The sequence below is a fragment of the Setaria italica genome, chromosome VI (genome assembly GCF_000263155.2).
Source record: "Setaria italica strain Yugu1 chromosome VI, Setaria_italica_v2.0, whole genome shotgun sequence".
Lineage (NCBI taxonomy): Eukaryota > Viridiplantae > Streptophyta > Magnoliopsida > Poales > Poaceae > Setaria > Setaria italica.
Window position 1 is genome coordinate 35,213,663 of NC_028455.1, and position 119,848 is coordinate 35,333,510.

Genomic DNA, 119,848 nt, shown 5'->3' on the forward strand with positions numbered 1-119,848 from the left:
CCGCTTCTCGGCTGGTCTCGCCGTTTAGCCTCCACTTATGTAATGAGTTTTGTAAATAGTCTACGTTTAATACCCCTAATTAGTGTCTAAACATTCGATGTGACACGTGCTTAAAAATAAGCAAAGGAACCAAACAGACCCTTAATCATTCGTGTTAGTGTTTTTTACATAAAAAAAGTTCTAGGTAGCCGTTCGCTGTCATGTGTTCCATGAGCGACCCGTGCATTTATAATTCCAGGCTTCTTAAATATTTTATATCCTTGTTCATCACCACGCACCACACCACACACGCATCATCTAGTTGGCGAGATCGAGCAGATCAGTTTCCATGTAAGCATGCACGTGCTTTCATTTTGTCAGCTTGCATTGGAATTGCATCGTGGAGATGGGAAGAATAATGGGATGGATTATTGTCTGCCTGCCAAAATTGCTGGTGAGGCAAAGCCCGGCTGTCATGTGGATATGCCTGTCGTGCATACAAGAGTAGCTTATCTTGTTGCTTATTTCTTGACGTTGGCGATGTCATGCATTGTTGGTGACGATGTGGACTCGAGAGATGTGAGTGAGGATGAATGTGCTTCCTGGATGTTTGGTTCCACGGACTAAAGTTTAGTTCTTATCACACCGAATGTTTAGATACTAATTAGCAGTATTAAACATAGACTAATTACAAAACCAGTTGCACAGATGGAGGCTAATTCGTATGGATTAATTAGGCTTAATAGATCCATCTCGCGAATTAGCCTCCATCTGTGCAACTGGTTTTATAATTAGCTCATATTTGGTCCTCCTAATTAATATCTAAACATTCGATGTAACACAGACTAAACTTTAGTCCATGGAACCAAACACCCCCTTAGCTATTCTGATCACTGTTTACAGTTCTGCATGTAATAAGGGATTACTTCTCCTCACTCCTTTTGTTTTGGGTATCAGTGATGAATTGAAAGTGGTTGCTGTTTCATACCAGCTTCGTTGATCTGGAGGGCCCCCGCGTCGCTCTCAGGACGGCTCGGGCGGCAAACCCGATCCCTTGCTGCAACCACCCCAACCTCCAATCCTCCACCTTGTCGCTGCCTGAGTTCGTTACCAGAAGCCCGTGGGTGGGCTATGAGGGTGGCGGCAGGGCTTATTTGCTAGCTCGGGATGTGACCCGGCCGGATCTGGGGCGCGGTGCTAGTTAGGAGATGCCAGCGGGTGCATGCGGTGGAGGCGGGAGGGGGTTGGCGTGTGGCACGGAAGTGGCAGCGCGGAGGCGCGGCGGTGCTACGTGCGTCTTGGGTGGCTCGCGGTGGGCACGGCCGTTCCGACCTCCTAAGGGAGCTCGTCGGCGTGGGCGGCCTTCTGCGGTGGCGAGGGTAGGGGGCCACGGATCCGGCGCATTTTGGCCGGATCCGGTGGCTGCGCGTGTGCGGAAGTGGAGGCGGCAACGGTGCGGCGTGCCAGGAACGGCCGCAGTCCAAGGCTGCAAGGGCGTCGGCTAGGCCCCCGGGGGCGCGGCGCGCTGGGAGAGCTCCTGTGTCTTCAATGGTGGCGGCGTGGTGTCGCGGCCAGGGTGGCCTGTGCATGGTGTGCTAGCGACGCCATGGAGCCGTGGCAGTGATGCCTTGTCGGTGTTTTAACCCGACAACCTACCGAGGGGGTGCCTGAGATAGTGTTTTGGTTAGTGGGGCTCGCCGAGATGGCTCTAGGGGTCCTTCATGACTCTGCATAAGCTAAAATAATCTATCGCAGAGTGCTTGTGGTATGAGTGCCACGGGCTCTGTTTCTTCAGGAGCTCGTTGAATAAGGGCCTATCTTGATCCTTGCCGCCACCTTTCTTGGACGACTGTAACATTGCTGCGACAGTATTGTCTGATTTTCGCTTGTGGTTGTGACTTCCCGAGTATTTATTTTGGTTGTCATTGTTAGGGCAATCGTTGCGGTTCTTATCGTTGCGTTGGCCATTGTTCTGGCGGTCGTGGAGGCTATTCTGGAAGCAGTCTACAATGTCGCGCTTCGTGATGTCCATGATTGTGGCATTCTTGTCGAAGAAAAGCGATGTAAGTAGATCCGTAGGGTCTCACCTTCTTGTTGTTTAACTTGAGATAAGTCGATCATATTACCAGGACGCTGCATTACCCCTACGTAGTTGTTGGTGAATGCTATCTTAAGGTCCTTCTATGAGTCAATGGAGTTCTTATCCAATGATTCGAGTCATATGAGTGGCGTTGCGTCCATGCAAATGGGGAAATAGATGACTTTGGCGTCGTCGTTCCCCCTAGCTGCTTGTACTGACAATGAGTAGCACCGTAGCCATTGGATATGGTTCTGCTTGCCATCGTACTTGGTGATACCCGGAGGTTTGAATTTTTTGGGTAGAATTGTCCTCCTTACACGTCTTGAGAAGGCAGGAAACCCGTCAGAATCATCTCCCGGGTGTTCGACTTCTTGCTCGCACTCACGGCATCATCTGTCAATGATGGTATGGGTGTCATGGCTGGCATTGATCTTGTTACAGAGGTCTTTTGCTAGGCGTTCGGGTTCTAGGTTAGTCCCACAGTGACCATGGCTTCCTGAGGGTCCTGCCCGACTACCCTCTGCTCCAGGTTGGCTTGGTATGGCGCCTCCAAGTTGGCTTGATCTAGAAAGAGGGCCTCTATGGCTGCTGCCATGTTGACTATACGAGGATGGGGAACATTGGACTGACTGTATCGAATTCTGCTGATCGAGTTGTTCGTAAGTGAGTTCCGCCAGTTGAGCCAACTGTCTTGTGTACTTGTTCTGAGGCATTGCATGGGTGATGAGATCAATATACGCGACGGTAGCCAGAGGAGTATGATGATGACGTGTTTGAACTGCTTCAAAGGCGTTATCCAGGTTCTGGATTGGTAAGTCTGCTCCAAGGCGGCGGCGTCGCTCCGCTCTTGCGACGTTTCTTGCTCGTCGTCGAGTTCTTTGAGCTTCGATCTCTTCTCCAACAACGTTGGCGGTGAGCTCATCCTGCGAGACATCATCTGGGTGATGCTCATGCCACAGGTTTCTATCCTGTTGCTCTTCTTCATCATCTTTTTATCTCGTAATGACAACAAAGAGTTCTCGTTCTGGAGAATAGCTTCCTGAACTTGAAGTGATGACATCCGTGGTGCCGCCTTCCTCATAGATAGGTGACAGAGGAGTTCCCTCCTGGTACGGGAGGGTGTTGAGGTAGGCGATGAGGCGCGAATCGTCGTCCTTGGCGAGAGCAGGTGGCTTCATGTTGGGCCAGTATACGAATCTACCTTGGGGGGTTGATGTGATTAGCAGGCCTTGCTGCGGACCTGATAAAGGAGTTTCCACGTCCAGGTTCGAGTAGTAGTCGAGGTCCTCGATCTCATCTATATCGGATTGTGATCTGAATAGGACCGTCTGATAAACAGTGGTCGCGTTACGGAGTCCGAACGGGAATCATTTCTGGTGGCAATCCAATTCGCACGATGGCTTATGTGCCAGCTCGTGCAGGTTAATCCGTCTGGTGGAAGAAGTTGAGTTGTACTCCGACTCGTCCACCCAGCCTCTAGCTAGGTCAGAAATTGAAAATTCACCAAAATTGTTGATAAGATTCTCCAGAGCTGGGTGCTGAAGCTTCATGATTTGTTGCTTCTTCTCTAGGTTTGATGCATGTGGTGGTGGAAGTTTCCAGTGCCGTCTGCGATGCAAACCCAAGAGGCGAAGATGAACATCATGCCTGCTTCGATCGTGATGATTGGCTTGATGATGACTTGTACCATCGAGTTCGCCAGCGGATTCTCGACTAGTTCCCCTACCTGGCATGCCAACTGTCGGTGTTTTAACCTAGCAACCTACCGGGGGGTGCCCGAGGTAGTGTTTTGGTTAGTGGGGCTTGCTGAGATCATGAACTTGAAGGTAAACGCAGACACACGATTTAGACAGGTTCGACCCGCTGAATAACGTAATACCCTACATCCTGTGTGTTGGTTGGATTGAATTACTTTGAAGGGGGTCCCTACCTCACCTTATATTGCCGAGTCAGATTCAACTAGACGAGTTCTACTCTTACTGCTACGAGTACTTCTCCTAATCCTCGACTAGTTCCTGTCCTTCTACGTATACTACGCCGTCCTACGTCATAGTCTCCATGTCAAATATGTCTCGGTGTCCAGCCTCATATTTAGAATTGTCCAAACCTTTTGGTGGGCCCATAGATGTATGTAGGATACGCCTAGCGCAGGGGCGCACTAGCGGCACCGAGGTGGTGCTGCGAGCGTCGTCAGGCCACCTCTCCTCAGTTGAGGAGTTGCGGAAGCGGTGACGGGAGAGGGAGGCGGCTGGTCGTTGGTGGGGGCTCGTGCGACGTGTAGGAGGCTGCGTGTGGTGAGGCACGTGTGTAAGGTAGCGATGCCCCGAGGAGATACCCGACGACGCGTGATGGTGAGGCGGTGCGGCGGTGGCCGTGTGCGAGGAGCGAAGGTTGAGTGGTGGTGCATTTGGGCGGCGAGCGTAGCGGAGGTGGAGGTACGACAGCGTGGTGCGTGGAGGCGCGGCGACGCCGCCGCCCTGGATGGGCTGCCGTGACCGTGGTCCGGGAGTGCCGAGTCATGAGCGTGTAGTGAGGGAATGGGATGCTCTGGGCGAAAGCCCTCACTGGTGTTCTTGTTGGTGGAGATGATGGTGGCGCCCTAGGGCGTCGTTTTCCACGTTGGGGGTGCTATGTCTGAGCTACAACCCTGTTGCACGGGGTCCTCTGGGTGAAATCCCTATCCAGATCTTGGACGAGCGACGGCGGAGCCATTGGCGTCATGCCCTGCTTGGAGGCGTCATCTCTAGAGACCCATCTCGGTTTGTGGCAATGCTGGTCCATTGTTCATGGGCGGCCGCAGCTGGTGACGGCAATTCCGCCGCGTGGCAAGCTGGACGGATGTTGCCGAGGCCATGTGGAGGCGATCGCAGTTACGGTGGCGGTCAGGGGTTGTCGCATGGTTCTCGGTCTTGGATGCTTGCAGCGGACTGAGGTGGCTAGCGTTGCTTGGCAACGGTCAGTGCGGCGTGGGACTACGTCGGAGGACGGCTCTTGCTGCAACGGCATCATAGGACAATTAGGCTTGCAGCGGACACGACAGGTTGCTCAGCTTGGCTGGACTATCCGGTGCGGTACATCATCGGAAGATGGCGCAAGCGACTTCTCTGACTTGCTAACATGGCGGCGAAGGCTATTTGCGCGGGTGAAGTAACGAGGTGAAGTCGACCTGTGGCGGCAGCTTAGCTGATCGATGGAGATCTTGTGGAGTAGGGCAACATTGCACATCAGTCTGACAACGACAAAAGCAACGGATCCGTGACATGCAGTATTGTGGCAAGCGTAGCGAGGCCCCCGTGCGCGGTGTTTCTTCGAGGTGAAGAGAGCGAGATGGAGTCCAACGGCGGATGTAGCGAGACCTCCGCGTGTTGTGTTATCGTGGTGGCGACTGCGAGGCAAACTGCGAGAAGTCCGAATTCGGTGGTATCACTCTGTTAGGTGGAGTGTGGTGTTGCAGCGACACTACAACGGAGGGTCCTGCATAGCGGTGGTCTTCTCGGTACGGTGTAGTCTGCTTCTATCGATTCCTTGTTGACGTAGGGCCATGCCTGAAGGTTTCGGCGACAATCTGAGCGTGAATGTTGGTGGGTGCTGCGGAAAGGCTTCGGCTCTGCTGCTGTTGTCAAACGGAGTTAAATCCGCTTGAGATGTGTTGAGTTCGGCGCGTGTTGATATCCCAATCCAACTGAGCGATGTGTTGTTAAGTTGAGTTAAGTGCGATGGCGTGGTGCAGCATGTGTTGATGCAATCAACTTGCTGGTGTTTGTGTTGTTTTTTCCTTGTTGTTTTCACCCAATCTGTACTTCATCTTCTTTTTAATATAATCTGCAACTCTCCTGATTCGTTAAAAAAAAATGATGAGTTGAAATTCAACTAAAAATCGGTACCAAAATCATATATGTTTAGCGACTGCCCACCACTCAAAGCCTTTGAAAGCATCGCTACCATTCAAACACTGCGAGCGGCTGGTGCCCAGCCACACCCGCACTAACCCGAATTTGACCCGGCCGTTTGGCAACTTCATTGCTCATCTTCTCTTTGTCTAGGTGGTTTTGTAAATAGCAACGTTAAAAGCGTGTTTGGGACTGCTCCACTAAAAAACAGCTCCACTCCACAAACTTCAGGAAAATAGGGAGCTATGTAAATATTTGGCTACCGGATGCAAATCCAGCTCCAGAAATTGTAGGAATTAGTAGGAATAGTCACTCTTGCCCTTGGGTGGTTTTTTTTCCCGCGCCGCTACAGTCAGCCGCTGCTCCTTCTCCTCTCGGTTGCTGCCACCACCGTCGCCATCGCTGTCGGGATCTCCTTCCTGCCGAATCCCTAGCAGCGCTAGTGGTTGTTCCACGGGTCCAGGCAGACCCTGTAGAACTCGTAGCTGCAAGGAGGGAGGCAGGTCATGTGCATACACCCCTGATTCTTCTCCATCGACCACCGACATTGTGGGTAGAGCTTGGTGTTGTGAAGCACCCAGTTGGTAGTCTCTGAGTATGAGCTATTCTTCTCCAACCACGCGCGCACCGTGTCGCACGACACCGGCCGGTGCGCCTCCTTGCCGCAGCGCCAGCAGAAGCCGTGCCGGCACGCACAGAACACGTCCGCCGCCGTCGTCGGCGCCACCCACATACTCGATAGTGAGGGTGCACCCGGGCACCGGGCACCACTTGATCCGCACGGAGCCCTCCTCCACAAACGACCAAAGCACGAACCGCGCATACCGGTCCTTGTCCTCGGCGTCGGCTGCTGTGTTGACGAGCTCCCTAACGACAACGTCGGAGTAGGAGGTGTCCGGGCACCACAGCGACAGGCACCTCACGAGAAGGGAGGGGAGAAGGCGGCGGCGGCGCACAAACTTGCAAGGCGGAGGGGAGGAGGTGGCGCAGATGCGTCGGGAGGGAGGGGAGGGGGCGGAACACTAGCCGTCATCTTTTTTTTTTTGCCGAAGAGGTATGTGTAACTAGTGGTATTGGTGGGTAATTTTCACTCAACTCCAAGAGAAGGTATGAAACCTGTGTTTTCGAAGCACCCTTTGAGGTGCTCCAGAAAAATCTTGGACTTACCCTCTAGATTCACCTTTTTTCTGGAAATAGGATTGTTGGAGCTGGAGGTATTTGGCAAGATTGGAAGCAGGGATGAAAAAATTGGAGCGCAACGATCCCAAACACGGTCAAAGATTGTTTCTTTATCCGTTTCCATCTCGACACAAATTTGATCCGGTATATCCGAGCCGGACAAACACTGTGAGGGTCAGGATCACATCCGAGCCATCCACGTGCCCACCGTGCGTCCAAATCCGACAGCTGTGCCACATGGATGCAAGTCTGCAACTCGACCCGTCTCTTCCTCCTCTTCGGGGGCGTTTGGTTCTTTAGAACCTCCTAAAATTCCTATCACGTCGAATGTTTGGATACTAATTCGAAGTATTATACATAGACTAATTATAAAATCAATTGCACGTATGGAGACTAATTTGCGAGACGAATCTATTAAACTTACTCCATGATTTGACAATATGGTGCAGTAAACATGTGCTAATGATAAATTAATTAAGCTTAATAGATTCATCGTGAATTAGCCTCCACCTATATAATTAGTTTTTATAACTAACTTAGGTTTAGTTCTCCTAATTAACTTTCGAATATTCGATTTGATATAAATTTTAGTCCACCCCAAGAACCGAACACCCCCTTCCTTGTCTCGTCTCATCTCGTCTATAAGGCCTCCTGCTCCTGACAAGAAGAGGAGGAAGGCCAAAAGGAAGCCAAAAGGCCAGGCCAAAAGGCAGAATCCGCGAGACGAGACACCGAGAGAGAGAGAGAGAAAGCAGGAGGGAGAGAGGTTGCGTCCCTCCACTTGCCATCTCCTCTCCCGCTTCGGCGCTCTTCTTCGTCTTCCTCTTCCTCCGCTTGCGAAGGGCTCTCCAGATTCAGATTGGGGCGGCGTTTGCAGTACCAGTGCTGCGTGCTGCTGCTCCTGACGACGACGAGGAGAGGGCGCTCGGGATGGGGCAGGACGGCCACCAGATCCGCGGCAACAAGCTCATCATCGACACGGATCCCGGCATCGGTCTGTCCCTGACTCCCTGTCCCTGCTTTCAATTCGATTTCTGTTTTATCTTTTTTCTTCCCAGCTCCTCCTCCATTGCGTTGCGTCCGTCCCGTGCATATCCATTGTTTCGTTCGCTTAAAGTTTCGATTTTTCCTCTTCTCGATCGATGACAGCTTCGAATTTATTTGACTCCCAGCAACAATGGAGTTGTTGTCAAGACAGAGGGAACAGACAAGAAAGAGTCCCTAGGATAAGATGTCAGCACCAGCAATTTTGTTTCTTGTTCCACTCCCTTGCCAGAATATTGCCCAGCCACAAATTTTTTACTCTACTCGCACGTGACGATGAGCTGATGATGTTGGCCTTTCTGATCCTTCCTAATCCTACCCGTCGATGAAAACGAGGGTGTCATGCCCCACCAACTCCCTCACCACGTGTCATCTTCTCTACCGAGTAATCAATCGAGTACTAGAGTAAAGCTGCAATCTTGGCTCACTAATATGCTTATTAACAGTCCTGGCTGTCCTAGTAAATTTTCAGTCTTGGTCATTTTGCCATCAATTTCCAGTACAACACACACACTTGCTACAACCTCACAGCTAGCAAAGTAACTGATCGATGAACTAATATTGTGAGTTGTGACAGTTGTATGTGTGCCTAATGGCAATGATCCTAGTGTTGACAAGTGTCGCCATGCGACGATTCCTCTAAGCACCACCTGTCTGTTGGCTCCTAGCCCAATCGTATGGTTTAAATGTTATATGTTAAAACAAGCAGCCCTATGAGTGTGACATGCTGTCAACTCAGTATATGGACTCATATACTAGTATATATATCAGATTGTGGTGAACTGATACAAGCAATTTTAGCTTGTTGACTGTGTAATCGATATGCGTATTTGCCTATTTGGTTATAATAATATGGCTGGTGGACCCAGCTTTTGTTCAAGACTAGGGCCAAAATTCAGCGGCCAAAAGTGCCGCATATATGACAAGATATAAAGTAATAGCAAGTGTGCAGTAAAGGATCCAAATTGGTAAAGATGCTTGAATACATGTTTATTAGTACGATACAACTGTCAAGAACAGTAGAGAACATAAAAAAAATAAATACCTAGTGATGATTTGGTGCATTCACAGTCACATCTTCCATTTCGTCATCAGTAACACCTGAACATGGATAAGATGGAAATAGAAATAAAAATATGACAAAACAACTAAGATTTCTTAGATAATTTGAATGTAACATACCACAAGTACTACCATTGGACAGTTTAGTTTAGGTAAGTTCTACAGGAGGCTGGCTAAACTCTACAGTAGTCACACTAGTGTTCCTTGTTATTGTTTCCTCTTGTGAGGTGCAAGGTCAATGCCAAGGGGATCAAATCGATTCAATTGTGTTTGTGTAGCACTAACTCCAGTTCCAACTGTTTCTTGTGCTGTACCTTGAGATGGAGGTGGAGCAGATGCATTTGTTTCCTGTTCTGGAGCTTAAGGTGGAGGGTTTCCTTGACTCCATTCAGTTGTGTGGCAGGAACATGAGAGAAAAATAAGATGCCAAAGTCGTACTCCTCTTCATTTTGTACTACCAATTGCAAATCTGAAATTTCAGTACCAAATTTCAATTAATGTATTGAATGGAAACTGAGAGGCTCAGGATATTAGGGAGAAGATTGAAGATAAACACCCGAGAGAGTGAGAGGCTTGCTGCCTCGCTTGGCTTTCTCTTTCCCAGGACTGCTCGTCTGCCCCTTCTGGCTGGCCAGCGGCACCCGGCGGTGGCTGCCTCCTTCCAGCCAGCACGGCCACGCGCGAGGCCAGGAGGAGCACCAGGCAGCAGCAGAAGGCAGTTTTGCTAGGCGGCAGCGGGGCGAGCACCAGGACCAGGTGGTGGCGGGATCCCCCTCGGCCCCTCGCGACTCACTCGTGAAAGAAGGAGACGGCGCTCCTCGACCTCGGCTGACTGCTGCTTGCCCTAGTTGATGGGCCTTGAAGGCTTGTTTTTGGGCCAAAAATTAAGGAGGGGTAGTGGACCTCGCTGGACCACGACTAGGGCCACGGCCCGGGTGGCCCTAGTCGCAGGTCCGCCCCTGCTTAGTATGATTACGCGCGCTTAACATTGCTGAGTAAGCTTCTTTTATTCAGGTTCTGAATAATATATCCAAATCAACAGCGAAGATTCAAGGACGACTAAATAAGCTTACGTCTTTGGTCTTCTTAGCAATCCAAACTTATTGACCTGTTACAACCAAACATTCGATGACATGACTAACAGATTTAGAGCAAATGCCACATTGACTTAAAAAGCTAAAAGGCTAGAACTGTACAATGTCAAGTTTGGATAGTATTGTACAATGTAAGGTTACCATGTGTTATCGGTTTGTAATATCTGAATTCTTAACTGCAAGTCCTTTTCCCAAAAGGCATTCAAGTTGTAAGGTATTAATCTACAATTCTGACTGTCTGTTCTATTCACATTCCTATTTCTAGATGATAGCATGACAATCCTAATGGCGTTCAGAACACCAAGCGTGGAAATCATTGGGTTGACGACCATATTTGGCAACGTCAGCACGGAGGGTGCAACGCGTAATGCACTGTTGCTGGTAAGAATTTGAGATGATTGAATTTTGTTTCCTTACTTTCTTGGATTCGCTAACAGTGCTGAATCTTATATGGACAGTGTGAGAGAGCAGGGCATCCTGAAGTTCCAGTAGCTGAGGGCAGCCCTGAGCCCCTAAAGGTGTGTTAGCTCATGATATCCCCTTGTGTTAGGAGTAGCTTCCATGTGTTAGGAGTATCTGTCTATTTGTTAGAGGGAACACTGCAAGAAACTCGCTACTCTTTTCCAACAAATCTGCCATGCGTTAGGAGTAGCTGTTTATTTTTTTTTCTAATATCACATCATTTCCTTGTTGATACTAGCACGAACCTCACATTTTGCTTATGGTACTTGCTAACTAATTTTATAGTACAGTTCCAATCAACATAGCACTGAATTTGTTTGTATGAACTGAATGATAAATACTTTATGTTTTAGGGAGGAAAGCCTCGTATTGCTGATTTTGTTCATGGGTCAGATGGCATTGGGAATATGTTTCTTCCTGAACCCACTTCTAAGAAAGTTGAGGAAAGTGCTGCTGAGTTCCTGGTCAATAAGGTCTCTGAGTTTCCAGGAGAGGTCTCAGTACTTGCTTTGGGGCCCCTGACAAATGTAGCATTGGTATGCTTACGATCATATGATTAGACCTATTTATTGTGCTGTCTATGCTCTGCTATATGTTATGATTCAGTGTCTGTTCTTGCTTAGGCTATCAAAAGAGACCCATCTTTTGCAAGCAAGGTGAAGAAAATAGTTGTACTGGGTGGAGCTTTCTTCGCGGCAGGAAATGTCAACCCTGCAGCTGAAGCAAATGTATGTTAACCTACTGCATAAAACTTGAGCAGGCAAATATCTTAACATAAGTATTAATCCTTGAGTGAATAATTCTGCAGATCCATGGAGATCCAGAAGCAGCTGACATTGTTTTTACCTCAGGAGCAGATATTGTCGTGGTTGGCATTAACATAACAACTCAAGTCTGCTTGAAAGGTTAGGTCAATGATACTCTCATTTGTATAAGTCAAGTTCGAGGGTTCACTATATCAGTTTATTCACCATGTGAAATTCTGTTGTTTTAGATGAGGATCTCTTGGAGCTAAGAAACTCGAAAGGGAAGCACGCACAGTTCTTATCTGAGATGTGCAAGTTTTACAGGGATTGGCATGCCAAGTCTGATGGTTTCCACGGTATATGAAAATAATCTCTTTTTTTTATGCTTTTGCCAATTACCATAAAGAAACACTTGTGTGATCTAATGTTGCGATCTCTTCAGGAATTTTCCTTCATGATCCTGTGAGCTTCACGGCCCTAGTTCACCCTGAGTACTTCACCTTCAAGAAGGGTGTGGTGAGAGTAGAGACCCAGGGCATTTGCACTGGCCACACTTTGATGGATCAGGGATTGAAAAAGTATGCCACTGCACTATTTCTGAGTAACTCATAAAAGATTGACCTTTCTACAGTTTTTTAGTTTCAACATCCTTACATATGCATCAATATGATTTAAATTTCATCAAATTAATTTAAAAGTAATGGAGTAAGCAAACCTAGGTAAAAGTTACCCTAGAGGATGAATATGTTTGAGCATATTCAACAGTTGTTCCTGATTGCTCCCGCTATGGTGCAGGTGGAATTCAGAGAACCCATGGTCAGGCTATAAACCGATTTCGGTTGCATGGATGGTCGATGTGCCAAAGGTTATCAGCTTCATAAAGAAGCTGCTCATGGCACCATGAGAAATTGCAACCATTCAACAACCTCTGGCGCTTTCTGATGTCCACGAAAATTTGACCAAGTACAGAGCCTCTATCCCAGCTACCTTGTAAGTTGTAACTAGTTCCTGGACATAGGAAGCTTTCTTCAGTGTCCTGAGAAACATAGGAAGCTTCCTTGTGAAAGGTTACGCAACAGCCTCAGAAACCACGGAGTAAATTCTGCATATGACAGCATTGTTTCACACATTTGTATCAGTACATTCGAGAATGAAATGAAGTTTCCCGCATACGCCTCCTTACCGCATACTTTTCTCAAAGCACATTGTTCTTGTTTTCATGTGCCGGTCTTTGCGTGTGTTGAGGCAAAGAAAATGATAGTTTGACTTGACTTGTCAGCACTAAATTTGTGCTGCCAATTGCAGTCTTTCTTAGAATTGAATCATGTGAAGCAAAGCGCCAACAAGGCATATATGACAAGTTGTACAGAACATTATTGAGCATCACACTAGTTTCTGATTAGTTTTGCTTCTCAATTTCATTGGTGTAAAATGAAGCAATTTCATTGGTGTAAAATGCAGAGTGCAGACAGATTCTTTTCATTTTAATTGACGGACAGACTACATGCTTCAGAATTCAATAGGCTACCAGTGCCAAGCACACAATTTTATTTTCATGATTTAATATATGGTCACTGATACATTTAACCCCCCTCCGCTCTACTACTACTCTTCGAGCAAGACGGCCGCACCATACCCACCACCAAGCTGGACAGCTCCGTCATCTCCGACGCCGCCCCCTCCGCGCCAGCCGTGCACCGCGAACCAGGGGGCCGTGCTCCCTCGGCTTCCTCCGCCGCCGTGCTCGCCAAGCAAGAAGGCGAGTACATGGTCACCTCTATGTCCGCCGCTGTCGCCGTGGCGGATGCCCCCTCCACTCCACCCTTTCTTCTCAGCGCTAACGAGGAGACATTGCAGCACAACTCAAGAATCCATGCCAGCTGAAGGTGGAGAACAGCTTATGCGTGTTGTTCACAAAGATTCAAGGTACGGACGCAAGTATTGCCCTGTCTTGCTATACTGTATCATTTGCGTGCTGGCTGACACACGGGGAATAACACCTAGAAAAGGCTCTACGAGGTGTGCTAACTAGAATGACAATGACGAGCATAGAGAGCTCGATCTTGGTAGTCAGGAACGGTATCATTTTGATGATTCTCAGACTGATTAGTTTTTTTTTTAATTTTGTTGTGTGTGGGTGGCGGGTGATTGGTTAATGGTTACCTTCAACCATGGTAGCATTTAAAGTAGCCCCCTCCAAATTTAGACAGGTTGTGTTTTTAATTTTTAGTGGTATCAACCTTTACCCTTGGATTCAGATGTCTTTACCCTTGGATTCAGATGTCTTGAGAGTTAGGTATACCAAGGCAACTTTGAGTAAAACAGTAGTTGATTCACGTCAAATAAACAAGTTACGTAGCCGGATGATTTTGATATGTACAATTGCTGGATGATTTTGATATTTATAGGTTTGATAACTACTAATTGCTTATTGATCAAATGGCTAAACAGGATACAACCTAGCATATGGTTTTATTCTGATGTTCGCTCTTTTTTTATTGTGTTAGATTCCAAGCTCCGGTAATGATGCATTTTCACATGCTTTCCGTACCTGTCTGACTCCTTTTCACGTCTGACCTTAGTTTTTCCAAGTATTTCTTTATACTCCAACTTTTCGTACCTGTCTGACTTCTTTTCACGTCTGACGTTAGTTTTTCCAAGTATTTCTTTATACTCCAACTTTCCGTACATATCAAGTTGTTTTCTTAATGTTGCCACATGCACATTGTTATTTTGCAAAGAAAATACAGTAACCAGCTTTCTTGGTGGCAAAGAGAAGCATGCATTTCAGTGTATTGGTACCTATAGCTTTGACTAATTTATCACCTTAGTTAAACAAGAAGGAAATCCCTTGCTGAGTGTTCACATTTATTGCTGAATTTCCTCTTTATCTGATCCAATGTATCATTTATATATTAAAAGAATTTCTTTAGGTTTGATTAAAAGTATTTCCTCTTCCTCTTTATTAGAAGAATTTCTTTGTTTGATGAGTACTGCTGTATTAGGTTTCTTTAGTAAATCAAAGACATTGATATTATTTATAATAACCAAGTTCTTGCACTGCCATGTTTTGGTATATATAGGTGTCTCCAGCAGAGGATATTTTTCCAGGTGCGTCCTACTCCCGTCATGTGGGCAGGTGCGATATTTTCATGATCCTTCCTAAGCCTGATTTCCCGAGCTATCTCCTTATTTGGGCTTCTCGAAGAGGGAGCCCTTTTTAGCAGGTGGGCCCCACTTGTAAGTGCCTTCTCGGGGGACCCGTTCCCTTGGCGCTAACAGTAGGTTAGTCGATTGATAACATTTTTTTTAATTAATTACCTCCAGTACATACGTACAAGTAAAACAAATAATCGGTGTGATTGATTGATAACAGAGTTTCTTTCTTTCTTTTCTCCATATATGTGTATGAACAAGGTGCAGAAGCCAGAAAAGGAGTCTTGATCACTTGCAGACGTACTTGAGAACACCAGGAATGTGAATTCTGTAAAAGTAATCGTCCCAGTCAATGCTCTTTGGATCAAAGTTGAACATGTCATCTTCAGGGCTCTTCATCACCATTGTCGACCTCAGTCTCTCCACGTTAGTGTCGTCAAAGCTCCATCACGTACCATCATCAAAGGAAACAAAAAAATTTCAAGTTTCCGAACTGACCGAGTAAATAAAATTGCAATATATGAACAGTAGCAGTTACCATCCTTTGAAGAAGGCGAAGGGTCCATAGACGTCGACGAGAAGCATCACGAAATTGTACTTGCGGTTGGAGTCGTTGTAGAGCTTGGAGAAGAGGCCGCAGAGCAGCATGTTGACCAGGTGCAGGATCTCCAGCGGCAGCTTGAAGGTGAGCACCATGTAGAGCCGGAACTCCGGGATGGTGGGGAAGAAGCGCATCTCCGTGTTGGGGATGACCTCGCCGTTGTCCCGCACGCGCGGGTGCTCGTCGAAGTGCCGGCTGCCGGCGCGGTAGAGCACGGCGTAGGTCGCCGGGTTGCGCAGCGACGAGGTGACCTGGTATATGCTGACGGCCTGCGGCGGCTGCTCCTCCGAGCGCGCCGCCGCCGCCGCCGCGAGCATGGCGTTGACGACCATGTCCCCCGGGATGACGTCCATGACCATGCGGAGGTCGGCGAGGAAGCAGGAGATGCTCTGCTTGGCGTAGCCGATGATGAGCGTGTCGATGGTGCGGGTGCCCTGCATCCACCCCGGCAGCGGGTCGGCCCGCACGCTGGTGATGATGCTGGGCCGCACGATCACCACCGCCGCCGCCGGCAGGTCGCCGTCGCCGCGGTGCTGCTCCAGGACCATCTCGCCCATGGCCTTGGTGAACACGTAGGTGTTGGACCAGCCGAAGTGGCGGGCCCGCTGCAGGCCCAGCTCCTTCATGGCCTTCCTCTCCGTCGCGTTCCCGTCGTCGCCGCTCGCCGTCGTCGGCAGGTCCTTCTTGGCGTCGCTGACGAGGCGCAGCTCGGCGTCGATGTCGAGGCGCACGCCGTCCCGCAGCGACTCGCCGGGCTTCATGGGGTTCTCCAGGATCACCTCCGCGCTGTCGCCGGACACGTAAGCTGTGGAGACATGCATGAGCAGCTTGAGGTTGGCGCACCGCTTGGCGAACTGGCACAGGTGCTTCACCCCCATCACGTTCACGTCCAAGGACACGTCATATCTGCAATATATTTTTTTTCCATTTGGATCGAGATGTTGACATGAGATCGAAATTGTGTTGAGAAATTGGCACAGATAGATGCTTCCAGCAGACCTGACCTTTCGTAGAAGTTTGTGGTTGCAGCGACGTTGACGATGACGTCCATGTGCTTGGCCAGGCCGTGCAGTGTGGGTGCGTCCAGGCCCAGGTCCTCGTCGGCGATGTCTCCGGCCAAAGCAACGATCTTGTCTTGGATGAACAAGTCGAACCCCTCGCAATACTTGTCTCTCAGGAGGCCGAACAGCTCCGTGCCGATCACCTGCATTGCATTGTTTTGATTTCACCACGGCATCACTTTCAATTCTAATAGTCCACTGTACACTCAACTTGCCCTCCACTCATATATAATATATATTCATACTATTTAATTTAAGAAAGATTTTAAGAGTGATTGAAAAAATGAGAGCCGTCCATATCGAAAAATCGAACGGTGGATACAAGGAAAGTACCGTGAAGTACCTACCAATTTGGTGGACCAAGTAAAAAAAATAGTGAAAAGTTACTATAATGCCCTTTTAGTTATGTGTATATCTAGATAATTCTTTTTTTAAGGCAAAATAAGTAACACTGGTACTTTAAAACCTTTTTCTCATCTTAAAGAAACCATTTCCTTTTCTTCTTCTTTAATAATGGATATGCACGAGGGTTGTGCCAATTTTACTTTGAAAAGAGCAGCGCTAAATCCTCCTCAATCATCTACGTCAAGAGAAAATCCTGGGAAGATGTACACAATGGCCATGGAAATAAAAAGATCACGTCCTGTCAATGGGTACATTTGAGGTACACAACGAGAAAAAAAAGCTAGGTTTTGGAAAGATGTATGGATTGAAAAGATAACTTTGAGGGAAAGATGTGCATCTTTGTATAATATAGTTAGAAGGAAAGATGACATTGTGGCCAAAGTTTGTAGATCCATCCCTCTAAATGTTTCTTTCAGAAGAATACTGGTTACAGATTAAATGAATGGCTAAAGTTAGTGGGTTATAGATTAAATGAATGGCTAAAGTTAGTGGTTGAGACTGTAACTCATAGTATGGAGAAACAGGAAGACAAATTTATTTGGAATCTGAGTAAAACAAAGTTTTCACATTGAAGTCAAGCTGAAGGAACACCATCCTTGTGCGTAGCTTGGAAATTAAAACTACCATTAAAAATCAAAATCTTCTTATGGTATTTGAAAAAAAGGTGCGATTCTAAAGAAGGACAACCTTGCTAAGAGGAGATGGTAAGGAAGCACCAAATGTTGCTTTTGCAATTCAGAAGAGACACTGCAACACCTCTTCTTTGATTGTCATCTCGCCAGATTCATATGGAGTGCAACATTCTTTTCGTTTGGAATTCAACCGCCTGTTAATGTTCCTAATATGCTGTATCCTCGGAAAGTTAGAAGCCAGATGATTGTAGGAGCTGCTGCACTTTGCTGGGCTATATGGTTGAATAGAAACGATGTGCTGTTCAAAGGCACAACCACTAATTACTTTTTGCAGGTAATTTTTAGAGGGACTTATTGGACAAGAGCATGGGCGGTGCTATCAAAGGAGAAAGAGAAAATTGATTTGAAGAAGAACTGCAGCAAGCTTGAAGTCACTGCTTTGGAATTCTTCAACAAATATGGCTGGAACTTTAGGTGAAGAATTCTTCAGTAGCAGGTCGTTCATCCAGGCGCTGGAGAGAAGTTCCAGAACCCTGTTATGTGTGAGGGGGGTCCTTATAGTAGTTTTATCTTTGGAGTGAACTTTGGGTCCCAAGGTAGTACTGCTATAACAGCTTAAGTGCTGAGATTCTGTCGAGCCTGTGTAAGTTTGGCTATAGGCATTCACTCGTAGATGATCGAGGTTGGATGATTTTTCCTTAATTAAAAAAACGTCAAGAGAAAATCCTATATGAAATACTACTTACTCTGTTGTATTCTTTTTTGAGCGGTAATTTGTATTGCCACTCCGATGCAATATATTGACATCACACAGTATGTGTACACACTCAGTACAGCAATGTGATGCCTGGTACTGTAACCACAGTAGTATTCATAATCCATCTGCCGCTGTCACAGGCGGCATCAGCACATGGAAAAAAGCGACACCACCATATCGATCGATCAGCTACAACCACACGCAACACATATAAAATCCATGGATCCTTACTTACTACCAGCCACTAATTCTATATGCGTAACTTGGTTTCGTGAGAGAGAAAGATAGATGGACGTTGTAACTAAGGGGGTGTTTGGATCCCGGACTAAATTTTAGCTCTCATCACATCGAATGTTTGGTACTAATTAAGCCTATTAAACATAGGCTAATTACAAAACCAATTTCACAACCCCTAGGCTAAATCACGAGACGAATCTATTAAACCTAATTAGTCCATGATTTGACAATATGATGCTACAGTAAACATTCGCTAATGATGGATTAATTAGACTTAATAGATTCGTCTCCCGATTTAGCCTAGGGGTTATGTAGTTAGTTTTGCAATTAGTTTATGCTTAGTCCTTCTAATTATCATCCGAATATTCGATGTGACACGGATTGAACTTTAGCTTCAGGATCCAAACATCCCCTAACACTCGTTTTTTATTTTTATTTTTTTATATATAATTAGTACGGAACACTGGCCAATCATATAGAGATGAAATTATATATGCTCTGCTGGTGATCGATCGGATTAAGTAACAATTAGTGTATTAACCTCTTGCTGGACGCGCTGCTTTGCGGACGGCGCGTCGACGGCTCGTACGAGGAGGTACATCTTGTGGACACGAGGCTGCACCCGCAGGATCTTCTCCACAAGAACTGCATGCACGCTCACATGTATAGTAATTCTTTGCAGCATAGATCGATCGAGGTCGAGATCGAGACGACACATGCATGCATGGGTGCTGTGATTGACATGTACATACTCTTTCCAAGAAAGCCTGTCGAGCCGGTGATGAGGATGCTCTTCCCCTTCAAGTACTCCATGATCCTTGCCGCGTCCATGCTGCTCTCCATCGTTCAATTCCTTGCTCTTGTAATTAGTACAATTTGCTTCACACAAGGAAATGAAATGGCTAGAAACTTTTTTTTGTGCGTGATTATGTGCAGGAGAGAAGTTATGGCACTAGCTTAGCTGCCCTGTCCTGCAGGTATAGCAGGCTGCTAGCTAGCGGCCAGTGAGAAGAAGTGAGACTACTGCAGTGAGAGACGCCAAGAGGAGGTCCCCTATGCACACACATTTATACACACAGGTTCAGGCATTTTTTTGGCTGGCGTGGTGGGCACAAATAATATTAAAAGAGTGGAAGTTCTGCACGAAATGAAAGTTGACCAGCACAAGATATTGTATACAGCAGCGTCAGAAGCACTCTACTAGCTAGATAGTACACTACATACACTGCTAGTAGCTAGCACATACACTGAATGCATGCATGCATCAGTAATCTCTTTCTTGATTAGTTTTCCTTCTCAATTTCATTGGCATTGCAAACAGATATTACAGATCCTTTTCATGGTCACTGACACGTGCATATCAATCAGATATTCAGATTACAAGTTCATACTCATAGCATGATAGGCTGCTACCACATAGCACAGGCACACGTACGTTTGACCACTACTATAGGTATACGGAGCTTCTCCAATAATACAACTCTATCAATATGAGCCTTTATTTCTTTTCTTGACAATCACCTGGTACCTTCATAAACAATATGAGGGAGCCTTTTCTTTTTCTATAGCAACAAGGTGATCGAAGAAGCAGCGAATTGCAACAAGGCTTCACTTGCACAAGTACTTGAGCACACCAGGTATGTGGATTCTGGTGAAGTAATCGTCCCAGTCGATGGTCTTGGGGTCGAAATTGAACATTTGATCTTCAGGGGTCTTCATCGCCATCATGAGCCTCAGCCGCTCCAAGTTCATGTCATCGAAGCTTCATCACCACCACAGCAGGGAAGGAAATGAAATCAGAAATTAAATCCACCAATTTGCTGAATAATTAAAGCCAGAATATGATGAGCAACATCTCTACCATCCTTTGAAGAAGGCGAATGGGCCGTAGACGTCAACAAGATGCATCACGAACTTGTACTTGCGGTTGAGGTCGTTGTAGAGCCGCGAGAAGAAGCCGCAGAGCAGCAGATTCACCAGGTGCAGGATCTGCGCAACGCATCGCATATCGACGACCAATTGATGAGGATCATCAGCAAACAAAAGACACAACAGAAAAGATCTATCGACAAGCAGGCTGACCTCTAGTGGTATCTTGTATGTGAAGATCATGTAGAGGTGGAATCGCGCGATGGTGGGGAAGAAGTACATCTCCCTCGTGGGGATGGCCTTGCCGTCCTTCCCCACCCGCGGGTTCTCGTAGAAATGGCGGCGCCCCGACTGGTAGAGCACGTTGTACTTGGCCGGGTTGCGCAGCGAGGAGGTGGAGTGGTAGACCACCAGCGCGCCCTTCTCCTCCGAGTGCGCGACCATGGCGGCCATCATGGCGTTCACCACCATGTCCCCCGGGATGACGTCCATGACGAGGTCGAGGTCGGCGAGGAAGCAGGAGAGGTTCTGCTTGGCGTAGCCGATGATGATGGTGTCGATGGTGCGGGTGCCCTGCATCCACCCGGGCACTGGGTCGGCCCGGACACTCGTGATGATGCTGGGCCGCATGATCACCACCGGGATGTCGCCGCGGAGGTGGCCCAGGAGCACCTCGCCCATGGCCTTGGTGAACACGTAGGTGTTGGACCACCCGAAGTGACGGGCCCGCTGGAGGCCCAGCTCCTTCATCGCCTTCCTCTCCTCCGCCTTCTTGTCGTCGCTGGCGGCGCCATCGTTCATCGTCAGCTGCTTCTTGACTTCTCTCACGAGGCGAAGCTCGGTGTCGATGTCCAGGTGCGTGCCCTCGCGCAGCGACTCGCCGGGCTTGATGGGCTTCTCCAGGATCAGGCCCTCACTGAACCCCGACACAAAAGCTGCCACATCGACGACAACAGTGATCAGTTCTTGTTCTTGAGATTACTACCACTGTCATGATGATTCGTGCATCTACCAGGATTTTACTACTTACCAGTGGAGACCTGCATGAACATCTTGAGCCTGGCACACTGCTTGGCGAACTGGCAGAGGTGCTTCACCCCCATCACGTTCACATCCAAGGAAACATCATACCTGCAATTAAAGCCATCATCAAAATACATTCATGTAATAACCATAAATTAATATAATTTTCCTTCAAAAAGGTGAAAGATTTTCATGCAGATGCTCGAGTAATTCATTATTCAGTGATAACATAATTCCATGCACATGCATATATGGGACCTTTCATAGAAGTTGGTGGTTGCAGCAATGTTGACGATGACGTCGATCTCCTTGGAAAGCGCCTCCAGCATGGGTGCCTCCTGCCCCAGGTTGTGGTGGATGATGTCTCCGGCCAAAGCAACAACCTTCTCCTCCACGAACTGCTGGAAGCCCTTGCCATGCTTCTCCCTCAGGAGCCCAAACAGCTCCGTGTCTATCACCTGCACCCATGCAGCATGGATTAGTTCATCTGTATGTAATTAACCAGCTTGTGGCTGTGTGTGTTAGTACATACTGCCTGTGTAGATAATAATGCACTCTAGGACAAGTAATGCCACTTTTAATTAGTTAGTTAGTACTACTCCTATATACCAATAAATAAATAAATAAAAGGCAAGTATCCTCCAATATACTCCCTCCGTTCCAAATTGTAAGTCATTCCAAGAATCTTGGAGAATCAAAGCATCTCAAGTTTGACCAAAATTATAGAGAAAAATATAAAGATTTATGACATGAAATAGATATACTATGAAAATATAATTGATAAAGAATCTAATGATACTGAGTTAACATCATAAATGTTATTATATTATCATATAAATTTGGTCAAACTTAAGATACTTTGACTCTCCAAGATTCTTGGAACGACTTACAATTTGGAACGGAGGGAGTATGATGTAGTACAGGATAAATAATAACTGACAAAACAGTGAGTCGAGGTTAGTAAAAGATGAAAAGAAGCAGTGGCTTGTGCCTCAGCATGCATGAAGTATGACGCGTGCTCTTGGACTAGCTAGAAGCAAACATGCTTGGGAGCATGTATTTTTACTTTCACCTTAGCTTACTGATGAATTATTGGAGGTTGTTGATCGTGGATGGACCATGCATCCATTCCAGGGACAGCAGGCAGGTAGCACGCATTATACATAAGTCAAAACAAGAAATGAATTCCCATCTACACGCATCAACAACCAACCAGCCATAACCAATAGCCATATGGGCCATTCAATATACCACGCAATATTGTTCCTGTACTAGCTTGACCGGCTCTCTGCTGGCCATGTAGTAGGTCACTGCTGCTGAATTGCTGACCACTGAGCGTCTGAGCCACTAGGTCATTACTGCTACGCACGACAGGCAAAAGAGCTGCTGGCCTCCTGCACTATCTTGGCCAGAGACAAGCAAGGTCAAGGTTCCCTGGTTTTTTCTTTTCACCGCTAGCTCTTGTATTGTATGTAAAGTCTATCTGAACCTCTCGATACATATATGGATATGCTGACCGCCGGACGGTTAAAATTAAAGAAAAGCCTCATCTTTCACCGTCTCTCTGATGGTAAGTCATCAGATCTGACGTACGACTGATGAGACGAAGCTGACAGCTGCATGGCAGGCACGGATGCCATGAAGAGTAGCCGCCGCCGCCGGTCGGCCCATGTGCACCGATGGATCGCAATCGCAATTACTCCGATCCATCCCTTCTTCGTCCCCGCGACCACACAGGTAACTTGATCTTTATATCCAAAAAAAAAAGGACAAATTTGATCGTCTATCACCCATCCACATCTCGATCGTCGTCACCGACCAGCGGTATGCATGGGCAACAACGTAAACAGTATGTACTAAAATTTTCTTTGTTGCAACAAGCAGTTGAAGTTGCTGCATATACGACGAGCAGTGTCAGTTTCATCAACACTGCAACTAATAACGTACGCTCCCTAGCTAGCTAGCTCTTCTTAAAGTTTAAAGTTAAGGAGCACAGTAATTAATAACAGTGGACATAGCAGACATATCATTACTTAACTGAATAACGTAGTGCAGGTTCAGTCTACTACTAACTGCAGTTCATAAGACTACCTCTTGCTGGACGCGTTGCCTTGCAGTCGGCTCGTCGATGCCTCGGACAAGGAGGTATATCTTGTGGACTTGAGGCTGCACGCGCAGGATCTTCTCCACAAGGACTGCATGTATAATCCATGCACGCAGGGATACATCATATATAATCCATGCACGCAGGGACTGATTGGTTTGAAAGATATACACAAACATGTGCAGCTAGGACGTACTCTTTCCAAGAAACCCAGTTGCGCCGGTGATGAGGATGCTCTTGCCATTGAAGTACCCTATGATGCTCGCCGCATCCATCGTCATCGACGATCCTCTCGATCTCCCTCTCTATGTCCTAGATAATAACCTTGCTGCTAAGTTGCTTGAGGCAGAGATCGATCGAGAAAGATAAGGCTAGATATTGTGTGTGCTAGCTAGCTGATAGAGAAGACAAGTGAGAGAGGGAGGAGGGCTATATAAGGATGAGCGAGGCTGCTTCTGAAAACAAGTGAGATGGAGAGGACACAGATCGAGAAGCGCCAATGCAGAAAAAGGGGTCGCATATGCACATGTATTTATACACGCAGAGCTAGCAGGAAATATAGTGTAATGCTCGCACTGGCACTGTAAATGGTGGCCGGGGTCCGGGCAAATTAAATTTAAAACGTGCGAGGACCATCGTCTGCACAGAATTTAAATTCTGCTAGAAGATAGCGATAGCAGATAGCACTGCACATACCTCACCTTCTATTCTACTCCATCCGTATCCGTTCCAAATTACAGGGCATTCCAATTTTTTTGAGAGTCAAATCATTTTAGTATGTTATGAAATATATTTAATGAAGAAACTAATGATACTTGGTATCATGAATGTTAGTATGTTATGATATAAATTTGGTCAAATTGAAGATGCTTTGACTTTTTAAGAAAGTTGGATTGACTTATAATTTGGAATGGAGGGAGTACGCACTAGCTATAGATCAGATGATCAGAAAATCCACTGCAGCGTATCGATCTCACCTTCTATTATTGTACTAGCTAGCTGCGTAATTTCTTGGGACATGCTTTGTGCTTACTACTTGTTTTTATTTCTCTTCAAACAATCAATAAGTATTAATTCCCTGTAGTATTTCTCTCACTTTCAAGGTTGTGTACTTACTACTGTTCAAGCAAGTAATTAACACGCGCAATGCCTCCGATCACCAAAAGAATCTCGTGCACTGATCCCACCGTTAAAAAGATAAAAAAAATCTTGTGCCCTTACTCCTTGTCTTTGGTCCCTCAACTGTCTATTCTATTATGTTGACTTACGTCCGTGACTTGAACATATATGGTAAAAAAAAAATAAACCAATATTTTCTCATAGCAGTCTCGGCTCATATTGAACATCAATATGGTCTTCAAATGTAATTACCATTACTTTCTCGGATTTGCTTTTGGGAGTGTTGTAACTAACCGCCCTCTGAATTTAACGATGACAATTATCCTTCGTAAGGGGGAAAACTGTCTCAATTTGTAAAAATAGATAATTTAAAGCATCTTAATAAAGCTGATAATAATAGCTTAATGGAAATATTAGTAGCAGCCGGGAACCTTTTTTTTTGGTCTATTTTTTTTTATAAAGGAAGTTTTATTAATTTCAAATTAAATCGTTGTTTGGCCTCTTTTGTAGATGAACCCTGGTCATTATTAATGTGGATAATGAAGCAGTTCCATTTATGTAAGGATTGATGTGATAAGAATAGTGTGCATGAATCTTGAGATTTGGAAATGTTTGATTACTTATATACAATAATAATCCGGTGAAGAATTAATGAAGAGCTCTGAATCATAATAAAAGTGCACATTTCCTCCAACGACCGCAGAAATCAATCTCATGGTCCATGTGTTTTGATCGCTTAACCACTTTCTTTGAACTGTTCCATTTGTGTGATGCATTTAGGAATCAAGTGCTTGATGTGTGATAGTTACGTTGTGCTCTTGTTCCATATAGCTTTTTTTTTTGATAAATTGTTCCATATAGCTTTGATGTGATACTAGTTATGATGATCATTATATGATCTTCAATACAATGCTTCTTCGACCATTAGCATTTCGCAATTACATATATACTGGCAATACTATGCATTTTTTTTTAATAAAGGTCGGCTCATTTTGGAGAGTGTTAAGCTTCCCATGGAATTACTCGTCACCTCGTCCTTAAGAGGGCTGAGTGGTCCAATTATCAAATTGAATATGGAAAGATTTACAAAAACAGTACTTTGGCATTTCTTAGAAGACATGCTTAGTACTAGCTAGAGGGTTTTGCCTTACGCGGAGAGCATGGGACCATGGTGGTTCAACTTGTGTGATAGCTAACAGGCTGTCCAGAGCTGGAAAATGTTTGAATTATTAAATTTTCCAAGGCCTTATTAGAGCATATATAGTTAGCCAAACTTGCACTGCTGCACTTATTAACATATATAAAAGTATAAAATTCTCAGCAATATATCCTTGTTACATGTTATTATGATAATGCTACATATATAATTAAATTCCAAGAATATTATTAAGGAGACCTTGTCGGTGTCCAGGGCACTCTCTCTTTTGGTGACTACTATATTATATACTGAGAACACAGTAACATGTGCAATTAATCTTCTTGCTTATATGATAAGCAAGGAGTTGATGAGATGTATGGTACCATCAATTTTTTTGCCTGCATAGCATAGTAGGGATCCCCACTACTGATGGGCTGGTTCCATGCAAGCATGTCACCTGTTTGTGCTTTCATGGAGGAGCGCATGGCAAGCCATGCCATGGTTGGAAGCTGGGGGATGAACATGAACACTCATCGAATTAAAGCGCCAACCCAAGACTGGATTGGTTATGGTTGGCAACCTACATAAATCATCAGATCTAGAGTAGGAACAGTAGCAGTGGTGCCCATTTATCTTTGTGTTGGGATCTAGAGAGCCTGTAGGGTACTGCATGCACTTGCGGCCAGGCCGGGCCTCATCAAACCCAATGCAGAGTACATAGCCAACAGCGAATGATCAAGATTCAAGCCGTGCTTTGCCAAGTCACTGTCGTACAGGTCGTATTCGGGAACTGAAGAAATGAATCTGTTTATGCATGCCCAGTTAATGAATTCATGGCTTGACTTAATCCTTGGAGACAATAAACATCTAAAATCATCTCTAATATAACATGCGCAGTTCAGAGAGCTTAACTAGCTAGTATCTGAAAACGGTCAATGAGGTAACTTCGTTGTGTTAGAAAAGAAATTACAGTAACGTTTTCAAAACAATGACAGAAATAGGAATATAGAATAGAATGAAACTGAGCTAGGAACACAGAAATCAAAGGAAACAGCGAGGACGAAGCTAGAACGAAATTAATAATGCTGTCGCAGTTGGATTATATATATATAAGCAGAGACAAATATCGAGCCGACCATGCCGCTGTATGGGCTGGTCTAGATACAGTCATATATACCCATCCTAAACAATAACCAACAATGATATGCTTCATTAGGGTGGTGGGGAGCTAGGCTAGCATTCATTATATTCAATTGCAGTATGATATTGCCTTGATGAAAGTTTTTTTTCTCAGCAGAAATGATAAAAATCTGATGACTGTCGGCGGATATATCTCTCTTAGAAATATCTTTTAGATGAAGTCAGTCTAGCTTCCAGCCGCCTCTGCATCTACTAGGAAGTCTCATCGAGTTAACAGGAGCTGCCATTACCGTTGCCCTGCTTTGTCAATAATCTTTTTTCCCCTTCTGTGTTAAAATTTATAGCAATTGAGTTTGCAGTGCTTACCAAGTCTTGAGAGACATAATGGAGGAATGGAGTCATCCGCTCATCCTCCGCTACTATGCTTATTTTTTATCTGTGTGCATACTGAGTTTCAGTTTTCCCATTCTCATTGTTCTTTCAATTTACAATGGTTACCTGCTCGGTGCAGACAACATTATTATTGGAACAAAGCTTCATCCTAGTATTTTTTCCTCCTCTTAGCTAGCAATTGTGGGTATGAGGGAGAATCTCACGGTTTGAAATGTTTGTGGCTGATTGATGATACAGATGCGCATGTTCACCCCGCATCAGGAGAAATATGACGCTGAACGGGTACTTGCATTGTGTCATCTTGCACTTTCCAGCATACACTGAAAGCAACATCTGTTTCCTCCCTACCAGCAAGCTCAAGAAAAGGAAAAAAGCCTTTTTCTGTCGATGCCATCATATGATGCACGCGTTGCGAATTGGGACGATGCTTCTACGATCTGCTGACCTACCCGGCCGGCGTGCATTGCATTCATGCGGCTCCGCAAACAGAAACCCTACGGGACGACATCAACTGCCTGCAAAGTCAGGTGAGAGTCGATCGAAAGTACCAAAAAGCTTGGTGTGGTTGCTGAACACAAGCTGCTAGTGCCGCCGGTATAAGGTTCAGTGATCACAGCGGAGCCAGCTAGTAGACAAGTCTGTGAAATTTTGTGTTCCAGACCACTATTTTTCTTCCTATTCGACCTGGATTTATTACAGGAGCCAGACAGAGCATTATTGTAGTTTGATGGGCTTGTAGCCCAAATAAAGCGTGTGGTATAGTTCAATTTTTTGGCCTCAAAATGTCTTTCAAATGCTGTTGAGGAGCCGACGGATGTCTATGATCTTAATATATAGTTTTTGGCTGAAAGGGTTTTGCCTGCCATGTCAATGCAGGTTTATATGTGGAACATGTCCCAGGAGTTTTTTTGGTGTGTTCTTGGCTATTTTTAGGTCCCATGCGTGAGCTATAGTTCATGTTTTTTTGGTCTTCATATTCCTCTAGATTTATTAGAGTAGTAAGAGCTTTTTTTTTTTTAAAAAAAACATGTTTAGTTGCTCATGGTTTTGGGCCTTTTGGCCTCCCTTGTAGTTCCAGGGCTGTTTGAGGTGTCCATGGGTATCTTTGATCCTGTTGAATTTTCGGCCCAAAGGATGACTAATATAGCTCATGCTTGTTATCTCCCATGTCGTAATTGGATTGTCGGACATGTCCTAAGAGTTTTGTGTTCTGGGGTATTTTTCTCCCATTGTGTAAGCTATACATCATGTTTTCTAGTCCTATTTGCTCTTGATCATGAGCTATTCGAATTCCGACGGACCTTTTGCAAAAAAATTGTGCTATAGCTCATGTTTTCTATCCTTCCATATCGATCTAGTAGTGCTGCTGGAGGTATGCACGGATATCTTTTATTTGGAGAATTTATGGCCCAAAGGGTTATATATAGCTAATGTTTTTTGTTCTCAAATGTCATTTTAGGGTTGTTGGATATGTCAATAGGTATCTCTGCTCCACAAAAGTTTAGCCCAAAGAATGACTTATAGTTCTTTTGTTTTTTTGCCTCTCATGTTGTTGCATGTTTGTGAGACAGGTCCATGGAATTTTGTGTTCCAAACCATTTTCGGCCCAATGCATGAGCTATATTAGTTTGTGTTTATTTGTCTTTCTATTCACTATGGATTTTTTGGAGTCTGGATATTTGAATTTTGAAAGACCTTTTGCTCAAAGTGTGTGCTATAGCTCATATTTTTTCCCTCAAATTTCATTCCAAGGCTGTTGGAGAAGTTCATGGTTATCTCTGTTTTGGAGAATTTTCGTCCCAATGGGTGACCTAAAGTCCATGGTCTTTTACCTCCCAAGTTGTACGGGTCTATTGAAAATGTCTAGTACGTATTGTTCAATAAGCTTGTCACCTAAACACTAACTACATCTCCCTCATTTACATGATAGAGACTGGCGACAAAACCAAGACACAAATAAATACTATGATTCAGCAGTTTGGAGTATCATGAATGTGAGGAAAACACAAATGTAGAGAAAAGTAACTTGGTACAAGACTATATGATTCAGTAGAGAACTAGAGTAAGAAAACACAAATGTAAGTTACCTTTAAATCTTTAAATCATAGTAATTTCCCCTAAAAAAATATATTGTTCATATATTTATAAAAAATACTATTTCTGTAACATAAACATCTATTTTTTTCATTGAAATCTATTTAATTGAGCATATCACATATAATTCGCAACCCTCATGCCACCAGGTTCACATTACTTTAAGTTAATGTCCCTCTAGCATGTAACGAACGGTTTTTGGTGTTTTTGTCACATTACATTAGAGCTTTATTTTCTATATGATGAAGATGGCGAAGAAGCAACAGAAGGATGTTTCACTTGCACAAGTACTTGAGCACACCAGGTATGTGGATTCTGGTGAAGTAATCGTCCCAGTCGATGGTCTTGGGGTCGAAATTGAACATTTGATCTTCAGGGGTCTTCATCGCCATCATGAGCCTCAGCCGCTCCAAGTTCATGTCATCGAAGCTTCATCACCACCGCAGCAGGGAAGCAAATGAAATCAGAAATTAAATCCACCAATTTGCTGAATAATTAATGCCAGAATATGATGAGCAACATCTCTACCATCCTTTGAAGAAGGCGAATGGGCCGTAGACGTCAACAAGATGCATCACGAACTTGTACTTGCGGTTGAGGTCGTTGTAGAGCCGCGAGAAGAAGCCGCAGAGCAGCAGATTCACCAGGTGCAGGATCTGCAACGCATCGATACAACAAGACTCGATCATTAATGCAATTTGTGCAAAAACATAACATTTGAAACAAAATCGATTAAATACTGTAAAAACAATTAGATAATGAATCTAGTGGCACCGATATATGTCTATCTTTAAAATGGTTTGACCAAGTAGTTAAAATTAAATGGTATGACTATAAGCACTCCACTAGCAGGGATCTTATCTAACCTCTAATGGCAGCTTGAAGGTGAGCATCATGTAGAGGTGGAACCGTGCGATGGTGGTGAAGAAGCGCATCTCCCTGGTGGGGATGATCTCCCCGTTCTTCCCCACGCGCGGGTTCTCGTAGAAATGGCGGCGGCCGGACTCGTACAGCACGGAGTAGGTGACCGGGTTGCGCAGCGACGAGGTGGCGTGGTACACCGGCACCGCCTGCGCGCCCTTCTCCTCCGACGAGTGCGCCACCATCGCCGCCATCATGGCGTTCACCACCATGTCCCCCGGGATGACGTCCATGACGAGGTCGAGGTCGGCGAGGAAGCAGGAGAGGTTCTGCTCGGCGTAGCCGATGATGAGCGTGTCGATGGTGCGGGTGCCCTGCATCCACCCGCGCGCTGGGTCGGCCCGGACACTCGTGATGATGCTGGGCCGCATGATCACCACGGGCATGTCGCCACGGAGCTGGCCCAGCAGCATCTCCCCCATGGCCTTGGTGAACACGTAGGTGTTGGACCAGCCGAAGTGACGGGCCCGCTGCAGGCCCAGCTCCTTCATCGCCTTCCTCTCCTCCGTCTTCTTGTCGTCCTTGTTCATCATCGTCTTGAGCTCCTTCTTGGCTTCTCCGACCAGGCGCAGCTCGGCGTCGATGTCCAGGTACGTACCCTCGCGCAGCGACTCGCCGGGCTGGATGGGCTTCTCCAGGATGAGGCCCTCCCTGTCGCCGCATACAAAAGCTGTATGCGTTGATGTGAGATCAGTGAGATGCTGCTGCTGCTGGAGAGGTCGCCAGGCCATTGTCACAAGAAATGATCGAGTGTTTTACCAGTGGAGACGTGCATGAACATCTTGAGCCTGGGACACTGCTTGGCGAAGTGGCAGAGGTGCTTCACCCCCATCACGTTCACATCCAAGGAAACATCGTATCTTTCATAGAAGTTTGTGGTTGCCGCAATGTTGACAATGGCGTCGATCTCCTTGGCTAATTCCTTGAGCATGGGAGCCTCCAGCCCGAGGTTCTCGTAGATGATGTCTCCGGCCAGAGCAACAACTTTCTCTTGGATCAACTGCTGGAACCCGTCGCTGTGCTTCTCCCTCAGCAGGCCGAACAGCTCGGTGTCAATCACCTGCACCAGCACCACAGGAATTCTTATCATGGACTTTTGGACACATTATTACATCTAAAAAATATTTTTTTAGATTACATCACATGATTTTAGTGATTTTTCTGTTCGACCTCCAACGAGACAGGAACCGGAATTGACCGGTCAAACCAGTGCCGTCAGGAAACATTTCCCATCGGCCAACCGTCAGGGAAAGGCGATCATTCCTGACTACTAGCTTCATGATGTTTTTTGTTCTTTCGTGACGGTGTTTGGCCGTCAGGAATCTCCCGCCATACGGCCGCGTCCATTTGCCATCCATCTTCCATCGGTGGGAGCACGGGCATCTACGTACTACACCTGGCGCGCGAGTCAGAGTATTCCCGTTCATTCAGCCAGGGTGCGGCAGTGCGAGGAGGAGCTCGGCAAGGTCGCCGTCCCCGGGGAGCAAGCCAGCATGATATCTCTTTTCCTCTAGTGTATTTGTTTGCTCGCACGCTGTGTGTGTGTTCGAGGAAATGCTTCAGTGAATGCGCTGGTTATCTCAGCTCTTGCAGATGCTCACGCAGCGGCCGCATGCCTAGCGGAGCAGAGCGGCGCAGCTGCAGGTGTGACGGCAGCATTTGCGACTCCAGCAAGCGATCGCGGCGGCGGCATTTGGTAACTGTCAGCTGTTTCCAAAGTTGCAAATGCCATCATGGGGGCTGAGTATGCATCTTAATGTGTCATGATAATAATAATCATTAACCCGCCATAAGTATTGCTTGCACTAAACTAAGTAGAGGAAATATGTTTCTATTTGTGTATAGTTACTTCAGATCAACATCTTACTTTTTGATACACATTTTTCCAGGTGAACGGAGAGATCTATAACGATGATGAAGAGTTGAAACCTAAGTTCGCAGCTCATCATTTCCAAACTAGCAGTGATTGTGAAGTTACTGGCTATCTTGTAAGTCACATATCTATTTCTTACACCCTTTCACAGTGACATAGCTTTTGCTAACAATTTCATTATCTTTATCCAAGCATCACCTTTTATCATAGGAGGTGAGTGCCTCGTTGGAGTCAATTTCTTAGTTAGGCAAAGTACTGTTCAAAAACCACTTAGGCAAAGTACTATTCTCAGTTTCCATAAAAAAGGGTCCTTTTCTCAGTTAGGCAAAGGACGTACGTTCATGAAGATGGTGTTCAGATGCCATGTGCTGAGAATAATTTAGTAGCTTAGATGCCGAGCTTCAAGATTGAGTATTATTTTATTAACTGTGACTTTATATATGGTTTACCCATCAGTAGATCTACTTCCTGTTCTTACTGGCCTCTCTTGTCACGTGTCAGTGTTCAAAAACACATGGCAATTATTTGTTGCATAGATGCATGCTTCCTGTTATGTCTGAATGCACGGGCAAGAAACTATACATGGAGGCTTCAGAATTCCTTTGGGATGAATGCATGGTGCTGCGAAATTCCTTTGGGTATGCAACAACTTGCACGGGAATCCATGTTCTGAGTGATCTAGAATTACTGCACCACATTTTGCTTTTGAGCACGCAGCTTATGAGTTCTTTTTTCATGAACAGAATACAAAATTTGCTGCTTCATCCCAAACACAGCAGTCAAGTTGACGGGAAAACAAGTGCATGATAAGGATGGAAGTTGTACCATAAAGGGAAGACAGATTGTTAAACAGATTGGGATCGAAGGTATGCATAAGCAATAACTTAGTATTTGCTCCTCTACCTCTGTTTCTTCCACGTTGTACCAATGCATTGGCAAATTCTTGAGAAGCTACTAACAACCAAGGCTCGGCAGAACTATAAGTTTATAGACTAGTCAGGCACCAACTAAAAAAAATAAGCTTACACTTGCATTCTTAATTTTGTTAATAGAAAAAAGGTACATGTTGTACCTCATGGGCTGAAGCTTAGGGCAACATCATCCTCTAGAAATCTCTACATACAAGCTTCGGGACCGGTGAATCTCAACTCTTGCATAATGATTATATGCCACATTTTATTTCTTTTTCTTTATATGTTCTCGTCTGCAGCTATTGAGATGGTTAGGGGATAGAGATGTAATGAAGGCTGAACGCCATCATGCAATGCGGTATGTATCTGATGTCAGTCCTTTTTTTTTAGTTATATAGGTTAAGCAAATTTACTTATCCTAGTTCAGCAATTTATTATCTCCTATGTCGCAATTATAGTATGATATTCAAGTATTTTTTTCAGTAACACACACAGAGTCATGCGCAGTTTTCTTGAACTATTTTTCTATATGCGCATTTTGTGATAATATGCTGGATAGTTCTCTTTTCATAAGTTGCTTTGTGCAGTTCTAGTGAATCATGACATTGATGATGCAACTGCAGGCATAACTGCATTAGGACTAGATTAGATGAGGTACCTGCTGGTGTAGGAGTAAAAATCTCTAGTAGGCAAAGCTGCAATAGTTGCAAGCATAGACACCAAAGCTGTAGAGTTCTCTCATTGTCATTCATTTTGCTATTAATATGATACTAAAATAAGCAAAATAATGTGCTTCACAAAGCAATAATATGGTTCGGAATCAGCAATAATGTGGCTCTAAATTAGGCAATAAAATAGTTCTGGGTTATGCAAAACAATATACTTCATTAGGCAATTTTCATTGAGCATATAATAATTCCTTTTTTTATTACTTGTCTCCCCTAGTAGCTCACATACAACTACTAGCACTGGAGCTAGTTCTTCAGCCTGACCTGACTTGTTTTTTTAGTCAACATCGCTGCAAAGTGAATAAATTTCACAATTTGATTTTTGGATTGAATTTTTATGATTGATGTCATTAACTTCTCTATCCTTGCTTGACAATCTAGCACTTTTCAGTACTTTTATAGCATCACCATGAGATCTTTCTTTTGTATCTGTTAGTCTTCTCCTTTTGTTTCTCTCACCAATAGATCATTGATGTTCATATCATAGTTGTAAATTAGGCAAGCGAATGTAATTTATTAGGCAATAATGTTCTACTGAATTAGGTAAAACAATATACATTACTTGGCAATAATATGGTTCTAGATTAGGTAAAATTATATACTTCATTAGGCAATTAAATACTATGCAGCAAGCAATTTAATAATGTTCATTAAGCATTTTAAAAATCCCTTTTGATTGGTTGCCTTTATTAGTAGTTCATAAAAAACTGGAAGCACTTGTAATGATGTTTTGAACACGCAGTTGTGCAGATGTCCCTACCTCGAAAAATGATGTTCTGAATGATGATGCGTTGTTTTTTATTTTCAGATTTGGACGCGAGAAGCAATTTGTACTTCAGATAGGAGTTTGAATGATGCCTTTCGTGCTCCAGTTTGATGTGCCATAATCCTAATTTACAGATTAGGTTGATAAATTTTGTGCAAGAACAGATATGCAATCCATACTTGTGCACTGTTGTATTTTATTGCTTCAGTTTTTGTTCAGCGTTGGCAACATGGGCTTGTGTTTCTGGCGAGAAATCATGTGCAGGACTATTGGTGTTAGCAGCACTGTTTGCGAGTCGCGACTAGTGTCCAACTCTCATCAGCAACCAAATTGAAAGTGTATATATGCATGAAACAGCATGCTTCACTGCTGCCATGCATGCCTGGCTTGACATGAATTTGAAGATGAGATGCCATGGTCTTGTTAACACACAAGATAGATGATGGTTATAAGGGATGCATGGAACCTCTTGCTGGACTCTCTGCTGTGCAGAAGCTGCGTCCGTCCCTCGTACCAGCAGGTACATCTTGTTGGCATCAGGCTGCACCCGGAGTATCTTCTCCACAACAACTGCATGCAACATATACATGTTATTGAAGGTAATTATATTCGTTAATTATTCAACTCATCAATCATATATAATGCAATTAAGAGGTCGAGGAGACGACGACATACGCTTTCCAAGAAATCCAGTTGAGCCTGTGATGAGGATGCTCTTGCCCTTGAAATACCCTACGATCCTTGAAGCGTCCAAGCTATCGTGCATCATCTTGCTTGCTTGTTCTTCTCAGAGATCGATCTAGAGATCTAGATGGCCGGGTGGGGGTGAGTGCTTTGCTGCTGTGCTTCCTGCTACATATCAGCCGCACAAGGCAGTGAGAGGCACAAAAAGGATGCGCATCTATTTATACACAGCCGCAGGCAGATCGTCATTTATTACTGTTGTTGTTACTTCCTTTCCTAGAGTAGATGTAGGGTCCTGTAATATTTTGGTCTGATGCATCCTCAAAGTGATGTCGCAAGAATTTTCTTGTTGGAAAGTAGGCCCTTATTTTGCTTACATGGTAAGACCTTTTGTCAGGGTGTCCACCACACTTATTTTGCTTACATGGTAAGCAAGAACTTGATGAGATGGACACCTTTGCCTCCATAGCTGTGATCCCCACACCCTTCCATGTTGCATTGCACCATAGAAATGCCATTACACTGCCACAGGACACTTGATCATCAAACCCAGGAACGTGGCTAGATTGATTTGATTGGTCAATTGCCTGTATAAATCCAGCGGAGCTAATAAGAGGAGTGAAGTATTTGATTCTGTCCTTTTTCCCCCCACCCAACCGCCAAACCAGCCAGCAGGAGACCTGCTGGGGTATATTAATAGAGCAGGAAAAAAAGGCGGGTTCAAGAACTTTTGTGTTAAACTTTTTGCTGGTAGTTGATTGGAGAAAGACAATTAAAAATCAGATCAAATTGGGTACGGATCCACTATTTTTGTTTTTAACCCCTCCCATCTATTTGATATTTCTTGGTACTTTTCTCTAGATACATCTAGATACTTCGTATCTTTCCACCGTACGATATAACCTTTGGATGGACAGCTGTCATTCTTTTCGACCATTGTAAAAATCACAAACCCATGAGGATCGGAAAAGAGCAAATAGGAGAAACAATGCAGTGCTTCGAAAGAAGCAAATGCTAGAAGTTTATTTCCACTGTCCCGAGAAAATAGGTTGGGGGCTCAAGAGAACATAGCCTACTATTCATCTGTTATGTGTTGATCAATCAAGGAGTACTATTTTATCAGAAAAAGTCGAGTATCAGCACCACGCTTGGGGGCCTGATCGAGGTAGTCCAGCGTCCAGCCTACTAGAGGAAATGTGAACAGTAGTACACACATATCAGCCTCAGCTAAAATTAGCAGCAATAAGAGAGAAACTAAATGATCTCTGCACCTACACTTTGGTTCTTAGAGCTCTCACGTGGAGCTTAAGCAACCATGTTAAAATCGATGGTTCTTAGAAAAACAACAAACTATTGGTAGCAAAAGGAGAAAATGGTGAGCTCAATTAACCTGAAATGACAACACCTGGTGCTGATGCATTTATTCTCTTATTAGATATCAATGCAGTGCCTTTACACCCACCGGAAAGCGAGTCTTCGTATAGCGATTGTTACTGCTTAGGGCACTGACACCATAATGTATTGTTTTTATAATTGTACATTATGATTTTAGATAAAGAAATTTGTATCATGTAAAAGCATTTTTTTCATGATGAATAATCTAGAAGTGGAGGACCCGCCCGGCAGCCTCGCAACCACGGCCGCAGGCCGGATGGGCAGGGCGCGGCGGCGGCGGCGGCATGAGCTCCCACCGCAGCGCCGCCGCCGTCACCAATCGCCGCCGAACCAGCCGCACTCCTAGCTGTTTCGATCGCCAGGCCACCCCTTAAAACTGCTAGTGCCCGGCGCCTGTTGGCCTCCAGCCGCCGCCGGTAGCGTGCTCCACCCAGGGCATCCCAACATGTGAGTGATAAAATGGGGGCACTGCTGTCAGACAAGTGAACCACGAGAAATTACCTCTGTACCCTTTCAGAATTACGAATAAATAAATAAATTAATTCTTGGTCCCATTATTTTTGGTACTTGATCCCACCAATTTGATACTTCTCGGTCTCCTTAGTACTTCTCTTCAGGTATTTCAAGGTAATTTCCACCGTTATATTTCTTAGGATAGACAGCTCTCATTTGTTTATAAATTGATGGATCAAAGTTAAAAGGTTTAACCAGTTAAATAAAATTCTAAAACATCATATAACGACTAATCCCCTCGTCGACACTGCTAATAATTTGTTGTATGCAGCGCCGGTAACTTTGCTGGTCAAAAATCACTGCTTCCTCCCGCAAAGAGTGTCCCTTTAGTTATGTCCTAAGCCAAATCATCTTATATTTGATCAAGGTTATAAAAATATATCAATACTTTTGATGTGTAGTAAGTTTCATCATATTCGTTATGAAATATATTTTCATAGCATATCTCTTTAGTCTTATAAATATTGATACTTTTTATCGTAAACTTGATCAAATTTAAAATAATTTGACTTAGGACAAACGATATTTTTCATTTAAAACTTGATCAATAGATTTGGTTGGCCGATACCCATCGGTATCCGCAGTTACATCAGGATTTTGACGGCGCTTGTATACTTTATTACCTTATTTATTACTCCCTCCATCTCAAATTATAAGTCGTTTTGACTTTTTTGATACATTCATTTTGCTATGTATATAGATATAACAATATATCTAGATGCATAGCAAAGTGGATGTACCAAAAAAGTCAAAGCGACTTATAATTTGAGATGGAGGGAGTACCTTATTAACGTTGATTTCCACCCACTTGAAAGTTGGTGGCGCTTATGTAATTTATTTATTTATTAATTACCTTGACGTTGATTGTCACCCACTTCAGTACATGTACATGGATGACTATTTTCTTGGTGCGACAGGCTGCATATCTCTAGATTTTCAGTACTTGTGTGCGATGTCATCCCGTAATACCGTCTGACTTGTCTCTGGGAGAGGCCTTCTTGTTTACACTCATCGAGACAGAGTTAGTTGCAACAGAACAAGGCTGCAATGATAGTCTTTGGAATGCTTGGGCACACACAGAGATGAACAGAGGAGGATGAGCTGGGCCGTCTCCTTCCTCTTGAGAGCACTGAAAGCAGCTCAGCTGGATGGCCAGGTATCTCTGTCAGCGTTCCTAGGGATGATGGGTTCTGAGTTGTACCTGCACTGCACTCAGTTTTCTGACTCGTCGTGTAGTCTCGCCCTTAGCTTTGGATGCTCGTCTCTCTCCAACGGAATTAAACAGCTAAGAGTTGATACAACTTTGAAAGGGATGGTCCTCAAAGTACTCCGTCCGTTTCATATTATAAGTTGTTTTGATTTTTCTAAGTATATAGTTTTCACTATGCACTTGATAAATGTTACATCTAGTATATAATAAAAGTTATATATCTAAAAAGATCAAACCAACTTACAATTTACATTTTGAAATGAAGATAGTAACAAACTAGTGTCGACTAGCAGGTTTTATGGTGCCCCAAGCAACAGGAAACCGAGGCAGCTGATGATTGATTGGAGTAGAGCCAAGGAAAAACCAATGGCAACTGTTGCCACCGCTGCGCCATTCATCTTGTACTGTAATAGTGGTAGCAGCATTTGGGCCACGTTTTTCCAAACTGGATTGGAGTACTAGACACAAGACCTTTTTCTCCAAAAAGTTTGCCTATCATTCAAGAAGAGGAGCAAGCAGTTCTTACATAACGATATTACAAGACATAATTGAATAAACTCCTCGTACCACTGAAGAAAAGAACTGAAACACACAAGTCTTCAAACATCATCTCCTCCTTAATTTCTTGCACCACCTGCACTGGCTCACATTGTCGGTCTTCAAACACCCTCTTCGGTTTCTTTCCTTCCACAGGTTCCATGCTACATACATGAGCAAGGCTGACTTCAGATGTTGTTCTTCCTGTCGTCCAAGCCGCACCATGTGACCGTCCAATCTTTGGTCACAGAGGCAGCACATCCCATCGCCACTTCATGTCTTCATCCTCTCTGCAACCAAGGAGCAAGGCATTGCTACTGCCATTCAGACCTTCAGTAGTGACCCATTCACTGACATGCTATGCTACTGCCCAAGTTCAGTTCAGACGTGCAAACGCCCAGAACACCCAGGTAGCAGATTCACAGCAGCCAGATACAGGGCAGAGGTGCCAACCCATTGCCCCCTTTGATGGATGGTTGGAGAGGCCATTACCAGCGACCACAACTGCAGGATTAGCTGTTGGCTGTTGCTTCCTGACCTCCCATGACGCGCCAGCCACCAACCTGAAACTCTGCAATGATACAATCATCCATCCAATAACAGGATCACCTGTACATACCAATAGATCACACAGACAGCACAAATATCACCAATAAGCAGCAGATTCATTCAAATTAACCACAGCATCGTTTTGCTTTACCATAACACAACTAGGATACGACTGACTGACCGACTAGCTTGACACCATTTAAAGCCCAAACCGGTAGGCAGTTTGGGGACCTAAGAGACTACGAAATGGCGACTAGGACTAGGAGTGACCAGACGACCTGCAACTGCTTGCAGGAAGATGGATCACCCGACAACAACAACACTAAGACGATGGCGACGGACTAAGGAAACAGAAAGGTGTCAGCTCATAATCTGCTGCAGCTGAGGAACGCATCCGGCATGTTCTGAAGCTTGAGCGGTGTAGGCGTCATCCCAAAATGCAGCTCCGTTCCCCAACTCGGGTTCACTTGAACCCCTGGATGTGCTTCTCCAGCTGCATCAGAAAACAAAATGTCAGTTCTATACATGATTTCAATTAATCATCACAGGGTATCAACATGTAATAGCCAAGAAGGCCATAATAAAGTACTTGTCATCTGTGCAGACTCTAGATAACAAGAAGCCAAAAAGATATCAACAGAAGCAAAACATGAGATCCATTCAGGCTAAGGAGCAACCAAGTTGGGACCTAGTAACTCTTTGGGACTATATCATGGATTTATCCCAACATTAAACTAAGATTCAGATATGAAAATGTATCAGTCAAATAAATTGTAATACCTGAAGCATAGTCTGAAACTTGCCGCGCAGATCATAGAATTCAGTTCTTACCAAGTCCAAAGTCTTCAGGCATCTGGCAAGGAATATACTTCATCGGTAATTTATGAAAGAACATAGCTGGTAACAATGCACATAAATGCTCGTTGCAATGAAATTTCTTTTCACAGTAATAAACATGGGCCTCCAAAATTTCAAGTAATGTGAACAATAAGCTATTCAAGAGGGAGCTTTACTGCTCACCACGGACATACCTCCCTACCAAATAAATACTTGGATCAGGGGTACCAGATCTACAAAGAGCTGTTTATACCATAGGCAGTTATGTGAAGCAATCAAGCAAATGATTCCACCACAATCATCAACACACACAAGTAGTAATTGTCAAAATAAGAACTTTGTTTCAGAATATTGCAGGATGAAAGTCAAATGGATTGGCAGATTGGACAATCAACTAATGCAAGATTAATTTACTGGTTAGTTCTCCAAAATTAAAAGCAGATGGGAGAACTTATTACTACAATAGCACAGACCTGAATGCTACAGTATTTAGGGCATAGTTTAAGCCAGCCAGACTATTCCATTTCAAATGGAGACAAGAACAAGTAAAGTAGCTATTAGCTGCAAAAACTGAACAAGAGCAATTGCTATCCTAACTCAACAATCTGAGCTGAAAATGAATGCCACAACAATTTAAGCGTACTGGAAAAGCACTCAGACCTGTATAAGAAGCCAATTGTTTTATTTTGAATGTACAAAAGTATGGCTGTCAAATTGCTACAATGAACTAAAAATTGAGCTGGTGCACTTATAACCCTAACCCAGAAATCTGAGAAGACTCAGCCAATTTCTACTGCCTATTAAGACTGAGCTAATTCAGTGCAAAAGTGATGACACAGTTTCAGCCACATAAAAATATACTACCGGCAACATCAATAATAGTGCTAACAAGTGACATTAATATATGCATACTTAAGTGTCAATAAAATAGTGGCAAAAAAATAGCAGTACATGCATATGATACTAGGTACTAACCCATCCCTGCTCTTGAGCTGGCAGACCTCCCTAAACTGAACACATGTATTTTTCACCTTCTGGGCGCCGACACTGAAATGGCAGAAAAACAAATCAAGGACCCACAAAATTGATTCAATAAAAGAACAAAAAATGACACACAACTCTCCTGCATTGTTCGAGAAAAAAAAGAACAAAAAATAAAATACCAAATTATCGCTCTTTGTATTCAGATCTGCAAGTTAATCAAATACATATTCTACACTGTGATCATCTATATCCAAGTTAACAAGCAAACCAAGTACAAGCCTCATAAAATTTGATAATTTTAGCAAACCAGATTCAATACTGAAACTTCCGAATTCTACAAACAGAGCTGAAATCACAATAAATTACTTTGTGAACCTTAATCCTATCTTCTAATTTTTTTCATGACACACTGTGATGCTATTGGAGCTATTCGATTAGTGAGCTGAATGGAGCATGTTTGTCAGATCTACCTCATGGAACACTATAACGACAAAATAAATGACAACCCTTCCCTAAACGGTTGCAAAACACAACTTAAAATAGAAAAAGTGACTAGTGCACACGATGGACAAAATTTGTCGGATCCACATCACGGAACACGACATTTATGAAATCAATGGCAACCGTTCCCAAACGGAATGTGGAAACTGATCCTTGAGTGATCCGATCAGTACGGAGAATAAATTGTGTATGCCAAATCAGTAACCTCACGACAAAAAATTAAATTCCCCCATTTTAAGGGCACCACATATGCGTTTCCCGTGCTAAATTTGCAGCACAACAAATAATTTCCTACAAGCACTACACATGCATTTCAGGAACAGGGTATGAACAAAGCATCACCGGATCTATGCCATGGAACGCTACAACAACAAAATAGGTGACAACCCCTTCCATAAACGGATACTAAACACAGCTTAAAATAGGAAATGTGAAGCTTTCCTCTTTGAGGCATGGCTAGTGCACACGATGGACGACATATGTCGGATCCACATCACGGAACATGACATTTATGAAATCAACAGCAACAGATCCCAAACTGATCTTTGAGTGGTCCGATCAGTACGGAGAATTAATTGTGTATGCCAGATCAATCACCTCACAACACAAATTTAAATTCCCCCATACCCGTTTCCCGTGCTAAAATTGCAGCACAACAAATAACTTCCTACAAGCACTACACATGCATTTCAGGAACAGGGTATGAACAAAGCATCACCTAGCACTGCTACCCTTGAGCTGATGCACAAACGCGTCGACCCTGTCAAAATCCACAGTGGGCTTCTCCCTGCACAGGCACAGAAACACGAAATTACACGAATCAGAGTCAATCCAGGTTCCCCCAAGGCAACGATCCGATCACAGATATGAAAAGGCAAGTGAGGAACCAAACCAAACTTACAGCAGCTTGGCGAGCTCGCCGATGATGCGCTCGCCGTCCTGGCAGAAGAGTGTGACCACCTCGGAGACGAAGTCCGGGGCGCTGGGGTCCTGGAGCATCTGCAGCTGCTGGAACTGCTCGTCCAGCAAACCCTAGCACCAAAGCAAAGCACAATCTCGTCAGCCACCGCCGGAATTCCGCACAAATAGCGCCGAAATACAAAAATTCAGCGGTCATGCGGCAGAGAAAGCCCCTTACCGTGGCGAACATGTTGTTGAGGAGGGCGGTCAGCTGGTTGGCGGCGTCCATGGCTGCTGCTGTCGCGGTGAGCACCGAGCGGGGGAGGGGGAGCTCCGAGCTCGTCGGGAACCGGGGAGCGGGGTGTGTGTGGGGAACTGAAAGGGGAACGCAGCGAGTGAAGGCTGAGGGGTGATTGGGACGGGAGCGGGAGGGCCCCTATTTATAGGGAGGTTATAGGGAGGGAGTCAGTACCCCGCGCTGGAGCTTAGTGGAGGATAAAAACTTCAACTCGACTACTCGAATTTCAGTTTCTCTTAGCTGTAACTGGTTGGTGGGTAAAGTTAAATTCAACAACTGGATCTGTTAACTACAAAAACAAGATTGCTTTCAAAATACCAGTTTTTCATCACTACTGTCGAATACTTGGCTGGTGCCAGTCTCGTTCTAGCCGTTGAATCTCAAGCCGACACCAAATTATAAGTTGTTACCAACCATATTTTACAAGGATCATAATGAAATCTACCGCCAACTAAACTGTTAAATGGCAAGCATTAAAAATTGCCTTATTTGTCAGAGAAAACTACAATTGTTAAATTAATATAATTCAACAACCACCTAAACATTTAGTATAAAAAATACTATAATTTAACAACCACCTAGAAGTTTAGTATAGAAATTAGTATAATTCAACAACCATCTAAATTTTAGTATAGCTACTTTGCTAATAGCTAGCAGATATTGATTCTTAGAGGCAGACATTCATTTGTATTCGATTATTCTTTTCTCGTCCTATTAATGTACTAGTTTAAAAAATGTAGAAATAGTGAAAATGGAGTACATAAGTATACCTATTATTCAATCAATCACAAATGTAAAAAATAAAAAATAAGACAATGGCGACAATATAAAAAATAAAGCAAGAACTATTTTGCTAAACATCATTCCGACAATACCTGAGCAACCTTCTAAAGGAAATACAATGCACCCATATTTAACGAATGTATCGATGTAATAATGGCGAATGTATATCGCATCTCTAAACCGTTACCTATATAAGACAAACTATGAAGTACTGAAATGTGGTAACGCACGATGTGGATGAATATTCCGTACGTAAAAGGAAGTACAACATATGATACAATATGACAGAACTCTAGTGATGATTATCATTGGCTGTTTACATCTGCATTTAACGGATGTGTTGATGTAATAATGTCGAATAGATGTTGCATCCCCAATCCGTTACCTATACACGACAAACCTTGGATTATCGAAATGTTGTAACCCACGACATGATGAATATTCCCTATGTTAGATTATATTCATTTCAAAAGAACCTTAGCAATGATTACCATTGGTTATTTACATCAGTATATAATGGATGTATCGATGTAATAATGGCGAATGGATGTTGCACCTCGAAGCCGTTACCTATATATGACAAACTATGAATTATTGTGACGTGTCCAAGTCTTTACCTATATACGACAAACTATGGGTTATTGAAATGTGGTAACCAACGGTGTGGATGAACATTCTGTCCGTTAAGGAACTAAAACATATACGGTACTAATTAGTTACATATGCATTTTGATAAAACTCTAGCGACGGTTACCATTGGTTGTTAGCCCCACTCCAACAACATCATAACAATCTAGCTCAATAAAAGATGACACTACTATAATATTCAACATCACAATGATTTGTCTCAAGAAAAGATAATACTACTCCAATAGGTTAATCAAATAACGCAGACATTATTGTATGGCACTACCATCTATAAATGGCATGCCGCCCATTCCCGACCAACACACGAAGTAGGGATGTGTTGTTGTGAAGACACAGGTTCTAAATACCTTGCTTTGGCTAACGAGCATTCACGCGTGGATGTGAACATGCTGGATGTGCCATGATAGTCATACTAAGCTAAGGACTTTGCGTGGTTGTAGAGCATCTCATAGTTGTGAGCTCACTGCAACTCTTTAGACTGAAAACCCTATACCTATCAAGGTTCTTGTCTCGTGCTCATCACATACATACATGCATACAAATATCATTTTCTTCATTCATGAAAATATAGAAAGTCCTTGAACATGTTGTCATCTCATACATCTGGATGACGTATTAATGTATAAATGTTCTCAGAGGGAGGAGATGTTTCTTTGGGAAATATTTGTTTCTCAAGGAAGCATTTGGTTGTAGGAGGTTATTAACCAGGACAAAACCTAAATTCCATGCATTTCCTTAATTCCCTCTATATATATACTTGTGAGTAGTATTTAGCTCAAAAAATGTATATGGATTTTCAAGAACTTTCATGAAATCCAATAAAATTTGAAACTACTCAAAGCAATGTCCTTTCCCTTCCCCAAGACATTTCACTTTGTATAAAAACTTCTCAAGCTCCATGGATAGCAAATCGAGGCCAACCACAAATAGAAAAGCCAAAACCAACAAAAACCAAGGGTTCATTTGCAAGAATTTAAAATAACCCGTAAACCAAATTAACCTCCAAGTTGATCAAAACCACAAATATGTCAATCAAAATGACCATGTTGCCCTAGTTTCTAACTAATTATATTTTTTTATTTTTTAGTGGGTAAAATTAAATTCCACAATTACATTTTGTTAACTACAAACAAGATTGCTTTCAAGATCCTTCAAAAACTTGGTTAGTGCTAGCTCGTTCTAGCCATTAGATCACGAGCTAGCACCAATGGAGGTTCTAGCCGTTGATCATGAGCTGTCACCAACCAAATTCCAGATGGGTCCCATCGAACCTGGCACCAACCAACCACCAACAAAACTCTTAAATGGTAAGAATTGAAAACTGCTTTGTTTGTAAAGGATAAATACATCAGTTGGAATTAATATGATTTACAACCACCTAAAAATTTAGTATAGCTACCTTGTTAATAGCTAGCAAATATTGATTCTTCAAGGTAGGCATTAGCTAGCAAATATTAATGTGGTACCCAAGGCTATAGCTCATGGAGGATGAAAACTTGAACTCGACTACTGGAATTTCGATTTCTCTTAGCTGCAACTGGTTAGTGGGTAAAGTTAAGTTCAATAACTAGATTTGTTAACTACAAACCAAGATTGCTTTCAAGGTACCAGCTTTTCAGCACTATCCTTCAAAAACTTGGTTGGTGTCAATCTCGTTCTAGCCGTTGGATCTTGAGTTGGTACCAACCGAGGTTCTAACAGTTGATTATGAGCTGTCACCACCAACCAAATTCTTAAATGGTAAGAATTAAAAACTACTTTATTTGTAAGAGATAAATACGGCAATTGAAATTAATATAATTCAACAATCACCTAAAAATTAGTATAGAAATTAGTATATTTCAACAACCACCTAAAACTTTTGTATAGAAATTAGTATAATTCAACAACCACCTAAATTTTTAGTGTAGCTACCTCGTTAATAACTAGAATATATATATTCTTCGAGAGAGGCATTCATTTGTATTCGATTATCCTTTTCCCATACGATTAATGTACCATTTTAAAACATGTTGAAATAATTGATATGAAATATGAGGTACATAAGTATAACTCTTTTTCAATCCAACACATTTTTTTGGAATAGCTATGTATAAGCATACCAATAATATAAAAAAAATAAGGCAAGAACTAGTAATTTTATTTAAAATTAACCCAACTTAGTTTTCTATATTGTGAATTATTCAAAATATTTATTGCTAAACACCATTTTGACAATATCTAGACAACCTTCTCGAGGAAATACAATGCACTCGTATTTAACGAATGTGTCGATGTAATAATGGTGCCCGAATGTCGCATCTCTAAGCCGTTACCTATATGAGACAAACTATGAATTATTGAAATGTGGTAACTCACGGTGTGGATGAATATTCCATACATAAAGGAACTACAACATATGACACAAGATGACAGAACTCTGGTGAAGATTATCATTGGTTGTTTACATCTGCATTTAACGGATGTGTTGATATAATAATGGCGAACATATGTTGCATCCCCGAGCCGTTACCTATATACGACAAACTTTGGATTATTGAAGTGTTGTAACCCACTACATGAATGAATATTCCATACTTTGCATTATATTCATTTCAAAAGAGCCCTAGTGATGATTACCATTGGTATATAATGGATGTGTCGACGTAATAATGGTGAACGGATGTTGCACCTCGAAGCCGTTACCTATATACGACAAACTATGAATTATTAAAACGTGTCCAAGTCATTACCTATATACAACAAACTCTGAACTATTGAAACGTGGTAACGAACGGCGTGGATGAATATCCTGTGCATAAAGGAACTAAAACATATGATATGGTACTAATTAGTGACATCTGCATTTTCATATATCTGGATAACGTATTAATGTATAAATGTTCTCGGAGGGAGGAGATGTTCTTTGGGAAATATTTTTTATCTAGAAGGAAGCATTTGGTTGTAGGAGGTTAGCAAGGACAAAACCTAAATTCCATGTATTTCCTGAATTCCCTCTATATATCTATTTGTGACTATTATTGAATTACGATTTTATACTTCTATACATGCTTGAACATTTTATTAAACTTGATTCAACAATATATTAAATCTAAAATTTTAGATAAACTAATTCAACATTTTATATGAAAATATTGAAGCAGTATGTCAAAAATATTGGACATGTATATTTAAAGGGTTGAAGTAGTACATTCCAAGTATTAATTTTTTTTGTAAGTGAAAAGGAAAAGTAAATTATACACATATGAGATCTTGTTGCATTTACTCTAAACAGCACGGTGATCCAAACGGGAACTGAAAACAGGCACACGGGAATTATACACAATGTATTTTAAGTTTGAGATCCAAAATTTCGTGGTACATGCCGTGTGACATGTAAAAAAAAAAGGTTGGCTAAAAGACTTTAGGCTGTGCCATGTAGCACAACAAACTTTTGTGTTTCCGCAAAGAAAATACATTTTATTGTTCTACAACTATTTTCACGAAGGAGCAGTGTCCTGTACCAAAATTTTCTCATGATCAATCACCCACCCACCACCTTCCAATTAAGTTGTGTGATAGCTTATCACAGTCATCTGTCTACTATAGTACTAATCTCAAACAGTGTGTAACCTAGAATCTTGTGTAAAGTGAAAGACAGCATGCATTCCTGGCATCCCGTACCTGATAACATTACGCTGATAAGGTTGGCCCAAAACCAGCCCGCGTTGGATGCACAATCATCATCGGTAAGTTGAGACTCGCTTCCTCACGGCGTTGCCTCTTGTCTGCACAACAAGCAGCTAGCAATCGTTGGTTTGATTCCTGAACACCGGCTCGTGCTGATGCTCCTAGAGCTGCCAACATCATTGTTGGAAGCAATCCTGAGCTGCTGTTGTTTCACTTCATCTCAAGACTAATGACTGCAGTATGCACTATGCAGATCCTAGCCAAAAACCTAGGAGGACGAGGGAATGAAAGTGACAGTAGTAGTTTCAGTCTGTCAGACTTCCGACAAAGAATCACTCCATCTTGTCAGAATCGACCGGACCAAAGCTATGCCTTCGATTTAGGGATCTGGTTGCTTTCAGTCAGGAGTGGCCATGATTCCCCATGTCGGAACCTTCAGCAACTTTCACACAAGGAAAAGCCCATTGGAAAGATGGCGATAAGAATAAGATATTCACCAAAACACAACCCGATCGATAGACTATGCACATAGATGCTACAAATCACATCTATATTATTCGGGTCATAACACGGTGGTTCTACTCTCGACATCACAATCACACTAACAGAACTATTTGAACTACTATGAAGCATCAAAGCGATCTGAAAAGTCCAAAGTAGAATTGCCAAGAAATAAGCTCAAATTGGCACGCTTCTTTGTTAACATCTGTCGAATTGCTTCAGACTTTGGCAGCGAACTCGAGCCCCTCCTGCTTGAGCGCCTCGACGTCAGCCACCGCCGGCTGGGCCCTGGCGACCCTGGCGATGGCCTGGTTCTCCTCGGCTGACCCACCCTCGAGGAACACGCCGACGACCTTGCCGTCCTTGACCCAGTAGCTCCCGAACTTGGGCTTGGCCGAGGCCGGGTCGTTGTCGCCGAACAGCACGTCGTCGCCGACGTTGTCGCCGTAGAACTGCCACGCCACGTCGAACGACCGGGAGTAGAAGTAGGGCAGGTAGTCGTACTCGGGCACCGACTCGCCGGACTCCTTCGCCTTGATCGCCCGGACGGCCTGCTCGGCGGACTTCCGGGCGTGGTCGACATGCTCCACTCGACGCTGCTCGTTGTAGAGCTTCAGGGGGAAGGTGGCCACGTCGCCAATGGCGTATACTCCGGGAACGCTTGTCTCGAAGAATGCATCGGTCTGAGGTCACAGAAGGCACAAGAGATCAGCACAGGAGCTCACTGTAAGAACAAAAATCTGCTATAGTATGGCTTCTAATGAATAAAGGCAAACGAGCAGTGAACTGACCTTGAGTCCACCTTTCTCGTCGGCAACTTGGCCTTTGAAGAGAGCCGTCAATGGCCTGCCGCCAACGCCAACAATAACGATGTCAGCTTCCAGTACTCTTCCATCCTTCAACTTCACTGCAGTGACCTGTCATTGACTCGGATGAACGTTAGTCTTCAGAGCGAACAATATGGAGCTGGATTTGCAGAGTGTTCAGTACTCACATCTCCATTGGCATCAGCATCGAAACCAACAGCAACTGTACCCTTCACAATCTTGATTCCTTTGTTAGCATAGTAGCCCTCATAGAAATGAGCAATGCCAGAGGTGAAGAGACGGGGCACTACAACAGATCAGATGCAGGATGTAAAGAAAAGGTCAATGCTTGCTTCAGATTTCAGAAAAATACAACATGCCTGATAAGCTCCCAGGTTAACGAGACTTACTGCACCAGGGTTCAGGGTACACCATAGTGACATCAAAGTTGTTGATTTTCAAGGCTGCACTAAGCTCAAGCCCTATGTAACCACCTCCAACAATCACAGCCTTTCCATCCTTCTTTGCTTGCATAGCAGCCACCAATTTCTCAGCATCGGCAATATCCCTTAGATACAATATGTTGTTGGATTCTGCTCCTTGAACACCAAAGTCTGTGAGCTTTATGACCTGCACGCGCGAACAGAATAAATGTCATGAGTAATAGGATAAAGCAAAGGATAACAAGTTGCCACTAAGAATTAAATAAAAGGAGATGCCTTGTATGTAAGGAGAAGAACTGCGACTGAGGACTCACCGAGGAGCCAGTAGCAATGAGCAAGATCTCATATGTGAAGGTTGCCCCAGCTGCACTGGTCAGAGTCTTCGAGGCAAGGTCAACCTTCACAATCTCAGTGCTCAGGATCAGCTCAATGCCTGAAAATAACATAATCGGTGCATGCTCAGAACTGTGAAAAAGTAATTCCACATTTTTCTTCAAGCTGTCAAATAGATTCCAGAGGCCAGACATGGAGTATTATTCTTGCTGCCAGTTCAGTATTCAGTTCAGTATCCAGTATTGTCCATGTGAATTGTGAAAGAATGAATAACAAGTTCTGTTCCAATAACAGACTGCAAGTACGGCGACATTGGTCAGATGAGAAAGCTCACCTTTCTCTGAGTACCATTCAGGAAGCAGCCTCTCTCCACCGCTCCCCACACACGTGTGGAACCCAGGCAGTCTTGCGGCATCTGTTGACAGGACAAGCATCCGTTGATCAGTAGCGAATCATATGTGCAAAGGATCATCAGAAAACACAGTGAGGAGATACACGTCTCTGCATCTGCATTCAGGACTTACTCTGAGGGAAGAGGTATCCCTTGCTGAGTGCAGGGCGCTCATACGGTGCCACCTGAAAGATGAAAGCGTAAGCGATCGGGTTAGGCAGGGGCATCAGGGCAAAAGCATTTCGGTAATCAGCTGCACACAGATAGGCATAGCCATTAGCACAGCAGCATTTCGGTTAAGGAGCAGGCCAGCAGGGTGTTCAATTGGTCTGAAATTCCTCCGACTTTTGCCAGCAAACAGTAGAAAAGTTTTTGCTGAGGATGGTGATGGGTTGAAGAAACATCGTACGAAATTTCAGAGTCCAATTTGGTCTCTTTTGTAGAGAAAAGAAACGGAAACGATAGCGAGATTCCTTGCAGGGGTCGTCTTCGTTCCAAATACCGAGCACGCCAGGCCAGGTTCCCCCCGTTTAGCAATCTGTCCAGCGGCGGAGACGCCCTAAAATCCCATGAAAACTCGAGGAGACGTGAACTAAACCGAAGAATCGCCATACAAAGTTTCAGGCTCTAATTGTATCTCAGGGATGGAGGAATTTCCTAATTTCGCGTCCTAATTTGATCGGTCCCAAATTTGATTGGTTGCAGGTCGATCAAATTCGGGATAGGGATGCAGGTAGCAGTAGCACGCACCGGTTCCTTGGAGATGATGGCGAGCTCGCCGGGGTTGACCCCCTGCTTGGCGAACTCCCTGGCCGCGTACCCCGCCGCGACGCCGCCGCCGAGGACGACGTACTTGAAGTGCCTCGCCTCCGCCGCCATGTCAATACGTCAACGATCGCGATCCCGCCGGACGGAGACGGAGACGGAGGCAGGGCGACGGATGGATGGTGGAGTTCTTGCTGGGCTCGCGTCGAGAGGGAGCTGAGGAGGAAGAGGAGACAAAGGAGACGGAAACTGCGCGTGTTCGCTCACTTTTTATACAGCATCGCGGCCTCCCCGTTCGTTGGCATTTGCTCTCTGCTTCCCGGAAAACGCTTCCATTACCCTTCCGCCGCGGGCGGACGTTTCCCACGAATCCTGGTGCCACGTGGAGCGCCTCCGGCCGTCCACGAGCAGCACCCCTACCTAACCTTCCTCCATGCTGCCGGCGGCTTTGGCCTGTCGACTGGATGGAATGGTCGCGTCAGCATTTTGACTCCACCCCACCCGCTCACACTGACCTTGCGCTTGCACACGTCACAGCTGACGCCGGCCATGCTTGCACTTTGTCAGCAGCTGGTGTTGACCACTTGAGAGGTACTGTGTTTGATCAGTTAGAAAACCTTGATGTTTCCTTTGATCTTGTGGAGTATTTTTTTACTTGTGGCCTCCAAAATCTCCTCCCGCACGAGTGCCAATGATATCGTAGCACCAACTGTTCTAAGTTTGTGTAAAGCAATTGCATTGCAATGTTAAATTTCAACCCATCAAGAAACTTTTGCACAAAGAACACTTCACCAATTTTCTTGTTATGCACTAACACCCTATGCTTAGCTTTCTCAAACCTACCAGCATACTCTAAAACATCATCTGTTTATTTAATGGACAACAGGTCTCTCATGTAATTGTGATAGAGTTCCTTTCCAAACTTTTGCTCTACTGCCACACACAACTCTAGCCAACTACCAATTGCATGTTGGGTTTCATATGTTTGCAGCCAGAGTTCAGCATTAGCAGTGAAATTGATAGTAGCGAAAAGAACCCAAACATGCACTGAAATATTGTACATACTGAAGTATTTCTCACACTTTTCTCTCCACACTTTTGGGTGATCTCCATTGAATTTAGGAAAATCAATTTTAGGCAATTTGTACTCTCTATATTCATGGTTATGAGCAAACATGTCCTGTCTTCTAGTATTGGTCTCAGGAATATCAGTAACCAAACTGGAGATTTTGGGATCCTGATGCTCACCCTTGACCAAGGTGGAATGTGTGGTCAAAGACCCCACATCGACACCCTGGTGATGAAAGTCGATGCGGTGGCCGCTGGCACACCCCTCTTCCTCGCGCAACGGGGCTTGTGGCCGAGCAGCAGAGGTGGCTGCCTCTAAAGCCTTCATGCGTGCTGTAAGATCTTCTATTTCTTTGCTCAATCCGGCAGAAAACTTGTCAGCGTTGTCGCTCCATATGTTGAGGGAGTTCATCGTGGAAGTGAGCTTCAATTGGCTTGACTATAGGGCCTTCACTTCGAAGATCAGCAGGTCGAGTTTCTCCTTTGCCGTCGTCATCCTGAAGGTCAGCGTAGGTGTTCGTGCCTTCTTCCCGTGTTGTCGATGTTGCGGTAGCGGTGGAGGCGGCGGCGGTGGCGGTGGTGTTAGGAATCTAAATGTTGGGATGGTGGCGGCAGCGGTGGTGGTGGTGTTGAGGATCTAGATGCTGGGATGGTGGCGGTGGCAGTGGTGGTAGTTGTGGATTGATTTGGTGGTGAATTGGGTGGATATGTGTCTGGAGGAGGTGCTAGGGTCGATCTCCGATGAGGACAAGGTCACCACATGTAGGGTTATAGGATCCGAAACGAATTGGAAGAAAATTTTTCTCTAATTCGCCTCCAATCACATACCCCTCCGGTAGGACTCAGGTCATGCAATCAGAATCGAGCTCTGATACCAGGTGTCACGGATCTGGGTAAAGGGAAGATGGTGGCTGACGTCACGCACGGTGGTGAGGTCGGCGGCGCCACCTCAAGCAGGTTTCAGAGGAAGGAGAAGGGAAAGTATTTTAGGTTTCTTGTTCGTTGTTGTCCTTCGCTCCTAGAGTCGGCGTACATAACATCACGGCTCATAGGCCGGCAGCGATATAAGGCAGAAGTCCCGTTCTGACGCGCAGGCCACTAACTATTATACGGCCTCAGGTCCATATTATAGTAGCTCATGACACTAAACCAATTCTTCTCCCTTAGCTTACTACCGCAGTGATGCACAGATGCTGCTGCAACAACGATCACTTCCAATCATCAAAAGGTTGGAGATTAACCGGTGAAGAAAACATACAGTTAGAAATGCACAAACCCATGGGGTCGAGAACAATCTAGAACTTTCCATTGTTTGAATTCGAACTGCACAAGCTAAGCTACCAACGACGAGGAGTAAGTGCCACGAATTGCTTACGGGTACACGCCACAAAGGATGGGAACGCGAACGACCCAGATGCGATGCCTCCGCCAACCGCCCTAGTCCAGGTTCGCGGCATGATACATGCATGATGACACACAGGCCCCATAAACAAGCCGGCCAGCACCCTGCTGACAGAGACGACCCAAAGTCCAAAGATTCCTCCTCGCCTATCTGTTTACATTACATCTGCTGATGAGTTGCATGCTGACGGACAAAGACCAGGTCAGCATCCAAGACTAGCTGGTCAATGTATACGAAGAAGAAAGGCCAGGCTTGGCTCGCCCACGGCTGTCGCCTGTCAGTACCACGGATAGGTGCGGCTCGTCGTCAAACAGGAGTCGCCCACCCGGCAACTCTTCATGGGTACTAAACTCCAAGCGCCACCGAACAATGGTTCAAAATAGCCGAAGACAACGAAGCGCGGTCTATTTGATTTGCTATGTCAGACACAGATGACTAAAAAGATAACTTATACAGTGAAAAATGATGATTAAGTATATATTATTCTTTGTAGCTATTTGGTGCTCAATTGAGAGAATGCATGATATTAAATTACGTCACATAGAGTCTTTTAAAAAAATATAAATAAAATATATATTAATATCAATAGGTACTCGAAGATATAATATATAATACAGTAAAGTTACAATACCATTACAATGTAGGTCTAATTTTGGTTTTGTCCATAACGCTGCACATGAGCTCAACTAAATCCTTCTTCAGTTGTTTATATTGTACTATTAACATGTATAAATAAGTTTAATAAAATAGCCAAACAAGTGCTATATTTTTACTGTTGTTATTTGTGTGGCACCGTGGTTATCCTATAGCTAAGTGTGCTTGAGATTACAGGATAACTTTATATGTGCTAACCATTTCTTACATTTAGTTTAATGCCCTAATCAAACTTTAGTGCAGCCTGACATCCTTATCATTTCTTTTACCATCTTATTTCCCAGCGTGATGACCAAAAGCTGGGTCCACAGGCCAGCCCCTTAACCCATCTCCCTCCCCTAAACCCACGCACGCACGGCACAACTCTCCTTCTCCTTCCTCTGCTACCTACAGATCATGGCGCCTCCTAATCCGCCACCAAGGATGGAGGATCTCGCCACCAGCCACCTCGCTCCTAGTCTCCCACTCCTACGAGGTGTTTGAATAGAGGTGCTAAACTCAGGTCACATCGAATGTTCGGATGCTAATTAGGAGGACTAAATATGAGCTAATTATAAAATTAATTGCACAGATGGAGTCTAATTCGCGAGATGAATTTATTAAGGCAATTAATCCATCATTAACAAATGGTTATTGTAGCACCACATTATCAAATCATGTACTAATTAGGTTTAATAGATTCATCTCGCGAATTAGACTTCATCTGTACAATTAGTTTTGTAATTAGATTATGTTTAATACTTTTAATTAGTATCAAACATCCGATGTGATAGGTGTTAAAATTTACATCTGATGTGATAGGTGTTAAAATTTAGTAAGGCACCCTTAGCGTCCTTGCTACCCTCGCTCTATCCACGAAGTTCCCCCTCCGATTTGACCCCTGATGTTTCCTATTTTAACGACCTAGCTTCTGTGCTCCTCCGCCCTTCAGCCATGATCCACACGGCCGCACCCATGCTTCTGTGCTCCTCCTGCCGTAGACGAACGAGGCGACGGCAAGCTTCCCTTTCTATCTGTTGTACGTGTTAAAAGTTCATCTGGCTGGCAAAAGGATAAAAAAGAAGGCATCGCAAAGTCTGACTCGAGTAAACAATAAGATTACGTGCCCAGACCCACACGGCCGCACCCATGCTTTCGCGCGTCGGCGTTGTACTCCACAGATGTCTCTCTCGTACCGTTAAACTGGTATACATCACATTTTGTATAGGATCCGTCAAAAAAAGAGACCCCCGGATAGCAACTCTCCTGGCAGGAAAAGAAACGCAAATTAAAAAAAAAAAGAACAGGTCTACTCAAACAGGGCTGACTAAAAGTTTTCATACCAAAATTTTCTTTAGTAATAGTACAACGATAGAGACGTTCCAGCAACTCTGAAACGTACATGATCATACACTGGACACATCATACAATTGCCACAAATTAAACAGCTAGCTCCACGGTTTTTTTTTTCCATTTCACCCTGCAAGATTAATTCCATGTTACAAAGGTATAAACCCTCTGCCCCATGATTCAGGACTCAAAGCTAACTGAAGTTCTCGGACAACACCAGAGATATCATCAATCCTGAAAACTGCATGGTTCATAGTTCCCAATAAGACCAAGTCTTTAGCCGTGCTCATTTCACCAAAGCATACAGAAGTTCTTGTAAAACGCGAGCACCTTCTCTTCAGCGGGTCACCAAAGTCCAACAAAGGAACTAAGGAGGTAGTTCAGGCACAATGTCCCAACCCTGCACCGGGCGCAAGAATTAGTTAGACAATGACAACAAGGACGGCCTATAAAATACACTGAAAAGCCCATGGTCATAACCCAAAGGAAAGAAGCAAAAACAAAGACATATCCAACTAAAAAGAACCAACGAATGTATCAGGGTCCAACAGACCAGCCTTGTTCATAAGTATAAGCTCAACCACCAATTTTCTGTAGAATTATTACAGGACAGGACAAGAGACACTGACCTACTGACCCGGCAGAAGCTTATGTCTTGGGAACTGTAACATTTAAGATCTTTACATCTTGATATGGTTTGTCATTCTTGTCAGTCTTCACCTTCTCAATTTGCTTCAATCACAAACCATAAAGTTAGGACGAAAAAACAACAGAAATGAAGAGAGATAATTCAGCCACTAAAATGAAGTTGCAAAAGTTAACAATACCTGGACTACATCCATCCCTTTCACAACTCTACCAAACACTGTGTGCTTGTTATCTAGCCATGGAGTGGCCACAGTGGTGATAAAGAATTGGGAACCATTGGTATTAGGTCCCGCATTGGCCATGGAAAGTGTAAAAGGCCTGTCATGCCTCAAGCTGCATGAAAAATGCCAGAGATGTCACTACACTAGAAGGAATATGAGGTGCCTCACATGTCATGTGACCTCACTTAAAAAACAACGACTAGTGTTATACTGTTATCCTTATCCTTATAAGCACACCAGAAACTAACACCACTCAAAAATATTAGTTAACGAATGTTGCATTCCGCTGTCAAACATTCCACTAATATTTTTTTTCAGCCATAGAGGTTGGCCACATGAAAATGGTAAACAGAACATGATGAAATATATCTTGTTGCATCTATCTAAAACAAAATAATGCAATAAAATATGGGGACAATGTTGGAGAAACTAGAAAGCAAAGAATATATGTGTTCTGGACAAATAGAGGGTGGAAAAAAAGAGAGGAAATTTCGTGGCTAAAGAACTTATAGAGCCCCTAATTGACTACACAGTATATTAAGCTGCAGAGCAAATACTCCAACTTGCACGTCTATGGGAAAATCGACACAGAACTAAAATACCTTTTGTGAAATTCATCTTCGAATTCACTGCCCCAGATAGATTGCCCGCCAGTGCCGTCCCCCAAAGGATCCCCAGTCTGAATCATGAATCCTTTGATTACACGATGAAATATAAGATTGTCATAATATCCATTCCGGCAATGGGTAGTGAAGTTCTCCACAGTTTTTGGACACTCTTCTGGATATAGTCTCAAGTGAATGTCACCCATAGAAGTATGCATCACCTGAGATATGGCGTAAGGCACCATGGGTTAACAAATCAAACAAGGAAATCAAGTCCCTCACAGGTCACAAGAAAAGTAATTTTGAGAAAACAATTCAGATACCAAAGTTCCATCGAGCGAAGGAGTAACATACCAAATTATCGGGCAATGATGTCGTGGCAGTTTTTCCTAAATCTGATACAGCCAAAAGCTCTTCTGGTGGTGGTTTTTCATTGAACACATCTCTACCCTTAGTTGCATCTTCAGGCTCCTCAGGTTCCCTACGACTGGTACAATAAAAGAATACAAAGGCAGCACCATGTTACGCAAAAACAACAGATTGAACAAATTTTTGAAGAGGAATTCACCATGCAAAACCATAAAACCAGCCAATGAAAAACCCTCCAGAGATGATTGAATGGCATACCTAAAGAGATATATCCGATGCTTTTTGAAAGCGCAGCATAACAGCGTGGGGTCTGATAAGGGTTCCTTAGTATCATTGACATTGGCTGCTACTGAAGGAATTTTTCTAACCTTCTTGTTGCCTTTGTCACCTTGGTATAGAGCAATTTTCAGAAACCTCTCATTGTTCTCTACCTTACCCAGGATGCGTGAAACTTTATTTGTGTGCAAATTTACAATCTGGACAACATGTATGACAATGTTAATAGATATTACAGAAAAGATGGCAGAAAAAAAATTAATAACATTATGATCCATATACGCATTCAGCAAAAAGTACAGAATGACCTATTGTCCATTTATGCAATCAGTAACTCAAACAGGGGAAATATGGAAGAGCCCCAGCTTGCCAAAAGGAACCAAGACACTAAATGACTTATTTTCTGTTTGCCTGACCTCAGTGCCATGATCTCTTAGTAAAACCATGGAGTTTAAGTATCACTCGGCTCATATAAGATGTAAACCCATAAGAACAAGGAAATCCTTAACATCTTACAGCATCAAAGAATCTCCAACAGAAATACCGATCTTAAAAAATGTAAAAGAACACAAATAATATTGAAGTATACAAACCATATAAAGGAAAACACGGGAAAGAAAGGAAGTATGGCATACCTTTATGCCCAAAAGGGTAGCATAAATAAGAAAGTTGCTGCTCTCATCAAAGACAGCATTAGGTTGTGGAACATTTTCTGTTTTCTCTATTTCCTTCTCCACAGCCATTCGTCGCCCAAAATCAATAGCGTCAAGGTGATACAATGGGACATCACTTCTTTGAAGATCTTGTGCCACCTATGACAATATTCAGTTGAAAGTAAGAATACAATATGATAACATTTGCTCTGCAAATATTTGCCAGGAGGAAGCTTCTTACCTCTAGGGACTCATCATATACACGTCTTAGTTTTCCAGTTTTGAACCAAAATACCCGGATCCTACGATCAGGGGATGTGACAGCAAATTGACTGCCATCGTTGCTCACCTGAACAGCACCAGATCATTTAGCAGAGTTACTCAATGCACGGTCTGAAGGATAATATTGTCCATCAGACCATAATTTCCTTAAAGCATCAAATTTGACAACACACTATGCACTGTTTATTGTATCTAATGATTTACGGTAATGCCATTTCTTCAGCTAATTATATATAGTTCAGTACGATGTACCAAGTTTACAAATTCAGATAGCTGTGTCGTCTAACTGTGGTGTCACTAAAAGAAAAAGGGAAAGCATGCTGCATAGCAATACAATTTTTGCGGGAATAACCTTATTCTGCTCCAAGGCATTCAACACCAATCATTGACGCCCAATATTATGCCTAGTCTAAGAATGAAGAAACAAGATATTAAAACCATACTAGAAATAAAGAAAGTACCTCGATGGCAGAAACACTTGTCTTGCATTTTGCAATTTCAAATAGATTTGTATCTGATTTCACACGAAACCTCACTCTGCAGAAAACAAGCAGATATACCAATTATTTTTAAGTCCAAGTTAGATCCAACCCAAAAACATCTAGGTAGCTTATTATATCACACAACGAATTGATTTGAACAGGATTAAAGCTGACACATTAATTTTGGTATTTCTTCCTCTCTTTTTTTTGAACAACACTGATCTAAGCTTTATACATCATGAAGTTCTTCCTGCGCATCAAGCAAGGAAGCCTGGGTTGGAATCGATCCACACAACCCAGGTGAGACCCAGGTTGGTATCACACGGCTATTTCTTCAGCAGTTGCATCTAAACATTAATGAGATTTCACTGTGATGAACAATATTTACATGGTTCCAATTATGAAGTTTTCCTCGGTAGTGAAACATGGAAACATATGCTCAAGCTCGTATCGGTTCTTCAGGAGAACTATGTATGATGGACTACATGAAGTTGAAAATAACTGTGAATAAGCAACAGCATACTCTTGTTCTGGGAACTCGAGGGTAGATGGAGACCAGTAGTCCAAAAGTCCTTTGGCATCAGCAGATATCACAACATTATGGACATGGTTATATTTCATTACTTTGACAGGGCAACCATGAATCTGCAGATAACGAAGAAGCTCATACAGTTAGTGTCCTCCTGTCAATCAACAGAAATTATGCAAACAAAAAAGGAAGGCAAGAACAGAATACCTCTTTGGAGATGATTGGGTCGTTTGAACCAGAATGGGTATCATATATGTGAACAAAAGGCGTATTTCGGTCACTAACGGCAAGTTTTGGTTTGACATCCCCCTCTCGATGAACCCACTCAACAGCCCCAGGAACAAATGGGAGACGCATCATGAACATCATGTCATAGTTTACAACATCGTATATCTTCACAGACCTATCGCTGGATATCGTGCAGCAAAGCAATCCATCAAGGCTCACCTGCATTACTGAATCACGCTATAATTTGCAGTTGTTCATACTACCACTAGCACAGGTAGGAGCAAAGACTAAGTGTAGCAACTAGCAATCCAAATAATACTTTATGCGTCATATGATAAGTAACATGAATGAAACAACTCTGAATCGAGAAAATGAACATAAGAATGTGCGCACTCACAGCTAAGCCTTCGATGGGACTGAGATGAGACCGAAAATGCTTAGCGAATTCAATCCCAGCAGGTTTCTTCTTCCAAAACTTGAGGTGCCCTAAAACAAAAGAAAAGCATAGATTAAGCTCCAATCTATGAGACAGAAGCAAAAACTGTTCCAGATAAGCTCAATAAAATGTCTTTCCCCATAGATCTAATAAATCTAAGCAATTAAATAGTGCTGTTCACTGACTCTAGCAGTGGCACTCCACAGAAACTAAGCTCTAAATTCGAATCCACAGCAATCACACTATAGAATAGCTCTCCACTTGCACATATCATTCAGACAATTTCAACAATAGCATAGGTGGCAACGAGCTAATTGAACTAGTACCAGAAAATACTATAACACAGGAACTAAGATATGATACTCAGATACTGAGACGAGAGTGCAAGAGAGATCACCATCTGCGCTCCCAGTGATAAAGAAGTCAGCAGGAGAGACAGCGACGTGGGTGACGACGTCCCGGTGCATATAGCTCTTCTCGTACCTGCAAAACCCAGCAATATATATCGTCAGGAACCACGGGTCCGAAACCCTGAACCCAAACGGCGAGGGAAGGAGGGAAAAACGCACATGGCGGCGGAGGGGAGGGCGTCGAGGAAGGCCTGCTCGAACTGGAGCGGGCGCTTCTGGCGTTGCTTCGCGGGCGCCGGGCCCGGGCCTATCATCTCCTCCTCCTCCCCCAGCCCGACGCTGGGGGTGGTGGCCGCGCCATTGCCGAGATCCCGCTTGCTCTCGTGCGTGCCACCGTCGTCGAGCGTCGTTGTCGTTATGGTGGAGTGCGCCGTCGTCTCGCTCTCCGACGCCATCGCGGGTCGAGCTCCGCTAGGGTTCTGGGGATTTCGGGGGAGGGACTGCGCGAGCTTGACGAACGTGGAGGAGCGATTCGTGATGGGTGGGGAAGATGCGGGGGCTTCCTGGCAAGACGGCTGCGCCCGCCGCCTCCGCGCCTCGATCTCGGCCGCCTCTTCGCGATCCGGCGGTCACCGTGGCTCCCCAGATTTGGATCGCGGAGAATAATCGCGATCCAAATTTGGGAGGGGTGTTGCTGGAAGGGAGTTCGTACGCAAAACAACAGCGGGCTGTTCGCTGAAGAGGCGGCATTTTGTGGTGGAAAAGCCCATTGGGCCCAACCACCACTCTTAGAGAGAGAAGATCCCAAAAAAACAAAAATGTAAGCATCCAACCCTAAAACGAGAAATCTTTAACCACATGAGGCTTGGTTGGCTCCCACGTGATAAAATTTAGCACATATCATATTGGATGTTAGATACTAATTAGGAGTATTAAATATAAGCTGATTACAAAACTAATTGCACAGATGGAGTCTAATTCGCGAGACGAATCTATTATGCCTAGTTAGTCCATGACTTGACAATGTGGTGCTACAGTAACTAGTTAGTTAGTCTCGCGAATTAGCCTAGGAGTTCTGCAATTAGTTTTATAATTAGCTCATGTCTAGTCCTCCTAATTAGCATCCGAACATCCGACGTGACACGGCTAAAGTTTAGCACCTGTATCCAAATACTCACTAACTCTCAAAACCGTTCATATTTGGCCATCGGACGGTTTTGGTAGGTAGATTTGCTGACGTGAACGCCACATAGCGGTAGGGCACACTTGTCAACCCTCTTCTCTCCCTGTTAGCAGCTCCGGAGCTGGCAGTGGCCACCTCGAGTTCCTAGAGCGCTCTACGCTACCTTCCCCGCGCTGAACTCCCCCACCGCGCCTACCCCTGCCCGCCGCCAGCCTCCCGCGCTTGCCCCGACCCCGCGGCGCCCTCCCTGCACTGCCTTCCCCTCCCCAGCGCCTCCTCTGTCCGCCGCCGGTCTCCTCCTGCGTCGGAGAGCGCCGCGGGGGGCGACGCCGCCCCAATGGCGTCCCAACCGGCACAAGCCGGGCCATTGCCGGCGGCACGAGCACTCGAAGCACTAGGGATGATGCGGCGGCGAGCCTAGCATCGGACCCGGCTCTGCATCAGGAGAGAAGAGAGAGAAGAAAGAGAGAGAGGAGGGAGGAGGGCTGACAAGTGGGTTCTACCGTCACGTGGATCCATGTCAGCGAAACCTCCCACAAAACCACCCGATGTTTTAAGAGTTGGGTGGCTAAATTTTTTTGATTTTGTGGTTGGTGGTCAAAATCAAGACGCTAGGTGGAATTCAGCCTAAAAAAAATGAAACTTCCCAGAGAGAAGAGATTAGCACCGTGGATTCCAACGATGCTTAGCACACGAACAGCTCGAATGAACGTGCACGTGTCGAGGTCTCGATGACAAGCGTATCCCATCCATCATCCGTCACTCAGATCACCCGCATCTTCCATGTCGCCGCTCGATTAGGCACACAGCTCCGTTTGAGCTTCGCAAATCACGCTGTAGCGTCTGATTTGGTCGACCAGTATCTTCCATGCCAGCCAAACGCCCAAACACACATTTGCTGACAATAATTAAACGATTATAAAAGACGTGGCTTGGTTAGGAGTTAGGGCGTCAGGCATACCAGGCCGGAATATGATACGGTCCCTCTGTCACTTGCCAGCATGCCATCGTGCCAAAAAGAAAAGAAGCAGCTCGTAGCTAGCTAGCCAATTAGCCATGGCCGACGGGCTGCTACATGACAGTTGACAGCTGCGAATAATTTCGGTCAAATTGCCTAACAATTTTTTGCTCCTAACAAAATTCATTTGGTTCTTTAGTCTAAGAATACGTGGACGTTAATTAGGAGAAATAAACATGAACTAATTATAAAACTAATTACATAGATAGAGGCTAATTCACAAGACGAATCTATTAAGTCTAATTAATTCATCACTAGCACATGTTTACTGTAGCACCGTATTGTCTATATTTACTGTAGCACCGTATTGTCAAATCATAGACTAATTAGGCTTAATAGATTCATCTCTGTACAATTAATTTTATAATTAATTTATATTTAATACTTCTAATTAATTTTTTTAGGAGGTCCTGAGCAACCAAACCCCCTGTTATTTGACCAGACGGAACTGCAGATACCTGCAGTGGGTTTCTGCCGTTAATTAAAATCGTTTGACCGCCACCTCACCTGCAACTGCAAGCTCAGCCAACGGCACGCTCCCCCAATTAAAATGTCGCCCGATTCTCCTCCTCCTCCTCGCCTTCATTCGCTCGCGGCATTCCTTCTTGCCGGAGCAGCGGAGCCTCGTCGCGGCAAGATCCGCGGCCGCTGCGGCGTCGGATCGCTTCGTTGCGGCGGCAAGCAATGAGGGAGCTGTCCTGCTTCGGCGACGGATCCGTCAGCGTCGCGGCGGCGGCCGCCTCCGTCTCGGGCCGCGGCGCGCTCGACCGGTCGCTGCAGGCGGCGACCACCAGCGTGTACAGGGCGGTTCTGTCCACGGGCAAGGAGATGCTCGTTCGGGTCACGTGGACGCGCAGCGCCGCGGGAGCGCCCGGCGTGGCCGTGGCCTTCGACGACGGCGGCGGCTCGGCGCCGGCGGCGAGGAGGAGCGGCCAGGTGCTGCTGCAGAAGAGGCGGGGGAGCCGGTCGCTGGTGACAGGCGCCGGCACGGCCGTCGGCGTGCACTGGGACATCGCGGAGGCCAAGTACGCCTCGGGCCCGTCCCCGGAGCCGGAGCGCGACTACGGCCTCGCCGTCGTGGCCGATGCCGAGCTCGCGCTCCTCCTCGGCGCGGGCGGCGCGGCGCGCGAGGTCGCCCGCCACCTCGGCGCCGCAGTCCCGCACGCGCACGGCGGCGCGGTCCTCGTCAGCCGGCGGGAGCAGCTGCGCGGCGCGGCGGCGGCGCACGTGACGCGGTGCAGGTTCCGGGAGGGCGGGGAGGAGCACGAGGTGGCCGTGCACGCCTGCAGGGGCGGCGACGGGGAGCTGCGGGTCAGCATCGACGGGGAGAAGGTGGCGGAGGTGCGGCGGGTGGGCTGGGGATTCCGGGGCAACCGCGCCGCCGTGCTGCCCGACGGGGAGGTCGTCGACGTCATGTGGGACGTGCACGACTGGTGGTTCGGCGGCCGGGGAGGCGGAGGCGCCGGCACGGGGGCGCAGTTCATGGTCAAGGCAAGGGCGGAGAAGGAGGGCAGGCTGTGGATGGCGGACGAGACGGTGGCGAGAGGCCAGTCGCCCGGTGGTTTCTTCTTGCACGTGCAGTGCTACCGCCGGTGACCGGCGCCCACTGTCAAACCTGTGTTGGGGGTGAATTGTTCTACTCCTTTTGATGAATTGGTGATCAAAAGATACAGTGCGACACTGGATGTACTGTACAGAAAGTCACTGCAAAAGTCAAACAAAGAAAAAAATGTTCTTACAGTTCTACGCAAAATTGGTATGTTTCAAATGGGCATAAGAATGTTGGCTCTTCAGATTGTTTCTGATTATCTGGGTGGAAAAACGAGTCATGATGAGTACGTTTTTGTATATCACAAGTCATATACAGGATTATGATCATCACAATGCTAACAGATCCAAGTCCCATCCAAAGACCTGGGTCCATGATCAATGTTCCATATTACTCCAGCAGTCCAGCAGCACATTGTGAACATCCAAGGTCATCCAGAAATGTTGGCATTGTCTGCCACGATGCTATCAAGCAGCGACTCGCATGCATCTTCCAATAAATCCAAGACCTGAAAGCATTGCCCCAGGATCACTTGTTAGAAAATGGAAACATATCAAACACAAATGTTATTTTCAAGTAGCTCTTGTGGAAGCACAGTCAGCTATTTTGAAGACATAATGCATGACTATAGCTAGGACAGTAAATTGGTTATCACATCCAACTATCCAGGGGGGCCTGAGTACGAGGATATATCAGACTATATGAATTGGTGCTTCAGCATCAGCTTGTCAGCAGGAACAAATCCTAGCTTTTTTATTTCCTGTGGTTAGTTAATGTAATATAGTTTATGACTGCATCATAGGCTGCTCAAGCTATGATGAGGCGGCAGCCATGCTGTGTACTTGCCTAGACATGCTTTTTTTTCCTCTTTGTATTAGAAGAAGATTACCCGCATAAGTTACTTTGCAGGTATGAACATATTCCAAAAGTGAAAGCTGACATGTAATAATTACTATAGAAAAGCCACCTAAAGTTCAGGAGATGTTTAAAGTTAACACTTGATGCACAGATATTGGCAGAGCTTATGCATATCTCTGTTCATCAATCAGTCACTAGGCAAGCTTGAAATCATAAATGGAAAGTATCAATCAAGGTATCCACTATCCAGTTTCATGCTAAGCTATTTTAGTAAGACAGCAACGAAAAGGAAGTGGTTATGCAGAGGGACCACAACATTCATACTCATTGTCCCCTGGGACAATCACAACTCATAAGGTCGAAAATATAGTTGCAAACATGCTACTGAGGAGCAAGCACTTCATGCTACTAACCTTTTCAAATCCCTGAGGGCCTCCATAATAAGGATCTGGGACTTCAGACTCAGTATGTCGTTTGCAATAGGAGCACATCAGCTTAACCTAATAAATATACAAGTAACAATTGCATAGATGTGAGCTTTCAAGAACGAATAAGCATTTAAAAAAATATTATGTCATTACATACCTTACGTAGATAACAGAAAATATTAAAAGTTGGATCAATAACTTCCCTACAGCTTTGTACAAAGACTAGCGGCAAGAACAAAAGAATAGGTATCAAGCAGAGATGGAAGGTGTGCTCTTTTACATAGTTAAGTAAATAAATGATAAACATATTCGCCCGTTGCACTTTGCAGACATTGTTAACAAGATAAGCCCCTAAAACAAAATAAAAATCACATCAAGCAATGTGATCTAGTGAGTGCCTATGCCGTAGAAAATTAAGCAAGTTTACCTTGCTAAAATGGCACAAGCTAAAGAAATTTCGGAAACATCAAGAGCCAATAGGGTAATTCGTAGGGACATAAATGAAACGTTGTATGGTCTTTCACCTATTGTAATGTTTAAATATATGAAAGATGCACCATACCAGTGTACAGAAAGTAAAATAGGTGCAGTTTAATAGTTCATGGTGATATTTGGCCACCCCCAATAGTTCTCATGGCTCACTTTTGTTTCTACTATAAAGGGAAGGGGTGAAAACTAAGCATATGGCTGAAACATTAGACCTGGCCTGTGAATGGTGTTCGTATGTGTGTTGTACACTTCAGTGGGACATATATAGAAATGCTAGAAGGGAAGAGAATGTGTCTTCAAAATTGAAATGTACACACAAATGTATTTAGAATGAATACTAGTTTGCGAAATTGAGAGATGTTGAGTTTAATATCTATGCACTAACCTTGTTGGGTGCACTGTCAGGGAGGGGCTCCTTGTGTCTCCATCTCTCAAATGAGTTCAATATATCTTCTGCATATTGTTTAAAAGAAATGCATCAAGAAGCACACATAAAAAAAATCCAGAGATACTGAAACACAAGTAACAGGGCCTGAGAGAGAACCATAGTTCTGCCTGTCCATTGCAAGGATAAGATCGAAGTCACGGAAATCTGAGGGTTTGATAGGTCTGGATATTGAGGTCACCTCAATCCCCCGCTTCTTTGAAGCAGATCTCATCCTCGAGTCTGCCTTGTTACCCTGAATTCACAGAATACCTCATCAGTGATGGCATTACCAAACTGAGTGATTGTATAATGAGTAAGGTAAATGCAGGGTATCACCTCATGATATCCAATGGTACCAGCAGAGTCTATGTGAAACTTGGAGTCAAGCCCACGCTTGCTTACGAGGTTCCGGAACACAGCCTCAGCTGCAGGACTCCGGCAAATGTTCCCTGTACACATAGTTTACATCAAGCTCTGAAGAGAGACAAATACATATGTATCAATATCTCAGGCACCTTCGCACTGTAACACACAGTCAGAGATAAGGCAGTGCGATGAGATTACCCGCTATTGAACAAACACCTAAGCATGTGCAAAAAGCGATGCATGATCATAGACATTGTGAAAAGCAGGCAATACATTGCAAGTGCATGGGAACAAGTACGGAGCACCTTAATTCATACAGTTCGTGCAGTGATACATACAGCGCTTACATAGTTGAACAATCACTACACACAAGTGCTAAGCATCACAATGCTCGAACCAAGTCATCTGAAATTTTCAAACATGTAGCAGGGAAATGAAACAAAGGTTTGTTAAATTGCATTTCCAACTAGCTAAAATTTCCTAATCATGCGGCAGATAAGTTATAAGTATTTCTAACTTGTACCTTCATTGGGATCTACGATGGTAAGACAAGCTGACAAGCGAGCATAGGTACAGAAACCAATACTACCCATAGGATGAGCATCCAGGAACGCAGCTAATAGACTACTCGAAACATCAACGGGTAAGTTCAATCCGCACGCACGCGGGGGCACTCGAGGATTGGCACTCGAATCGGTTCACGCGCACGCACGGGCACGGAGATGGGGGGTGCACAGAGACTACGGTTTCAGGGGACTGACCGAGGCACACGAAAAGGACGGCGAAGGGCTTCGCCTCAGCCGCCGACGCCGCGTCCGCCGTGCTCGCCTCCGCAGCCATCCCCTCCGCCGCCGTCGCCGCCGCTGCGAATCGGAGGCGAGGATTTCGCGCCTGGTGGGGACTGGCGACTAGCGGTGCGGCGCGGCAGCCGTGGCCGAGAAGACGACGGGTGGCTGCAAGTGGTGGGACAAGTGGAGAGGGAGCAGCAATGCGGCAACACCTGCTGCTTAACGGGTCTCCTCGCGTTGTCGGGTTCGGAGCCACTGAGGAGGCCGCAGCGGCGGAGGTGGTGGAGCTGCTCGCCGCCGCCGCCGCGAGTGTGGGCGCGACGGCTCCAGGCATTGCCGGCGGCGCCGTGGCGAGGCCTCGAGGGGCGGCTGCGAGGATGAGCAAGGATTCCTGAGGCCCGCGAGCGAGTGGCTCCCGCGGGCTCTAGCTGTCGGGCGGCACCGCAGCCGCAGAGACAAAGCGCCCGGACCCGGATCGGTTTCCCTTTTTTATTTTCTTTGCATTTTATTTTCCGGTTTAAATTCTTGTTTAAATTGAATCCTAAAAGTACTCCCTATTTTCAAATATATGATATTTAAAATAAGTTAATTAAAAATATTGTATATTTAAAACCAAAAGTATATAGCTAAGAGCATTTCATCATAATACTAATGATCATAATAATATTAATCATAGTGGTTTCCTTTTTTATTTCCTTTGCATTTTATTTCCCGGTTTAAATTCTTGTTTAAATTGAATCTAAAAGTACTCTCTATTTTCAAATATATGATATTTAAAAAAAGTTAATTAAAAATATTGTATATTTAAAACTGAAAGTATATAGCTAAGAGCATTTCATCATAATACTAATGATCATAATATTAATCATAGTGCAATTATTTGGTTTATATTTTGACACTTTAGTCCTAACCATGTAATCCAGTTACATAGGCTTATGATCGAACCTATATCAGATAAATGTGACATCATTTTAATAGGATTCATCAACAGTTATGTCTATATTTAATAAACCTTATAGATGTAAAATATTAAAATATAGATGTAAAGGCATCAGCATGTTAAGTAAGCAGTGTCAAACTATATAGACGTAAAGCGAGATGTTTAATAATCAAACTAAACTAGAAACAAAGATTCACAGTGTACCGTCTACATCCATTGCGCCAACTTCAGCATAATTGTATGACGATGCAAAATCTTTCTAACCAAAAAGAGAATCATCGGAAAACCAAGTGAGCATATGACCTTGGTTTTGGTCTGTAAATGAATTAAGTCATGGAAATCATTGGTGTTATCTCTAACTCTGGTAGGAATTATACTTAAAATATGCCTTCAAGTTTAAATTAATCACCACTTGAATTATGACGATGCACATTGCGTATAATCTGAAGAGCAAACGAATGCTAATGCATATTCGGTACAAATGTCACAAGCGAGAAGTTAACTAAAAAAACACGAGTAAGAGGTACGGGTGTATTTCGGGAAAAAACAATTGTAACATAAGTAAGAGATACATGCTTAATATATTTATTTAAGTATAAAATTGATAATAGAAATATTTTTATAATAAAAATATATTTATACAATAGTATTGGCAAAAAATAACAGCACATATAATTACATAAGACTTTGATCTCGTTTGACATTGAGGTGTGATCATTACACAAAGAAACTTCCTAGGGTAATACTGTGAGCATTTGACTGGTCCTCTGCTCATCCGGCTCCCCCCCGACGCGACGCACCCGCCATCCGGCGAACTACAGCGCGCCGGCGGGCGGCGGACGGGCGGGGGGCGCGCATCAGGAGCGCGTGTGGGGAGGGGCCAGCGTCGCTCCTCTAATCGATGCTGTCCACCCAGGACACAAGCCCCAAGGTACAGCGGCGATGACCGTTGAGCGATGCAGGATCTGGTGGCCGCGCCAGGAGCTGCGGCTCGAGCAGGGGCCCGGTTCGGCAAGGCTCGTCCTGTTCGGATGGTTATTCAGCAGCGCCGGCTCTCTCGACATCGTCGTCTCCGCGGCTGTCCCCCAGGATCAGATCCTGCGTTATTTTGCCACACCCGACGCCCTGCAGGTCAGTATCGATATCATTTCTGATTCAGAGTTGTGTGCAGATGATGTGTTGTCAGGTTAAACCTAGTTTAACATAGTTACTTGATCTACTGGGTAATTTTTGGTTGAGGCATGAACTCGTATTTAGTAATCTATGTGCCAAATGCGGTGTTGTGAGGTTCCATTGTAAGATATTAGTGGAAGACTGGAAGGTGAGGCAGTTTTTATTGGAATCTCTAGGAAGATTTTAGTAATACTGATTTTATCCAATCTAAAGTATTAAATGTAATGTAATTGAAGAAGTTACAAAGCGCGGTTAAAAGATTAGGTTTACAGAGGAAATTATTGACTGGCCGTCGCGTCATTGAGATGTCCAGTTCAGTTTACTTAGGTTCTTGAATGATTTACTCGTTTTTCTCTCTCTCCAATATAGAAGTGGACCTATTGTAAATATAAGGGGCAAAATCTGACATCTATATGTAAATGTGCACCCTAGAGGAGTTTTCTTGCACTTTCTAAAAGGCACCCACCTTCTTTAAAGGAACAAAGTGGGATGGCGTTTTCTGTCCATGTTTTCTCCAATCTCCATTTTAGCTTGTTCGCGTTCAGCCAACTCCAAAAGCCAGAGGGAAATGATCACACTCATGTTAATTTAATGGAATTGATTTGTTTGCATAATTCCATTATTTTAGTGCACTTATGTTCGGAAAGGCTTTACACCCTTTGCTTTTGTCATTTTAGTTCTCCAAGGTTGGAGTTGGAAACATTTAAAACTTTAAGATGGCCTTTTAAACACCTCACTGTGCAGAAGAGAAGATAGCTGTTCTTTAAGCAAGTAGCAATAAACTGCTTTTGCTGGAACACAGTTTGTAATCCTCGAATTTTCTTTCTACTTTCGCGTCGTCCCACCCTTTTTTTTTTAATTTTCCCACTCAGTTGCATAGGCTAGATGCCATTTGGCTGCTCTTAGTTTCCAATATAGGTGGGGTAGTTGGGCCAGGCGACTGGCTGCACGATTCAGTGGTCAATTGTGTGTCTTGGACTCTTGATGACTGACCGAGCAAGATCAATTCGTCAATATCACCTCTACTGGTGACATTAGAGGCATGGGAAGAGAGAGAGAGGGAAGGTGGAATGATGTTGGTGACGGAAGCTGGAAGAGAGTAGTTGTGCTGGTGAATGGTAGTTTACTTTGGCAGTGTTGGATGGGAGCAGGCAAGGTGTTTCTAGGCTTGGTGTTTGCATGCTTAAGTTGCTCCCGGAGCCAAGTGGGCCTGCCTACTTGTTGCGTCCTAGTCATGTTCTTTCCCTTTCCTTCTACATCGCCTCCTTCAGTCTTCTTCTGATCTGTTCTCACTTTCCTTCTTCCCCTCCTCTGGTCCTCGATCTCCTTTGATCCTCCTCCATGAACTCCGGTGGGGTGATGCCTAGGTGGTGCTTAGCGCATTTTTTTAATAGACCTACCTTTTCCCTGCATTCTAACTGTATTACTTTGTGTTGAGTTGTCTAAGATTTTGTTTTAAGGCCCATCTTATCAACTGCAGAGGTTGCTTTGCTATGCAGAAAGATCTGCCTTGTAGGTTGTTTAAGTCAGGATGTCCTTTTCCCTTCTTAGGGAACTCAAATAATCTACTGACAAAATTATGTGATCTTTATCTGTTTACCACTTTAATTTCACAACTTGAATGTTTTATTCATTTATTTATTTCGCTTATGTACTGATGTAGCTGCTAAAAAATTCTCCAAAAAAGTGAAGTGCATGTTTATCTTAGTTGGTTATATTGTTCATAACCTCTTTTCTCAATGTTGTTTCTCATGTTAGACCATCGTTCTTTCCTCAAATAAAAAGATGCCAGTGAGCCTGCAAGAATCGGCTACATTTACCATTCTTGGGGATTGTGGTCGACATCTCCCTGGAGAGTTAGAAGAATACTGCTGTACTGAACAACTGCCCTTGGACACCCAATTTGTTCAGAGACAACATTTTGGCACAAGCAGAAACAATGTTACGATTGGATCAGTTGGGAATGGGGATCAGCATCCAAGTTACGATCATAGAAGATGGGGATGTGATTGTTGTGTGTTAGATGGTTTTCTGGATGCTTTCAGAAAGTCTGCAGTCAAAGAGGGTAGCTGGGTGCACTTCTTTTGCAAGTCTGGAAAGAGCTTTAAGAGCAACCTAAATCAAGTTCCAGTTTTTTGCCATTTGTATTCTGATGGCCAACAGGTTGACATCAATCATTGCCACGTATGTAAGTCAAGGCTATGTTTATGATATCCTTATATTAACTATTTTTTAAACCCTCTTGTACTTAACCCTCTTCAGTTATTGTCCCATTTATTCTAAAAAACTAATGAGATATTTTATTCAATTTATTTTTAGGTCATATTATATGAGGTTCCAACCTTTGGCAGAAACCATTTTTCACTGGGAGTGGATGCACCTCGTAAGTTAAAGGCTTCTTTCAAAAAGCCAAATTGGATAAATGATCTCCAAAAGCAACCATCATTTCTTGATTTGGTATGTGCATGGGTGAACTTGCATGATATTACTTTCTTCATTAATAAGTCTGCTAAGTCGCTTCACATTTGTTTGAAGGATTCAATTATTTTGGCGCTCAATTGTTCAAATGCAGCTAGACTGCCAGTTACTCAGGAATGCTCAACCAGCAGCTCTGGGGCTTATTTCGCCTTTGCATCTGTGTAAGCATTTGTTTGCCTTCTACGTTCTGCTACTTTCGCCTGCTCTTATCTTGCTACTTGCTTTTTCAGATATGATGTCTTAGTTCAAGTGACATGGCACTGCATGGGAATATTTTTGGCTTCAGCATCAACTATCCTCTACATTATGATTCTAATGTTCCGAAAATGTTTAAGCCATATGTTCCAGTACTTGATGTTACACAAGGTTTTCAAACATTCGTGGAATAACATTCATCTTCGCAGTTGTCAAATTCTTCACTGGCCAATTGTCCTCCGGGATACTCCCTAAGGTAAACTTATAATGGCTATGTAGCTTCTTAATCTGCACAGTAACTTAGTCGCTGTTTTAATTTGTTTTGTCATATTGGCAATTTGGCATATTAATTGGAGCTATCCTTCTGAGTTAACTGTACCAGGGAGATGACATAGTCCTTGCATGTTTTTTTAATGCTAAGGGAACTGCTGCACTTCCATTTTGTTGATCCATGTAACCTTTATACCAAGAATCTTTGTAGTTTGTTAATATTCAAGTGCAGATTTCACTCACTACCTACTAGTTAACATATGCTTAAGTGCAGATTATCAAAAATACTAAGCTTCACTCTCGTTATCCTTGGTTCAGCTCCACTGTGAACGTTGAATATGCACACAAAGCTGCAATTCGGAAGCATGCTTTGTGGTCAAGTATCGCTGTGGATCTCCTGATGGGTTTTGTCCTTGGAGCAGCATTTTTATTACATACAGAGACTATTTGTAGTTGTACTATTGATCTTGTTCACCACATGACAGACGCAATCTTGCGATCTGGTTGTGTGTGGCTGATGGGTGTTCCAGCTGGCTTTAAGCTGAATACAGAGTTAGCAGAGCTTTTAGGCATGATTTCTCTGAATGCAGTTCAAATTTACTCTACCCTTTGGTTCTTCGTGGGAGGCTACCTGAGGCATATAATTCGAGGCATTGCACTTTCTGGAATTATTTTAGGTCTGACAGCTCCAGTTTCATTCTTTATTGACATTATCCAGCTTGCTACGTTGCATGTTACCATGCTTCACTGGTTAATATCATCAATATATTCAAGACAGATTCAGACGGTTGCATCCTTGTGGCGTCTTTTCAGGTAAGTGGTTACTAAACTGCAACCTATTTTTAAATCTGAATGAGTGATACATGTTGATTACGTGCTAAATATTAGCCTTAATAAAGTATTCTATCTAGTTTTGCTTTGAGAAAAATATCTTTTTGTTGACTTGTACAAATAGGTCATATCAGCTGGATCTTTGTCTATTTGAATTTTGGAGGCTGTCTGATTGTATTATTTTATTGATTACTGAAACATATGCTATTTTTAGGGGTTAGAATACACTGAATTTTTTCGCTTGAACCCTTAACATGACACAAAGCTGGACTAGTTTGGGCAACAAAAAAGTTCAGAGTAAGGGAGCTGCCAAGTTATTGTGTGCATGGAAGAGTGAAGGTAGAGTTGCACAGCCTTGAACAAAATCCTATTCATCCAATGTAAAAGGAAAGAAACCCTAGCTAAATCACTTTCCTAACCTATGAGACAGTTTCTACAAAACTAGGAACTGACCTACCTAAGTTGGTGGGAGGTCTGGTACACACCCCTACGACCCTGTTTAAGTCCTGTCCAACTCGAATTTGGGTCCGATGTCTTCTTATTTGCATCGTATAGTTTCTCCTAGGTTGGCCGAGCTTTCTTTAGTTTATACAAAGCTGTTCTTTAATAAAAGCTATTCAAGTTCTTTAGTTTTCACAAACTATTTCAGATAGTGCAAACACATGCTGATACAAAAAAAAATGCAAGACCTTTTATGTGAATTGTAGTTGTAGGTTCTTGTAGCCATTGCTACTTTTACAGCAACAGTTTTGTTTCTGTTAACTGTATTAAAGTATTGTCACTGGATATTAGAAATAAAACATTCTCACTGTAAATTACAAATTCTTCGTCAGAGTTATGTCAGAAATTACATGTTTGATTATGATTAGTTTTTACTTTTCTCTACCTCTTAATGAGTGTAAAAGCATACCATAAAACATCAACTAAAAGATTTGGAATATTATTTCTTTCTCATCATTTGGTTACTTGTTATTATTCAATGGCACTTCATTTAATATGATAAATATTGTTACAATAGCAACTTAGATACTGAAATACTTGTTTCTCCATCAGATTTTTTCATACTTATCTCGTAAGTTTGCTAATCATTTGCTTATGCCATAACAGAGGGCGCAAATGGAATCCTCTTAGGCAGAGGTTAGATAGCTATGACTACACAGTTGAACAGCATGTGGTTGGTTCCTTGCTATTTACACCAGTCCTACTTCTTATACCTACAACTTCTGTATTCTATGTATTCTTCTCTATCTTGACAACAACGGTTATCTGGGTGTGCGTGATGCTGGAAATTGTAATCGCTGTAATCCAGTCTACTCCATATGCTGAGTTAACTCTATGGGTGACAAGGAGGCAAAGATTTCCTGCTGGAGTATTTTTCCTTCATGTGCCATCATCAAGCGGACGTACTTTTGAAGATGATGACCTATCAGCCCATCCAGTCAGAGGTTTCAATGAAAGGAAAACAAAGGATACTGTTGATGAACAATCCGAATCATTAGTTTCAGAACTTGATTGCAACTATGCCACTCTTGGTAAACTGTTTCTCTTGACTTTTGCTTAGACCTTTCTTAGTTGAACTGTTGGTGCATTATTACTTTTTTAGATATCGAATTTTACGATAACATCAGGAGCAACATGTCTGTAGCATTCTACATGGCAAGTTTCCATTATGGAATCATATATATTAAGAGAGGTAGTTAACAACAAAGTGAAGTCCAAATTTAAATAGCTTCCCCCACTTTTGAATGCATTATATTTTTGCAGACAAGCTCCATGTTCTTATCACAAAAATGTGCTTGCTGTTGTCAATATAATGTCTCTGTGCATCTGTTTGAAGAACTAGACTGCAGTTGCTTCTGTGTAGACTGCAGCTGCTTCTGTGTTGTTTCACTTGGTCTAACATAAAGGATGCTACGTGCAGTTCAAGTAATCGGATCAAATTATGAGAGGGTTTTCAACAGGACTGGTTTCTCCTTCTGCAAACAATTGGCATATGGGATCCTTAGTGGTGAAAGGTAGCAAAATCTGTCAGTTTGATTCCCCCCCCCCCCCCCCCCCACACACACACACATTTGATGGCATTCATTGTAAATTCCTATGTTTCTTTGTTCAGGGTGCCTTCATCACTGCATCTGCAGCCGTCTCCTTCATTTCCTTGGATGAACATTGGTATTACAGAATACTGGATGCATTGCCGTGATTCTGTCCTTTCTTGTGCACCTAAGAGGTGATGGAATGAAGAGTTTTGCACTAATTGCCTGACCCAGTGACAGATTCCCGTTTTTATTGCCTAACTCAGCAGCATGATTTAGATCCTGTACCTAGATCTGTAGAAATACATGGCCAAGTTTTGGTGTCCCATCTTTTATGCAACACTTGCATAGCAAAAATGTATAACGTTTTACAGCAAGGCACTGATTTTTTATCTTTATATGAAGCTTAGGTTGTCATTTTCTACAATGATGTCTCACTCTGGGTTATGTCTTGCATAGTTGCATATTACTCAGCTTCCACTGGAACTTTGATGCATGCATCAGCTTCTATACGACCATAGCTGGCACATTTGAGCTGATCCATGTTTTCATACGATTCAGTGATATGTTCATCTTTTTGTCATAATTTTTTATTTGCAATTTGGATTTGCATACAGATTCCACCAGTGGATGATATATTCACACAAAAAAGATCTTGATGAATGCATATGAACGAACCTAAGATTCTTCTCTGCTTTCATGGTTTCAATAGTTGTTTTGTAGTCGCAGTTGATTGTTTTTGAGGCGGGGCTGTTTCTACAGTTTTGGCATAAATCATGGTGTTGGTACTTAGCGCTAGCTGTGTTTTTATGAAAAAAAAGAGAGAAAGGAATCCCCGCTGGACTGACGCTTATGCTCTGCTGCAAAGATGCATGCCTCCAGGGCTGAGAATTTGGACTGTTGATGTAGAAGCGCGAGGTCCCTTCGAGAGGCTCTTACCGTATCAGCATTTGAAATTTGGACTATTGCACTTTGAATCATTAGCTTGTACAGAAGTTGAATGAACAGGTTGTTTAATTCAAGTTTAAATGAGTGATAGTGAATTCGTAGAGTAAGATGTATAATTTTGTTGAACATTTTGAAATGCTAATTATGTATTTGCATTAAAACACACATCTTTACACAAAATCATGTGCTAGCTCCTCGACAGCATTCTGCCAGAAGGAAAGCTAAACTATAAAGAGTAACAAAGAAGGCAAAAATAAAACGGAGAGGGGTCAATGGGAACAGAAAATTTGAGGGGAACTCCTGCCTCTTCTTCCCTGCGAGTGGAGCAATGGCCTCTGCACTAGAGATGAGCAAGAGAGCAACAGGATATTTCACAGAGAAAAAAAGCATATTCCCTGCGTTGTTGATAGCAATTCACGTTTCTATCAAGGACAGCACAACACCTAAACCACCATGCTCAACAGTTAGACTTGTACAACTCGGCCACGTCAGCATCTTCACCGTAAAGTTCCTGCTCCCCTTCGATGTACGGGCGCACCGACAGCACCGTCCTGGCGTCCATGTCGACGGTGACCAGCGTCACCGTGTCGATGTAGTCGGAAGGGCTTGGCGCCGCCGTCACGGTGGAACACGAACCGATCAAGCATCACCTCCATGGTGGATGATCCCCTTCTTCCCCATCGGTGGCGTTATTGGGGGGCCGATCTGGGTGTTGTTGGGCCATTAATCGACGGTAATTGGGCTTCATTGATCGGTGGGCTTCAAGTACCAAGTGGAGTGTTTATCAATCTGAGCAATCAGTTGTCCCTTTCACTTTGCCAGTTGCCCTTTTCAACTAAAACATTCCGAATTGCATCTTTTGAACCAAAAAATTACCGGATTGTGTTACAGGCTCGCATTTGGGTACGTGGCCATTTCAAGGGATCACAGATTTCAGAGCAAACTCTCAAACCTTCCATGCAACACGGAATAAGCAAACACCAAATATGAAAGTAGGCAAAACGAGCAGTTCCGTATTTCATAGAATAAAGAACCTATGAACCGAACAGTTCAATATTTCATAGCATAAGAATTTATCAACTCCCATCAGCTGTTAAGTTAGAAGATTGCTGGTAACATTTGAGGTGGTGACAGACAAAAAACCGTGAAACGAAGTGCTCCCTTGGAGAAAATGCTTTTGCAGCAGAGTAAAGAAGACAAAATAAATTTCTAGGCATGGAACCTAGCCCCAGTGGCAAAATTGTACATCACAAATCCATTATTTTGAATGCTCCCCGTTAAAGGCTCGACATATTTAAAATTTAAAAAAGGAAACGGCAGTCCTCAGTTGACAACATCCAGGACCAGCTTGCGCGACTTCAAGACTGACCACTTCATGCGCCGGTAGTAGGCAGCTTGGAGAAGAGCTAGTGACAGTAGGAAGATCCACTTCACTCCCATCTACAACGAGTTTTGAGTGGGTTGTGATCAGGACATGGATCATGGCAAAATTGAAAAGCAACAGAGACATCTGCAGTCAATTGATTAAGCCGCAAGGATGTTACCAGCTTTCTCTCTTCCATCTCAGGCTCAGCTGCCCACGAAAGGAATGATACGACATCCTTACCCATCTGTGAAAGAAACATGAGAACGGTCACGCCTCAGTCCTGGGCTCCTAACCTCACAACTGAAAACTGAATGGATAAACAATGACAGTAATAGTTTACCTGGGCTTCAGTTGCAGGAGTACCATCCTCGTACTCAACAGCTCCATCATTAAGCATCTTGGGCATGGCTATGGCACCACCAGGGAAGTAGGGATTGTAATGCAGACCCTCACGGATCTAGGTTGCAAAACAATGAATGTCATTATTGTTACCTATAATAATCTAGCAAAAGCAAACACTATAATGCAAAAAAGTATGAAATATCCATCCTTTGATAGACAATCACAAGACATATTTTAGTCAATATCTATGGGGGCCTGTGTTTGACAGTATTACAGAATCAAAGAATTATCCATGGTAAACATACACAGATAAAACTAGTGATGTTGAACTGATCAAAGATTATTGACCAACAATTGCTCGTCGAACAGAAAAGATTAAGCACTCGGAACATCATAATCTGCAGTTCAGTGCTTTCAACATCCAATAGCATCTTCTAACAGAGAAAATTGTGCATAAATCAGGAGCCAGTATGAAACGGAGATTTGAAATGTATCATGCAATACAAGTGATTGTAAATCAAGCAAGAGGTTACTCTTAACCATGTATAAACAATGATAATGGATTCACAAAGCCGTAAACCACACCAGATTGAAATGATACATAAACAATTAAAGTACCTGAACGCCAGCAGGTGGGTCACGATAACCAGTAAGAAGAGCAAAAACGTAGTTCTGACCATTGTGCCTTGCCTGAATAAAAGCATTGCAAACAGTAAGCCACAAGGAGTGAAAGATCACACCAAACAATGCAAGACCATTGGCAGAAATTACCTTTGTGATAAGACTGAGGTCCGGGGGGTATGCACCACCATTTGCAAATCGGGCTGCTTGCTCATTTGCATAGGGCTGTGGGAAGCGGTCACTCAGCTTACCAGGGCGGGTGAACATTTCACCCTCATCATTAGGACCATCAACTACCTCAATCTCAGCAGCCATTGCCTTTGTTTCCTCTTCAGTATAGGCCACCCCAACCAAATCACGGTACGAAATCAAGGACATGGAGTGACAAGAGGCACAAACTTGTGTGTAAACTTGATGTCCACGCCGAATTCTGCAGAGTAATATTTTTTTAGATATATTAGAGAAGAATGCAAGAAAACAAAGTACTTACAGTTCAACAAGAATTTGTCCTGGAACAAGACAACTACTAAATTACTTCATTGCTAATTGTTAAAGTAGTACAAAATGTCATTTGTAAATTATACACCCCAGCACACAAAAAAGCTTGTTAATTCTGTGCCATGATCCATATTCCATAAAATGATTTACATGATTCTGTAAATATCAAGCCATACCAAATGAATAAAAGTTTAATGAAAATGAGAGGATACGGTTGACTTACGATGCATGATCATAAGAGCTCATGATGCCAGCATGTGGCCAGGGATAATCTGGGGCTGCCAAGCCATGCTCAGCTTCATCCGCAGATGCTATTGTAGCAAAACTCAATAGACCAGAGGCACCAACTCCAAGAAGAGCCAATGCTCTCAGTCCAGCAGAGGACTCTTCATGCTTTCCCCGAAGTGAAGAAAGCAGCGATGAACCCTACAAAACATGGCAACAATGTTAAGAGACAGCAATCATGGGTCATGGCCCGTGGAAAAAGATAGAATGTCTACCAAAACTCATAAGTCAAAAGTAACTTAATGACCTCCAAAACTCATAATTTTGATTGGAAAAGGAGGGATCCAACACAACTAGGATAACTAGTAAAGATCCAGTCAACAGAACTGAAAAGGACTATACTGCTCAAGCTATCTGGTTCAAATTTATTATACAATAGGATAAGACAAGAACAGCAAAACATAAACCCTATAAAAGACACATGCGGCAGTGATTAATTGCTCATTTCTGTCAAGCGGACATCATGCAGATCCTAACAGCTTAAGCACGTTCACTACGATTTGCTTCCAACATGAACAGTAAATCCACAGATAGATACATTCCATATTACAATGGTGAGGCTTCACTACCCGAATTGGATATGGACTCATTTTGAAGAGGCTGGCATACAAACAAAGAGTTCACTGATATTGGTACTTACAGATGACTGGTTGTGGAGAGTTCTCCTCAGAAGCTGGTTAATGCCCCTTGTGGCAGCCATCCAGGATTCTGCAAAATCCAGTATTGAGAACTTAGTTCCATAGTGAAAAGTGGTTTGGCACAACAAGCATGAGCACCAGAAATAAAACATGCAAATTTCTTCATAGATACAAATGGTTCCATCCTACTGACACTAATCAACCCTTCCAATGAATTCAAGCGGAACAAACCACATTGAAAGCACGAAATCAGGAGGTTTTGCCGCAAATTTTGCCAGTCTAACACCCAAATCCGCAACACATAAATGGCTAGATTTGCATTTCAGCTATCACTATCAGGGACAACAACATTAATTGGTCCCGCAGAATGAACTAGCAATCTAGCTCTTCGTAACAACTAACAACAAAAAGGAAACGGAAATCAACTTTTAGGTTGGGGCAGATGGATCTCCACTCCGCTGCAACCCACAGGGACGAGGACGCCAACGGAGAAGGACGCGAGGTCAAGCCCCGGATGCGTACGCCGCCTCAATCGATCGGATTCGCACAGATCTAGCGGCTCGATTCCCACGGCCCCAAGAGGCCTGGACACGACCCTTGGGTCGTCCGCAACTACCGGAGACCAGAGCGGATCACCAGATCGGAGATCTCCACCACATGCCTGGAAGGGGACGAACCAGCAGGAATCAACGAGGACACTAATCAAGAGGACTCACCTACAGGGCGCGGCGCGGTGCGTCGCGGGCGGAGACGCGGGCTCCGGCGAGCGGCGGCGCGGGGAGGGAGGCGGAAGGAATGGGCGAGGGGAGGGGAGGATGCGGGGGGTGTGTGATGGGCTTTGTGGCGATGCCGATGCGAGACCCAGGCGGGTGGTGCCGATCTCCCTCTGGGGACGTCTCACTGACACGTGGGGCCGCCCTGCGCCGCGGCTTCCGGACGGGCCACGCGGGCCCTTCCAGCTAGACCTTGATTTTGAGGCCCGCCCGACCAGTATACGTAGGCCCAGAAAGACCATCAACCTTGGAGGCCCAAAGAAATAGATTGTTTTGCATTTAAATGGACTATTATCCTCTCACTCAAAAATGGACTATTAAGGTTCCGTTTGGTAGAGTTTCGACTTCTCATAAAACGGTTTCGGCTTTTTCAGTAGAATGACTTTTTAGTGAAGCTGAAGCCATTTTGCAAAATGTTTAGTAAAACAGCTTTTTAATGGCAATATATGTAATTTTATGATCACTTAATGCTGGGAGAGAGAGGATAAGCTGGTGAAGCCACTTTTTCGGTTTCTCCTTTCTAGAGTAAGCCGTTTTGCGACTTCTTCCCGGCTTTGGTGGTGAAGCCGTTTTTAGTAGGATTTCACAAAAATCGGTGGAGAAGCATTTTAAGAAGCCCTACCAAACGGTCCTAAAATTCCCTAAAAATGGATTATTAAAAAATTGGTCCCAGCCGTTGATCTGCCACTCCCTTTCTGTCGTGGCCTCCGTCCACACAAAATCTCAGCCCAACAGGCTAAAAAACGAGCGGCGCACCGTGCTGCAGTGCACGGGACCTGCAGATACTCCTAGCTAGCTTGTGCCGCCACCCAACCAGCGACGACCACTCGCCGCTGCTGGACTCGGCCCATGCTGGCGCGCCCGAACGCCGGCGTGGTCCGGCCGCCGGCGTCGTCGGCGAAGGAGCCGCTCTTCTCGTTCGGCGTCATCGCCGACGTGCAGTACGCCGACATCCCCGACGGCCGGTCCTTCCTCGGCGTGCCGCGCTACTACCGCCACAGCATCTGCGTCCTCCGCCGCGCCGTCCGGAGCTGGAACGCCCACGAGGGCGTCAGGTTCTGCGTCAACTTCGGCGACATCGTCGACGGCTTCTGCCCCAGGGAGCGGTCCCTGGAGGCCGTCCGCGCCGTGGTGCGCGAGTTCGACGGCTTCCGCGGCGGGCCGGCGTACCACATGCTCGGCAACCACTGCCTGTACAACCTCCCCCGGAGCGACCTCGTGCCGGAGCTGCGTATCCCCTCGCCGCCGGGCCGCTCCGCCGCCTACTACGACTTCTCGCCGTGGCCGGGGTACCGCTTCGTGGTGCTGGACGCCTACGACTTGAGCGCCCTCGGGCGGCCGCGGACGCACCCGTCGTCCGCGGCGGCGCGGCGGTTCCTGGATGCCCGGAACCCGAACCGCGACAAGAACAGCCCGAGCGGGCTCGAGGGGACGGACCGGCGGTTCGTGATGTTCAACGGCGGCGTGGGCGGCGCGCAGCTGCGGTGGCTGGACGGCGTCCTCCGCGGCGCGGCGCGGCGGCGGGAGAGGGTCGTGGTGTGCAGCCACCTGCCGGTGCACCCCGGCGCGGCGTCGCCCACGGGGCTCATGTGGAACTACGAGGAGGTGATGGCCGTGGTGCGGCGGCACGAAGGGTGCGTCGTGGCGTGCCTCGCCGGGCACGTCCACAGGGGCGGGTACGCCGTGGACGGGTGCGGCGTGCACCACCGCACGCTGGAGGCCGCCGTCGAGTGCCCTCCCGGCACCGACGCGTTCGGGCGCGTCGAGGTGTACCCCGACCGGCTCAGGCTCGTCGGATCCGACAGGATGGCCAGCACGGAGATGCTGCTGCTCAGCTCCTCGTCCTCGACTGAGGTAGCTGCGGCGTAGGGATCGGCATCGCTTGCGGCTGCGTGTACTACTGCGATACGATTCATACGAACACACGAGTACTCTGGCTTAACCACTGCCGTTGGGAACGTTTTGTTTCTGAATTCTGGTACCTACATGAACCTAACCAATGCACAAGCCGCTGGAAGCCTGCAAACGAACAGCTCGTGCAATTCGCATACCAGCAGTTGAGTACTAGAATCTAGAAGTACAATCTGGTTAACAAATCACAGCCCTTTGAGCTAATCCCATGACCCTGAGTGAACCACGTGTCTTCTCCTCGTCCTATTATACAAGCATAAAGGGTTCAACTGTGCTGATTGTTGGAGGCTGTTGTTTTGTTTGCTGGCTCTCAGCAGCACCGCCGGACGAGCTCGCCGCGCCGGCGCTTTTCGCCTGGCTGCCTGCTGCTTTTCCCGGTTTCGCCACTGACCTCCGTGCCTCGGGCGCTGTGCGTGTAACTCTGACCGACCGGTTACATCGCTCCACGGCATGCTGGCAGCAGCGGCGGCATCCGATGCAGCGGAGACGTGAGCTCGGCGGCCTCTGGGTGGTGCGCGAGGGCACCGTGCTCGTGCATGCGAAAAGCCTAGCATATCAAACTGGGATGGAATTGAACAACAGTCTTTTTTTTTTGAACCAAGATGAACATCCAGTCCTTGTTAATAATACAGCTCCACCATCCTCTGAATCAGGTTGAGTTGTGTTAAAAAGAAAAAGAAGAAGAAGAAGAAGAAAAGAAAAAAGCGCTGTCCGCGCCGCAGACGATCAGGGTCTGTTGCAATCTGCAAGTAAGGCTGCAACGCAAGAGCTGCAGCCTGCAGGCTGGGCAGCCTCGGGCACTGCGCGGCAGCACCATGCTTCCATGGTCGCGTCCTTGATCGTCGGCCACCCCGAGCGGTTGGTGCGGCGCCGGTCGATCGGCCGGCACTCCGGCGGCGGCGGCGAACCCCGAGCGCGAGAGATTGACCGGCCGGAATCTCCGCCTCCACAGCTAGCTGGTGCTTTCGCCCTTCCGACCACCCGTACCGGCAAAAGAAGGCGCTGCAGACCAGCAGTGAAACAGAAAACTATTTTTCTTGAATAGTAAATCCCAAGTATAATTGAGAGCCTTTTTCTCCAATCCCAACTTTGATCTTCCCCAGCACAAAAAGAAGGGGGAAAAAGAGAGAAAGAAAAAAAGGCAATGCAGGCAAAAAGCAACGCGGCTTTCTTTGGCTAGTACGCCAGGCAGGCAGCGCAACACGGCGATGCAGAATTGCAGATGATCGCCGTGCCAAAAGTGGAACCCGGCCAAGGGCAGGGCGTAGCCGTAGCGGACCAGCAGCGGATCATTTGGCAACGGCAACACGCCTGCGCCTCTGATCAGCATCAGCTGGCTCCCTCGTGAAATGGAAGACTGTTTCCCTCTCTCTCTCTGTTTTTTTTTTAAAAAAGGAAGAATGTTTCTCGGCATTAAGATTCCAGTCATGAACAAGACAAGATCCCTCCCTGCTTCTCCTTCAATTCATATCGTGTTTTCGTTTTTTTTTAAGCGTGTGCTTTCGCCGTTGCAGTTGCATCCAAACAGCCACTGAAAAAACAAGCTGTCCATGTAACCCTGCTAATGGGTTGAAACCCACCCCTGACCCACCCCAACCCACATTAAATTAACTCATTTTTCATTCAGCCCCATAACTATTATTTAAATCTAATCTGACCCGCCCCGCCAATTGTTATAACCCGTGTGTTTGCTACATAAATCTGCATGTGGGTTCATGTAGAAAACCCTGATACTTGTGAGTTAAACCTATACGAACCCATAGAAAAAGGAATCACTCTCCAACCCGCCCCAACCCGTATTTGGATAAACCCAACTCATTCAAACACGTCCCGCTTCATAATCAACTCTATAAAACCCATTTCAACCCGCTCCATAAGCAGACTTATTACGTCCATGCCAGCAAGCACCTGCTCACGGCCCTTTTTGTGTTGACTGAAAAGAAAAAGGGAGCGCAAAAATGAGGAAGGGAGGGAGGACGGAGGAGGAGACGGAGTTCGTACGTACCATGTTGGCAGGAGGGTAACCTTACCGCACCCTCCCATGTTGGCAGGAGCGAAAAAAAGTTGAAGTGTCTTAGCTCAACTTTGGACAAACGGAGAGGTAATGTTACCGTTAGACGCTATCTCTCGGCTCGAGGTTCCGATCACCGCATCTCTGTCTCTCCCCTCCTTTCTTCTTGTAAAAGGCCCCTTCCTCGTCTCCCCTGCTCGAGCACCCATTCCGCCCGCCGTTTCTTCCACCTCCCTTCCTTTTTGTCTCGCCTATCTACGAGAACCACCACAACCAAAGCCTCCTCCCTTCTCCCATGGCCTACCGAAGCTGCGGCCCCGGAGGCCATGGCGATCCCGGGGACCAGCGCCCACCGTACGGCAACCGGGGATACCGAGGCGGCCGGCCTAGCGGCTTCATGCGCCCGCGGCCGGCGTCCACGTGGAGTCCGTTGCCGGCTCAGCATGAGGCCGCGCCGATAGTGGTGGGGTACCGCGCGCCCATGGCCCTGCGGCAAAAGGCCTCACCTTCACCTCCGTCCGGGCCGGACACCGTCCGGTCCCCTCCGTCGTCGCCGACCACGTCCTCTTCGGCGCCGCCGTCCGGGCCGGTCACCGTCCGGGCCCCTCACTCGTCGCCAACCACGGCCTCTTCGGCGCCGCCGTCCGGGCCCCTCACTCGTCGCCAACCACGGCCTCTTCGGCGCCACCGGTCACCGTCCGGGCCCCTCCATCGTCGCCGACCACGGCCACTTCGTCGCCGCCATCCGGGCCGGTCACCGTCCGGGCCCCTCCGTCGTCGCCGCCGTCCGGGCCGGTCAGTGTCCGGGCTCCTCCGTCGTCGCCGACCACGGCCTCTTCGGCGCCGCCGTCGGCAGCGACTCTGGCTAAGGAGGCCGAGAAGAAGCTTTCCCTGTCCGTCGGCAAAACAATTCCTCGTGGACGTCTCCGCCAACAATCTGTTTCATTACGACGTGAGCTTGCTTGGCCTCCACTTCCATCTACCTCCTCTACTTGTACCTGTCCCAGCTTCCATCTGTATGCATGCTCCTGTACACCCTCTTTTGCTTAGATCTGGAATTCTGGATGTGCGCACTGCCTGTGTTTGTAATGCATCTGAGTTCCTGATGATGTTCATCGATAGTATATATCTATCTATCTATCTATCTGGAGAGCGAGCGCGCTTCGATCTCATCCTGTTTGATGGATGTTTTTGGTCGGAGCGTCGGTCTGCTCGTGTCACTTGTCTCGCTCTCCGGTTTCTTCTCCTGCGCCTGCGCGCGCGTTTTGGTAAGCACTCGAGTTTGATCGGAGGAACGAACGTCGCGCGTTTTGGTAAGCACTCGAGTTTGATCTGAGGAACGTCGCACATGTATGTATATGAACGGCTATTTCAATCTCGTCCTGCTCATGGATGTTTTGGTTGGAGCGCACGTTCGTTCAATTCGGCTCTTGTGCCACCGATCTTATTTAGCCTGTCAGAGGCCTTAATTGAAGCGAAACGGAACGTTGTCTCCAGTTGCGCGCATGCATTGGGTTCGTTTTGCTGTTTCTCGATCGTGATGCTCCTTTTAGGAAGAGGAGTTGCACAAATTTCTCCGAGCATGCAAGCAAGTCTCTTCTCCTGTGTTGTCTTCATCTCTGAATGGTACACGCTCGTTTCGTATGCGTTGTTATTCGTACCCTGCATCGTTGCTACAATTGCTAGCTTTGTTGAATCTTTTCATCTTCTTCAGGGAGATCTTCTCTGGATTTTTTTCCCCGAATTTCACTACTTATCTGCTGCTTTTCATCTTCTTCATTCGAGGAGATTTCTTTTTTTGATCTGACCCCTTTTTTTTGGCTTCCTGTGCTGTGCAAGTGCAACACATAGTGCCAAAACTGTTTGATGGTTGTGCACAGTACCCTTGGCCCTGCTATCTCGGATGCATGTGCTTCTCTCAGCTATTCCCATTTTGATCTCTTCCAAATCCAAATGGGATCAGACAATATGAATTTGTGTTTCGAACTGCTTTTATGCCAATCTTGGAATTTTTTCTTGATGAAAAATGGCAGGAGCACTGCATACCTGTAAAATTGCTTGAATCACTCCAATATTACATGGCATTTTATTTCCCACCTCTGTTAATTTAATCTCCAGTGTTGTGTGTAATAAGTGTAGCATTTGTTAGACAGCAGGGTTCGATTTGGATCTTTGCCGCTGGATGTCCTTGCAGCATCACCAACCCGAGTGTGCTCTCACGCGCACAACTGCCCATTGCGATTCCCGTCAACCCCAAGCGCTCTTCAATTCCATTGCGATTCATTTGGCCTGTCCTTTCACTCGGAAATCGACTATTTCTTCATATAGTTTGTTTGCTATTGGCTACCCAGTTTTCTGAATTTCCCTTCGCGTCTGTACCAGCACCCTGACGATTCTGTAAAATGTCCCCTCTTACTCTAGGAGCTAGGATTTTTCCTTATGCTTAATTGTTTACTGAATCTAGGATGAGTAATACTTGTTCTCCGTTCTTCACCGGATTAGGATACCAGATTACTAGTAGCCACCTGTATGATGATACTAATATGTGAAACTATGGTTTAATAGATTAAAATGTTATTATTTAGCTTTGCATTGCCATTTTGTCTTTAGGTTGCTATTACACCCGAGCCAAAGTCAAAAGCTGTGAACAGGGAAGTTCTTACTGAGTTCATTAAATTGTATGGAAAGTCCTCTTTGAGTGGCAAATTGGCTGTCTATGATGGAAGAACAACCCTCTACACTGCTGGTCCACTTCTATTTGAATCACAAAAGTTTGTGGTTAAAATGGTTCTTACTGAAAATGAGAACAAAGGAAGGTCAGATTGTACATATGCCCACTTTTCTGTAACACTACAAACTTGTTTGTCAATGCAGCTATTTACTCATTTTAAATTTATAGGGTGGACACCGAGTTCGAGATCACAATCCAAATTGCTGGTAGAACAGACCAGTACCATCTTAAGCAGTTCCTGTGTGGACGACAGGGGGATGTTCCTCATGAAATCATACAGCTTCTCGATGTTATGCTCAAGGAGTGCCACTCTTGGAAGTATAACAGGTACACTCAAGTTCTTGTGTTGAATTTTGCTTGGATAACTTACTACAGGGTGCTTACTGTTTCCTGGTAATATAATCTTCACTGAAGTTATTGTGGCATTGTCCAGATTCCTTTTCTCTATGTTTGGTCATAATGGAGGCATTGGTGAGGGCCTTGAGTCCTGTACAGGTGACTTTCATAGGCTGTGCCGATCACATATGGGTCTATCTCTGAATACAGATTACATATTTACTGTTTGTTGTCAATTTGTCAATGCACTAATGTATGTGTTGATAATTAACATTGTGCTGATGCTACTTTATTCAGACATATTGGCAACATTTTTTTTCAAGCCTGTTACAGTGACAAGGTTTGTCGAAGAATGCCTTGGCATACATGATAACTGTCAGCCTTTGTCAGAGAGAGATTGTGTGAAGGTAATACTCTATTCTGAGAATCTACAAACCTTTTCTACATTGTTTTCTTTTGAAGTGAACCTTTTCTACATTGTGACAACCTGTAAACCTCCCCAGGAGGGGGAGCAGAGCATCCATGATGTGTAAACTTAATGCTTTTCCTTTCTCTGATTTGTTAAAATGCATAAATGATTTCTATTATGTGTTGTACATCATTTCTCATAATAAATATTTCTTATGCACCAAACAGATTATTTTGCACAACAAGTCTGCAGAAGATCAGTTTGCTCAGGAGTCTGGCATCAAGGCTAGCAGCAACCTTGTCCCAGTTCCACCCCGTGTGGTACCTCCTCCACCTTTGGTAACTTTCCTGAATTTTTCTTTTCCTTTTTTTTCTGAAGTTCATGGTTCAATTAGTCACTTTGTTTTTGCTTTTAGAGGAATGATAACTCTTTTTTTTTGTTAATTTCAGTCGAAGTATCATGATTGCGGCAAGGAGAAAACTCCACAACTCCTTGAAGACTCCCTCTCATATGATTTTGTCAACCTTATAAAAAAGTTATCAGTACGTCAATGCAATCATGTCAAGTCTGGTTGATGTTAATAAAAGCTCATCTAACTGCATTATTTATCTTTAGGTTGCTATAAATCCCGAGTTGAAGTCAAGGATGTTAGTAAAAGCTCATCTAACTGCATTATTTATCTTTAGGTTGCTATAAACCCCAAGTTCAAATCAACAAGGGTGTTCTCGATGAAAAAGAAGGCAAGAGAAATCAAGAGAGAATTTTTTTCCGAGCTCAAGAAGACGTCTTTGGGCGACAAATTGCTCACCTATAATGGAAGGGAGAGTATTCAGGATGAAGGTTCACCTCCTGGACCTAAGGAACCAGAAAAGAAGGAAAAAGAAAGGTATGCCATACAGCCATTTTGTTTAAGAAACATGTTTATCGATTCTGAGTTGAAAGATGATGCATCATTTTGTGGCATGTTGTGTTTACAGGAACATTAAGCGTGATGTATGCAAGGTTTTCAAAAATATTTCTGCTGGAATTTCCAGGAAGCTTGTGAAATTCAGTAGCAAGGTAAATTTCCATATGTTGTTTGCTACTACTTGAATATTGGCTAACTTTGCTACTCTATTTCTTGTAGCATTTTCTGAGTTTACCCTCTGTTGGCTTATGTAGGATGAGACATGGAAGTTTCAACTTCCTAGCATACTATATGAGGTCATTATATGCAGACCACTAGCAATGTTTGCATATGTACCTCTGGATCTCATACTTGGAGGAGGACAGGCCCGTTTTGATAGATGGCAGCTCCCCCAAGAGCTGATGAATCCTTATCTTCAGTCATCAGGATGGGTCTCATTCTTGAATAGTTTGTCAAGGTACATAATTCATGAACTTTTAGTCTGTGTGTGTCGGGAGGGGCATGAGGCACTAGGTGTTACTTGGGATGGTGCCTTTTCATTATCAGATATTTGGCTTTGCAATGGTGGGGTAATGATCAATCCCAAAGTGCCGTGTCGAAACTATGATGAAGATGGTGGTCGGGCTGATTATCAATCTCTTCATTATATCATCTCCACATCTTTTTATGACTTTTATTCTAAGAGATACCCACTATACCTTGATTCCTTGCTCTATGAGTTAGAAACATGTCCCGCTGCAAGAAGACAACAGCATAGCTTTGTTACTTTTCTCGTAAACCATCCATCACTGATCTCTTTTACCGATCGAGTGGGTATTTATGCTTCCACCAGCACAATGATCCGTCAACTCCCTCGTTACCACCGTCAAATCCTCTACACCTTGCTGAACATTCAAGAATATGATTCTTGGGGGTTAGCAGTTGAATTCATTCCTGATCTGAACAGCACCTATAAGTTTGCGAATGTTCCTCGCTATGGAATAACTTTGGACTCATGCCTACAATTCGGGAGAAACTATCTTAGCCATTTTGGAACGGTTAGTGTCCTCCTTTTAATGCTAGCTCTTTTAATTATTGTTGTGTGGTACTGGTTTGGAATATTGAGTATGTTATTTATGTTTCACAGCGATCATTGAAGAATGCTGAAGCTGCCCTTGCACTTCATCTTGAGTTTCTGTTACCAGTCGTTCTGAAGATTATGGTCCTTGATTTCCAGGGACCACCTGATTGGGACCTCCTGAGTGTGTAAGTAACAATCTTATTAGCTAGTATTCCACTAGTTTCCATCTTATTGCTGGACTAATAACTTTTCAATTTTATCTCATGTCTAACAAATATTCTTCTTTTATCTTTGGCAGGTTGGACAACACGAACGCTGACAGGATCAATGTGTTCTTCGGATGACCTTCCAATCACATCACTGTTCTTTTGGATCCATAAATTTGTCGCTGTCTTTCTTATCCTACTGGACTGGTTTCCATGGTAGTCTGAATGGCAGTTTCTTTTAGTTCACAAGCTTGTTGTTTGCTGGTCGGTGTTGTCTGTAAGATGGTAACCCTAGAGCTAGAGGTGTGACCTACTCTCTGTTTGCCATGGAAGTTGGAACTTGAGCGCAACCGAAGGGGGATGAACATGTGAAACTGAAACACTGCAATTACTGGCTATGTTACTCTATGGGTTCGGTTCAGCTTCTTGTGGTATTTGGATAATGATCCAGACTTATTTACTGAACCTTGTAATTCATCAGAATGGAGCATCTGCACTGTTAATAATTGAAGGCAAGTTTGTTTGAAAAGAACGACGTGGCCAGTTAGCCACGATGCTAGCTCCTAAAGTAGTATGCAATTATTATCTTGGTTTCAGCTTTACTTTACCAGTATGACTCTGTTCCGTTAGACATATGCTGAGTGTACGCTGTGCCCCAATATTGTGATTCTGTGAGGTACAGCAGCCCTCAAGCTCAGCCGTCCCCTGGCTCTCCGGTGGGATCAAGATGGCTAGCCATCCGCTCTGATGCACCTAACCAGCACCCAAACGGTCTTCCAGGTCGGGACTTCCAAGTGAGGAGGACCATTTATTTGGTTGATCCAGGTGCTTGGTGGTCTCTTCCATGGCCTCACGATTTCCCACAGCCTTTCATCTCTACTTTCCGAGGCGTGCTCGCTGCTCCACTGCACATGCGAACTCTTGAGCGCTGGTTTAGATCCCTGCAGCTAATGCAGCTACCAAGCCTACACCATAACCTGTTAGTGTTAGAGCATACCACACGTAATTCCAACGCTTTATTTTTTTTTCGAAAAAGTATACCAACGCTTTAACGGAGACACATTTGATGGAGCATCCGCATCTTCCTTTTTTTTTAGAAAAAAAATCTCAGGGCAAAAAAACACCCTGGCTTGCATGGTGAATCAGTTAAGTGCTGTCTTACGGTTTTACAGGTCTAGCCAGACACCGCTAAAAAAAAAAGAAAAGCTTTACCATACATCAAACCGGGTTTCACAGAGCCGACGCCCCGCCCCTTTGCATTCCGAAATCCTCGACATGTATAGTCTTGCACGTCAAATAACATGAACCTTGGGTCTATCAAAATATATGTCCTGAAGATGTAATTTGCAATTTAGCATGCAGGATATTATGATTAAAAACTGACGGTATGCATTGTCTCTAATTGATGGCTTGATAGGTGTCCCAGAGGCTTGAAATCAAAGTCCAAAAAACTACCAAGCAGACGGCCTTCAGAACCTACGAACTCAATGGCGGCCAAGATGTGTCACCCAGCTATGGGCACAATCAAAACCAATGCCGCCCCCTGTATGCTTCAGTTATCATTCAAGTGATTTGTACCCTGTCTTCATCACTGTACGATACTTTCTGCAATTTAGAAAAAACCGTGCGATGCTGCGCCAAAATATTGGTGAAACTATTCATGCAATTATTCTTTTTTAGATTTGTAAACAACTTGTTGACGGTCAAAATTGGCAGTTCCGGCATATGGCGATTCGGAGTTGGCGGTCAAACTTCATTTAATTGTCATACTAATTAGTGTTAAAAAATAAAAAAATTCCTTGGTTGAGCACAGAAATTTCCTGACCATGCTTTAACAAAGTTTGGCATTACCAAATTTTGATCATGAATTAGTCCACCCATGGTTTGGCCAAACACTGGCAAAGAAGTGAAGTAGCATAGGCAAAAGGAGGAGTATCACCTAAGTTTGTTAGCACACCAAATAGTTGGCAATTTCACCAAATTTCCTAAGGTAAGCATTGGCAAGCTTGGGAAGATAACCAAAGAGCCCCCATGTTCTTCCAGTTATTTTCTTTCTATGAGCTTGTTACATTTGTTTGGTGTTGTGCTTCCCTCAACAGAACACTTCCATGGGACAAATTTACCAGTTATAAGCAAGCTTTTACAACAAATATAACAACTTTATTAAAAGAATGATTAGTTATCGCAACATCATTAAAGCATGATCGAAAAGACAATAGCCAGCCTTCTCAAAATCATTTCATCCATTCCGCTCACACACGAGATGCAACCAAACAGCCACAGGAGCCGCAAGGAATATATGGTCAGTCCCAACGATGCCTCCAATCATTATATAAAAATGCCGCCCGCCGAGCAGCACGTACACATGCTCACACGTGCATATTAACTGACAATCTATGGTTCCAGTGTTTCATCAAAGCATATGGTATACAATTTCTGGAAGCGCGTTAATTCTGTCAAAGCTGACAAACTATGCGTGTGAACGTTGGCACCAACATTCCTGCGACCACCCCTGCAAATGGCAAATAAATAGATATTCCAATAACATACTAGCCTGATATGGCCTTCACTTCATTTGGTGGAGGGCATCACCATCCCACAGAAGTATATATTGTTGCATTCTGCAGGAGGCCCGGCCTGGCTACAGCTCAAGTCCAAGACTAGCCCAAAACTACGAAAGAGTAATGACATCTGAATTAGCAAGGCTCCAGGGAACTACTTCAGAACTACATGACGACTTCAGAAAACCCCCAAGATTAGCAAGGTAACAGCATAAGACAGACAGCAGTAAGCATTCAGAAACTTGTTAACTTCGGATGCTTTCACGGTCCTCCCTCTCCTTCCTCGTGCTTCACTTCAACGGTACAAGGTGCTCTCCACCAGTCCTGGACCGCCTCTACAGAAGAAACAGGAGATATGTCAAGCAACTATTGGTTACTGCCTTACTGGTCAGCCTATGCATGTACCACAACTTAAAAAAAAATTGCGATATTGGCTTAGCATGAAAGTAAGGCAATGCAAATAATACAATACATCATGCTGCTAGCTGGTAGCCTAATCATGAAAATGAATTTGGACAGACCATAGGTTAGTGCATCAGATTGATCCGAATGCCTTTGTACTGGTAGTGGTAAAAGACTATCAGTCCAGTCGACACAAGCAAGCACTAAGAGTAAACGAGTAACTTGACCAGATTTGTCACATCATGTACTAGCTTGGTTTTAACATCCAAATGAACATAAATAGTACAAGCGATGAAAATAGCATTGGCACCCATAGATAAAAAATGTAAGTCTGGTTGCAGCAATCTTTCAGAAAGAAAAGTTGTGAAATCCAGCTGCATTGGAGGAAAGCATAGCCTTCACCCTATTGCTCTACAAGGCAGACATACCCAGGCCTTTGCCCTCGATCCCACCTAAGTTTAGCATGACTAGTCAGCAACTAGCAACCACAGCAATGCACACAAAGCGCTCCTTAGAAGGTTTCCAAGCTTACTATGCGCATCAATACAATTTAGAGGAGAGGAAATTATATATTTACCTTGTTCAAGTGCATGGTAACCTCAACTGCCATGATGCGGCTAAATTGTCGGCCTTCAGGAGGTAACCTGTTGCCAGAAACTACCATCCTACGTTCCACATCAACAGAGAACACATACTGGCAGTTGTTCTCAGCCACAGTGAGGTAGACGACGCCGTCCTCCTCATCAAGGAGGCTAAGAATGGGGCACCTGGGCACCTTCTTGGGCAGCTTCAGCTCTTCGTAGGTTGGATCAGCCCACACATCAATGATACGGAAGGATCCGCCTTTCTTCCATACTGAGTTTGAGATGCAGAGAGTCCATGTTGTGAGGGTGATCAGGTCGTCAATGTCGCTGGCTGGATTCATGTGAACGAACCTGACAGTGTCACCACGAACACTGCACATGGAGCTGAAGTCCCTTGGCCTCCCCCGGCCTTGCTCAGGATGCCATGACCGGGAGTATCCCTTGGGCAAGGATATGAACCGAAACTTTGGATCATCCATAACCTTGTCGCAGATCAGGATGCCCTTAAGGAGATCCACCCAGCATATAGAATTGTCTCCCAGCGCGAACACGACATCAGCACAGAAAATGTAAGCAGGGTCAGACGGGAGGGGAAACGGGAGCACAACCTCCTTGTTGATCCACTGGCCTGCGACGGCGCCGGAGGAACACCACGTGAACAGAGTAGCCTGTGTTGACGAGGTGCGGTGGTAGAGGAGCTCGGCGAGCACGTACTCGCTAGGCGGGTCGTGGCGGAGGACGGCGGTCCCGGCTCCGACGCCACGGTGGGTGAACTGCGAGGCGGAGGACGGCGGCAGCGGCAGGACGGCGGCGAGGGAGTTGGCCAAGGAGTCGTAGACCAGGTAGAAACCCGGCGGAGGGAACGTGGGCCGGTACGGCCCGGCGTACATGGCGATGATGTTGTGGTCGGCGCCCGCTATGGATGCGCCGCTGGGGAACTGGTTGAAGGTGTCGCGTGCTCCGGCGGACACGCTGAGCACGAGGGAGGCGACTCCGGGGGGGTGGGGGATCTCGAGGTGGGGCTCGATCCCATCCAGGATTGCAAGGTAGAGGGCGGCTTCCCAACCGCCGAAAGCCACCAGCTTGCGCACCGCGCTGGGGTTGGAGGCCCTGCGCTCGCGCAAGATGTCCTCCGCCGGCCACTCCAGCTCTCTCCGGTACCGGAGGAGCCCCTCGGCGACCGCCCTTTGCTGCGCCGCCGCCCGTTCTTTCGGGCTGACTGACGGCGGGAACGGGATGTGGCCCCAGAAGGGCGGGTGCGACGGCCCGCCGTTTTCCACGATCAAGGCTGATACCTCGTCTATGATCGGGATGAAGGCATCAACCAACACCATGAACGGATCTGGCGGATCCACTGCTCCGTTGGTCATGGACGGTGTGCGGGGCGACTGTAACGAGATAAAATAGGATCTGAAGTTGGATCTGGGGTGGTGCGAGCGGTATAGAGGCGCGGCCATGGCTTCGCAGCGGATGCGGCGGCCCCCGGTAGGGGAGGAGGGATATCTCGAGGAGGAAGAGGGGAGCGCAAGCGCAAGACGGCGGCTGTTGGGGATGGGGTAAAGAGGACGTGCGAATGATCTAGAAGCAAGCAACCCGCAAACGTAACGTGATTGGACTGTGATGTGAATGCGTTAACAACTTAATAACGTGTTTAACGGGAGCTCATGTAGCATGTGAAAACTAGTTTAAGGCTCGTAACTTTAAAATCCATTTAATTCAAATTAAAAGTCTAAGTCAACTTTTGAACACACTACATTCAACATTTTCTAAAACCTACGCTAACATTGAAAAATATTAGATTCAATATTTTCTAAAATGTAGATCAATATTTTGTAAAATATACTATATTCAACATTTTTCAATGTCTATTTCAACGTCTATTTCAACATTTTCGGTCAAAAAATGTCTATTTCAATATCTCGACAAAAAATTGATTCACCATTTTTAAGTCGGTCAAAAAAGATCCATTTCAATGTCTCGACACAAAATGATTCACCATTTTTAAATAAAAATCAATATTTTAAAATACTACTTTTCTTCTTCTTCTTGATGTCTGGTGAATAGGGGTGCAGCAGTGGGGCTGCACATGGGGGATGGCGGCTAGCGCAAAGGGGGTGCAACGGCGGTGGGCGACGAGCGTGAGGGTAGTAGCGGGGCCGTGCACAAGGAAGACGGTGGATGGCGTGCATGGGTGAGGAAGGGGATACACGCGGGCGTGGCGGCGTGCGAGCAGTAACAAAGCAAACAAAAGGAGGAGGAGTGAAGGCGGCTTGATTGTATATGGTATTAGGGTTGACAAAGGTGGAGCAACATCCATCGAATGATGTTGCATGCACGGATCTCCAACACAGAAAGTCCAGTACCAAATGGACTTGAGCAATATTCTGACCGGGTCCAAAAGACTCAATTACTTTTGATTTCAAAATCCGTGCCCACGATCATCACAAATACAAAACTTGTTTTTTCAAGTCTACCATGAGCTTCCCTTTTTAGAAAATAAATAAAACTATTTATATAGAGTAGTTCAAATTTTTCTAGCCTTATGTTCCACGCCCAAATGAATAGTACCACTGGCCAGGCCAAAACTGTGGATTCAGGTTGGGATGAAAATGCTCAGGTCCAATTAACCCTAACAAAAATATTAAGATAGTACCAACCCTGCACCTAGGATAGTTTCTATATTATTATTCCATTGCCATATAGGACTTTTAGCTTATGTGGTACTATATGTATCGGTGTTTAGTATTGCCAACTAGTAATTTGCATTGCGTGTCCCTGACTCTCGATGGCAAGCACTCAGACTCGAGGTATTATACTGGTTCGAACGAATGCCCTACGTCCAGTCAGAGGTCGGAGTTTGTGTTCCTCGACCTCAAGAGCTCAGCGCTTACAACGTGACGCTTGCAAGCATGAGAACAATGGCGGAGGCGGGGTGCAAGAATTTTTTAACACCCCTGCTGTAGTTTACGTGATCTTGGACCAAAATATTGCTTAGGCAGGCTTAAATGAATTGTTAGCGTAAGGGCCCTTCAGTTCTTCAGTTCTTTGCTAGCTGCAGCGTGGAGAACCTGGAGACAATCGATCGCTCCGAGGAAAAAAAGAACGCGAAAGGTCATGGCAAACTCGCAGTTTCAGTTCGTCGCCCCCTCGTTTCCCCAGTTTCCAAATACCTAACTCTACCTCACATCCATATCCATGGCAGCACAGGGCGACGAAAAAGGGAGATCAAGCGACTGATTAATTGCACCAGCCGCGCGAGACATCGGGGAAATCTCAAGACGTCGTCTCTCGGCCGTCAGGTTCTCGAGATCAACTAATCAAGAACTTAAATTTCCTTCCCTTTGCTTGCAATCTACGCTACCAAGGTAACTAGTGAGTAGTGAAACTTCGTTGAATCATTTTGTTTGGTTAATTTCACTTTGATTTACTTTGTGCAGTCAGCAACTTGTAGATGGTAACTGATCAATTATTTTCTTTGAAGGATAATCATGGTACTAAAAAGGAAGACACTCGATTCTTTTTACCGGAAGAAAGATAGTGTGCCTGATGTACTCGAAAACCCTGAACAAATTGGAGTTGTTCCTTGACTCTAAGACAGAAGAAGTTGCTGCCTAGCTTGCTGCACAGCAAGGAGAGGAAGAAGATGAAGAGGTCGCAGAGGAAATTCCTAGGCAATCACCACCTAAAGTTTAGAGAATCAATTCCGAAGGTATTAGTGTTCTAGTAGTGGAACGAGATCCAGGTCTACGTCGCCAAATTTGGGATTATCCTCCCAATGAACAAGACCAAGTTGTCAAAGCGTACATAAAGCATGGTTCATACCAATTTCTTAAGGATGAGTACCCTTCTTCAGGTTCAAAGAAACACCCACACAGATTTCAGGTTCATTAGTTCAATCTTTTTCTTGGTTAGAATATTCACCTTAGATGCAGCCCGTTGCTTTCCATGCTTTCTATTTTCTAAGAAGCCGGTTATAAAAGTAGGATCAGATGCCTTCACAATGAAAGGGTTTAGAAGTTGAAAAAAGTTAGTAATGGGAAATAGTGTGCCTTCCTGACTCACATGGGAAAGGATTGTGGTCAGCTCATAAATACAATGTTCAATGTTACGAGAATTTGAAGAATCAGCCATGTCATATTGAGCATGCAGTTGAGAAGCAAACCAATGAAGAGATCAAAAATAATAGACTGTCTTAGAGCATCAATTGATGCAATCCGATGGTTAGCTTCCTAGGCTTGTCCCTTCAGAGGACATGACGAATCTGTTGACTCATAGAGCCAATATAACTTTATTGAAACGGTAAAACTTCTAGCTTCATATGATGACGAGGTCAAGGCAGTGATTCTAGGTAATGCTCCACAGAATGCAACATACACTTCAGCACAAATTCAGGATCTTATTGCTAGTAATGTGCAAACATTAATTCATAATGAAATAAGAGATGTTAAGTTTTGCTTGGTTGTTGTTGAATCAAGAGATGAGTCAAGAAAAGAACAAATAAAGAAGGCTTTATCAGAAAATAGTTTCTTGACCTTATTCATGTTCATGATACATGCTCTGAAACTCTCAAACAAGAATTGTGCTCTAATTTAGCTTATCGTAAATTGGATGTTCAAAATATTCATGGACAAGGATATGATGGTGCTAGTAACATGCGAGGAGAGTGGAATGGACTCCAAGCATAATTTATGAAAGTGTGACCTTATGCATATTATGTTCATTGCTTGGCTCATCAATTATAGTTAGCTCTTGTTGGTGCATCCAAAGAAGTAATTGAGGTTCATAATTTTTTTGAACATCTAGCTTTTATTGTCAATACTGTTTTATCTTCCAGTAAGAGAAATGATGACCTGCATGACAATCAAGTTGCTGAAATGGAGCATCTAATTGAGCTTAACGAGCTTGAAATTGGAATTGGTGCCAACCAAATTGGAACCTTGCATCGTCCTGGTTGTACTAGGTGGAGCTTGCATTATGGTTCAGTTTGCAGCCTTTTGAAACTTTACAAGCCTACAATACCTGGTGCTAAAAGATATTGCTACCAGTAAAGGTTCAGGAACTACAGCTTATGGACAAACAAAGGCTGCTGGTGTTGTTACATTAATGATGTCATTTGACTTTGTTTTTATTTTGCATGTTGTGAAAAAACTCATGGGTATCACAGATCTACTTTGCAAAAAAGATAAAAAAAATCTCAGGATATTGTCAATGCTATGGATGATGTTGCCACTACCAAAAAGTTGTTCCAGAATTTAAGAGATAATGGTTGGAGATCCTGCAAGGAAGATCCACGTCGGAGTTCTGGAGCTAGGGTCATCAAGATCAAGGTAGGATCCTGGAGGAGATCTGGTGATGTACAATCATTCATGGTGAAGTAATAGATGTGTTCTTGTTCTTAGCGATCTAAGTGCCTCCTTCTATGGTTTTATACTTTATCGGGTTTGCTTGCTTTTCAATCTATGATCGATGATAGATTACATAGGTGTTCTTGTAGTCGTGGTGACTAGATTTGCATACCTGATCTACCAATGAGTATAACATGTTCTTATGATCGTGCCCTTAGACTATCTGTGCTGATAGAAGTGATCGTGATAGGATCTTTCTTGTACCGGAGGTGTAGATTTAAAGAGACTTTTTGCCAAGATCATATATGTGTTGCTTTGCTACCTTTGCTCAGAATTACAACATATGCGTAGTTTAGGTTGCTCTAGATTGGTTACCTCTACTTATCTGTTATCCATCTGTATATGCTAGATTAGATCTGAATCACCATCAACATAGAGTTCATACTAACAATGCTTGTTAAAGTAGATCTTGTGTTATAAGTTTCTTGAATTGATAAATCTTGGAAGAATATTCTAAGGGAAGGGCTACAACTAATCCGTGCGCTTGCGGTCCACAATTAGCATGCTAACTGCCATAAACAGAAACCGATTTAAAAAACAAAAAAAAGGCAAAACAAAAAAAAAAGGAAAAAGTCGCTCGCCGGCCGCTGGGCCAGCTCCCTCGCCACACATTGCTAGATCCTCCACCAGTAGCCCACGCGCGAGGGGCAGCCATCGCCGGAGCCGTGCCGCCCACCAGGCCCTTGCCGGCCGCGGGTCGGAGTGTCTTGTCACGCGATTCCAATGCTGTCTGGTTCCTATGCTGCATTGTGGGAGGCATGCCTGGCGCTGTTCTGCTGTTGGCGCTCGTTATTGCTACCCTTTTAGTGTTATTTAAGTAGTATTTTTGGATTAAATCTTATACTAACCCGCCACTTGACACATGACATAACCTCATATTTGCATATGTGTTGTATTTGGACTATATTGCAAAACAATAGGAAATACGGGATAATAATGTCATACAAGCGATGAAAATAGCATCCAAAAATGTAAATCCGACTGCATTGATGCTCTATAAGGCGGACACACCTGAACCTTTGCCCTCCCTCCTAAGTTTATCATGACTAGTCAGCAATAGCAACCACAACAGTGCCCACGAAGCGCTCTTTAAAAGGTTTCCAAAATTACTACGAGCATCAATAAAATTCATAGGAGATGAAACTATGGATCAGTTTGGGAGGGATTCTCTCAAAATGACTTCACCAGTGATATGCCAAAGTTGGTAAAGTTAAAAGTAGTGGCTTCACCTAGTTTCAAGTTCATTTTAACCTCAGCTCACAAAACGGCTTCAAGCTACATTACCTCGTTTTGCGCAAAACAGGTGAAATTGAAGTCGAAATGAGCCCTCCAAGCGGTACCTATACATTTACCTCGTTCAAGTGCATGGTAGCCTCAACTGCCATTATGCGGCTAAAACGTCGACCTCCAGGAAGTAACCTGATGCCAGAAACTACCATCCCACGTTCCACATCAACAGAGAACACATACTGGCAGTTGTCCTCAGCCACAGTGATCAGACAACGCCGTCCTCTTCATCAAGGAGGCTAAGAATGGGGCACCTGGCGGGCACCTTCTTGTGCAGCTTCAGCTTCTTCGTAGGTTGGATCAGCCCACACATCAATGATACGGAAGGATCCGCCTTTCTTCCATACTGAGTTTGAGATGCAGAGAGTCCATGTCGTGAGGGTGATCAGGTCGTCAATGTCGCTGGCTGGATTCATGTGAACGAACCTGACAGTGTCACCACGAACACTGCACATGGAGCTGAAGTCCCTTGGCCTCCCCCGGCCGTGCTCAGGATGCCATGACCAGGAGTATCCCTTGGGCAAGGATATGAACCGAAACTTTGGATCATCCATAACCTTGTCGCAGATCAGGATGCCCTTAAGGAGATCCACCCAGCATATAGTATTGTTGATAGATCGTGTGTAAATTGTGATTCAATGATGTTGGCAAAGAAAAATCAGATTTTGCTATGCCGTAGCGCTCTAGTGAGTAGCGACAGCCCTTTTTCTTAACACCATTCCACATGTAATACCGTAACGGAGAAACAACACAAGTAAATCAAAATATTGACATCAGTTAATAACTTGTGCAAAGTGATTAATAAGTTTTTTTAAAAAAGGAATTTCCTTCGGATCCCAGCCCACGAAAGTGCTGAACTGTCACAGGGTGGCCAAACTAACTCGGTATTGGTTGGCTGATTCCCAATTTCCTAACGCGTGAAAATCAATTCATGCTACTAGATAAATCAATTCAAGCAGGCACACAAGACAAGAGTGAGCTCACAAGATAAGTACAACGATACACTGACAGAGTACATTAACCGTTGCAAATCACAAACAGCTTTCAGTTCACCCTCACCTCACACAATGCAAACATACAAGCCTTGTTACATGACGACAACCCAACTTGCATTGCCATGCATAAAAGCACAACGATCGTAGTTGAATGGACAAAACAAAATCCAAACAAACAGCAAACCCCCACAAACATTACATGTCTGATGTCCCTTTGGAAAGCAATATTATTATTACAAGAAACACACAACACACTTGCACAGAGTGCAGGACACACTCATGCTGCAAATAGAGACTCACCGAAGGTAGCTTTTGATGATGACTTTTTTCTTGCGGGATGCGAACTCCGGTGGTGGAGGAACCTGCAGGTAGTATTTGCCTTGCTCTGGCAGGCTCAGCTGCAGCCTGTCCCACCAGTCACGCTCTCCGCTGACCTTCACGTTGGACATTGGATGTTCCCTCAGGAATGGGAGGCGACGAAGTGATTGGCAGCCACGGACAAAGAGAGTCTCCCACTTTGGTGTTGCTAAACGGAACATGGCATCCTCATGGATGTGCTGCAGTTGTGGTAGCTCCTGAAAGTAGATGCTTTCAATATTTGGAAGAGGACAACGTGCTACCAGCTCATATTCATATTTTTTGTAGAAAATTGTCTTGAGGCTGGGGCAGAAGAGAATGACCAGAGTTTCCAGTGCAGGTAATGACAAACAGGATGGGAAAATTTTCTCTAGACGAGGGCAGTGCTCAAGGTGAATGTGTTTTAGCAGCTTCAGCTCCACAGTCCAGCTCCAGCGCCGGCGCTCAATATATGCCAAAGCGCTGGTCTCCAAAAAACATACTAGGTTATTAAGATTGGAGGCCTGCAATATCTCCAGGGCTGGAAATACTAAAATCACTCTGATAGACCAGACATTGGCCCCGTGCCCACCCTTAGCCCATACGTAAGCCTGATCAGACTGCATTCCGAATACAACAGACATTTTGTGGCAGTGTTGGAGCTGGCATACTTCTAGCGACATGAGATTACAATTAAGGTCACTGACGCATCTGATAGAAGCATCGTCTGTAATGAATAGTGAGTTTGTGACAGAGAGAATCCTTAAGCCATTTGGGTGCTGATTCATTGTAGATATCTCAAAATGGCGCCTTCTTGGCTGAAGTTTCATCATGGGCACAATGGTGGCAGCCTCAGAACAACTGACATCAAGATAAGGTAATTGTCTTTGAATCACAGTACATGGTTTGTCCCGTGGCTCCTTACCTCTCACGCTGCAAGGTTTTATCTGGACATTGAAAGACTGAAAAAACTGTCCTTCCTTGACTAACTTGTTGGCAGCATCCTCATTGAAGCTATGAAAGATCCTGGAATCATTTATATTGATTTGAGCAATATTGTCAGTTTCCTTCTGCGAAAGGTGATCATCTGAACAGTTATCCAAACAGAAAACCTTCGGAAAACGGACCAACCGATGCCAAGGAAATCTCTTAAAACAAGGGACATTCAGAAGGAGTAGCCTCCTGAGTTGGGGCAGATTTGGAAGGCTATGAGGGACCTCCTCAATAGCTGTTCCAGAAAGATCAACATCCTCCAAGGCCGTAAGATCGTCACTGACGTTGACAATCTTGAGCTTGCTGCACCCACGCAAGGACAGACACCTAATCCACGGTCCAAAGACTGAGAAGGTTCTCAGATTAGGGTGCCCATGGATTTTGATATCTTCCAAGGCCTCCCATGTTTGTATGTAAAGATCTTCAAGGCCTGGTACTAGTTCCCAGAGAAATTGAAGCCTTAATCTTTTGCAATTATTAATATGCAGCTCTCTGAGGCCATTGGCTTTAGATAGTGACGTTGGGAGTGACATGAGGGCCATGTTGTCAATGAGCTTGAGTGTATGAAGCCTTTGCATTGCTTCAAATGTATCCTCTGGAAAAGAAATAATCTGAGTCCCCTCCAGATGAAGGATCAATAGATTGGACAGTTGGGGCAGGGAGGGAGGCAGTTCTTTGAGATTACCAAGCATTAGCTCCTCAAGACTTGACATTTCAGAGAAGAATTCAGAAGGCAGAATGGTGATTCTCGAACCTGACAGATCAAGGAAGTGCAGATTGCTCTTGTTGCTGCAATCTTGTTGGGTTAGCTCGAGCAAGGGAACCCCGTTCATATCAAGGGTTTCGAGGCTTCCCAAATAGGATAGAGGTCGAGTTTCTTCCTCACAAGTATGTTGTGGTGAAGACAAAGTCTCTAGCTTGGAGCAGCCTCTGAGTGAGAACAAGCGAAGATTGGATAGCCGTGAGAGAGATGGTGGAAGTGAATTTATGGGTGTATAGGACAGATCAAGAACATGCAGGTGGTGGTCTAACACTCTATCAAAAGGAAAGCTTGATATGTTTGAGCAACCTCTTAGGATAAGGGTGCTAATCCTTTCCCCTGGAAAGCTCCGGTCCCAGTTAGCACTAACCGGCCAATTCTCCCTCCAATCCCAACTTACATGCCTACCATCATCATTCATAAATGAGACCCATCTCAGTCTGTTACTCCACCAATGATCGAAAAGTTCCTCCTCCTTGAGTCGCGGAACACCCATTGCTAGCACTGAAACTCCAGTGGACAAGTGTTTGACGGCGGGTTTGGCAGTGAACTTCAGTGAACTCCACCATGAACTCCAGGGACCACTCCATCCGGAGCTAGCTTCCTCCCTTGAACAAGTGTTTGACGGCGGGTTTGGCAGCAACGAATATTCTTGCAAGGCTTGAATTACAATTTTCCCTGCTTCTAACGCAGACCTGTAGTTTCTGCCGGTGGTCACCTGTGGAGAAAGCAGGTCCTCAGCCACCCAGCAGCGAACCAGCTCATCGGAGGTTATGTCATGTCTAGCAGCAGCTCCTTGCATTGGACAGTAGAGGATGCCGTAATACAGGCACTTCTGAGCTACGTGGAGCCAAAACTTGTCTTCCTGTTGCTCATGGATCAGCATGCTATGGATTGATCCGGCTGCATCCTGTAAGGCCTCTTTAATCAATGTGATCCAATCTTGCCCTCGGAGATCATCAAAATGAAGGGTATGGTAATATTCCAGACCCCATCTAGAATCATATGAAAGCCCATGTTCTCTGCTTTGGTTGCAGACATCCTTGGAAGTAGTTGAGATGACCCACCCATTTGGCCACAAGAATGCTGTTGGCATAGATTCTGTACTGAGAAACAACACATCCATTGGAACAGGGACCTGCAGGTTTTCAACAAGCAGAAGACGCCTCTTCCCCTGCAACATTTCCCTTATCATTCCAGGTATCCGGGACCGAATGTTGCTACGGGGAAGGAGTACTCCAAATAACAACCGTTGTACATGACTCCAATGGTGGTAATCCACTCCGAAAGCCTTTTGCACCAGTATATCAGAGACCATGCCGTAGCCGTAGTAGCTCTCTTCCGCAGCAAGTTGATTGACCTCCTTAAGGTCGTCGTCGTCAAGGTTGAGACTTCTTGCCGTTGCCATGAGTACATCCAATGCCACCCGCCGATAGCAGGCGATCCTGCCTTCTATCGCAGCCATAGGTGACAGCCTTGCAGTTATTACATGGTTGTAGGACCCATATCCGTCCTTGGTGTGCTTGAATAGAAGCCTGGTCAGGGTCGGCAAGAATGAAGCTGCCGGTCCGATTCCTCCATTCCATATCACCGGGTGCTCCTTCATCCACTCCGTCATTCTTTCTTCAAACTGAGAGTCGAACCACTCCGCAGGAGCATAGTCGGTCCTAAGAAAATTAGGGCCCCCCGTTGGGGTGACAAGTAGCCATGACGTTATAAATCGTAATATAAACTAACTTGTAATTTTGCAGAATGTGTTGTCTAGTGAACAACTGAAATAACAATATTGCTTATCTTTTTTAAAAAATGGTGAAGTAGCTTTATTGAATTTTTTTCCTTCTCTTCTCTCAAATTATAGACGCTTCTATACATTTAGGACGTGCGTGCAAGGAGATCACATCGAATTGCTCTTGAAGTTTCCACATGTGAATAAATGGGTGTACTCGTCACGTGAGAATTTTGGAATTTCTTTTTCATGTTCACTAAATTACATAGCACCTATCATGTGTGAAAATTCCAACGTCATGTGCATACCAGTGATGGTAGATTGGTAGGATTAGTGATTTTAACAGATTTGGACAACCAAGAAGTTTTGAAGAACTGGATCATCATAGCATATTGTATTTATGCATAGAAGTATTGAGCATTACCATGAGATATGTAGTAGGTCATCCATACATTCGAAAACTCTTGACACCTCCATTTCTGGCCAATTCTATTTGGTTAGGTGTTGATGCTTAATCCCACCTGGAAAAAAAAGGAGAAAGCTGGAGTGACTAACAAAATATGAATGCTATTTGCAAGGACATCAAAATAACAAAAAGATAAATTAATAATACGTGGTATATGTACAAGTGGAAAAGCTACTTCTATATACTTGAGCTCTTTTACGGTAAACAATACTACTACTTAGTAATTATTACATTGTTAAAAGTGATATTCCAAATGGAATGGTCTTTTAAACTTTATGCTAGTGTCAAAAATGAAATTTTAGTGATGCCATTTGTGTTCATTTACCATGATATCCTTATACTACCTATATTACTCATGTATACTACTTATACTACAGGTGAAGGTTTTAGTAGTATACAATTAATCTTGACTGTCGGATGTTTTTATGCTAGTCCTTTTCGAACACTAGTATAGCATAATATTGTGTACCGTAAAAGAGCTCATATACTTCCATGGCCAGCTCTAGAGGTAAGCCAAAAGTGTGTTGGCCTAGAGCCCAGACTAGGTAGGAAATCCCTGTGAATATGCGCATTCAACAACTTTAGCTCAGTATCTCTAACTCAACTCAGCAAACATTCCTATAAGGCCAGGTCCAGCCAACTAAATAGCAACTCAGTAAATTCACACGTTAGTTCTCGATTCTAGTTGCTTCTACATGTTAACAGATATGGTTGTACATGTTTCGGACTAAATGGAGTCCTGCACCGTGCGGTTGTGATCTTTGGTTTGCTTTAGAGATAGACGGTGTCCTGTTGTAATTCAAACATATAAGGCAAACGAGTCCTAGGTGATGACAACCGTACTCATATAAATCTCTTGGTGAATTTCACCCCTTTATAAACGCGTAACCGTGGTGAGCCAAGATAGGCAATCACGTTTCCCTCTTTTCTTTCATGGTAATCAGAGTATCCTCTTCCTAACATTCACAACCTCCTGCCTGCGCCAGAAGCCCCTGTGCCAAACCAAGTTCCAGCGTCAGAACCTTCTGTTTTGCGCCAGAACCTTCTGTTTTGCCGACGCCAGAACCTCCCATGGAGTCAACGTCCACTTCAGCTTTGCCGGCAATAGGAGTAGTCTCTAAGAAGCTTACCTGGGATAATTATCTACTATGGAAGGCGCAATTCCTTCCTGCCATACGAGGAGGTCAACTCATGGGGATTCTAGATGGATCTACAACGGAGCCGTCCAAGACCTTGGAGTTGGTCAAGGAAGACGACAAGAAGGAGATTGTCCACAATGTTGAGTACGTCTCCTGGATTGTGAGAGATCAGCAAGTGTTGACCTACCTACTAAATTCTCTCACCAAGGATGCTTTGCGCCAGTAGCAACAGCAACTACGGTAGCAGAAGCTTGGGAGGTGCTAGCTAGAAAGAATGTTTTCGGCACACTCCAAGGCTCGGATAGCAAATCTATGCGTCTTACTCTCCACAACAAAGAAGGGTAACATGTCCACTTCAGTTTATTTCACCAAGATGTGCTCTTTCAAAGATGAATTGGCTACTGTTGGAAAAGTTATAGATGACGATGAGATGGTTCACTTCATTCTAAATGGCCTTGATTTTGATTATAATCCTTTTGTATCCTCAATGCTTGGTCGTGTTGGCTTTCTCTCCTTGAGTGAGTTGTATTCTCAGCTACTTACTTATGATCAACGCAGTGAGATGTATCAAGAAGGAAATCAGTTTCAGTCATCAACTAACATGATTGGTAGAGGACGCGGCTTTGGTGGTCGTGGCCGTGGTGGCCGTGGACGTGGCCGTGGTGGTGGTGGCGGTCAACACTACCAAAGTGGCGGCCAATAGTATCAAGGCGGCGCCCAACAGTACCAAGGTGGCCGTGGATCTAGCAACTCAAATTCAGCCAAGCAAGGTCCACATAACAAAACAATCTGTCAGATTTGCAAGAAAGCGGGACATGAAGCAGATCGTTGCTGGTATAAATATGACAAAGATGAGGATCATCAAGGTCAAAAGGTGGCAGGGGCGGCTACAACCAATTATGGATATGACACAAATTGGTATGCAGATAGTGGAGCTTCTGATCATGTCACTAGTGCACTTGAGAAGATGACAATTCATGACAAGTATACTGGACGAGATCAAGTACATGCAGCAAATGGAACAGGTATGAAAATTAGTAACATTGATCATGCAACTTTACATACCCCTGAAAAACATTATTCTAAAAAATATCCTTCATGTTCCTAGTGCTAGTAAAAATCTAGTCTCAGTTCATAAATTAGCTCGAGACAATGATAACTTCATAGAATTTCATCCAAATTTCTTTTGTATAAAGGATCAGGAAATGAAGAAAGTCATCCATCAAGGTAGATCCCGTGGTGGTCTCTATCCTCTAGGGTCGCATCTATCCCAAGAAGTGTCTAGAAAACAAGCTTTTGTAGTCAATAAGCCTTCTACCACTCGATGGCATAGTAGACTTGGTCATCCAGCTTTTCCTATAGTAGAGAGAATTCTTAGCTCAAATAAGCTTCCTTGTGTTAGTGACAATAATTCAGAATCTATTTGTAATTCATGTCAGATGGCCAAGAGCCATCAGCTTTCGTATCCTATATCAAATAGTGCATCTAAAGCTCCTCTTGATCTTGTGTTTTCGGATTTATGGGGGCCAGCACCCCTATCCATTGGGCACCACATCTACTATGTTTGCTTTTATCGACGATTTTAGCAAATATACTTGGATCTATCTGCTTAAGAAAAAGTCTAATGTGTTTCAAGCCTTTCAAGACTTTCAGCAGCTCGTAGAAAGAAAATTTGGCTGCAAGATTAAATCTCTCCAATCAGATTGGGGAGAAGAATATGAGAAATTAAACTCCTTTTTCCAACGAATAAGGATTACTCACCGAGTATCTTGTCCCCATGCACATCAACAAAATGGTGCGGCCGAAAGGAAGCATTGCCATATAGTTGAGGTAGGCCTCGCTCTCCTCGCTAATGCATCCATGCCCTTGAAATACTGGGATCATGCTTTTCTTACAGCCACTTATCTCATCAATCTCCTTCCCAGTAAAATCATAAATTATGATGTTCCAATTATGTGCCTAATGAAAGAAACTCCAGATTATTCATCTCTTCGAGCCTTTGGTTGTGCTTGTTGGCCAAATTTGCGACTATATAATTCTTGCAAGCTTGCTTTCCGCTCTATTCGCTGCGCCTTCCTTGGTTATAGTGCTATGCATAAGGGCTTCAAATGTCTTGATATTTCCACCGGTCACATCTATATTTCTCGTGATGTTGTCTTTGATGAAGGAGTTTTTCCCTTTGCTCATCTCCACCTCAATGCCGGCGGCCAAATTCGCCAAGATATAAATCTCCTTCCTCCACATTTGTTTAGCTATGGGGATGTAAGTTATGCACCTAATGTTACTAATGCTCCTGATGAGGGTGTTGACATCTTGCAGCAACCAGCTGGGTAGAATTCTGATGCAAGCACCGAGCAACAAACTACATTCGATCCTATTTCTATGGAGTCTTGGCCGTAGAAGATCCTGGCGGCGTCTCCCAAATAGATCCGGCAGCAGCAGATTTTTTCATGCCAGGCGCGCACTCTCAGTTGGATTCGCCTGCGCTCGGCTCGTCCCAGGTCTCCGCCTCAACCGCTCCGACTTCGACGTGTGTAGGGGAGGGGGGGCAGGACATTTATCTCCCGCGCGCGTGCAGCAGGACTCCAACCGCGTGCCGTTGGATTTTGCTTCGGATTCTGCCTGTGTGCCGCGTGGTGGATCGTGCAGCTCGCCTTTGCTCGCGGCTAGTGCATCTCCAACAGCGCCGACGGTGCCTAGAGGATCTCTTGCGCCAGTTTCTGGATCAGCTGCGCCGGCATCCCAAGTTCCATCACCGGTTTAGCGGCGTACGCGCTTGCAGCATGCCATTGTTAAACCGAAGAGGTTCACAGATGGGACTATCAGATATGAGAATTTTTGTGTCACTGGTGCAAAGAAGTGCTTGGTAATTCTCGATGGAAGGAAGCTATGCAAGAAGAATATACAACACTGCTTAGAAACAACACATGGCATCTAGTTGAACCTAAAGATGGCTGCAATTTAATTGACTGTAAATGGGTATTTAAATTCAAAAAGAAAACTGATGGGATGATTGATCGATACAAGGTATGATTGGTAGCTAAAGGGTTTCGACAAAGATATGGAATTGATTACGAGGATACATTCAGTCTGGTGGTCAAGATTGCTACTGTGAGGCTTGTTTTATCTTTGGCAGTCTCTAGAGGTTGGTGTTTACGACAGATTGATGTTCAAAACGCATTCCTACATGGTGGTGTTCTGGAAGAGGAGGTTTAAATGAAACAGGCCCCAGGATTTGAGAAAGATGGCACCCCACATCTAGTGTGCAGGCTTGATAAAGCAATTTATGGTCTTAAGCAAGCTCCACGTGCCTGGTATGCAAGGTTGAGCACTAAGTTAATTGCGCTTGGTTTTGTTGCTTCAAAATCAAATACGTCGTTATTCATTTATCAAAAATCAGGAGTAACTATTTACATGATATCATTGTCACTAGCTCTTCTAGTGAAGCAATCTCAGCTTTATTATTGGATCTACGCAAGGACTTTGCTCTAAAAGATCTTGGTGACTTGCATTATTTTTTGGGTATTGAAGTTCAAAGAAGTAACGATGGTTTGTTACTCTCTCAAGAAAAGTATGCGCAGGAAATTTTAATGCATGTTGGCATGAATAAGTGCAAAGGTTCTACAACTCCATTGTCTAGTTCAGAAAAACTCTCAAGTTTTGAGGGTGATCCGCTTGGTCCGGAAGATAGCACTCGTTATACAAGCATTGTTGGAGCTTTGCAATATTTGACTCTCACTCGACCAGATCTCACCTTTTCTGTTAACAAGGTATGTCAGTTTTTGCATGCAACAACTTCAGTTCATTGGATTGCTGTTAAAAGAATTCTTTGTTATGTGCAATTTACGTTGAATATTGGGTTACATATTAAGAAATCAAGCTCTATGGTTCTGAGTGCTTTCTCTAATGTTGATTGGGCTGGAAGCGTTGATGATAGAAAGTCTACTGGAGGATTTGCAATCTTTCTTGGTCCTAATCTTGTTTCTTGGAGTGCTAGAAAGTAGGCTACTGTATCTAGATCTAGTACAGAAGCAGAATACAAGTCTATGGCTAATGCTATAGCTGAATTGATTTGGTTGGAATCATTACTGTTGGAGCTTGGTATTCGGCTGGTGCAACCTCCTATTTTATGGTGTGACAATCTAGGGGCTACGTATCTTTCAGCTAATTCAGTCTTTCATGCAAGGGCTAAGCATATTGAAATTGGTTTCATTTTGTTTGAGAGAGAGTAACTAAGAAGCAATTACAAGTACGATTTGTATCTACTCATGATCAAGTTGCAGATGGATTCACTAAAGCATTATCGGCTGGTAAGCTAGAAGAATTCAAGAGCAATCTAAATCTTAAGAAGAAGAGAAGTTTAGATTGAGGGAGGGTGTTAACAGATATGGTTGTACATGTTTCGGACTCAATGGAGTCCTGCACCGTGCGGTTGTGATCTTTGGTTTGCTTTAGAGATAGACGGTGTCCTGTTGTAATTCAAACATATAAGGCAAACGAGTCCTAGGTGATGACAACCGTACTCATATAAATCTCCTGGTGAATTTCACCCATTTATAAACGCGTAACTGTGGTGAGCCAAGATAAGCAACCACATTTCCCTCTTTTCTTTCACTACAATCTTTTCCACTTGTCCCTATTTATAGGCTGCTCATGGATGCCATGTGCCGAACACCCCAAATGCCCATGAATAAAGTGTACCGATGCAAACTCTCACTTCCTTGGCCGCAACGATCTACCGATTAGGGTTCAATTCAACGGTCTTGCCCCTTTGCACCATTTATTCCGTGCAATCAATTTCATGGGCCCTTAACTTATTTGGCTTTTCCTTTTCAACTTAAAGGTCTATTTTTTGGTCCCTTTTTAGAATTTCTATTGCAATATTGACATTGTTTATCAATGATCAAGAAATAGACACATGATGTTACAAGTTAACTCTTATTACTTGGTTAGTGTCCTCGATGTTCATTGGTGAATGCCACTATTTACTATTTGAAGATGAATGGTAATTATACTTTTATACTTTTCTATGCGTGGGAACAAACTGTTTGATCTAGCAGTACAATCATAATTACTCCCTCTACTTCCTCACCAAAAAAAAATTACTCCCTCTACTAAAAAATAGCGATTGTCAAGTCAACCATTTAATACTTTGAATACTTCAATTACAAAATATTTCTTATGTGTCGAGTTTTAGATTTGAAAATGATGGACGATATGTGTCCCACAATATAGTTTCACAAAGATTTTGTAACAAAAATGCATATACAAAATTATGCTTTAGAGACTGCGTCAATGTCTAAAACATTACTTATTAATGATTAGAGCTAGGGAGTATCCTTGAAAATAAACCTCCTTAATTTCTATCTCGTTTTCTTGGTGATCTACTACCTCCGTCCACAAATGCTTAGGAGCCAACCGGTTTGTTATTTGCCCGAGCTCACCTTGTGAATGAACTCAGCTTCCAGATACACAAAGACCATACAGAGCGCCTCTATCATTGTTTCTAGTTGAATCAAAACACCAACAAAACAACCATCTAGCCAGAATACTATAAATTGAACAAAGTTTTATGCATGGAAACAGTACCTGGTTTCCGATGAATCGTACTGGCAATGCTGTTGATATAGCGATGAGATAATCTTGAGAGATTAAAAACTGAACAAGCGTGAGAGGATAAACCGATGCAGCAAATTTGAAACTACGAACCACGGTCATGGAGAGTGTATATGCCCCCCCAAGAGTCCAGGACATAGCTTTGAATTCTTTTTCTTTGCCAAAGGCAGCTGGATGCCCATGGCAAGTAAAGAATGTATTCCCTGTCGGATCCAGGGTTTGCTTTTTTTCCAAAGGCCCAGTATTTCCTTTGCTGAGGCAATGATACGACAAGCAAGGAACACACTGTCTTTTTTGTTGGAGAAGGAAAGTAAAAGACAGTGCTCAAGCAAGATGCAAAGTGTCAGATTGAAAAGAACAGGTAGAACAGAAAAGAAGAACACGCATCTGATGAGGGGTAGGGGAACAATTTTCATATTATAAGACAATCAGAAAAGGTAAAGAAATTGATGCCAAAGAATACCTCTCCTCGAAGCTTTCCAAAAGAGATAGGGGGTGAACAAAGGAACGAGTTTTCCAAAGGAAAAGGGTAGGTGTAATCAGCTTGTTAGGGACCTCACCTTTAATTAGAGCACATACTCAAATCACAAGGCCTAGGAATGAAGGAAGAAGGATGGCAAATCACAAGGCCTAGGAATGACGATCCTGAGGAGCCAGCGTCGACGAGGTTCTCGTCGTCGGTTAAATGTCAGTGCTAAATGTCCACGTGGAGGGGTATTGTTAAAGTATACTCGGTAGTTGTAGATATACGTATCGTAGATTGCTATATATATCCGGGGGAGTCTTGCTCCCCAAGTCTCTATACTTTATATATATACCAGCTGAGATCTCAATGCAATACAATCCATCTATTATACACAATCTATTCCTTGGTATCACGAGCTTAAGGTTTTTCGGATCCTATGCCACACCTTCCGTTGCCCACCATGGCGCCCCCGGGGGCTGCGCCCTCCGCGGCTGCTGTGCCGCCCCGTCGTCCCGTCGTCGAGCAGCAAAGCAGATCGGAGACATCGCCATCGGGTCAAGCACCGCGGGGTCGGGCTCCGTGGCCTCCGCCGTCAGGGGCCGCTTTGGACCTCCGGTGCCTGCATGGTGGGTGGTGCCAGCCAAGACGTGCCTCCACCACCGTCCGTCTCCCCTTCTCTGATCCTTTTTTTCTTTTGCGGCAACACGTCCCGTGCGTCAACGCATGAAGAAGAAAAAAGCAGGTGGAGGTAAAGGCTAGGTGCACCCCGAGATGTACATCAGATTTATTATTGCTGTTGTGTCTTCTTTTTATGCCCGATCAGAGATCGGGATTGCGTCGCCCACCGCCGTCGACCTCTTGTCTCTACTTTGACATCGGCATCGACTTTACCAGCTCCTAGCCCGTCTCCGACTGTGCGGCTTGGCGAGATGGATGGTGTCCTAGGGGACGTGTAACACCCAGTGTTAATGATAACTTAAGTATGACATTAAAAAGCTAATGCTTAAATTTGAATTAAAGGAAGGTAAATTGAGCCAAAGTAAAATTTGAGCCGAATTCAACCAAATTTGCAATTTGGAGTTTCAAATTTGGATAAATTTGGCAAAGATATGAAATTGAGACTTGAGAGTATTTAGAACTCAAGAGAGTGAATCTTGGGGTCTAATTCAAGTCATAAACCTCTCAGAAATATAATTGAAGATGGAATCGACGAAGTTACTATACATCGTTCGAAAACACGCGAATCTAAAAATAATATTGAGTACAAAACTTTGGAATCAATTTCTGGAGGAATTTTCTTGTAAGCGAGCAATGTTTCTGGACATTAGTGAAATATGGTCTATGGAGAAGGAAAATAAGATATTGTGGGCCAGAGAAAGGGGAGGATTCAAATTTATAATGAAGTCCAAAAATGGCAGGTTGAGCTGATTTCAGCCGAGAAGTTGCGATAAATTTATGTCTGAAATTCATCGCAATTAGCAATGTTTGGAGCAAATTTCAAAGAAAATTGGTGCAAAAGGTATATAGGCTCATGTGCAAAATGGAATCTTTGTTAGTTATAGAACAAAGATAGATGAAGGGTGGAGGATATGGAACGAGTTTGAGCAATTTAAATCGAGCTCAAACTAGGGCAGAAGTCCCTATTTTGGAATCTGACGAAACTGAATCGTCGAGGTTCACTTACATGAAATTTTGGTCGAACTTCGAGCTTCAAAATCTCGGTGTTAGGGTGCTCATCTCGGGTAGAGGCCAATCTAGCAATTGAAGTGCTTGGATTACTCTACAAGATTTCTTAAGGGATATTTGAGAGATTGGATTCGGATCGGTCGATTTTAAGGTCTGAAATTCGGAGGAAAAGAAGAAGAAAGAGGGAAACGAGCAGAGGAGAAGAGACGTGCCGCCGCCGGCACTTCTGCCCGCCGGCCAGCGCGACGGCCACATCTGCGCCACGCACGCCTGCAGCTCGCCGATGTGGCCTCTATGTACGCGGTGAACGCTTGAATATCTACGCTCCTGCGCCTATCGGTTTAACCCTACCGTCTTTTTCACCACCATCGCGAGAAGAAGCTCGAGCGAGCAGCGCCGCCGCCGGCCAACACCCACGCCGCCATTTTCCTTCGCGTTTCCGCCGCTTGAAGCCTTGCCACCGCGACGTCCCACGCCCAACCGTTGCCCCAGTTCCCCGCCGGCGAGCCCACACCCACCACATCTCTTGTCCGCCCGCCGCCATCACCATCCTCTTGGTGAGCTCCTCCGTGCCGCCCTTTCCCTTCGATTGATGGGTCTTTGGAACATAGCTAGGCCTTGTAGAGGCCGTAGGGTGCCGCCGCCGGTCGTTTTGCGCCGCCACCGGGCCTGGAGCCGGCTGGCCACCGGCCATGGCCGCCGCCGCCCGTGGAGAGCCCGACTCAGGCCGCCTCCGGAGGGCCCCCCGCCACCCGCAGGTGCGCCGGGGCCTAGGGGTGCTCCCTGGCCGAGACCCGTCGCCGGCAAGGCCGCCGGCGGCGAGCCATCGGAGCTACCCGCACGGGCGCCCTGACTTGGGTCAGGCTGGGTGCCTGGCCAAGGGGCCCCACATGCCTGTGAGGAGGGGTAGAATAGGGGTGGGTGTAAAAAGAATTCCAAGGGGCTCACCTTGTCAATGAACTCAGCTAATTCCAGATCCACAAAGACCCATACAGAGCGCCTCTATCATTGTTTCTAGTTGAATCAAAACACCAACAAAAAAACGATCTAACCAGAATACCATATGCGCCTCTATCATATGGACTCAGCTTCCAGATACACAAAGACCATACATACAGAGTGCCTCTATCATTGTTTCTAGTTGAATCAAAACACCAACAAAGTTTTATGCATTGAAACAGAATACTATATGTGCCTCATGATAAATTGAACAAAGTTTTATGCATGGAAACAGTACCTGCTGGTTTCCGATGAATCGTACTCGCAGTGCAGTTGACGAGGCTGTTGATATAGCGATGAGATAATCTTGAGAGATTAAAAACTGAACAAGCGTGAGAGGATAAACCGATGCAGCAAATTTGAAACTACGAACCACGGTCATGGAGAGTGTATATGCCCCCCCAAGAGTCCAGGACATAGCTTTGAATTCTTTTTCTTTGCCAAAGGCAGCTGGATGCCCATGGGCAAGTAAAGAATGTATTCCCTGTCGGATCCAGGGTTTCCAGGCCCAATATTTCCTTTGTTGAGGCAATGATACAACAAGCAAGGAACAAACTGTCTTTTTTGTTAGAGAAGGAAAGTAAAAGACAGTGCCCAAGCAAGATGCGAAGTGTCATATTGAAAGAACAGGTAGAACAGAGAAGAAGAAGAACACGCATCTGATGAGGAGCAGGGGAAGAATTTTCATACTATTAGACAATCAGAAAAAGTAAAGAAATTGATGCCAAAGAGTACCTCTCCTCGAAGCTTTCCAAAAGAGACAGGGGGTGAGCAAACGAACGAGTTTTCCAAAGGAAAAGGGTAGGAGTAATCAGAGTACGTCACACGGCCAAAAAACAAAAACAACTCAAAACCTCATCCTGTCACGCTGGTACATCACGAACGAGTTTTCCAAAAGGAAAAGAGGACGATGCAAATGATCTAGAAGCAAAGTCAAGCAACCAAACCGGCAAACGTAACGTGATTGGACTGTGATGAGTATGCGTTAACAACTTAATAACGTGTTTAACGGGAGCTCATATGCATGTGAAAACTAGTTAAGGCTCGAACTTTAAAATCCATTTAATTCAAATTAAAAGTCTAAGTCAACTTTTGAACACACTACATTCAACATTTTCTAAAACCTACGCTAACATTGAAAAATATTAGATTCAATATTTTCTAAAATGTAGATCAACATTTTGTAAAATATATTATATTCAACATTTTTCAATGTCTATTTCAACGGCTATTTCAACATTTTCGGTCAAAAAATGTCTATTTCAACGTCTTGACAAAAATTGATTCACCATTTTAAAAATAAAATTCAATATTTTAAAATACTATTTTTTATCTTATTCTTCGGCAAGATGGCAGCCGACGCAAGGCATGGGGTACAACGGCTGGTGAAAAGGGGTGCAACAATGGGGCCACACTTGGGGGGACGGCGGCTAGCGCACAGGGGGTGCAATGGCAGCGGCCGACGAGCGCGAGGGTAGTAGCGGGGGCCGCACACAAGGAAGACGGCGGTTGGCGTGCGTGGGTGAGGAAGGGGATATGCGTGGGCATGGCGGCGTGCGAGCAGCAGCAAAGCAAACAAAAGGAGGAGGAGGTGAGGCGGTTCAATTGTATATGGTATTAGGATTGAGGAAGGTGGAGCAACATCCATCGAACGCATGTTGCACGCACGGATCTCCAACACAGAAAGTCCAGTACCAAATGGACTTGAGCAATATTCTGACCGAACCCAAAAGACTATTACTTTTAATTTCAAAATCCGTGCCCACGATCATCACATATAAAAAGCTTGTTTTTTCAAGTCTACCATGAGCTTCCCTTTTTAGAAAATAAATAAAACTATTTATATGGAGTAGATCAAATTTTTCTAGCCTTATTTTTTTGAAACCGGCCAGCAGGAGAGCTGCTGCTATATTAAAAAAGAGGAAAGCCTGCCGGGCCGATTACAAAAGTTCTTTACATATTGTACACTCACATCCCGTTAGCGGAAAAGATAAGCAAAACTCCACTAGGGCTACTACAAATGTCATGCCGCGTAAACGAAATACTTTAAGTGTTTAGCTCCTGTCGTGATCCACATAGTCGTCTGGTCTTTGATCTTGCTGAGTACCCAATTAGCTGTCTGTTCCTTGTGTTAGAATATCCTTTGGTTTCTCTCCGACAAAATTTCCCATGGGACAAGGATAATTAGACTACGCAACCCTTTTTCGCCAGCCACCACTAAAGCTGCCCACCAATTGTGTAAGGACTCATGCCTATCCCAATGACTCAGGTCTATATTCGCACACCTTGTCCATGCACTCATCCCTATCCAAATTGTCTTTGCAAAGTTACAATCGACGAAAAGATGGTAGCCGGTCTCCTGTGTAGTATTGCATAGCACACACCTTGGGTTACTGGTCCATCCCCGACGCTCTAGTCGATCCGCTGTCCATATCCTGTCTTGTATAGCTAACTAACTAAAGAACTTGCACTTTGCCAGTGCCCATGTTTTCCAAATTAGGTTCTCGAAATTAGTCATCGTGGACCCTACAAATTATTCTCGATAGGCACAATCGACGAAAAGATGGTAGCCGGTCTCCTGTGTAGTATTGCATAGCACACACCTTGGGTTACTGGTCCATCCCCGACGCTCTAGTCGATCCGCTGTCCATATCCTGTCTTGTATAGCTAGCTAACTAAAGAACTTGCACTTTGCCAGTGCCCATGTTTTCCAAATTAGGTTCTCGAAATTAGTCATCGTGGACCCTACAAATTATTCTCGATAGGCAGACTGTGAACTATACCTGCACTCGGTTGACCTCGACCCATAAGCGGTGGTACTCAATAAAATGTGCCACAGAGAACCCTTGATGTAGGAGGTTTAAATCTCGTATCCATGCGTCGGCAGTCACTGCATTGTATAGCATCCTGTTCTTTCTTCTAGAGATGCGAAACGGGTTCGGCGCCATGTCTCTGGCCCTTTGTCCACTTACCCAACCGCTGTCCCAGAATGATATTTTCTTGTCGTCTCCAATTGTAATCATGGTTGCTGCAGTAAAAAGTTTACGATCAGCTTGGGAGAAAGGGATATCGCATCCCTCCCAATGTGGCCCCTCCTTCATCCATTCCTGCCAAAGCCAATGAAGACATAATGATCTGGAAAACTTTTCGAGGTGTAGTACCGCCCCCTTTCCTAAGCCTTGCTGACCATCACTACGGGACACAGGCAAATTGCCGAGTGCCAGGGGCACTCAGCGAAGGGCAGAATACCCTCGGCGAACCGTTTGCCGAGTGTAACACTCGGCAAACGGCACACGGCAAATGTTTAGTCGGCAAACACTAGTTCGCCGAGTGTTTTGTGTCGGTACCCTCATGAATAGATTCTCAAGCAGGCACATTGTTCTTGGCTACTCTTTATTAACCTTCGTATGATTGTATTGGGTGTCGAACTCCATGATGGCGTGGATGCGCGCCTCGCAATGCATTGTCCCCTCAAAGCTACTGGGTGGCTATATTACGAGCGAGCCTTCGCCTTAAGCCTCGACCCCTTCTGGGATCTATGCAAGTCGTGCATATACACGCGGAGACGGATATTATTTCAAGAATGGCGAACGCAGCTCATGTATTGAGCAATTTA

The 119,848-nt window shown here is 44.4% G+C and overlaps 15 protein-coding genes across 18 annotated transcripts; 5 read left to right on the plus strand and 10 right to left on the minus strand.

Annotated features, from left to right (window-relative positions):
- The first annotated feature begins 7,766 nt into the window (after window positions 1–7,766).
- On the plus strand, window positions 7,767–12,723 carry LOC101775865 (probable uridine nucleosidase 1). Its single transcript, XM_004974140.4, has 9 exons — window positions 7,767–8,122; window positions 10,594–10,709; window positions 10,787–10,846; window positions 11,144–11,326; window positions 11,414–11,518; window positions 11,599–11,695; window positions 11,785–11,892; window positions 11,979–12,114; window positions 12,332–12,723. The coding sequence occupies exons 1-9, from the start codon at window positions 8,059–8,061 to the stop codon at window positions 12,438–12,440; spliced, it is 978 nt and encodes a 325-aa protein (XP_004974197.1). The 5' UTR covers window positions 7,767–8,058; the 3' UTR covers window positions 12,441–12,723.
- Window positions 12,724–14,877: 2,154 nt separating this feature from the next.
- LOC101775451 (fatty acyl-CoA reductase 3) lies at window positions 14,878–19,413 on the minus strand. Its single transcript, XM_004974139.2, has 5 exons — window positions 19,138–19,413; window positions 18,927–19,030; window positions 16,298–16,497; window positions 15,231–16,199; window positions 14,878–15,134 (listed from the first exon to the last, which is right to left on the minus strand). Exons 1-5 carry the CDS (start codon window positions 19,226–19,228, stop codon window positions 14,981–14,983), a joined length of 1,518 nt encoding a protein of 505 aa, XP_004974196.1. The 5' UTR covers window positions 19,229–19,413; the 3' UTR covers window positions 14,878–14,980.
- A 232-nt stretch (window positions 19,414–19,645) lies between these two features.
- On the minus strand, window positions 19,646–23,894 carry LOC101774781 (fatty acyl-CoA reductase 1). Its single transcript, XM_004974138.2, has 7 exons — window positions 23,578–23,894; window positions 23,369–23,472; window positions 21,536–21,735; window positions 21,285–21,385; window positions 20,468–21,189; window positions 20,247–20,374; window positions 19,646–20,147 (listed from the first exon to the last, which is right to left on the minus strand). The coding sequence occupies exons 1-7, from the start codon at window positions 23,660–23,662 to the stop codon at window positions 19,994–19,996; spliced, it is 1,494 nt and encodes a 497-aa protein (XP_004974195.1). The 5' UTR covers window positions 23,663–23,894; the 3' UTR covers window positions 19,646–19,993.
- Window positions 23,895–29,382: 5,488 nt separating this feature from the next.
- On the minus strand, window positions 29,383–35,325 carry LOC101774378 (fatty acyl-CoA reductase 1). The gene is made up of 6 exons (XM_004974136.2): window positions 35,140–35,325; window positions 34,931–35,034; window positions 30,946–31,246; window positions 30,132–30,856; window positions 29,794–29,921; window positions 29,383–29,694 (listed from the first exon to the last, which is right to left on the minus strand). The coding sequence occupies exons 1-6, from the start codon at window positions 35,231–35,233 to the stop codon at window positions 29,541–29,543; spliced, it is 1,506 nt and encodes a 501-aa protein (XP_004974193.1). The 5' UTR covers window positions 35,234–35,325; the 3' UTR covers window positions 29,383–29,540.
- A 4,122-nt stretch (window positions 35,326–39,447) lies between these two features.
- LOC101773981 (histidine-containing phosphotransfer protein 1) lies at window positions 39,448–42,983 on the minus strand. The gene is made up of 6 exons (XM_004974135.3): window positions 42,813–42,983; window positions 42,576–42,706; window positions 42,393–42,461; window positions 41,165–41,236; window positions 40,133–40,205; window positions 39,448–39,845 (listed from the first exon to the last, which is right to left on the minus strand). Exons 1-6 carry the CDS (start codon window positions 42,861–42,863, stop codon window positions 39,816–39,818), a joined length of 426 nt encoding a protein of 141 aa, XP_004974192.1. The 5' UTR covers window positions 42,864–42,983; the 3' UTR covers window positions 39,448–39,815.
- Window positions 42,984–48,436: 5,453 nt separating this feature from the next.
- LOC101773570 (monodehydroascorbate reductase) lies at window positions 48,437–51,491 on the minus strand. The gene is made up of 8 exons (XM_004974134.4): window positions 51,197–51,491; window positions 50,580–50,631; window positions 50,390–50,470; window positions 50,037–50,155; window positions 49,690–49,909; window positions 49,468–49,586; window positions 49,265–49,390; window positions 48,437–49,156 (listed from the first exon to the last, which is right to left on the minus strand). Exons 1-8 carry the CDS (start codon window positions 51,323–51,325, stop codon window positions 48,692–48,694), a joined length of 1,311 nt encoding a protein of 436 aa, XP_004974191.1. The 5' UTR covers window positions 51,326–51,491; the 3' UTR covers window positions 48,437–48,691.
- A 4,133-nt stretch (window positions 51,492–55,624) lies between these two features.
- Window positions 55,625–61,294, minus strand: LOC101773159 (peptidyl-prolyl cis-trans isomerase CYP71). The gene is made up of 14 exons (XM_004974133.4): window positions 60,963–61,294; window positions 60,791–60,876; window positions 60,355–60,443; window positions 59,937–60,176; window positions 59,724–59,845; window positions 59,180–59,255; window positions 58,678–58,785; window positions 58,419–58,595; window positions 57,766–57,983; window positions 57,493–57,625; window positions 57,136–57,359; window positions 56,492–56,645; window positions 56,294–56,396; window positions 55,625–56,064 (listed from the first exon to the last, which is right to left on the minus strand). The coding sequence occupies exons 1-13, from the start codon at window positions 61,196–61,198 to the stop codon at window positions 56,313–56,315; spliced, it is 1,947 nt and encodes a 648-aa protein (XP_004974190.1). The 5' UTR covers window positions 61,199–61,294; the 3' UTR covers window positions 55,625–56,064; window positions 56,294–56,312.
- A 2,334-nt stretch (window positions 61,295–63,628) lies between these two features.
- LOC101772750 lies at window positions 63,629–64,540 on the plus strand. The gene has a single exon (XM_004974132.4). It carries the CDS (start codon window positions 63,629–63,631, stop codon window positions 64,538–64,540), a length of 912 nt encoding a protein of 303 aa, XP_004974189.1.
- A 163-nt stretch (window positions 64,541–64,703) lies between these two features.
- Window positions 64,704–68,280, minus strand: LOC101772345 (putative low molecular weight protein-tyrosine-phosphatase slr0328). Its single transcript, XM_004974131.3, has 6 exons — window positions 67,823–68,280; window positions 67,032–67,144; window positions 66,813–66,948; window positions 66,654–66,721; window positions 65,765–65,851; window positions 64,704–65,001 (listed from the first exon to the last, which is right to left on the minus strand). Exons 1-6 carry the CDS (start codon window positions 68,181–68,183, stop codon window positions 64,924–64,926), a joined length of 843 nt encoding a protein of 280 aa, XP_004974188.1. The 5' UTR covers window positions 68,184–68,280; the 3' UTR covers window positions 64,704–64,923.
- A 1,241-nt stretch (window positions 68,281–69,521) lies between these two features.
- On the plus strand, window positions 69,522–76,196 carry LOC101771939. The gene is made up of 9 exons (XM_004974130.4): window positions 69,522–69,920; window positions 71,721–72,146; window positions 72,282–72,419; window positions 72,498–72,601; window positions 72,671–72,869; window positions 73,180–73,718; window positions 74,844–75,268; window positions 75,658–75,751; window positions 75,850–76,196. The coding sequence occupies exons 1-9, from the start codon at window positions 69,732–69,734 to the stop codon at window positions 75,965–75,967; spliced, it is 2,232 nt and encodes a 743-aa protein (XP_004974187.1). The 5' UTR covers window positions 69,522–69,731; the 3' UTR covers window positions 75,968–76,196.
- Window positions 76,197–77,733: 1,537 nt separating this feature from the next.
- LOC101771541 (cytochrome c1-2, heme protein, mitochondrial) lies at window positions 77,734–81,334 on the minus strand. Its single transcript, XM_004974129.4, has 8 exons — window positions 81,184–81,334; window positions 80,470–80,537; window positions 79,768–79,970; window positions 79,197–79,476; window positions 79,044–79,115; window positions 78,424–78,540; window positions 78,262–78,327; window positions 77,734–78,157 (listed from the first exon to the last, which is right to left on the minus strand). Exons 2-8 carry the CDS (start codon window positions 80,527–80,529, stop codon window positions 78,041–78,043), a joined length of 915 nt encoding a protein of 304 aa, XP_004974186.1. The 5' UTR covers window positions 80,530–80,537; window positions 81,184–81,334; the 3' UTR covers window positions 77,734–78,040.
- Window positions 81,335–81,983: 649 nt separating this feature from the next.
- Window positions 81,984–83,382, plus strand: LOC101771143 (manganese-dependent ADP-ribose/CDP-alcohol diphosphatase). The gene has a single exon (XM_004974128.3). It carries the CDS (start codon window positions 82,090–82,092, stop codon window positions 83,107–83,109), a length of 1,020 nt encoding a protein of 339 aa, XP_004974185.1. The 5' UTR covers window positions 81,984–82,089; the 3' UTR covers window positions 83,110–83,382.
- A 6,432-nt stretch (window positions 83,383–89,814) lies between these two features.
- Window positions 89,815–91,319, plus strand: LOC111257540 (putative zinc finger CCCH domain-containing protein 64). The gene is made up of 3 exons (XM_022827298.1): window positions 89,815–90,582; window positions 90,672–90,790; window positions 90,904–91,319. The coding sequence occupies exons 1-3, from the start codon at window positions 89,866–89,868 to the stop codon at window positions 90,947–90,949; spliced, it is 882 nt and encodes a 293-aa protein (XP_022683033.1). The 5' UTR covers window positions 89,815–89,865; the 3' UTR covers window positions 90,950–91,319.
- A 1,820-nt stretch (window positions 91,320–93,139) lies between these two features.
- LOC101770755 lies at window positions 93,140–95,934 on the minus strand. The gene is made up of 2 exons (XM_004974127.3): window positions 94,352–95,934; window positions 93,140–93,707 (listed from the first exon to the last, which is right to left on the minus strand). Exons 1-2 carry the CDS (start codon window positions 95,813–95,815, stop codon window positions 93,663–93,665), a joined length of 1,509 nt encoding a protein of 502 aa, XP_004974184.1. The 5' UTR covers window positions 95,816–95,934; the 3' UTR covers window positions 93,140–93,662.
- Window positions 95,935–102,030: 6,096 nt separating this feature from the next.
- LOC111257576 lies at window positions 102,031–116,671 on the minus strand. Of its 4 annotated transcripts, XM_022827400.1 has the most exons (4): window positions 116,606–116,671; window positions 116,471–116,514; window positions 106,285–106,381; window positions 102,031–105,801 (listed from the first exon to the last, which is right to left on the minus strand). In XM_022827400.1, exons 3-4 carry the CDS (start codon window positions 106,335–106,337, stop codon window positions 102,342–102,344), a joined length of 3,513 nt encoding a protein of 1,170 aa, XP_022683135.1. In that variant the 5' UTR covers window positions 106,338–106,381; window positions 116,471–116,514; window positions 116,606–116,671; the 3' UTR covers window positions 102,031–102,341. The 4 variants fall into 4 exon arrangements, 2 of the variants coding, with proteins under 2 accessions (XP_022683135.1, XP_022683134.1); XM_022827399.1 differs by lacking the exon at window positions 116,606–116,671 and having other exon boundaries at window positions 116,471–116,599; XR_002678082.1 differs by lacking the exon at window positions 116,606–116,671 and having other exon boundaries at window positions 102,405–102,620; window positions 116,471–116,599.
- Between the last annotated feature and the right edge of the window lie 3,177 nt (window positions 116,672–119,848).

Coding starts and splice junctions, on each gene's coding strand:
- LOC101775865 (XM_004974140.4), top strand. CDS start 8,059: ATGGGGCAGGACGGCCACCAGATCCGCGGCAACAAGCTCATCATCGAC. Junction 10,847..11,143: donor GCAGCCCTGAGCCCCTAAAG/GTGTGTTAGCTC, acceptor TTTATGTTTTAG/GGAGGAAAGCCTCGTATTGC. Junction 11,696..11,784: donor AACTCAAGTCTGCTTGAAAG/GTTAGGTCAATG, acceptor CTGTTGTTTTAG/ATGAGGATCTCTTGGAGCTA.
- LOC101771939 (XM_004974130.4), top strand. CDS start 69,732: ATGACCGTTGAGCGATGCAGGATCTGGTGGCCGCGCCAGGAGCTGCGG. Junction 73,719..74,843: donor TCCTTGTGGCGTCTTTTCAG/GTAAGTGGTTAC, acceptor ATGCCATAACAG/AGGGCGCAAATGGAATCCTC. Junction 75,269..75,657: donor TTGCAACTATGCCACTCTTG/GTAAACTGTTTC, acceptor TGCTACGTGCAG/TTCAAGTAATCGGATCAAAT.
- LOC101773981 (XM_004974135.3), bottom strand. CDS start 42,863: ATGGACGCCGCCAACCAGCTGACCGCCCTCCTCAACAACATGTTCGCC. Junction 41,237..42,392: donor CTCAAGGGTAGCAGTGCTAG/GTGATGCTTTGT, acceptor CTGCCATTTCAG/TGTCGGCGCCCAGAAGGTGA. Junction 39,846..40,132: donor AGTTTCAGACTATGCTTCAG/GTATTACAATTT, acceptor TTTCTGATGCAG/CTGGAGAAGCACATCCAGGG.
- LOC101770755 (XM_004974127.3), bottom strand. CDS start 95,815: ATGGCCGCGCCTCTATACCGCTCGCACCACCCCAGATCCAACTTCAGA. Junction 93,708..94,351: donor TTACCATGCACTTGAACAAG/GTAAATATATAA, acceptor TTTCTTCTGTAG/AGGCGGTCCAGGACTGGTGG.
- LOC101774781 (XM_004974138.2), bottom strand. CDS start 23,662: ATGACGATGGATGCGGCGAGCATCATAGGGTACTTCAATGGCAAGAGC. Junction 23,473..23,577: donor AACTGGGTTTCTTGGAAAGA/GTACGTCCTAGC, acceptor TTATACATGCAG/TCCTTGTGGAGAAGATCCTG. Junction 21,190..21,284: donor GTTCATGCAGGTCTCCACTG/GTAAGTAGTAAA, acceptor TCGATGTGGCAG/CTTTTGTGTCGGGGTTCAGT.
- LOC101775451 (XM_004974139.2), bottom strand. CDS start 19,228: ATGGAGAGCAGCATGGACGCGGCAAGGATCATGGAGTACTTGAAGGGG. Junction 19,031..19,137: donor GACAGGCTTTCTTGGAAAGA/GTATGTACATGT, acceptor GCGTGCATGCAG/TTCTTGTGGAGAAGATCCTG. Junction 16,498..18,926: donor AGCAGCGCGTCCAGCAAGAG/GTTAATACACTA, acceptor AATGCAATGCAG/GTGATCGGCACGGAGCTGTT.
- LOC101774378 (XM_004974136.2), bottom strand. CDS start 35,233: ATGATGCACGATAGCTTGGACGCTTCAAGGATCGTAGGGTATTTCAAG. Junction 31,247..34,930: donor AGCAGAGAGTCCAGCAAGAG/GTTCCATGCATC, acceptor GTGCTGGTGCAG/GTGATTGACACCGAGCTGTT. Junction 30,857..30,945: donor GTTCATGCACGTCTCCACTG/GTAAAACACTCG, acceptor CAACGCATACAG/CTTTTGTATGCGGCGACAGG.
- LOC101771541 (XM_004974129.4), bottom strand. CDS start 80,529: ATGGCTGCCACAAGGGGCATTAACCAGCTTCTGAGGAGAACTCTCCAC. Junction 79,116..79,196: donor ACCTCAGTCTTATCACAAAG/GTAATTTCTGCC, acceptor GCTTTTATTCAG/GCAAGGCACAATGGTCAGAA. Junction 78,328..78,423: donor CTCCTGCAACTGAAGCCCAG/GTAAACTATTAC, acceptor TTTCTTTCACAG/ATGGGTAAGGATGTCGTATC.
- LOC101771143 (XM_004974128.3), top strand. CDS start 82,090: ATGCTGGCGCGCCCGAACGCCGGCGTGGTCCGGCCGCCGGCGTCGTCG.
- LOC111257576 (XM_022827400.1), bottom strand. CDS start 106,337: ATGGAGGTGTCAAGAGTTTTCGAATGTATGGATGACCTACTACATATC. Junction 105,802..106,284: donor GACCTACTACATATCTCATG/GTAATGCTCAAT, acceptor TAATTTTCTTAG/GACCGACTATGCTCCTGCGG.
- LOC101773159 (XM_004974133.4), bottom strand. CDS start 61,198: ATGGCGTCGGAGAGCGAGACGACGGCGCACTCCACCATAACGACAACG. Junction 57,984..58,418: donor CTACCCTTTTGGGCATAAAG/GTATGCCATACT, acceptor CATGTTGTCCAG/ATTGTAAATTTGCACACAAA. Junction 57,626..57,765: donor CATCGGATATATCTCTTTAG/GTATGCCATTCA, acceptor TTATTGTACCAG/TCGTAGGGAACCTGAGGAGC.
- LOC111257540 (XM_022827298.1), top strand. CDS start 89,866: ATGTTTGCATATGTACCTCTGGATCTCATACTTGGAGGAGGACAGGCC. Junction 90,583..90,671: donor ATCTTAGCCATTTTGGAACG/GTTAGTGTCCTC, acceptor TATGTTTCACAG/CGATCATTGAAGAATGCTGA. Junction 90,791..90,903: donor GATTGGGACCTCCTGAGTGT/GTAAGTAACAAT, acceptor TATCTTTGGCAG/GTTGGACAACACGAACGCTG.
- LOC101773570 (XM_004974134.4), bottom strand. CDS start 51,325: ATGGCGGCGGAGGCGAGGCACTTCAAGTACGTCGTCCTCGGCGGCGGC. Junction 50,471..50,579: donor GGGATACCTCTTCCCTCAGA/GTAAGTCCTGAA, acceptor TCCTGTCAACAG/ATGCCGCAAGACTGCCTGGG. Junction 49,910..50,036: donor TCATTGCTACTGGCTCCTCG/GTGAGTCCTCAG, acceptor TCGCGCGTGCAG/GTCATAAAGCTCACAGACTT.
- LOC101772750 (XM_004974132.4), top strand. CDS start 63,629: ATGAGGGAGCTGTCCTGCTTCGGCGACGGATCCGTCAGCGTCGCGGCG.
- LOC101772345 (XM_004974131.3), bottom strand. CDS start 68,183: ATGCCTGGAGCCGTCGCGCCCACACTCGCGGCGGCGGCGGCGAGCAGC. Junction 65,852..66,653: donor CTGACAGTGCACCCAACAAG/GTTAGTGCATAG, acceptor TATATTTATTAG/GTTAAGCTGATGTGCTCCTA. Junction 65,002..65,764: donor GCCCTCAGGGATTTGAAAAG/GTTAGTAGCATG, acceptor CAATGCTTTCAG/GTCTTGGATTTATTGGAAGA.